At 38.5% G+C, this 144,179-nt stretch overlaps 1 protein-coding gene across 7 annotated transcripts; it reads right to left on the minus strand.

The window, feature by feature from the left end:
* Positions 1 to 28,510: 28,510 nt before the first annotated feature.
* Positions 28,511 to 63,225, minus strand: LOC147615231 (pentatricopeptide repeat-containing protein At4g13650-like). Of its 7 annotated transcripts, none has more exons than XM_086779287.1 (3): positions 59,790 to 63,221; positions 59,560 to 59,622; positions 28,511 to 28,846 (listed from the first exon to the last, which is right to left on the minus strand). In XM_086779287.1, exon 1 carries the CDS (start codon positions 62,841 to 62,843, stop codon positions 60,318 to 60,320), a length of 2,526 nt encoding a protein of 841 aa, XP_086635413.1. In that variant the 5' UTR covers positions 62,844 to 63,221; the 3' UTR covers positions 28,511 to 28,846; positions 59,560 to 59,622; positions 59,790 to 60,317. The 7 variants fall into 7 exon arrangements, with proteins under 7 accessions (XP_086635413.1, XP_086635414.1, XP_086635411.1 ...); XM_086779288.1 differs by lacking the exon at positions 28,511 to 28,846 and adding an exon at positions 36,817 to 37,139 and having other exon boundaries at positions 61,952 to 63,225; XM_086779285.1 differs by lacking the exon at positions 28,511 to 28,846 and adding an exon at positions 37,091 to 37,139.
* Positions 63,226 to 144,179: the final 80,954 nt, after the last annotated feature.

Raw genomic sequence — 144,179 nt, forward strand, 5'->3', positions numbered from 1 at the left:
AACTGCACACGGTTGTAGAAGCATCAATGATGATGACCAATCTCGAGCCTATGCACTCTTCCCAATGGATGTAGGAAGGCTACAATTCTGAGGCTGAGAGAAGGGGCTGGTTGGTACTGTTCTAGGCTATGTATGAATGTTGAAAATGAATATGAATGCTAAGTTTTACCTTCACCAAAGTGTTGTAGCAAAACGATGAAGATAAGGATGTTGAAAACTGTATTTATGCTGAAAATGCAAGGTGATCTATAGGGCTGAATGATGTAGATGCTGCGTTTTAATGAATGAAAGGCTGAATGCTCAAGCGTTGATGCTCTTATTGGCTGATATGCTGAATGCTCCAATCGCTTATGCTCCTTGTGCTGAAGGCTCCAAGCGTTGAGGTCTTGTTGGCTAAATATGATATGAATGAATGAATGGTCAAATGCTCTACTATTCATATGGGCTTTTGATGCTGGTCGGCTGACTACAGAGCTGGCCGACTGCATCATGTCCTAGATAAATGGATAAATAAGGTAAAAATGCCAATTAAATGCTATAAATTATGGAAAAAATACTAGAATAATACTGAGTAATATTATGATGCTTCTACCATGGTCTATGTGGTCTTATGTGCCTATGGGATGAATGATATGCAAAATGCAACCATGAGCTAATGCAAACCCTAAGGCTTCTACTGATTCTACATGCATGAATGCATCTCTACAAGTGGGCTAAGGGACTTGGACTGACTGACTGACTGTCTAAGGTTGAGGAATGACCTACGTAGCTCGTGCCTAACTTATCCTGGACTTGTAGACATGCATGAATGCATCTCTACAAGTGGGCTAAGGGACTTGGACTGACTGACTGACTGACTGTCTAAGGTTGAGGAATGACCTACGTAGCTCGTGCCTAACTTATCCTGGACTGAGTATTACAATGGGGTCACGACGTATGATAATTATCATCCTAAAGGGTACTAATAATGTACAATGTTGCACTAATGATGATGAGCCATCTTGTCACCATGCACTACAGTGCAGAGTGCATGTGACATTCCCTCCTATTTAGCTTGGCGATGACAGGTTCATGGCTTCCAAGTAGTCCGCTAAGTACTGGGGGTACTCTTGAAAGAACTCCTCGTCTAGCCAAACAGCTTCGTGTGGGTACCTCGATCTCGGAACTTCGTATAGAACTGACATATCCGTCGACCGGAACCATGCTTTCAACGATGAAGAAGGATCTACTCATCAGGCTTGATGACTTCTGCTTCGTCTACCATGTTAGGCTACTGTTCATCTGAAATATCAAGGACTTCTGGTCCAACATATGGTTTTAGCCAAGAAACATGGAAAACATCCAAGCACTCTCCAACTGTTAGGCAACTTCAACTTCATGGAGACATCACTTATCTTTTTAACTATCGGGAAAGGTCCAAAACTACGGAATGAAAGCTTGGGACAACCTTTGCCCACTTGTTTCAATCTTTGTTTCTTGATGCGCAGATAGACCCAATCCCTTTCTTGAAGTGGACATCTCGTCTCTAGACTTATTTGCCTGTTTGCTATAAGCTTACTGTGCTTTGGTCCAGCGGTCCTTAACTGACTCAATGATTTCGGAAAATGCTTCTGTCGTTTTGTTAGCATCCAGAGATGGATACACCAATCTCCTCAAAAAAGAAGAGAAACACGACCAAAGGCTCCTTTATACGGAGTCCGTCCGACATTGGATGAATGAGTATCATTCAAGATGGCTTGGAGTATTGCAATGAAAGTATTCGTAATTAAGGATCGTGTCGTACAAATTCTCACATCGCCTTCTGTATCCTGAGTTTCGCGAGTTTAGTAATCCACTTTTATGACTTCAAACTTTAAGAGATGGAGAGAGAGAGAGAGAGAGAGAGAGAGAGAGAGATGTTGCCATATACATAGGCAGTGATATGTGTGAACACACTTAGGACCGCCGGGGCACTTTTTTCCTCTTTAGGAGGTTTTTTCCCCCGGCTTGTATATACGCCCATCATTCTAGGGCTAACTTATCTTTTGTACATTGACACAATCCAATACACTTTGTGTTGTGTGCATTCTTGCTTCTTCTTCTCCAAGCTTTGTGTGCTTTCCTGCAACCCTAATTCAACAATTGGTATCAGAGCAGGCATCGGCTCTCAGGGCTATGCCGCCAGCACCCTCCGACTCACGTTCTTCGATTGAGGTGAGCTTTCACGAGCGCTTGCAGGTTCCTATAATCTGCAAATAAGCCCGTAGGGCTTGGCGTTCTCAGAAATCGCATCTGAGGTCGATTCGGGCTCTGTTTTTGCATTTCAAGTTCTGCACAGGTGTTTTCGTCATTTTCTGCAGAAATTTCGACAGTGCAGTTTTCTGCAAAATAGGCATACGTACTCTATTATGGACCGTGCTACATAGCACGAGTTGTTTTCTGTTTAGTCTTTGCTTCATTATAGGTAGCTTTTGCATTAGTTTCAGTCAGTGGCCATGGCTGATAACAGCAATGATGTATTTCGCATGTTATCTGCTGATGACAAATTGGATGGAGACAGCAACTACCCACTTTGGGCATACATGATGCAGCATGTTTTGGTTGCAAAAGGAGTGTGGAACATTGTGCAGGGTATGGATGTATGTCCAGGTTCTGTGGATGTAGGATCTGTTGAGGATGTTGCAGGTTCTAGCAGCTCTACTATTGCTGCTGTTTTACCCACTGCTGAACAAGCTCGTTGGGATGGTAAAGATGCGCAGGCTCATGCCTTGATTGCACTTTCTGTCAAATGTAACATCACCCCACATATTCGTTCAGCTAAAACAGCAAAACAGGCTTGGGATATTCTAGCTGGTTTGTATGCAGGTCGTACGAGGCAAAAAATCGCTTACCTGCGTAAAGAGCTAGAATTGAAGATTATGCAGGAAGATGATGACATGAATGTTTTTCTTGCTGAGATTAAAGATCTCAAAGAACAGTTGATTTCTGCAGGTGAGATTATTCCTGATCATTCTCTTGTGTAGACTGTTCTTGATGCTTTACCTGAGACATATCAGACTTTTGCTTCCACGTGGAGACTTCTTATTGAGGACAGCAGACCTGATGCTGTCAAGTATGATACTTTAGTCAACAAGCTCTTGCAACAAGCACAGTCCAGGCAAAACAGGGCCAGGCAGCGTGCAGTTGATCAAGCATTTATGGCTGCCCAGCAGAGCAGAGAAAAAGTGGTAAGGCAGCCCCTTTCACTGTTTCTTCTCCTATTAGTCGGTCTGCAACTTCTTCTCCTTCCACAGGTAGCAACAATAAGTCTGAGAAGGCTCTTGATAAAGGCAAGAAAAAGACCAGGTGCAACTATTGTAAGGCAAATGATCATGTCATTAAGAATTGCCCTAAGCTAAAGGCTAAAGAGGCAAAGAAGAAAGAGTCAAATCCAACCACAATAGCGGATGCTTCTACAAATGCAGATTCTACAAATGTTGTGCAGGATACAGAATGGGCATTTAGCGTGTATTGCCAGTATGACCCATCTGTACATGATGCATGTTTGGCAGTTTCTGTTGACTCTCATGTTTGGTATTTTGACAGTGGTGCTACAAAGCACATTACCTCGCATCGTGATATGCTCACTTCTCTTGAGGCTGTCCCTAATGGAAATACTGTCACATGTGCCAATAATGCTTCTTACCCAGTGAAGGGCGTTGGTAAAATTATGCTTACGGCTGCAAATGGCAGCGCTTTCACACTTTCAGATGCTTTGTATGTGCCAGGGATAAAGAAGAATCTATTGTCTGTCTCTGCGCTTGCTAGACTTGGACTTGTAGTCAAATTTGTGGATGACAGATGTACTGTTCATGATTTGACTTCTGATGATACGATTATTGTATCTGGCACCTTGTTTCGTGGGCTGTATAGACTCAATTCTTATGACAAGTGTGTGGAAGATTCAGCAAATGCAGTTTCTGATGAAAAGGCAGTTTCAGATGCAAAACTATGGCATGGTCTTTTTGGTCATCTGAACTTTGCTAGTTTGTTGCGTTTGCAGAAATTTGATATGGTTGCTTCATTGCCCCCTCTTGAGGCACCATTAAAACATGTTTGTGAAGGCTGTATTTTGGGCAAAATGGAGCGTTCTGTGTTTCCAAAGGATGGTTCTATGCGGGCCACTCGCAAATTGCAACTTGTACATAGTGATGTATGTGGGCCTATGCAAACTCCGTCATTTGGTAAACACTTGTACTTCATGACTTTCATTGATGATTACTCAAGGCATGCATGGGTATATCCACTAAAGGCAAAGTCCGAAGTGTTTTTGTGCTTCAAACAGTTTTTGCTTATGGTTGAAAATGTATCTAATTGTAATGTGGGCACCCTCCGTTTTGATCGAGGGGGGGAGTACATGTCTGAAGAGTTTGATGCATTTCTGGCTAGTCGTGGGATAAAACACCAATGTACAGTGCCGTATACCCCTCAGCAAAATGGTGTTGCTGAGAGAAAAAACAGGTCACTTATGGAGATGGCACGATGTATGGTCAAGAGCCAAGCTTTGCCACATGCGTTTTGGCTTGAAGCTGTCATGTGTGCTGCATATGTACTCAACAGGTGTCCCACTAAGGCCTTGCAGTCTATTACTCCATATGAAGCTTGGCATGGCAGGAAACCTTCTATTGGTCACTTGCGTGTCTTTGGTTGCTTGGCCTATGCTTTAGTGCCTGTCCAACAACGCACAAAATTGGATGATAAGGCTGTCAAATGCATTTTTGTTGGTTACAGTGCTGAAAGCAAGGGTTACAGATTGTATCATCCGCAGTCAAAGCGTATCTTGATTAGTCGAGATGTTGTTTTTGTGGAAGATGCTGTGCAGCCTTTGTTATCATGTACCAAAGAGACATGTGTGAGCTCACGGGATGTATTTGATACGTTGTTGCCTCTATTTACAGGTGGGAATTCAAATGTAAGTCCTAATGAGGTAAATATTCAGCCTATGCAGATTTCAAACGACATCATAGATCAGCCTATTTCTGATGCAGATTTACAGGATATAATTCATGAGGATAGGGCTAAAAATGAGCAGGCTAGAGGTATGCCTAAATGGCTGGTGCAAACCTTACGTGATAGTAAAATTGATGCACCTATATCTAGTCGTACTCGTTTAGGTTTTCAGCATGCCTCTTATGCATCAGATTGTTATGCTTTGGTTGTGTCTAGTATGTGTGAAGAGGAAGAACCTCTTTCATTTGATGAGGCACAAAAATCAGAAAATTGGTTGGCTGCAATGCAAAGTGAATATGATGCTATAATGAAGAATGGTGCATGGTCTTTGTTTGATTTGCCTATTGGTAAAAAGGCCATTGGATGTAAGTGGGTTTTTAAGTTGAAACGAAAGCCAGATGGCAGTGTTGATCGCTATAAGGCTAGGCTTGTTGCAAAGGGTTATGCCCAAGAAAAGGGCATTGATTTTGATGAGACCTTTGCTCCCACTTGTCGTATGACTACCATTCGTACCTTGTGCATTGGCAGCTCATAATGGTTGGAATGTACATCAGTTGGATATAAAGACTGCATTCTTGAATGCAGATTTGCATGAGGAGGTGTATGTATCGCAGCCTCGTGGTTTTGTTCAAAGAGGGCAGGAAAACAAAGTGTGCAGGTTGAAAAAGGCTTTATATGGTTTAAAGCAAGATCCACGAGCTTGGTATGAAAAGATACATGCATATTTGACTGCACATGGTTTTCAGAATAGTCCAACAGAAAGCACTTTGTATGTTAAACGTGTGGATGATGTACATCTAATCATTGCTCTCTATGTGGATGACATGCTGCTCACAGGACCAAATGAGAGTCATATTGCTGATTTTAAGGCTGATTTGAATGCCTCTTTTGAGATGTCAGATTTGGGGCATTTGCATCATTATTTGGGGATACAATTTAAGCAGTGTGATGGAGGTATTGCTTTGTGTCAGACAAAGTATATTGAGACATTGTTGTGGAGATTTGGCCTTGAAGACTGCAAGCCTATTGCTACTCCAATGAAGACAGGTTTGAAGTTGAGTCTTCTTGATGCTGGAGATCACTTTGATGTCACACTCTATCAGACAGCTGTTGGTTGCCTCATTTATGTATGCATTACGAAGCCGGACATTCAGTTTGCAGTCTCACAGGTGAGCAGGTTTATGTATAGCCCAGGGTCTCAGTATTGGAAGGCAGTTAAATGCATCCTTCGCTACTTGAGTGGCACCATACATCTTGGGTTGTTTTATCCCAAGGGGGGATCGTTGCCGCCAGATTTACATGCCTTTTCGGACTCAGATTGGGCTGGTTGCTATGACACAAGAGTGTCCACAAGTGGTTTTTATTTCATGCTCGTCGGTAGCTCATGCATATCCTGGTTGAGCAAGAAGCAACCTACTGTGGCCACTTCTAGTTGTGAAGCTGAGTACAGGGCAGCTTTCACAGCTACGGTTGAGTGTGTGTGGCTCAGACGGCTTATGGCTGATTTGGGTGTTGGACAGGAGTCTGCCACCTCTATCTACACTGACAGTCAGAGTGCATTGGCAGTTGCGAGAGACCCAGTTTTTCATGCTCGCACAAAGCACATTGAGGTGCATTATCACTATGTCAGGGAGAGACTCTCAGCAGGAGAGATCAGCTTGGCCTATGTGCCAACACAGGACAACCTCGCCGATCTTTTCACAAAGGCGCTTTCTCGTGAGAAGTTCGAAGCTTTCCGCAAAGCTTTGGGCTTGCTCCCCTTTGTGGATTGATCTACTTTGGGCATGGCACTCCCCTATACATGAGTGCCAGCTCTCGTTCTCACACCATCACTCCCAGGGGAGATTTGTTGCCATATACATAGGCAGTGATATGTGTGAACACACTTAGGACCGCCGGGGTACTTTTTTCCTCTTTAGGAGGTTTTTTCCCCCGGCTTGTATATACGCCCATCATTCTAGGGCTAACTTATCTTTTGTACATTGACACAATCCAATACACTTTGTGCTGTGTGCATTCTTGCTTCTTCTTCTCCAAGCTTTGTGTGCTTTCTTGCAACCCTGATTCCAACAAGAGAGAGAGATAGAAACTGTACACCGTATATGGGGTCCTAAATTATGCACTGAAGGGCCTCCTATCTTGTTACCGCAGTAGTATTTGCTTTATTACTTTGAAGAGACTAACTGTGGACTGATGATAAGCCGAACGCAAGATCTCGGAGGACCAAGAGTCGGCCTGAACTGTACATGACTGTAGAAGCACCAATGATGACCAATCTCAAGCCTATGCACTCTTCCCAATGGATGTAGGAAGGTTGCAATTCTGAGGCTGAGAGAAGGGGCTGATTGGGACTGTTCTAGGCTATGTATGAATGCTGAAAATGAATATGAATGCTAAGTTTTACCTTCACCAAAGTGCTGTAGCAAAACGATGAAGATAAGGATGTTGAAAATTGTATGTATGCTGAAAACACAAGGTGATCTGTAGGGCTGAATGTTGTAGATGGTGCGTTTTGATGAATGAAAGGTTGAATGCTCAAGCGTTGATGCTCCTTTATGTTGATGGATGAAACGCTGATGGGCTGATATGCTGAATGTTGTAGATGGTGCGTTTTGATGAATGAAAGGCTGAATGCTCAAGCGTTGATGCTCCTTTATGCTGATGGATGAAACGCTGATGGGCTGATGTGCTGAATGCTCCAATTGCTTATGCTTCTTATGCTGAAGGCTCCAAGCGTTGAGGTCTTGTTGAGGTCTTGTTGGCTGAATGATGAAATGCTCAACTATTCATATGGGCTTTTGATGCTGGTCGGCTAGCTACAGAGTTGGCCGACTGCATCATGTCTTGGATAAATGGATAAATAAGGTAAAAATGCCAATTAAATGCTATAAATTATGGAAAAAAATACTGGAATAATATTGAGTAATATTCTGATTCTTCTGCCATGGTCTATGTGGTCTTATGTGCCTATGGGATGAATGATATGCAAAATGCAACCATGAGCTGATGCAGACTCTTAGGCTTCTACTGACTCTACATGCATGAATGAATCTCTTCAAGTGGGCTAAGGGACTTGGACTGATTGACTGACTGTTTAAGGCTAAGGAATGACCTACGTAGCTCGTGCCTGACTTATCCTCGCGACTTAGGATTACAATGGGATCACGATGTATGACAATTATCATCCTAAAGGGTACTAATAATGTACAATGTTGCACTGATGATGATGAGACATCTTGTCAACATGCACTACAGTGCAAAGTGCATGTGACACAACACTGTCTCAGCCTAAAGCTCTAATACTAATGTTAAATGTGCGGAAGCTCTGTGTCTTCTTTCATCCCTAAACACTGAGATAGGAACATCTTGATGCAAAATGCAAATAGAGAGAGAGAGAGAGAGAGAGAGAGAGAGAGAGAGAGAGAGAGAGAGAGAGAGAGAGAGAGAGAGAGAGATGGCTTTGTATTCAGTATGGTACCAAAAGCTGTATAGATTCTGTGGTCTTTGGCCTTCCAAAAGAGGAAACATAAAACCTATCTATGACATTCCCCATATGGGGGGAGATTGTGGGAATGAAGATCTAGGGAGCATCAAACATAAACACATCCATTATGATGTAATTAACTTAATTACAAGTAATTAAAATCACTATAAAGAGGACATAAGATAGACACAAAACGGCTTACATTCTCATTAGCTTGAGGCTCTTAAATAGCCATGAAATGATACATCAAATGTGACCAGATTCATCCCATAATCATCTCCTTGATTCACTCCACCTTTTCCATGAATATCTCCACATCCCTTGATTCTCTCAAATTATCATCCCATGTGGCTTATCTTGCCTACATCATCACTTACATCAAGATGGGAATCTACCCTTTGACTTTGGCATTCATCCTTTTACTCCTTACATTTACGCTCACAATAACCTTTGAGATTGAACTTGACCAAGAGGATGTTCATGTGTGCATGTGATGGAGCATATCCAACACCCTCCTTGATCCATACATGGAACATGAAAATGAAAACATGATGCAACAGCATAGCTCTACATGAAATAAAATGCATGTATTTTCTAAGCATAGTGTACCTCTCCAAAGCCCCATCATAACTCCATGAAAACATAGTGCCTCATGTGCACTATCATGAGTTAGGCATGGAAACCCAACACTCCCATCAATCTCCCCTTTGAGGGCTACATGGCCAAATGAGAGACAATGTGGGCATAGACATATCACATAACCTACATCATCGGTGGTTAGAGGTTGTAAGATTCCTCCCCCAACCCCTTTTTGATGTCTAGTATCTTCCCCTGTAATCAACCCTCTTCAGAAATATAAAAGACTTGTTTCTAACTATTTTAACCTAGAGAGAGAGAATATTCTAGAGAGAGAATATTCAGATTTTGAATATTCTTGGATAGAAAAATATCTCTTATAATTCAGATGAGTTCCCCTGAAACAAAAATTCAAAAAGAATTTTCCAATGTGCAATTGGAATTAATTGGAAATAGGTATAAAGAACCTTAGTCTAAGGGTCTAGATTTTCAGAAATCTTTAGACTATGGTCCAATTAAGGTTCCTATGGGCCAATAGCATCAATCCATGTGTAGGGAAGAGATAAATCCAAATTTGTAAAAAGAAGATACCCAAAAATGAGTAAATGCTCACATAAAGTGAAGAGTTGAAAATGTACAAGGTTTATTAGTAAAAAACTATGAGCAATATTAAAAATATGAGATATTTTGGGTATCCAAAAATGAGTAAATGCTCACATAAGATGAAGAGTTGAAAATGTACAAGGTTTATTAGTAAAAAACTATGAGCAATATTAAAATGATTCCATTATGACACATATGTAAGGAAGGGGAATTCTTTAAAGGAGGTGCATATTTCACATAGGATGAAGAGTTGAAAATGTACAAGGTTTATTAGTAAAAAAACTATGAGCAATATTAAAATGATTCCATATGACACATATGTAAGGAAGGGGAGTTCTTTAAAGGAGGTGCATATTTCACATGCTTGAATGAGTTTTAAACTCATAAAAATTGAGATATTTCATCTCTCCTCTCTCCTCATTCAAGTCTAGTTCCAAAATGTTAGCTTAACTGACCTAAAAATGGTCAAATATTGACCAAACTGATTTAGAAAATTCTAGAATCAGTTTGTTTGGTTAGGAGCTCAATTTTTCCTATAAATAGAAGCCTCCCCCTTGTTGAAAAATAGATAGTGTTTATGCATCGTTACTCTACTCCACCTAAGCCAAGAACTGTGAATTCATTTAATAATTCACTAGTTTTTGGAGCTTCCCTCTTTCTTCAATCCCCATTAGTGGCTCCATCAACATACTTAACCAATTGATTGGTTGGGGGCCTCTACCGTGAACAAAGAATCAAGCAAGTTGTAAGGTAATTAGTGAATATTGATCTTTCTATAATTTCTCAATGTTTCTCTCTTCTCAACCCCTCTCAAGCTTGAGAAGTTTAATTGGTAGGATTTTTTAAATGCTATTGAAGTTTGAATAGTAGTGAAGAGTTACATAATTTAATAAATGCTATTGAAGTTAATTTTCATTTATGTTTAAATTCTAATGATTTTTATGTAAATTCTCTCTCTCACTCAAGAAATGGTCATACTCATGACCCGTTCTCAATCCAAATCAAGCTTTTCATAAAGCTTTTCCTTAACCCAAGATTAAGCTATGCTTGAGATCAAATTAATGGCTTTTTTCTATGCTTTTAGTTTATGTATATTGATGATTCAATCCATTATGGATTAATAATCCAATTAGAGATCATTATAACTATTTCCTTAATGATAAGCATTATCCCTTAGAAAAATTGAGATTTATCAGTCATAGCAGCGGAGCTATGGCAAAATTTTTATAAAAATTATGCATAAAATAATCTTATTCAAAGCATAAAAAGAGGACTTCCTACCATATTCTAGGAATTATCATCCTAGATTGATTGAAAGAATTTCATTACAATCATGGAGAAATTGAATTTTAATATCATGCATAAAGGATAAGTTTTTATATCAAAAGTGTTATTTTTACCATTTTTATTTCATGCATAGAAGTATGCATAATGGATAAATTTTTATATCAAAAGTGTTATTTTTACCATTTTTATTTCATGCATAGAAGTATGCATAATGGATAAATTTTTATATCAAAAGTGTTATTTTTACCATTTTTATTTCATGCATAGAAGTATGCATAATGGATAAATTTTTATATCAAAAGTGTTATTTTTACCATTTTTATTTCATGCATAGAAGTATGCATAATGGATAAATTTTTATATCAAAAGTGTTATTTTTATCATTTTTAATTTTCATGCATAGAAGTATGCATAAAGGAAATTTTTTTATATCAAAAGTGTTACTTTTATCATTTTTAATTTTCATGCATAGAAGTATGCATAAAGGGAAAATTTTTATATCAAAAGTGTTACTTTTATCATTTTTAATTTTCATGCATAGAAGTATGCATAAAAGAAAATTTTTTATATCAAAAGTGTTACTTTTATCATTTTTAATTTTCATGCATAGAAGTATGCATAAAAGTAAATTTTTTATATCAAAAGTGTTACTTTTATCATTTTTAATTTTCATGCATAGAAGTATGCATAAAGGAAAATTTTTATATCAAAAGTGTTACTTTTATCATTTTTAATTTTCATGCATAGAAGTATGCATAAAGGAAAATTTTTTATATCAAAAGTGTTACTTTTATCATATTGGATTTCATGCATAGAGGTATGCATAAAAGTTGATTATTTTATTGTAAGAGTGTTACTTTTATCATATTAGATTTCATGCATATAGGTATGCATAAAAGATATTCCTTTTATACTAAAAGTGTGATTTTCCTCATAAATGGATTTTATGCTTAACTTAGATGCATAAGAGAAATTCTTTTATTCTAAAAGTGTAATTTCTTACCAAATTGAATTTATGCATAAGAAGATGCATAAAAGATTGATTTTAATTTCGAAAGTGTTAGTCTCCTTAAATGGAATTTATGTATAAATAAATGTGTAGAGAAATCTTATATCAAATATAAGAATTCTCTTATAATAAAAAAAAAAGATATGAAATGTGATAAGATGTGATAAGAGGTGTATGAGATGTGATAAGAATTGATAAGATGCGTATGGAAAGTGATAGAATGTGATAAGAAGTGTATGAGATGTGATAAGAATTGATAAGATGCGTATGGAAAGTGATAGGATGTGATAAGAGGTGTATGAGATGTGATAAGAATTGATAAGATGCGTATGGAAAGTGATAGGATGTGATAAGAGGTGTATGAGATGTAAAAAGATGTGTATGAGATGTGATAAGATTTGATAAGATGCGTATGGAAAGTGATAGGATGTGATAAGAGGTGTATGAGATGTAAAAAGATGTGATAAGATGTGTATGAGATGTGATAGAATGTGTTAAGATGAGTTAGGATGTGTTAAGATGTATATGGGATGTGTTAGGACGAGAATGGATGTAATATGGTTGTATGAATGTGATATGGATGTATACATGTAGATGTATATGTATGAATGTGAATGTTGATGTGGATGTGGATGTATGGATGTGATTGTGAATGAAGAGGTGGATGTGAATGTATGGATGTAGATACGGATGTGGATGTATGTATGTGAATGTGGATGTATGAATGAGGATGTGAAAATGGATGTATGCATGTGAATGTGGATGTATGAATATGAATGTGGATGTGTGGATGTGGAAATGGAGGTATGGATGTATGAATGTAGATGTGAATGTATGCATGTAGATGCGTATGTATGAATGTGAAATTGGATGTATGAGAATGTATGCATGTAGATGCGTATGTATGAATGTGAAATTGGATGTATGATGTGGACGTATGAACATGGATATGTATGTAGAATAATGAATATGAAGATGTATGTGAGATAATGTAGTCTATATGAGTGAATGGATGAGAACGAGTACACACTGAATGGAATGTGGAATAAGTAATGTGGTCCGAGAGTGGATAATATGGAAAGACAAGAGTTCGTTATAGAAACTGTATTTGTGACTGTTTGTAAATGACTGTTTTATGTCAAGAATGCTGGAGAAGCATTTTGACCGTCTTGAGGATTAAGGTCATGAAGACTGAACTGATAAAGTTGCAACTGCTGACGGAGAGTCAATGGAGGACATCTCGCGTAGCAAGGTCGATCGAGGTCTTGACCAGCCTCGGCTCGATTTAAATGGTGAGCTTCCGGTACGGTGGATGAGGGACCAAGGAAGCGGCCTATGAGTGAAGCGCTAGGTCACCTGCGAAGGATCCTAGAGGGTGCTGACCATACGGTGCTCGAGCTCTGGGTCGCCGAAGATACCCACACGTGCGTCGTGGAAGATATTGGAATAAGGAGTAAGAGTTGTTTTTCTAAAACCGGGCATGGATCTGGTTGATTGACCTTGCTGGTCCTCAACAGATGAGTCCATGGCTCTTTTATATGGATTTGTGGGTTGATCTTGCTGATCTTCCACGGAGATTCCATTCTATTATATGAATATATTGCCGGTTACTATGAGCTAGGAACCATGGAAAAGGCTCCTGAGAGAACAGGTGGTGAGCGTTTTGGTTGCCAATGATGCCATAAGTATACCGATGAAAGAATGACTGGAAATAAGGATTCAACCAGAGACTTTGAGGATTGTCATCAGTGACATAATGGTTTTATTAAAGGATTGTTTTAAAGCTAGTTGATGCTAAGAAAAAGGCAATTTCATATTGGGTGTGTAAGTGGTATGACTAGTTTTATGTTTGCATGAACTTCCGGCTAGGGGGCCTTGGAACTCTTTTCCTTGGTACCCGGGACAAAACCTAACCAAATTCCAAATTGGATCCCATCACTACAGTGGTTGGGCGGTTGGCTAACCCATGGGATCGGCGGATGGGGTTAGGCTGGACTGATGGATCCGTAAATCGAGATTTAATTTCTATTATTACGATAGATGAAGTAAATCCCGGATAGAAATTGTTCTATGGATAGGAATCAACGGCTGTGCCTCTTGATGGGGAAAAAAGCGTTGATCCCAATGATCCAAGTGCAAGTTCTTCCTTGATTTGACCAAGTACCGTTAAAGGTGCAGTCAGATCAGTTTGATCAGTAATGATCTTGACTACGTTAGAGTAAAGAGTTATCCTGGTGGAATCGCCCGTGCTTTCCAGGTAAAGGAAGTTTTTCCGGTTTCGGTTTTGGACAAACCGACGGATTAGTCTCTTGTCCGGATATCCGTGGGCGAGGCCCCGAGTGTGGGACCCCTGTCCCGCGCGAGAAGTGCTACTTCCGCTATTAGTACCCCGAATCCGTTGCTCGGTGGGAATAGGGATCTCACAGTTGGTATCAGAGCGGTTGTGAAAGCTAATAAAGATAATTAAATTCTTATCTGAAATTGGTAATAAGAATTCAGAAACAGCATTTTCATAATGTATTTTCATTCCGTAAGCTTCTTTAATGAAGAAATTTTAATCAAAGAAATTGTTTTTATAGATGGAAGTTCCACATTTATCTGGTATTCCCGACCTCACCCAGTCTCAAGATATGATTGCATTTGCCTTCGAGCATCTCATCTCTTCCGCTTCAACTCAAACAAGCCGAGCAAGACTCGCACGCCATTTCGCGGATTTATATTTTCCTACCCCAGCGGAGAGAATACAACATAAGTGGTTTGCAGGGCAATATGTCCACGCCCATTGCAACCACCATACAATGCTGTGGCAGAATCTCTCATTGACTATGATCCTGTTAAAGCTGAAAATGGTGCGTGGTGTCATTCTATATCATTCGACACCTCGAAATTTCAGACTTTCATGTCGAATTTATAGACTCCTTAGTCGATTTATCCCTAAGGAGAAAATAATAGCTCCCTTCGCAGTTAGAGAACTTATGTAACAGGGCATGACTATGGCCCAGTACCGTCGTCTTATGCGTCTCTCGAAGAGATTTTGAATTTTGGAGCCGAGCCACTCTATGTAATTATTGCAACTTGTATATAAATATACAAATGTTTTTTTTACGGACGATCGGATAAAGAAAAATCTATTTATCAGACTTAAGTCATAGATCTCCAATAAGATCAACTGAGGAGCAAATTATGTCAAAAGTTTATCAAGACGCACAAAAAGGTTGTAATTGTTTGATATAATTCATACAAATTGTTAATTCAAATTGAAATTCGTAAATTAGTAATTGGGTCTTCAATTGGAAGTACCGCAATTGTATGGAACCCTGACTTATCACTATGAGATTAGTGGATTATGTTGTCAAATTGCTACTGTTAATACTTGAGACGGTAGATCAAGTTAAGGGATGACAAATTGAGAACTTGCTTAACTTAAATTCCGTGGAGGAATGTTCAGAAGGAAATTTTCGGTCTAATGGACCATTATCGTGTTAAAGATATGAATGATATGATCTGAATGAATTGTTATTTAATGATGAATTCTATATAAGGGATATTTATTCCCATATTCTGTTGGGTTGACCGGAATATAAGGAACCCCAGAATAAATTGGATATTAAGCAAAAAAGTTGTCCTCTACTTGCGAGATGAGGACATCTTGCACCTTTTAAGTGGGGTAGAATGTAAGATTCCTCCCCCAGCCTTAGAGGTATACAGGAGTAAGAATCTCCCTTTCTGATCTTATAATTATTCTCTCTCTAAAATAAAAGAAAGATTCGGTTTAAAAAAGGAAGAACCTTTTTCCTGAATACTTCTCAAGAATCCCATCTGTTTTAAGGATTCAGAACAACGAGTTCAGAAGTGAGAATCGATGTTTTGGATATCAAGGTTTTGGTCTCGAGTACGGCCCAAAAGAAGTTCTTTATCTCTTGGAAAGTATAAGAAGTTATCTCCCAGATATTGTGGACCAAAGAAAGTAGGTGATTTAGCTTACGAACTTCTTTTATCTCCTCATCTCAAAGTTCTGAATGCCTTCTATAGAAAAATGTGCCAAACCCAAATCATGGAAAGACAGTAAAACTTCAGTGGCAAGTTACCGTTGGCTTCTAAGTTACGCTAGCTCCTTCCTTTATATAAGTCGTAACTTTTACTTGTCGTTCACAGTAATCTTACTCCCATCGATCTCCTTTCTTTCTTAATCTCCTTCATGGCTTGGCAACAAGAATTAGTTTTATCCATAATGATTCCTCACCTTCAAGACGCAAGTGAGTCTGTGAAGAAGGATTTTATAGAACAGTATGAGCGCTCACTTTTCCCTCACTTGGGAACTTCTATAGCGCAGACAAAATGGCGGACCTATCAAGACATAACTAGGGTAACACCCTGGGGTCAGCAGCACTTTCGTAACAATGTCCGCTTGGCCATGGTTATCGAAGCCTTGGGTTTGGGTCCTCGATACTACTGCGTCATGAGATCAAGACATCTTGGGTTTTCTGAGCGGGTCTTCTTACTGGCGTGTTTTCTTCCTCATGAGAAGATATGCCTTTACCCCGTTTTTGGCTTGCCTCTCAGAGGTCCTTTTGTTAGAACACCTCATACCACTGAGATAGGCGCACCAATAACCCACAGAATCATTCCCATAGATGAGTTACCTTATACTTGTGCAGCTTGTGAGGACTGCTTTTGTGACCATATGATGGACGGGCTTATGGAAGTGTAAAGAGTTCTTCTATCTTTACTGTATAAGTTCCGAGAATGAATAAAGTTTAAATCTTGTTCGTATTTTGAATCTTGCTCTCTTTAAGACTTATCTTGGTGGTTAATCTTGATTAAAATTTTTCTCTAAGTCTCATATTCGTGAATCTTGCGAAATTATCACAAGTTGCGAGATGAGGACATCTCGCGTTTTTTAAGTGGGGTAGAATGTAAGATTCCTCCCCCAACCCCTTTTTGATGTCTAGTATCTTCCCCTGTAATCAACCCTCTTCAGAAATATAAAAGACTTGTTTCTAACTATTTTAACCTAGAGAGAGAAAATATTCTAGAGAGAGAATATTCAAATTTTGAATATTTTTGGATAGAAAAATATCTCTTATAATTCAGATGAGTTCCCCTGAAACAAAAATTCAAAAAGAATTTTTCAATGTGCAATTGGAATTAATTGGAAATAGGTATAAAGAACCTTAGTCTAAGGGTCTAGATTTTCAGAAATCTTTAGACTATGGTCCAATTAAGGTTCCTATGGGCCAATAGCATCAATCCATGTGTAGGGAAGAGATAAATCCAAATTTGTAAAAAGAAGATACCCAAAAATGAGTAAATGCTCACATAAGGTGAAGAGTTGAAAATGTACAAGGTTTATTAGTAAAAAACTATGAGCAATATTAAAAATATGAGATATTTTGGGTATCCAAAAATGAGTAAATGCTCACATAAGATGAAGAGTTGAAAATGTACAAGGTTTATTAGTAAAAAACTATGAGCAATATTAAAATGATTCCATTATGACACATATGTAAGGAAGGGGAATTCTTTAAAGGAGGTGCATATTTCACATAAGATGAAGAGTTGAAAATGTACAAGGTTTATTAGTAAAAAAACTATGAGCAATATTAAAATGATTCCATTATGACACATATGTAAGGAAGGGGAGTTCTTTAAAGGAGGTGCATATTTCACATGCTTGAATGAGTTTTAAACTCATAAAAATTGAGATATTTCATCTCTCCTCTCTCCTCATTCAAGTCTAGTTCCAAAATGTTAGCTTAACTGACCTAAAAATGGTCAAATATTGACCAAACTGATTTAGAAAATTCTAGAATCAGTTTGTTTGGTTAGGAGCTCAATTTTTCCTATAAATAGAAGCCTCCCCCTTGTTGAAAAATAGATAGTGTTTATGCATCGTTACTCTACTCCACCTAAGCCAAGAACTGTGAATTCATTTAATAATTCACTAGTTTTTGGAGCTTCCCTCTTTCTTCAATCCCCATTAGTGGCTCCATCAACATACTTAACCAATTGATTGGTTGGGGGCCTCTACCGTGAACAAAGAATCAAGCAAGTTGTAAGGTAATTAGTGAATATTGATCTTTCTATAATTTCTCAATGTTTCTCTCTTCTCAACCCCTCTCAAGCTTGAGAAGTTTAATTGGTAGGGTTTTTTAAATGCTATTGAAGTTTGAATAGTAGTGAAGAGTTACATAATTTAATAAATGCTATTGAAGTTAATTTTCATTTATGTTTAAATTCTAATGATTTTTATGTAAATTCTCTCTCTCACTCAAGAAATGGTCATACTCATGACCCGTTCTCAATCCAAATCAAGCTTTTCATAAAGCTTTTCCTTAACCCAAGATTAAGCTATGCTTGAGGTCAAATTAATGGCTTTTTTCTATGCTTTTAGTTTATGTATATTGATGATTCAATCCATTATGGATTAATAATCTAATTAGAGATCATTATAACTATTTCCTTAATGATAAGCATTATCCCTTAGAAAAATTGAGATTTATCAGTCATAGCAGCGGAGCTATGGCAAAATTTTTATAAAAATTATGCATAAAATAATCTTATTCAAAGCATAAAAAGAGGACTTCCTACCATATTCTAGGAATTATCATCCTAGATTGATTGAAAGAATTTCATTACAATCATGGAGAAATTGAATTTTAATATCATGCATAAAGGATAAGTTTTTATATCAAAAGTGTTATTTTTATCATTTTTATTTCATGCATAGAAGTATGCATAATGGATAAATTTTTATATCAAAAGTGTTATTTTGACCATTTTTATTTCATGCATAGAAGTATGCATAATGGATAAATTTTTATATCAAAAGTGTTATTTTTACCATTTTTATTTCATGCATAGAAGTATGCATAATGGATAAATTTTTATATCAAAAGTGTTATTTTTATCATTTTTAATTTTCATGCATAGAAGTATGCATAAAGGAAATTTTTTTATATCAAAAGTGTTACTTTTATCATTTTTAATTTTCATGCATAGAAGTATGCATAAAGGAAAAATTTTTATATCAAAAGTGTTACTTTTATCATTTTTAATTTTCATGCATAGAAGTATGCATAAAAGAAAATTTTTTATATCAAAAGTGTTACTTTTATCATTTTTAATTTTCATGCATAGAAGTATGCATAAAAGAAAATTTTTTATATCAAAAGTGTTACTTTTATCATTTTTAATTTTCATGCATAGAAGTATGCATAAAAGAAAATTTTTTATATCAAAAGTGTTACTTTTATCATTTTTAATTTTCATGCATAGAAGTATGCATAAAGGAAAATTTTTATATCAAAAGTGTTACTTTTATCATTTTTAATTTTCATGCATAGAAGTATGCATAAAGGAAAAATTTTTATATCAAAAGTGTTACTTTTATCATATTGGATTTCATGCATAGAGGTATGCATAAAAGTTGATTATTTTATTGTAAGAGTGTTACTTTTATCATATTAGATTTCATGCATGTAGGTATGCATAAAAGATATTCTTTTTATACTAAAAGTGTGATTTTCCTCATAAATGGATTTTATGCTTAACTTAGATGCATAAGAGAAATTCTTTTATTCTAAAAGTGTAATTTCCTACCAAATTGAATTTATGCATAAGAAGATGCATAAAAGATTGATTTTAATTTCGAAAGTGTTAGTCTCCTTAAATGGAATTTATGTATAAATAAATGTGTAGAGAAATCTTATATCAAATATAAGAATTCTCTTATAATAAAAAAAAAAGATATGAGATGTGATAAGATGTGATCAGAGGTGTATGAGATGTGATAAGAATTGATAAGATGCGTATGGAAAGTGATAGGATGTGATAAGAAGTGTATGAGATGTGATAAGAATTGATAAGATGCGTATGGAAAGTGATAGGATGTGATAAGAGGTGTATGAGATGTGATAAGAATTGATAAGATGCGTATGGAAAGTGATAGGATGTGATAAGAGGTGTATGAGATGTAAAAAGATGTGATAAGATGTGTATGAGATGTGATAAGATTTGATAAGATGCATATGGAAAGTGATAGGATGTGATAAGAGGTGTATGAGATGTAAAAAGATGTGATAAGATGTGTATGAGATGTGATAGAATGTGTTAAGATGAGTTAGGATGTGTTAAGATGTATATGGGATGTGTTAGGACGAGAATGGATGTAATATGGTTGTATGAATGTGATATGGATGTATACATGTAGATGTATATGTATGAATGTGAATGTTGATGTGGATGTGGATGTATGGATGTGATTGTGAATGAAGAGGTGGATGTGAATGTATGGATGTAGATACGGATGTGGATGTATGTATGTGAATGTGGATGTATGAATGAGTATGTGAAAATGGATGTATGCATGTGAATGTGGATGTATGAATATGAATGTGGATGTGTGGATGTGGAAATGGAGGTATGGATGTATGAATGTAGATGTGAATGTATGCATGTAGATGCGTATGTATGAATGTGAAATTGGATGTATGAGAATGTATGCATGTAGATGCGTATGTATGAATGTGAAATTGGATGTATGATGTGGACGTATGAACATGGATATGTATGTAGAATAATGAATATGAAGATGTATGTGAGATAATGTAGTCTATATGAGTGAATGGATGAGAACGAGTACACACTGAATGGAATATGGAATAAGTAATGTGGTCCGAGAGTGGATAATATGGAAAGACAAGAGTTCGTTATAGAAACTGTATTTGTGACTGTTTGTAAATGACTGTTTTATGTCAAGAATGCTGGAGAAGCATTTTGACCGTCTTGAGGATTAAGGTCATGAAGACTGAACTGATAAAGTTGCAACTGCTGACGGAGAGTCAATGGAGGACGTCTCGCGTAGCAAGGTCGATCGAGGTCTTGACCAGCCTCGGCTCGATTTAAATGGTGAGCTTCCGATACGGTGGATGAGGGACCAAGGAAGCGGCCTATGAGTGAAGCGCTAGGTCACCTGCGAAGGATCCTAGAGGGTGCTGACCATACGGTGCTCGGGCTCTGGGTCGCCGAAGATACCCACACGTGCGTCGTGGAAGATATTGGAATAAGGAGTAAGAGTTGTTTTTCTGAAACCGGGCATGGATCTGGTTGATTGACCTTGCTGGTCCTCAACAGATGAGTCCATGGCTCTTTTATATGGATCTGTGGGTTGATCTTGCTGATCTTCCACGGAGATTCCATTCTATTATATGAATATATTGCCGGTTACTATGAGCTAGGAACCATGGAAAAGGCCCCTGAGAGAACAGGTGGTGAGCGTTTTGGTTGCCAATGATGCCATAAGTATACCGATGAAAGAATGACTGGAAATAAGGATTCAACCAGAGACTTTGAGGATTGTCATCAGTGACATAATGGTTTTATTAAAGGATTGTTTTAAAGCTAGTTGATGCTAAGAAAAAGGCAATTTCATATTGGGTGTGTAAGTGGTATGACTAGTTTTATGTTTGCATGAACTTCCGGCTAGGGGGCCTTGGAACTCTTTTCCTTGGTACCCGGGACAAAACATAACCAAATTCCAAATTGGATCCCATCACTACAGTGGTTGGGCGGTTGGCTAACCCATGGGATCGGCGGATGGGGTTAGGCTGGACTGATGGATCCGTAAATCGAGATTTAATTTCTATTATTACGATAGATGAAGTAAATCCCGGATAGAAATTGTTCTATGGATAGGAATCAACGGCTGTGCCTCTTGATGGGGAAAAAAGCGTTGATCCCAATGATCCAAGTGCAAGTTCTTCCTTGATTTGACCAAGTACCGTTAAAGGTGCAGTCAGATCAGTTTGATCAGTAATGATCTTGACTACGTTAGAGTAAAGAGTTATCCTGGTGGAATCGCCCGTGCTTTCCGGGTAAAGGAAGTTTTTCCGGTTTCGGTTTTGGACAAACCGACGGATTAGTCTCTTGTCCGGATATCCGTGGGTGAGGCCCCGAGTGTGGGACCCCTGTCCCGCGCGAGAAGTGCTACTTCCGCTGTTAGTACCCCGAATCCGTTGCTCGGTGGGAATAGGGATCTCACAGAGGTGATTTTACATATGGGCAATGGAGAGCATTACATGGCTTTTAAAAAGCCCATGATACCTCTTCATCATTATAAGAGGCGTTTACCATGAACTTACATTACATTTCAATCATAAAATATCAAAGATACTGAAAGTTCCATTTTATGAAGATTTCCTTGATGATGAATTTGATGATGCTACCATCAATGTTGATGACGACTTTCATGCTAATGGAGTCCTGGTAGATGATGACCTTGAAAACTTGCTCATTAAACCCATATGCACAAGAGTTTTCACCACCCATGTGAAACACCCCTTGTGAAGGACAATTTACACCATTGAAAAAATATTTTTGATTAAAATTAGCTGGCAAGGGTGGCCGTTTTCTTCTCAGTGCACCGATTGGATTTTTGGAGGCCAAAGAGGAGACCCGCTTCTTCTCTCTCTCCCCCTTCAGCTCATGGCTGGAGCCTATTATGCGCATTGTGAAGAATGAGCTCTTTCTCTCCTCTTGTACCTTCTTTTTACGCACAGCTCTGTTGCACGGGCTATCAAGCCTTTTATATCAGGGCTTTGATAAGCCTTAAACAAAGGCTTTCATAAGCCTTATATTAAGGCTTTGATAAGCCTTGAAGCTTAAAAGGCTGAGGCTTACACGGGTAGTAATCGAAGAGTGAAAACGTCCTGAAGATGGTACCATGGGGGGCTATACGTAGTATAGGGAATGGGCGGCTGTAGCAAACAACGTACAGGTTGCGGACAACTTGTGGAGATGATGCTGTGACTTGTGAAGAGGTGCGGTAGATGGTACGGGCAGGTGTAGCACACACCCTGAAAATCTAAAATTTTGAGAAACCCTAAAAATCACAAAATGCTAAAAAGTAAACCCTCAAAGAACGCTTGAGCTTTGATACCATGTGGGAATGAGGATCTAGGGAGCATCAAAGATAAACACACCCATTATGTTAATTACAAGTTAATTAAAATCACTATAAAGAGGACATAAGATAGACACAAAACAGCTTACATTCTCATTAGCTTGAGGCTCTTAAATAGCCATGAAATGATACATCAAATGTGACCAAATTCATCCCATAATCATCTCCTCAATTCACTCCACCTTTTCCACGAATATCTCCACATCCTTTGATTCTCTCAATCATCCCATGTGGCTTATCTTGCCCTACATCATCACTTACATCAAGATGGGAATCTACCCTTTGACTTGGGCATTCATCCTTTTACTCCTCCTTACATTTACGCTCACAATAACCTTTGAGATTGAACTTGACCAAGAGGATGTTCATGTGTGCATGTGATGGAGCATATCCAACAGAGATGAATCACAATGAACACAAGCATTGCCTTTTATAGGCTCTTGGATGACTAACTCAATTGGCCTGCAAAAACTGGTTGGCCAGTTCCATGGACCAATAAATCTCTAAATGCAGCGTCACGACTGGTTTCTCGACCATAGAAAAGCCTTCTCATGCATGTCAAAGCTGCTCCTACTGTAATCCTACTATTTATCTATTGCGCCTAATCAGGGATTAGCCTTGGAAGACCAGCCATGTCCATGTGTGCACATGACACTGAGGCCTTCACGGCAAACATAGTTACCAAGAGTTTCAGAAACGCTTGATTTGAAATGGGTTTCAAAAAGGTTTCAGAAGTTTCAATATTTTTGAAAGGTCCAAAAAAAGTTTCATACAAAAAATGCAAATATATATATATATATATATATATTTCAATATAGAATATATATGAAAATATGTATTTAGGCCATGACCAAGGCTCAAACGTCCTTGTTGAGATGGTCAACTAGTCACTACCTACCAAGCAAAAAAGGAATGTCAAAAAAAGTTTCATACAAAAAATGCAAAAATATAAGTTTAGAATATACATGAAAATATGTATTTAGGCCATAGCCAAGGTTGAAGCGTCCTTCTCAAGATGGTCAACCAGTCCATCGACAGGCAGGAAAGGACGTGCGTGTGAAGTCGAGTAGCAAGCAAAATGCGCTTTGAAAATGCGTATGTATGAAACTGGCATGTAAGGTTTTTGGGCCTTAAAATTTTAGGTGAATAAAAAACGAGTTTCATATATTCTGAAACATTTCGTAAAAGTTTCGGTCGGTTTCATATGATTTGAAACGGGTTTCGTTTTTGCTACCATGACGGCAAAGGCCCAAGAGGTTTGCTTATTTATTTTCTTCCCCCTTGGCTTCGAAGCCAAGAGGTTTGCTTATTCATTTTCTTCCGCCTCGGCCTCGAAGCCAAGAGCTTTGCTTATTCATTTTCTTCCCCCTCGGCTTCGAAGCCAAGAGGTGGATCTGCATGTACATTCACAAAGACGACAACTTGTGAAGCGAGCATCTGTGCTTCTCTTGAGGGCCTCCAACCAATTGTCACTACTCCCTGACCAAATTCGCTTGCAAAATTTCGTGTGCCAAGGAGTGTCATGGCCTCATGAGTCATAATGTCTGTCATGTATGTTTGAGGCAGGGTTATGCCTAGGGCGGCCCTAGTGTGGGTATGCACAGGTTATACGTGACTTATGGTGGGCACTTATGGGTGTGGGATGGTGTGCAAGCCAATAGTTTTAAATAAGTGAGCTTTTACTCTATTATTAGATCCCAAAGCCTTTATAAATGAGTTGAGGGCATTATCCCTCGGAGGAGAATCAAGACCCAAGCAAGGCGAAGTGTTATGTACTTGGACACTAATCTACGTATTAGGGATCTAATCCAATGGGGTTAGGGGGACCCCAATCAAAGAAAACACAATTTCAGGACAACATGAATAGCTGAACACAGAATTCCTAAGATAACAAAAGAATGTAACGAAAGCAAGAATATGCAGCAAGATCAAAGTTCTTTTAAGATTTTATATCTACTCTTTTCTTGCAAAAACCATAAATTTGATCAATTTAACCATTCACTAGCTCTCAAAATGCATTAATGCTATGCGGTGGGGCTATTCCTCGGCAACGGTGCCAGGTATGGGAAGCCCTTGTGCCGTAGAGAGAACACATGGAACAATCCAATGTCGTGGAGCTTTTCCCAACCACACTCGGGAACCAATTTACCATGGCCTAGCACACAAATGCACAGTCAGGGTGTGTCACTCACCTCATGAAAACTCATTGCCTAGGATTCTCGTAGGAAATGATATTGCCGCGCAGCCGCACCGAAAGCTCCACTTCGCACTCCAATGGAAGCTCGACCCTCCTCACAACTTAATCTCTCACGCTCACTCTCTCACATATACAAGCAAGAAAGCACATATAAGAGCTTGTATGTGAGAAAGCAAGCAAGTAAGCAATATCATAAGATAGTAGATAGAGAAGAAGAGCACTCTATTGAATTAGCATAAAAGAATGAGTTATGAGAGTTACATTTTGCCTCTTATGTGTAGCTGCTAGGGTTTACACTCTTGGGTAGCCAAAGTTAAAAATTAGGTCCTAGGGCTTATTCGACCACTCTAGCTTGTGTATATTACTCTCTACCTAAAATCCTGTGGTGCATCTTTAATAGACAAGTGACGAGCACACACGTAAAATATACAATACATGGTTTTCAAGTGAATTCCGGCCATTCCGGCGCCTGTGGCCTAGAGATGGTGAAAATGATATGGTGGCTGTAACTCGCGGGCGGCGGGTGCCCGGGGGACTAGGGCATTTGACACACTTGTTGATACCATCAATGCATATTAAAACACTTAAACATAGCCACAACCTTAACACATATCCATCATCACTTTGCATAAAACATAAAAGGGATAAAACATCCACAAATGCTGAAAATGGAGCTTGCACGTGTGACACCACATAGAGGCCGGAATGGGCCGAGTATTTTATTACCCGAGGAGAATAATATCATGTACAAGCTTTGAGGGCCTTACTCTCCCTGAGGGGAGATGCCAGATTATCCATATACAATGCCATAACACAGCTAAGCCGAAAAATAGGCTGTAGAAATGCCAAGCTAACAATATAATCCATATATCTCCATGTGGGTACTGATTCTTTCCCAAAAACCACGGGTCTTCGTGCAATAGAGCTAGTACACCAAGTACAACTCTCCATTCAACAGATACAGTACAATGGCTGGTACAGCCGGTATAGTGGTTGGTACAGTAGGTATCGTGGTTGGTACAGCTGGTACGGTGGCTGGTATAGTAGGTACATCAAGTACAAATGCTGGTACAGCATGTACAGTGACTAGTACAATAGGTACAGTGGCTGGTATAACAAGTACAGAAGCTGGTACAACCGGTACAATGGGTGGTACAACAAGTACAAGTACAGAAGCTGGTACAACCGGTACAATGGGTGGTACAATAAGTACAAGTACAAGGATTGATACAACCAGTACAATGGCTGGTACAACAGGTACAAGGATTGGTACAACCAATACAATGGTTGGTACAACAGGTACAAAGGTTGGTACAATAAGTACAATGGCTAGAAATCATAATAAATGATTACAATGACAAGTGGAGAGCCACACAATAGCTGAAGTGACAAGTGTGAGGCCACTTGTCTCACTTTGATCCACTTTATAACAAGTGTCATGCCACTTGTCTCACTTTGGTCCACTTTCTTGCCACATGTTCCAATCTAAGAGATGGGTCCTTCCATAATCTTTACCTCTAAAAATATCCCAACTGGTAGACATTCTCTCATAGGCACTTTGCCAACTCTTGGTATCTCCTCAATTCGAGATGTAATGACGCGAACAGAATTTCCATCGGAGTCGGGCCAAAAATAACAACTCTCCTAAATTTTAGAAGTGTGGTCCTTTGTATTCTAGGATAATCCCCCATTCCCAAAGCTTATACTTTCCAAATATTTAGACATCCTGGAGTCCACCATACCCCTTTCATACTGGGAAATGTCCAGGGGCTGGTGATAGTGGCCAACATCGATGTGCCATAGAAGCATCCAGCAAGGGTTAACAACCAAAAATCCTTAACTAAACACCGAGTCAAGGTGGATGATGAGCCAACCCAAAATCCACACGACTTGCACTTGATCTGTGCTCCAGATGCACGACAAAAGATCTATAGCGCCTCGGCAAATCTCTAGAGATTCCCCTTATCTCCGGACACGTGTGCTACTGTGTCATCGGCTAACTCAAAATTAAGTAGCTCCTCTTGCGCGTGGATGGAAAGACGTCCTTGGAGCCTTGTCTCCTGAGCGGAGACAAAACTACTCATGGCCTCGACTACAAACAAAAATAAATAAGGTGCTAGTGAACAGCCCTGTCAAATCAAGCGAGAGAAAATCTGTCACCTCTAGCTCCCTAAATGAGAACCTGGCTATGTGAAGCCGAGTAAAGTCCAGAAACACATTGGACCAACTCAAAAAATCCCATCATGTACATCGTCTCTTCCAGAAAGCCCCAGTTTACTCTATCATAGGCTTTATTAAAATCAAGGAGGAGAACAACAAGGTTCTACTGTCGCAACTTGGTCGACGCGATCGTCTCTCAAAAATTAAAGATGTTCAGAATGCTTCGATCCTAGACGAAACATGTCTATGTGCAATGGATCAAGTCGGGGAGGAAGAGTTGTAGCCCACTGATGGCCTTGGCTAGAATTTTATAGCCTATCCCTAGGAGGGTGATGGGTGATCTTCAATCTGTCACCACCCTCCTTGGGAATCAAATCGATCAGCCCCTCTAAAAGCCTCTCTAGCATGGCTCCCATGATCATAACCTCATTGAAGGTAGATTTGAAGTTGCCTTCCATGAGATATCATTGTCAGAGAAATAAGGAAACCGAAAGTCCGTTCTCTCTCAAGCATTTGCCCTTAGATAGTGCTATCATAGTCTCGACCAACTCCTTTGGAGTGAAGGGAGTCAATAGGAAATTCAGGAGAGCGAGAGGGACCACCTCCCTTGTGTGTTGCCAAACCCGCTCACGTGCATCCAGCACCTACGAAGATAGGAGACATCCTAGGATGGCCAAAAAGCAAGCACAATTGAGCGAGCAGATTTTCTTTTTTTCCTTGCGATTTGGGTCTGTGAGCATGATTGAGAAAGCATATTTGAGTTTTCTAATTGATTACACTCTTTCATGAAGTGCCTAAAAGACAAAATGTCAATAGAAGTACTAAGCAACATTCTAAAGTTAATAGTGAATTCAATAAATTAATTCACAAACCATGTATCACTTTTTACTCACACATCAATGTAAAAAATGTATGGCATAACATAAAATTAAATGAAGTTATAAAATGTAATAATATTGACAATACCTTCACAAATAAGCAATGTTTGAGATTGTAAATCTACTTAAATCATAGAAAATGCCCACAATAGCAAAACTGAGATAAGGGCCTTAATGTTTGAAGCTATAATAGTAAAAGGAGCTTCTTAGTCATAATAAACAAATGCAAGAAACCTACATTGATCATAAACAAATGTCTACAATAGTAAAACTGAGATAATGTCCATAATATTCAAAGCTCTAAGTATAAGAGAAGCTTTTGAATCTAAATAAACAGACACAAGAATCAAAATATGGAATGATGTTCCAAACAAGAAGACATCAATGGTATTTTAAGTTGTTTGGCTTTGTTTCAAATCTGCAAAAGAAATATGTACGTTAGTGTGAATAACTTTACTTAAGCTTGAAAATACATATGACCTTAGCAGAGTAGGGTTCTACTCAGCACTCATAAATGCGATCATCTTTCGCTAACAATATCATATTGTGATTCATGTATGCTGCTGTAAGACCAAGTGTCCCAGCTCCAGAGAACAAATCCACAACAGTATCCCCAGGCTTGCTGATCAATGAAACAATATACTTGCAGAACTTTTGGCCTCTCTAGCAACCACCTCTCCAAGAAGAGCCCTTTCTTTTGACCAAATCTTCAGGAGAAACCCTGGGCTGATTTAATAAATTATCATTCAAAATCAAACTACATGACGAACATAAAGATAATGATAACTAAGTACATACATGTTGAAACGAATTTAGAATTAAACAAATTCTTGATAGAAATATTGATAATTGAAACTAAATACGTGCATATTATGAATGTGTTCATGCTCCACATCAAGTTCATCTCCAAGGTTCAGGTCTTTAACTTGATCATTATGAATTGAGAATACATTTTTTGGTGAAGAAGAGCGTACAAATGCAGATAAGATAAGACATATGTCACCTATGTTACACATTTATTAAGACAACGAAAACAAAGTATTATATGAAATTAGCTTCTATATAGACTTCTATGTAGAAAGGTTGCCTTTGTTGCCGTTAGTCTCTTTTTTCTTCCCACCCTACTCCCTGCTTGTGTTATTTGCCTCTTGCCTGCCTGCAAGGCCTGTTCTACAAGTTGTCTTCCTAAGTTCACAGGTGGCATGAGTAATGTGGCTGGCCGATGTAGTAGACTAGGCATGGGATGTAATGGGAGTATTCTAAACATACGACATACATGTAAAACACATGTTATATCATGTAATTATATTATAACACAGAAAAGAGAAACGATTCTCACTTACCTTATATGTAATCTCAGATTGTGCTCGTAGAAGTAATACAGACTTATGTTGTTGATATAGATTTATCTCTTCATCTAGTGCTATATGTTTTTCAATGTACAACCACCATGGACAATGATCTCTCTCAATACTAGAAATAGCCTGTGTATAGGTGTTAATAAGAATAAGAAAAAGTTACAGTTGACTATGGTATTACAAGAACTCAAAGGATACACACTTACTCTTTCTAATTGCAAGTCTTCATACATATATAATGGTGTATCATTGCAAGCCCATATGGTTGCTATAGCAGAGGTATGCTCTCAAGTGAACCCACACTCATAAGCTTAAGAAGCCACCTACTTATTACATAAGCTGATTTCAATAGGTGTCATAAATGATTAATTTAAGAGGTCAAGAAGTATATATGAAGCAGTTCACCTATAAATAACACATTGTATAGCCTTGCAAAGACTAGGATGATGCTCGATGTCATTGTTGAATCTAATGCTTCCTTGATGAGTCTTGAAAGTCTTTTTAAAGTACTATCTTCGATTGGTCATGACACACTCGGTGTACACATTGTCATTGGGAAGCCTTACTCTATCTGCATTATGTATGACATGCAACAAAGATATCCCCAATTCGAAAATTTGAAGCCAATAAACAAACGTGTGCAACCAATCTTGTATCTTCCTCTTGTCATTAGGTAAGTACTTCAAAAAAGTACATATAAGAGACTGGGAATTGTCAAGCATCTCCACAAGAAAGAATTTGTCTTTATCTTTGATGTAGACAGCAACAATCATGTTCAATTTTTCCTCTTTGACAATGTGGTTGCTTGGCTTATGCCAAGGCAAAGAAAGGACAGCACACCAGTAACACTTAGGATTGTGAAGATCTGCAAGCCTCGCATACTTTCATACTTTTCCTCTATACAACATCTCCACCTCTTATGACCTTTTCTCTGGCCTCGTATGTTTAGAATACTCTCATTACATCCCATGCCTAGTCTATTACATCGACAGCCACATTACTCATGCCACTTATGAACCTAGGAAGACAACTTGTAGAATAGGCCTTGTAGATAAGCAAGAGGCAAGCAACACAAGCAAAGAGTAGTAGCATTGGTGGAGAGGAAACTGAGAACGTTGGAGATCCACCAATAGACATTTTCAAACCAAAAGATGAGTTGACTCTCCATACATATCACAATGAAGATCCCTACTTGACCTAGCCATGCTAACATTTAAAATTGTGACATGAATTATATTTGCTTTTAATACAAGCATTGTAGATCTTGCTTTGGATGTTCAAAATTGGAAGCAACCCTCCACCATCATACGTGGAATTATGGAAGAGTTGAATATAATTTGTACTAAAAGCAAGGTGAAAGGGAAGATGGCGGATCATTGTGTTGAGCTAATATTTGATGACTTCTCATCTAATATTGTTGTAGAGGGTTGTTCCATAAATAAGATTCCATCTTGGAATAGGGTTGATGATAATCTATATATCTCGGTCTTTAAATTTTTTAACTTCTGTCTCTCTGATGCTGGCTTCTTTGCATGCCTATACACAATGGAGGGGGCTACAAAGATGGATCATTATGCCTCAATTCAAGGTTTTGTAGTGATGCATCGCCAGGTTGTGAAAGTGTACACAACTGGTGGAAAGCAAAAAGAGACTAATGGCAACAAAGTTAACCTTTCTACATAGAAGCTAATTTCATATAATACTTTATTTTCATTATCTTAATAAATGTGTAACACAAGTGACATGCTTATCTTATCTGCATTTGTACGCTCTTCTTCACCAAAAAATATATTCTCAATTTATAGTGATTAAGTTAAGAACTTGAACCTTGGAGAGGAACTTGATGTGGAGCATGAACTCATTCATGATATGTATGCATTTAGTTTTAATTATCTTTGTTTCTATCAAGAATTTGTTTAATTTTGAATTCATTTCAACATGTATGTACTTAGCTATCATTATCTTTATGTTCATCATGTAGTTTGATTTTGAATGATAATTTATTGAATCACTAGAGTTCCTCCTGAGGATTTGGTGAAAAGAAAGGACTCTTCTTGGAGAGGTGATTGCCAGAGAGACCAGAAGTTTTGCAAGTATATCGTTTCATTGTTCAGCAACCTGGAAATATTGTTGTGGATTTGTTCTCTGGAACTAGGACACCTGGTCTTACACAGTAGCATATATGAATTGCAATGTGATATTATTAGAGAAGGATAAGCGCATTTACGAATGCTTACTAGAACCCTACTCTGCTAAGGTCATAAGTAATTCCAAGCTTAAGTAAAGTTATTTCCACTAACGTGCATTGAAGTATAATTTTCTTAACTCACATATATATTTCTTTTGCAGATTTAGAACAAAGCCAAATAACCTAGAATACTATTGACGCCTTCTTATTTGGAACATTATTCATGTTTTGATTCTTGTGTTTGTTTATTTAGATTTAGAAGCTCCTCTTACACTTAGAGCTTCGAACATTATGGACATTATCTCAATTTTGCTATTGTGGACATTTGCTATGATTTAAGTAGATTTACGATCTTAAACATTGCTTATTTGTGAAGATATTGTCAATATTATTACATTTTATAACTTCATTTAATTTTATGAATTGATGAGCAAAAAGTGATACATGGTTTGTGAATTAATTTGTTGAATTCACTATTAACTTTGGAATGTTACTTAATACTTCTATTGGCATTGTCTCTTCTAGGCACTTCATGAAAGAGTATAATCAATTACAAAACTCAAATATCTACTCGCTCAATTTTTGCCATCCACTCGTATACAAGGCTGGTGCCAAAGAAATATTCTATGCGAGAACAAAGGATGTTGTTGAGCAGGGGATGCCAGCATTCGAAGTGATAGAGGCAACCCTCCTCTTCATATGATGCATTTATGAAAAAGGCAAACAACAAGAAGACATATCTTGCTTGCAAGCATATATATTTTGTGTTTTTTATGGTGCTTGGGAAAGAAGTAAATAACAGTATGCACATCCATCAAGCAAAAATAGCTCAACATGCTTTGAAGGACATGCTCACAAAAGCTATAAGGAGCTACACTTCCACTTCACGTTAGGCCAGAGTTCCTTTGCCTCCTTTTATGTTGTACTCCTTTTTGGTAGACCAGAAATACCTAGTATAGCACTATTTTGTGATGGTAGAAATACCAGCATAGGCATCTCCATGTGGTAGAAATTTAACTTTTTGAAGTTATCATGTAATGCTATGTGTCTCAGATTCTCCTAAAAGTAAAAAGTTAAAAAAAGGTAAGCCGAACGAACAAAAAAAGGTACACGCACAAGTTTGCCTATTATTGGTTTTATGCCATTAGTGTACTTGATACAAGATCCAAAATTATAATTTCCCATAGTTAAGGGACCCACCTTAACTATAGAAACTCTCTGGTCGGTCCAAAAAAGTGCATGCATAATCTTTCTCAAAGTGTTTAGAACTGTCTGAAACCCATTTTAGACAAGTTTCTCTAAAATCTTCAAAAATTAAAATCTAAAAATAATTTATAAAAAAAAACTTTCCAAAACATTTTCCTAGCTCTGAAACCATGTGAAATAATATACAGTTGCGATCTGGGCGCATAGATTTTGAGGAAACCACATCGACCCAAGTAGGCTCTTATCAATCTATCTTTATCTCGGGACCCTCTTTAAGAACGAGATTCAGTGTGTTACTTACAGGACTTAAGATTGTCAACAAGCACTGACACTTTCTCTAATCTAGAATCGATGGAAGGGATACCAGACCATGGGAGAGAAATCCCCACTCTCAACCAATAAATGCTAGACCTGCCACTAGCTTAATAGGCCGTATGACTAATTACTTTAGAGGCTTAGCTTTGACTGCAATCTCTACACTTAACCAAGTGTGGCATATCAATTTGGGGATGTGGGAGTGGATGTAAGATTCCTCCCTAGCCTCTCAAGATGTCCATCATATTCTCCTGTAATCAATCCCCTCTTAAGAAATATAAAAGATCTTGTTTCTGCCTATTTTGGCCTAGAGAGAGAAAATATTCTAGAGAGATATTATTCAGATTTTGAATATTTTTGGATGGAAAAATATCTCTTCTTATTAAAATAAGTTCCCCCGAAACAAAAGTTCAAAAAGATTTTCAAAAGGTGCATTAGAAATCAAGTATAATCTGTTCAAGAGGTCTTATCTTAAGGGTCCGGATTGTCAAAAAATTTTAAATTAAGATTTTGAGAGGTCAATCAGATTCATCCAAATGTGTGGAGAAGATAAGTAAAAGAAATAAAGAAAATCCTCCCAAAAATGAGTAGTGGACTAAGGACCAAAGAAATTATTAAAAAAATAATTTTTTGACATCTCACAATGGAAATTCTCCCCTTATGAAGGAGACGCCTACTTCACATATGTGGTGGAGTTTAAAATTATCAAAAATTGAGATATTTTATCTCTCCTCTCTCCTAATTCAAGTCTAGTTCTAAAAAGTAAGCTAAACTGACCTAAAAATGGTCAAAAATTGACCAAACTGATCTAGAAAATTCTAGAATCAGTTTGCTTGGTTAGAAGCTCACTTTTTTCTTTAAATAGAAGCCTCTCCCTTTGTTGAAGCTTAATAGTGTTTTACGCACTGTTACTCTACTCCTACCTTGAGATACCTGGTCCTACTCTCACTCTTTATTAATTTAAAAGAGTAATCCCCATCGTTGTGTATTCTAAAAGTGTCATTTTCATTCATGCATAAAAAGATGCATATTGATTTTTTTTATAAAAGAGTAATTTTTAATAGAATTAATTTCTATGCATCACTATTAAGTATGGCTAGTACTATTGCTACGTGTCCTCCTCGCAAGCACTCCCGGAGACCTGCCAGAAAACACTTTACCCAAGTGGACCAGATGCATATTGATTATTTTTTATTATAAAAGAGTGATTTTTAATAGAATTAAATTCTATGCATAGAAAGATGCATATTGATTATTATTTTTAATTATAAAAGAGTGATTTTTAATAGAATTGAATTCTATGCATAAGAAGAAGCATATTGATTATTTTTTAATTATAAAAGAATAATTTTTAATAGAATTAAATTCTATGCATAAAAAGATGCATATTGATTATTTTTTTATTATAAAAGAGTGATTTTTAATAGAATTAAATTCTATGCATAAGAAGATGCATATTGATTATTTTTTATTATAAAAGAGTGATTTTTAATAGAATTAAATTCTATGCATAAAAAGATGCATATTAATTATTTTTTTATTATAAAAGAGTGATTTTTAAAGGAATTAAATTTTAAGCATAGAAAGATGCATATTGATTATTATTTTTATTATAAAAAAGTAATTTTTAATAGAATTAAATTCTATGCATAGAAAGATGCATATTGATTTTTTTAATTATAACAGAGTGATTTTTAATAGAATTAAATTCTATGTATAAAAGATGCATATTGATTATTTTTTAATTATAAAAGAGTGATTTTTAATAGAATTAAATTCTATGCATAGAAAGATGTATATTGATTATTTTTTTATTATAAAAGAGTGATTGTAGAATTAAATTCTATGTATAAAAAGATGCATATTGATTATTTTTTATTATAAAAGAATGATTTTCAATAGAATTAAATTCTATGTATAGAAAGATACATATTGATTATTTTTTTTCATTACAAAAGTGTTAGTTTCATCTAAATAGAGTTTATGTATAAATAGATGCATAAAAGAATATATTTTTTTATTATAAAAGTGTTACTTTCATCAAAATGAATTTTATGCATAAATAGATGCATAAAATTTTTTTTATTATTATAAAAGTGTTACTTTCATCAAAATAAATTTTATGGATTTAATCAATGTTTGAATGGGATTAAGAGATTACCATGCATTGCTTGTTCTCTTGATTAGTATAGTATAAAAAAAATATTTTTTTATTATAAAAGTGTTACTTTCATCAAAATGGATTTTTATGCATAGATAGATGCATAAAAGAATATTTTTATTATAAAAGTGTTACTTTCATTAAAATAGATTTTTATGCATAAAAGAAATTTTTTTATTGCAAAAGTGTTCCTTTCACTAATATTGATTTTTATGCATAAAATGATGCATAAAAGATTTTTTTTTATTACAAAAGTGTTGCTTTCACCAATATTGATTTTTATACATAAAATTTTTTTTATCAAATAAGAGTTTACTTTAACCCTATGTTTAAATCCCATGAATATTGAAAAAATGAATAAGTAAATACTCAATAAAAAAAATTATACCGTTTTATATTCTTTAGGATGGTAATGAGAAAATTCAAAAAAACTATCGAAGTCGAAATTTAGATAAATGACTAATTTATTCCTCATAGAAATTCGTGTTTAGTTTTGAATTCAGCAAAGTAGTAATTGATATATTACCCTTCGATAAAGATAGTTCAGAGAGAACCTTTCCAGACTCAAACCCTGAATCAGACTATAACCAAGACGTAACTCCTTCGTCAGTTTTAAGAAATGACGATGTGACCAGCTCAATAATCTACACTCAAATCACCCACCGAATTTGAAACTAAGTTAAGACCTTTGATTTTGATCTGAGGATCAAGAATTCAGAATTCGAGGAATTCTGCTTGGGAATCCAGACCTGTAATCGAGAAGTCTTGGGATACGGAATTAAGATATACTCACTGTATTGAAAAAAAATCAAAACTGAAAACTTGCATAGAAAAAGGACTGTCTTAAGCCAGAATGCTGGAGGGAGCATTTGATATATGTGTGTTCTAAGGGAAGTTCAGTTGCAACAGCTGGCGGGGAGTGTTCAAAGAATGGCTCATGCGACAAAAACTTGCCCAGGTCTTGACCAGCCTGGGTATGGTGTAAAATGGTGTGTGGAGAGACGGAAAAAACTCTCACTTGTAGTAAGAGTAGCACGATCCACGTGTAGCTCAATCCAATGGGATTTGCATCCCTGTCGGAGCTAGGGATTCGACCCGTACCGGTGCACAAGAGCTTATCCACAAATGGAGAGAATGCTCATGGCTACCATCACTTGACACTAGACTAAGCATACACACAAGCTCAACTTGTCCTCATTCCTACACACCCCTTCATTCACAAATACAAGCAAGAGGAATACAATCACTATGCACTCAAGCAAAGAGAAAGACCTCACTCCACTCCTATCTTCCTACAAGCATGCACACATTCAAGCATCAAGCTTCCATGAAAGCTTCAAATCAATCCATGTACTCAAAAATAAAATACTAAAAGCATGCATAAGAGTAAAATGATTAGAGAAGAGGATGAGAAAGACTCATGACATTGCTAATGATTCAATGAAGAGATTTACCTCATACAATAATGTAGATGGGGTGAGAGAAGAGTCTTCACCTCTATGGAGAAGAGGGAGAGTAGGTCTCTCAAAGGAGCTCTTGCATGAACTAAGCCCAAAGTGTGTCTAAGCTCTCAAATGAGCCACCTTTTATACAAAAATTCTAGAACTCCCATAAGTCCCCATGTGGGATTATTATCAAACCCTCTCCCACATTCATCTACAAAGTGGAACTCTTTTCAAGAGCCCTAAGTATCGTTTTTGTTGCATCCTGGTATTGATCTTCATTTGCATGAAACACTCCCCCCTTCCTATTTTGCGCACGTCCTCGAGCGCGGTAGTAGCAAGAGCTGCAACAAAAACAATTGATACATTGAAGTCTTTTATTGAAAAGAAAAGAAAAGAAAAGAAAAATCAGCAATGATAATTTTCACACGTGAGCATACAAGTGCAGGGCTGATTAAAGTTTTAATGAGTACTAAAATAGATGAGTAAAGACTAGTGAAAGTGAGACTTAAGTGGTAGATAATGCTATGCAAAGGCAAGTGTCTTTGTACACCTCCGGTTATGACCGCAGTCTCAATGTCCTATCAGTATGTAAGTTACTCCTAAGTGGCAACCCTACTCCTAAGTATGAGCAAAGGTGATTGGAGCTCTCTCTTGCTGTTTTTTTTTTTTTTGGATATATGTGTAGAAGGTGATAAAGATTAAGGTTCTATCCCCATGAGACCCGAGCAATGGCCAAGAGACCTCCGCCAAGAGAATCTAAAGACCGCTAAGTATCTCAAGGGCGACAGACCCTTTTTCTTTCTTTTATGACCTAAGGAGTACCCCTTGAAGATGAGGGCATCGGTTTCGAGGGCCCATAGTGTACCCCCGAGTCCTACCAACATCTATCAAGGCGATAGATTCCTCAAAGGTCCTCTTCTGAAGCTTCTAGACATCAGTGTTCACCCCATGGAAACCAAGGCATCGGCCCCAAGGTGCTGAGACATCCCCAGGTCCTACCAAGCACTTCGCATGGCGGTAGACACTTCATGTCGCAATTCACCTTGTATATATATTTTTGTAGGGTATATTTTCATAAATTTTTATTACTCGTAGCACCTAGCTCATATCTAAGAGATAACTACCACTAGGGATAACTAATATACCTTGAAGACATAAGTACTTGGCATACTCCCTTGGTATATATCCTACACTGTCTTTGGATAGACATATCTTTTACTAAGTCTTCTAAGACTCTAGAATTCACTCACCGTATTTTAACTACAAATCAAAAACTCAAACCAGCCAATATTGTGTACATGCAAACCATATATTCGAAAGATAAGAGCACAAAAAGAAGTAGAGATCAAGATTTGAATACACCTGTTGTAGTGCCCTGTTGATGTTGTTCGTTTGCAATGAGGCATTGCTGATTTTGGTGCAGATTGCTCCTCCTTGATCTTTGTAAGCGTAGCATGTCTCCCCCCTTCCTAATTTGTGTGCACGATAGGTGGACTATTGGGGCGTGTTTGATGCTCTTTTAAGCTGAGATCTCTGCAAAAAGTTTTATTAACAAAAAGGAAAACAAAGGAATAAAATTTGTTAGTGGTGCCAATCACCGAATATAGCCGAGGGGAAAAAACCCAATGGGAGAAAAGTGCCCTGGCTTGTCGTTCTTATTGTGGAGTCGTTGAACTTACTCTTGCGCTGGTAGTGGAGATCATCTCAAAAAGAATATAATTCTCTAAAGGCATAAGGAACCACACTATACAAACATTGATCTACCAAAGAGCTTCATTTGTAGTGTTAATGCCTTATCTTTGGTTTTAGGTATGTCCTTCTTGAGTGGAAATTTTATCAATTGTCTTGGAATTTGAGCAAGATAAGGGGATTTAGGCTTTGAATTGCTAGAATCTATGCTCAAATGAGACTCCTTTGGAGTTGGATGGGTCTTAAGTACACCAGTTGATGGTTGAATTATGTAACAAGGAGAAATTGGGACAACAGGTGTTTCAATACATGTTTTAGGAAGATCAACACAAGTAGTTTTGTAGGTGCTATCACAGCCACCTTTCCTTTCTTGAAGAGTTTGTGTTGATTTCTTTTGCACCCACTGGTATGGAAAATCAAGGGTGGCTTTTGGCATCTTTTGGAAACAATCTTTTATCCCTGCCAAAGCATGGCATTTTGGAAGCCAAATTGCTGGTGCACCCTCATAATAGCCTTGTGCTTTAAGAACCCGTTTTGGGACCCATCGAGTAACAATCCGAGGTTTGGGCTTGGAAATGATGTGCTTCGTAAGAGGCTTAGCAACTGGACTAGATGGTACAAGTTTGTACGCATCTTTGGGTAGCCACATTGATAATTCCTTCTTGCCCGGCCTTCTTTGAGCAGCAACTAGAGTAGTTGGAACATGCCAGCCATGGCCCTCACTTGAGTACTCATCAATTATCCACATCATTTGTTTTGGAGCTTGTGTCTCTTTCTTATCAGCATCATTAACAAATTTGAGTGTTAAATTCTCAACTGAGACTTCCTCGACATGCATAGCTGTTGTTTTGGATGTATCCCTATAGTACAAATGATCTAAAAGGGCACGTGGTTGTAACATTCGTATAGGTATAATGTCATATCCATCTGAGTCACAAAATTGAATTGGCTTCGGTAAAGCACATGTCGATAATGTTGCAAGGACATGACTCCATTCTAATGGATCAATTAAATGCTCAGGGAAGGGTTGTGGAATGTATGCCTCGTCTGATACACTTCGATTACCCTTAAGTCTCTCAGTATTGAAACCCCTACATGAGGCTCCACACATCCATAGATCTTCTCGCCCATCTGACAATGTAACTCTTGAGCCCTCAGATGAAGCAGAATCAAACTCATCTATTGGAGATCTTGTTACATCACGATATGAGTGATTCCTTAGGTTGACCCTTGTGATGACAGAATCATGTCGGAGGTACAAGTAATTGTATCCCCAATCTTGTATCATTTTAAATTGTCGCATGAATGGTCTACCCAATATCACTTCGTAGTTTGGATGTTTTCCAAAATCCACTACTGCAAAGGTATGCTCATATTCAATCCCACATGTGGTGACCAATATGTTCTCAAGCAGCCCAAGGGGATGTTCTAAGCTTCCATCTGCTAGCTGCAAGCGCATCCTGGTACTCCTAATAGCTGGTTTGCCCCATTTTTCCCAAATGGACCGTGTTACAATGCCCACTCCTGCTCCACTATCAAGTATTGCAGTTGAAGATACTTTTCGCACTTCTAATGGGAGGGTAGCATTTCCCTGATCGTCTTCACAAAATTTTCCTACTTTGTTGATAGGAACTGGCATTACATGCTTTGTCTCAGGGTGTATAGTACACTCATGGTGACCCTTTTGTAGCAATACCCGCTCTGACAAACATGTGGCAATATCATTCCACAACTCAGGTTTAAGCTTTATCAATTCAAGCAAAGGTAAGTTACAAGCCACTGGTGCAGACAAAATAGCTTGCACCATACTCATATCCTTCTCCTTTGTCAACCTTTTATGCATGGAGGGTATCCTCAAGGTTTGAGAACAGTTCTCATATTCTCCCAGATAGGATGGTAAGGTTTTCATTGTATGCTTACTTCTAGGAGAAACAATTGTTTGAACTTCCTCCTGGATGCTTGGGTGTCTAAATTTGTTTTCCGAGTCTCTGGTAAAATCCACCTCAGAGAATGGAGGCGAACTAACAGAAGACATGTTTTCATTTATTTTCTCATTTACAGCGGCCCACATGTCATTTGCCATGTCCTCATTAGCATCAATAATTTCATCATTGCATGGGAAGACAAGGCTGGGTGATGGCAGAATTTCTTCTTTCAATGGAGTGTCAATTGGTGCAGACCTTTCGCTTTGAGCTTGTGAAATGAATTCACTTTTCATTTCTCGACTTGATGACACTTCTGGTATGGTTTCTAATGTTGGCTTAAGAGAGGCTGGGCCACGAGGAATAGGTGGTGGTGGTTCCTCAAGTATTGACTGAGCTTCCCTAATGAGTTGCTGATGTACAGCTAAATTGATCTTCTGCTCACGAGGGTTTGGGTATTCTTGAAGCTTTTTGGGTAGCTCAGATAAAGCTGCAATGCGACTTCTATGAGCATCAATGATGGCCTCTAGAGTCTCATTCACTTTATCCACAAAAACAGAACCCCCAGAACTATCCTCAGTCGTACTAGCCTTATCTTGTTTAACACTAGGCTCAGGTTGAGGTTGATGTTCCTCACGCACTTCCTGGGATGTAAAAGTTTTATCCCGTATGTTTTGTTTAGAGGTCTCCTGAGAACTAGTGGATGTACTTTTAGTTTGTTTGTTTCGGTTCTTCTTTCTCCTAGTGGTTTTTTTTCTATTGGACTGTAGGGTCTTGTCCACTAGATTTGTCTTTGCGTCCCTAGTTCGAGGTGTCTCATCAGTCTGTATTTCAGCGTTTCGTGTTTGTGATCTAGTCATGACTCTAAGTGGCACGACATCCTCATTCTCAGATGAAGGTGGGGATGGAACTGTACCTACAAGGTTGAGTGAAACCTTTGGTTGAGAGGTGCCTTCCTCATGTGGTTTCAGCAGACAGTCTTTTGGGAAGCGTTCTACACAACACCCTAGACAATATCTTTCGATTGGTGGAAACTGTTGTACTGTTGTATTTGATCTAGATGCTTGCCTTGAGCGATGTGGACAATCACGAGCCCAATGGGGTTCTCCACACTCATAACAGGGGCCCATTGGTTTGGCCTCTACTTTCCTTGGCTGCCATTGACCTGAGGGGCCTGGAGTCCTAGGTTGGTAGCCGCCTAGCAACATTAAAGAGTTTTGTTCCCCTGGTTGAGTCTCCAGTGTTTGGCTTGGGTATGCGGGACTTTCAATGATATTTTCTTTGGATGAATATGATACATATTCTTCTTCCACATAGCCTGGGTTTACCAATTCTCTACACATATTTGAATTGTCGTAGTCGACAACCCTCACAGGAGCAGTCCCTGGAGCAGGAGGTTGAGCACCAAGAACAGGTCGTGCTTGTTCTTGTGTCATCGGTGGCTTACGTTCAAAATTTGTATATTGTTGATACATTTGTGGAGCCACTCCACCCCTCGGCTGCTCACGTTCCTGTCTCATTCTCACAATGCGATTACAATCCTGGGTGGTATGAGTAAAGTTCCAAGCACAGGCTTGGCACCACTTCTTTGTGGGTTGGTTTGTGACTAGAGGAGAAAAGGTATTACAGTCCTCTGTTTTATGGTCACCGCCACATGCTCCACAAAGATGAGGACCTGTAGGAAGTATACTCCTCATTCTCTGCTGCTGTTGTTGTGGCTGTATGGGTGGACGATAGGTTTGTCCTAATCTCCTTAGCACTAGGTTGGCTATCTGATCTGGATTTACCAGCGCGCTAGACCCTGAACTTTGATCATCACCCCATTGATTTCTAGGTTTCACCTCAGGACCAGAACCATCTTGGAATTTGAAGTTATCGGTGAAATCCATAGCATCATGGCAACACTCATTGAAACTTGTATGCTTCTTTGCATAGAGATGTGTATGCAGTGTTGAATTTTTGAGGCCTTTTAAGAAGAGAGAAATTAATCGACTTTGGGCGGGCTTCTCATCTTCTGGGCAACGATTAATGTACTGCTTCATTCTATTTACACAGTCTCTAACACTCTCATTCTCGCCTTGCTTGAAAGAGTAGATGTGTGCTACCGTGTCATGTTGAATTTCCATCAAGGAAAAAGCAGCAATGAATCTCTCTTCCAAAATTCGTAAAGAAGTTTTGTCTGAAGCCTCTAATGCCTGAAACCAAGCAAGGGCTTTTCCTTCAAGGGTGAGTCCAAACCCTTCTATTTGAGTATGCTTATCAGCAACTTGCTCAGCTCGAACTGCTTGCCTAAAAGCTGCTACATGATCGTATGGATCTCCCGACCCTTCATACTTCTTTACCAGTTTCTGAAGAGTTGATGGTCTTACTTGTCGTGAATACTCATCATAGGGCCTACGGCCCCTCGCTCTTAGTGGGAATTGTTCCTCTCTTTGGAAAGATGGTCCACATGTTTCCAAAATTGGTGTGGGTACCCTATTACCAGCCTCACCAAACCCTTCCAAAGATCTTGTCACCCTCATTTCAGTTGGTGCATTTATGGGAGGCCGAGTTGGCTCCCCTATCCTCCGATTGTTATAATGAGAAAGATGTTGTTGTGGTGTGACCGGTGGTCGCACATTTGTTGTAGGACAATATCTTGGTGCTAGAGTTGGGCTACTAGCAGTGGTCCACTTAGATGTTGAAGGTCCCTCTCTAGTGAACTCTCGTAGGGGAGGAGCAACAGTTTCTCCAAGAAAGGCTGTCTCTCCTGGTTTGGCTGTATTTGTTGAGAACACTTCCATAAATAATGGTTGTCCTTTCCACGTGAGTTCCCTAATCTCTTTCCAATCTAACGTTCGATATTCATTGGCCCATTTATCAACTATTCTGTTCATGTGTCCTGCACACTTCTCAACTACCACTACATAAGCTAGAGGAAGATCCAGCTCTAGCGATTTTGTTGTGGCATAGTATCCCTCTAACGAATCCTTATAGACCTCTTGAAGTGGGTCATCCTGTAAGACCTTTGTCACAGGAATTTGTCGTACAAACTCCCATTGGCTTTCAGTCCCCTGATCCAATTTGCTCTTGCCTTTCCTATCCCTTTCCAAATTTAGATCTACAAGAAGTAAATCATCTATGGATGGCTTTGAGGACTGGGCATTGGATGGTCCAGGCATGTCCGGCTCGATGAGCCAGTCATCTCTAGACTCCCTTGCTCTGGAAAGTTCTGATAAGTCTAAAAACTCGGTTTTAGAGAGCTCCCCTAATTTGTCTACCTCTTCTGGATGGTAGGTGACTTCGTAGCGAACACCATCTCCACCCATGTACATGTTACCCTGGTCATTGACTAGAGGTGCTCTATCAAGTTCTGAGAATATGTCGGCTATCTTAACAAGATACCGTTGTTGTGGGTCCCTAAAGATCTCAGCTCCCTGAGCATTTGTGTAGACATATTGGAGTCTCACATTGAATGTTAACCCCATGGTATCGGCTTCAAATGGATTAAAGGATCTTGAGGGTGTTCTATTTGGGGCTACGGGATGACTATTTGTCGGCCCTAGATTGTCCATGGACAATGAACTAGTTGTTCTGGAGGAAAGGGTATCGGATTGGGATTCAGTAAGGGTTTCAGCAATATCTGCCAAATTGCCTACCGATTGGGTCCCACTTTCTTGCGTAGGCACTCTAGAAGGTGCCCTAGGCCCTATGGCAGAATCTACAAGACGTTCCGACCGCAAGTGCATAAGGTCAAAATTTTGTTTTGGTTTTTTTATGTGTTTTTGTTTCGTTTTGTTTTTTGGTTTTTGTGTTTTTGTTTTTTTTTTTTGATAAAAATATATATATATATGTATATATATATATATATTTTTCCCTACCTAACCACTAGAGACAATTAAAAAAGAAAATGTATGGTGTACATATCTAACCTATTTTTTTTTAATTGTTTTTATTTTTAAAATGATTTTATAATTTTTTTGATTTTTACTCTTTTTTTTTTAATTTACACAAAATTATAAATCACCCTAAAAAAAATACTAACTATGCACAAAGTTACAAAAATTTAAAAAATGCAAGTTAAACTAATTATGCAAAAAATTAAAAAAAATAAAGAACTACAAAATATGCAAAAAATAATAGACTCCTAAAAAATCAAAAAATTTTCTTTTGTTTGTTTTTTTCTCCTTTTGTTGGTTTTTATTGTTTTTGTTTTTTTTTGTCTTTTTTTTAATAAAATGAATAAATTTCGTGCCAAATAAAAAATTATAAATCTACTAATTATGCATGCAATAAAAATAAAAAATACAGGCTACCTTAAATTATGCAAAATTTTGTACAAAAATTTAAATAATGAACAGTGGATTCAAAAAATAAAAATTATTTTTTCTTCTTTTTCTTTTTTTCTTTTCCTTTCCTTTTGTTTTGTTTTGTTTTGTTTGTTTTTATAATATATATTACAAAAATTTAAAACAATGCAAATTACTCTAAATATGCTAAAAATTACATAAATGAAAAAATAAAAATATGCACACAATATAGACTCCTAAAAAATAAATTTTTTTTTAAATTTTTTTTTTCTTCTTTCTATTTTTTAAGTATTTAATTGTTCTCTTTTTTTTTCTTTTTCTTTTTTTTTTTTATAAAAGATTTTCTACTATTCTTTTTTTCTTTTTTCTTTTTTCTTTTTTTAATAAGAAATATTATATTTTTTTTTGTTTTTTTTAATTTAAAAATAAAAAAACAAAAAAATTAAAAAAAATAATATTAAAAAAAATAAAAAAATAAGAAATTTCCACCTACCTTATCCTCTTCGCGCCGTTCGCCGCACCGCTCGCCCCCGGATTTATCGCCGGCCGCACGTTCTCTCTGCTCGCCTTCTTCAGCGGCCACCTCTGCTTCAGTCTGCTTCACGCCTCTTCGCTGTTGTTGCTTCAGTTCGGCGGCCGGCTCTGCTGCTGCTCCCGCCTATGCCAACGTCACCGGCCGCTTGCGCCCTTTCCAGCCGGTGCTTCAGCAGCCTTGACTGCTAGCTTTGCTCTCTACAGTGCCTGACCCCGCCAGCCAGCTGAAGCACCAGCCTGGCTTTGCCTTCGCCTCACCCTCACCTCCTTGCAACCCTTCACAGGTGTAGGCTTCGCTTCTCTTATGCCAACTCCTTCTGCACAGCTGTGCTGCCACGTAAGCCGACGCCCTCTCTTCCACCTGCAGGCTTTCGCTTCTCTTCGCTAACGCCGCCCAGCTGTGCCTCCTTGCAGCTCCGTGCTTGTCCTTTTTTGTTTCTGCTGCGCTCTTCACTAGCCACAGCGGTCGACGGCCACGCCCGCCTCTCGCCAGCCACCCACCACTGCCTTGCTCTCCACACACTGTTCAGTTCATCAGCGGTCTTCGTCGATGGCCTTTAGCTGCAGTCGGCGGCTTCTGTCCAGTCAGCCACCAACACTGCCTTTCTCACCAGCTTAGGATTGCTTCTTAGCTACCTTCAGCGGCCTCTTCACCTAAAACTGAGGCGCCCAGCCAGCCGCTTCCACCTCTTCGCATAGAATATATATATATATATATATATATATATATATATATATATATATATATATACTCTTTAAACCGTCTCTGCGCTCCCTTCAACCGGCTAGTCAACAGTGGCGCACACATACATATATATATTATATATATATGTATCTAAACAGATATATATATATATATATATATGTTTATTTATTTATTTTTTTCTGCTACGACGCCTCCCCACAAAACAGCAAAACAACAAAACAATAAAGGAAAAACAGCCGCTTCACTACTTCCTACCAACCTCTCTTCCGCTCTCCCCCTTAAGCGGGCTTCGCACTTTGGGAGCCTATGGAGCTTGCATAAGCTATGGAAAAGCTTAGCAATGCACCTCTTTTATTATTATTATTTTTTATTTGTCACTAATTACATGTTTAGCGAAAAGCATGAAAGCATGAAATGGCAAAAGAAAACAATGAATGTAAGCATAATGACGGTACTTGAAAAGCAATAAAACAATAAAACATAAAAAAAACAATGCGGGAGAAACCTCAACCGCTCAATGGTTAACCTTATCCACTCACACTGGGATCACACACCCAAACTTAACCTAATCACTCAATGGTTTTGCAACCAAAAGAGGAAATAGTGGTGGTTTCCACACACTCTCAACCGGATTTGAGTCTTCTCCCCGGCAGCGGCGCCAATGGAGAGACGGAAAACTCTCTCACTTGTAGTAAGAGTAGCACGATCCACGTGTAGCTCAATCCAATGGGATTTGCATCCCTGTCGGAGCTAGGGATTCGACCCGTACCGGTGTACAAGAGCTTATCCACAAATGGAGAGAATGCTCATGGCTACCATCACTTGACACTAGACTAAGCATACACACAAGCTCAACTTGTCCTCATTCCTACACACCCCTTCATTCACAAATACAAGCAAGAGGAATACAATCACTATGCACTCAAGCAAAGAGAAAGACCTCACTCCACTCCTATCTTCCTACAAGCATGCACACATTCAAGCATCAAGCTTCCATGAAAGCTTCAAATCAATCCATGTACTCAAAAATGAAATACTAAAAGCATGCATAAGAGTAAAATGATTAGAGAAGAGGATGAGAAAGACTCATGACATTGCTAATGATTCAATGAAGAGATTTACCTCATACAATAATGTAGATGGGGTGAGAGAAGAGTCTTCACCTCTATGGAGAAGAGGGAGAGTAGGTCTCTCAAAGGAGCTCTTGCATGAACTAAGTCCAAAGTGTGTCTAAGCTCTCAAATGAGCCACCTTTTATACAAAAATTCTAGAACTCCCATAAGTCCCCATGTGGGATTATTATCAAACCCTCTCCCACATTCATCTACAAAGTGGAACTCTTTTCAAGAGCCCTAAGTATCGTTTTTGTTGCATCCTGGTATTGATCTTCATTTGCATAAAACAGTGTGCTTCTGGTACGATGGGCGAGGGCTGACGAAGCGGTCCCTAAGTAAAGTGCCAAGACACCTAAGGAGGATCCTGGAGGGTTCTGACCAGGAGATGCACGGGCTCGCGGTGCCAAGGACACCCATGCGTATGTCGTGGAAGATATATATGTATGATGACGAGAAACTTATTGTAATCTGTTATTGGATCTCGTTGTTGACCTGCTGGTCTCAACGAAGAGTCCAGAGTGATACTGTTTTGTGAGAAACAAGGATTGAATGAAAATTTTGAGTTGTGACATCTGTATACCCAGTAATTGTTTGTCAATGGATTGTTTTATAAATTAAAGTTTAAAGAGGAGTGTGTGACATCTGTACACCCAGTAATTGTTTCTCAATGGATTGTTTTATAAATTAAAGTTTAAAGAGGAGTGTGTGAGTATCTGTATTCTAAAGCAAAAGTTAAGAAAGGCTTTCAATTATGGGTGGGTAAGTACTTGTCTGGTTCTATTCCAGTTGTTGGGCAGTGGCTAACCCATGGGCCGGATGGGGTTAGACTGGAATCAGTAGAGTTTTAATAATAAAATTGATTAATAAGATTACGCTTAGAACTCGAGTAGTTAATTAAAAGCCTGAAGACTTCTCAAATGAATAGATCAACGACTGTGCCTAATTCAATTAGGAAAAAAGCGTTGATTCCTTTAAGTTAAGTCTGGTATAGTTTTCCTTCTATCCGGTTTGTTCAGATGAAGATTAGTTCAATCTTGACCTCGTTAGAAAAATTTGTTAAGAAATTCAAAATGGTGGAATCGTCCTCGCTTTCCGGGCATGGAAAAATTTCCCGGTTTCGGTTTTCGGAATGACCACCAGCTTAGTCTCGTGCCCAGACATTCGAGGGCGAGGTCTCAAGTGAGAAACCCTGCCCCGTTAAGAGGGAGCTGCTTCCATTGCCAGCAACAATCGAGAATCCGGTGCGCGGAGGGGGCAGTGGGATCCCACAGTGGAGGTTAGCTCCAAGGCCACACCTAGTGTTGCCATACACACGAGCCCATGCATGTGGGAATCCCTGTTCACATGGGACCAATCTTAACCACCAACCGATGCCCATAGACCAAAACCTCACCCAAACTTACTGCCAGATGATAGGACTGAAGAGGAGGTGCAAGAGGTAGAAGTCCTAATTGAAGCGGCTAGGGCAAAAGAGGAAGAGACCTTACGTCGAGCCCAACACAATTAGCGGTCCGAACCGCACCAATTAGGCAAGCCACCCAAGCTCCACCAATTACCCAAGTGGCTGACAGCCTAGAGAGCACAAGACCACATGAATTTATATCCAAGGTGGAAGGTGTAAGATTCTCATACACCTTATTGCAAACAGAGAGTTGGGAATTCTATGCCACCTAGGAAACCTTGACTAACTTGGCTATGTTATTTACGCTGTTAGAGCTGGGAGAAAATCAAACAGACGAGGAAGAGCGACTTTGAATAGTCGTGGAATGTATTCAAGCTATTATAGAGCAAGAGAGGCTTAGACAAGGAAACACCGTGCCCATGTGGTTTCCCGTGACTTAGGTTGGGACAAACAATACGTGAGGCCCTACGTTGAGTGAGATGGAGACACCATCAACAAGCCTTACTGATCCCACATATGGTGATGCCTGGCTATACGATGGACCAAGCCCCAACTGTTGCTATTGTTCCTCAAGATTACACAAGAATCTACTAGCACGGGCTTCACATTCCAAGACTGTAGTAGAGAGGTACCCACTCAAGGTGTTGTTAGCACAATCCCAAACTCTGTGGTATTGGGTACTACACCGCTTAACGACACCACCCGTGACCAACCACGCAACATTGCCCAATAGTTTCATGCCCTCGGTCACAACTATAGCAACCACGATTGTATCAGTCCCTACAACAATGGGTCCAAGCCTAGTTATCATCTGTTAGGGCCACAATAGGAGGAACCCTCACCCACATCCTCGATTCCTTGCATCTTCCTCTACTTTGCCAGTGCAACCTAGAGCAAGGGGCAGGATGCATCTCGAGTGGTTGCACAAATCTTGAAGCTTACGCACAACTTCAATGGAGAGGGCGATCCTAGAAGACATTTTGAGGTCTTCCATCAAGTTTGCGAGGCCTTAGGTGAGAGGAATGAGCATGCACAGACCAACGCCTTTAGCCTTACACTAGATGGCAAGACGTGTGATGATTGGTATCGGACCCTGAGAGTTTAAGAACATCTAAACTTTACTAGGCTTCGAAGGTTATTCCTGAAGCAATTTGTGTGTGGAGGAGCTTTATAGAGTGTGCCTTCATAGTTGCACAAGCTGAGAGAGAAGAAGATGAGTCAGTGAGAGATTTTATTAGTCATCTCAAGCATTTGAACTCTCGTTGTACTCTACAGGAAAGCCTCTCTAACAATGAACTGCTTGATTGATTCATCCACGGGATTAAACATGAAGATATCCATAATGGTTTAGTCATTAGAGGTATCACCACATGGGAGGATGTCACAGCTTATGTAGATAACTTGATGATAAGGGGAGTCAAAGCCGTTACTGATCTTTGTGAGCCAGTTGATGCCTCGCAGTACCGGAAGTTGGTTGGTTCATTGATCTGGTTGCTGAACACCAGATTGGACTTGAGCTTCTCCGTGGGACTGTTGAGCTCTTTTATGAGGATGCCATTAAAGTCTCATTGGGACGTAGGATTGTGGATCTTGCGGCATCTGCAGAGTACGAAGGATCAAGGACTCTTTTACACAAGAGGGGATGGAGTCAGGCTCCAAGGTTGGAGTGACTCAGATTGGGGAGGAGATCAAGACACGAGGAGATCTACTTCAGGATACAGTTTCACCCTCGGCTCAGGAGCAGTTTCTTGGAGCAGCAAGAGGCAGCCAACTATTGCCCTTTCTTCGACAGAGGCAGAGTACCGGGCTGCTTGTGGTGCTGATTGTGAGGTTGTGTGGCTGCGGAGGCTGCTAGGCGAGATTGGGTTTCCACAAAAGGAGCCCACAGTCATCCAGAGCGATAACCAGAGTTGTATAGCTATTGCTCGGAACCCGGTCTTCCATGCCCGGACCAAGCACATAGAGAACAGTATCACTTTGTACGTGAGAAGATCTTGGCTGGTCACATCTTACTACTTTATTGTTCGACGGAGGACAATGCGGCTTACCTCTTCACGAAGTCTTTACCTCAGGCTACGCTCAGGCGGCACTCCAGCTCCCTTGGGTTGATTTCCCAGCCAGGAGCTGAGAGGGGGTGTTAGAAGTCATCTCCCGTCTATATTTATACACCAGGGCCTCTGTTGTGGGTGTGCCCGCCCTGTATAAGGTGTTTTTATCATTTTTCCTCACTCCTCGTATTTTTCCCTATTTTTTTCCATTTTTTCCATGGTGTGGGTGGAGGCCAGATGGTTGCACCTAGTGGCTGGCCGACTGTCCCATCAGCAGTCGTGTGACTGGCCGACTGCCCATCAGCAAGCGTGGAGTATTTTATTGCTGGCCGACTTGCTGTATGCAGTCGTGGACTTCATTTACTGCCTGGCCCCATGCCCCCCACCATTGTATCATTCAGTTATTTGCGGGATCTTGTGTATAGAGAAGAGTTTACACACCTATTTCTCAGTGTTTCTTGTGCTGTCTATTTTCTGCATTCTACTTGCTCTTGTCAACCCAAGTTTGGTTATCATTTCCGCTGCATATTCTGACAATTACCTCACTTTAAGAACTATTTGGTATCTTTAAAGATTCTCTTTTTATTTACATGGTAAGCTTCTAGTAAAACTATGAGATATTAGCATTGAAAAAGTAAGGGGGGTTGCCAAGGTTTCTAAAACTTGATAAGTCTCTAGCAATGGAAGCAAGCTATGAGTTGAGCTTCGGGTGATAGCTACTTTATCAAGAGATAAACCTCAGTCACTTTGTCGTAGACCTATTCATTCTACATCATACAAGTTCCATTGATGGTTACATGGGTATCAATTCGAGGAGTGCCAAAGAACCAAAGCAAGCGAATCATTCACAACATCTCAATATAATAGATTTGCCTTAGGTCGATGGAAAGATTTCCAACCAGATTTGCCCAAATGATGAAATATGATGATCTACAGCTCCAATATTCATCCGTTTTCCATGAGAGTGTAGTGAGGAAGAGTTGGCTTGTCTATGATGTGCATCATGGCGTCACAGAACTCAAAGTTTGGGGAGCAACAAGTGTCCATGAACATATACTGGCAAGATAAGTGTGCCATAACTCAGTTGGCGTAGGTAGGTGTAGTCCAACTATACAATCACTGGCAAAGATCTGTCGTGTCAGCTACTAAATGTGCCAGTGGTGTAAAGGTCGAACGGTCACCCAATCATGAGTGTCAGTCTGTGTTGAGCTTGACATCTCAACACTTTTGGGGCCCAAAACTAGGTATGTAGGGGGGTGGAAAAGCTATGAAGAGGCCTAAAATTAGGCCTCTTCATTGTTCTTATCACCTAAAGCCTCAACAATATTAGCCTTAATTCCTTAAAATTAGGAATTCTTACAAATTCCTTTTGATGTCCAAATGCCTCCTAATGGAGAAGAATGAGCAAATAGATCACATAGAGTCCATTCCAACTATACAAACCACACCAGGACAACAATGAGCATGTACAAAATCACATGGGCCATGTAGAGCACACCTTGAGAAGAGCAAGCATATAGAAATCACATAGAGTCCATTCCGACTATATGTGGATCAAATGGACCCTAAAAGCACACCGAGAAAAGATTAAGCATGTGGAGATCCCTTACAACCCATTCCATACATATATAGACCATTATGACCATCCAAACATAATCTATGATATCATATATGGCCATCATGTGTGGATGATGTATGTACCATGGACATGCGTACATGGCCATCATATGGATGATATACATATGCACATGATAGCATGTATGTTCATAATGCATGTATGTCCATGCCATGTCACATGGTGGCATGGACTCATCACGTTGACATGGACACATCAAGTGCCATATCATTAGAGTAGTCCACATAAGCAAAACCCATGGAACAAAAGCTCACCAAGCTTTCATTCCGTAGTTTTGGACCTTTCCCGATAGTTAAAAAGATAAGTGATGTCTCCATGAAGTTGAAGTTGCCTAACAGTTGGACAATGCATGATGTTTTCCATGTTTCTTGGCTAAAACTGTATGTTGGACCAGAAGTGCTTGATGTTTTAGATGAACAGCAGCCAGACATGGTAGACGAAGCAGAAGTCATCGAGCCTGAGCAGATCCTTCTTCATCGTTGAAAGCATGGTTCCGGTCGACGGATACGTCAGTTCTATATACAAAGTTCCGAGATCGAGGTACCCACGAAGCCGTTTGGCTAGACGAGGAGCTCTTTCAAGAATACCCCTAGTTGTTGGCGGACTACTTGGAAGCCACGAACCTGCCGCCAAGCTAAGTAGAAGGGAATTGCACATGCACTCTGCACTATAGTGCATGGTGACAAGATGGCTCATCATCATCAGTGCAGCATTCTACATTGTTAGTACCCTTTAGGATGATAATTGTCGTACGTCGTGACCCCGTTGTAATCCTCAGTCCCCAGGATAAGTCAGGCAGGAGCTACGTAGGTCATTCCTCAACCTTAGACAATCAGTCAGTCAATCCAAGTCCCTTAACTCACTTGAAGAGATGCATTCATGCATGTAGAATCAGTAGAAGCCTTAGGGTTTGCATCAGCTCATGGTTGCATTTTGCATATCATTCATCCCATAGGCACATAAGACCACATAGACCATGGCAGAAGCATCAGAATATTACTCATTATTATTCAAGTATTTTTTCCATAATTTATAACATTTAATTGGCATTTTTACCTTATTTATCCATTTATCCAAGACATGATGCAGTCGGCCAGCTCTATAGCCAACCGACCAGCATCAAAAGCCCATATAAATAGTTGAGCATTTCATCATTCATTCATTCATATCATATTCAGCCAACAAGACCTCAACGCTTGGAGCCTTCAGCACAAGGAGCATAAGCGATTGGAGCATTCAGCATATCAGCCATGAGCGTTTCATCCATCAGCATATAGGAGCATCAACGCTTGAGCATTCAGCCTTTCATTCATCAAAACGCAGCATCTACAGCATTCAGCCCTACAGATCACCTTGCGTTTTCAGCATACATACAGTTTTCAGCATCCTTATCTTTATCATTTTGCTACAGCACTTTGGTGAAGGTAAAACTCAGCATTCATATTCATTTTCAGCATTCATACATAGCCTAGAACAGTCTCAATCAACCCCTTCTCTAAGCCTCAGAATTGCAGCCTTCCTACATCCATTGGGAAGAGTGCATAGGCTCGAGATTGGTCATCATTGGTGCTTCTACAGCCGTGTCAATTCAGGCTGACTCTTGGTCCTCCAAGATCTTGAGTTTGGCTTATTGTTAGTCCACAGTCAGTCTCTTCAAAGTAATAAACCAAATACTATTCCGGTAACGGGATAGGAGGCCCTTTAGTCGGTAATTCGGGACCCCATACGGTGTACAGTTTCTATCTCTCTCTCTCTCTCAATCTCTTAAAGTTTGAAGTCATAAAAGTGGATTGCTAAACTCGTGAAACTCAGGATACAGAAGGTGATGTGAGAATTTGTGTGACAGGATCCTTATTTACGAATACTTTCGCTGCATGTTACATGTTGCAACGTCCCATCCACCCTTATTGCATTGCGTATAGATGAAACCATGCTCGTGTCTTGATCTTAAGATGGTGTGGTGACCATGCAACATTGTATCAGCATTAGGCTCAGCAATACTAAGTGCTGAAAGGGTCCCAAAAGAAGTGCACAGGTCCAAGTAAAGTTGCTCAGCGTGTGTCAAGACCCCCAATTTGTCAAGCAAAGCCCAAGGGAGGTGTTTCATAAGAGTCAGTAACCATTTGGAGCTGCTAAGGAAGGCTTTTATGGAGAAACTCCAAGGGATGATAATCATCCAAGGGGGGGAGCCAAGGGTGCCATGATCAGTTTCAAGAAGAAGGATTCATGCTTGTGTTCACCCAAGTAGTGAGTCGGTGGTGTCATCTTTAGGGCATGCCAGTACCTCCAGCACAGAGGTTGGACACTGCATGGGAGATCATTGGTAGCATCAGAGCCTGACACATGGAAGACTAGATGCATTGAGGCCATGGAGGGCACTTTGGTTTACGATACCTTGTGCATTTGCACAATCTGGTGTGATATTATCCACACGTTCATGGCCACTTGGGAGATCTTCGAGCGGTGTAGAGAGAACAGGTGGCCAATTTATGATAGAATGGGATCATGGCATTTTTTTCACTCTCTCATATGGGGCCTTGTAGGTAGCACAAGGCACCCGATTGCTTGAGATTTCCCCCTTGCTTGGTCTAAAATCTCCCTTTTTGTAAAAAAAAATCTGACTTAATAGAAGTCTCTTTTTCAAAATCAGGCATCATCGATGTGGGCAGCCTTGTCAAACTACCACTTCTTTTCACAATGCTAGTGAAGATAGTAGCAAACAATATCTTCCAAATGACTAGCACCCTTCAGCCCTTCATCACCGTGAGAGCACCATGATGCCATCCCCATGTGATCACGAGTGAATCCGCTTCCCACCTTTGAACATTCTTGTCAATGGCCTCTTGCACTTAGGCATATCAACATACATTTAATTAAAGAATTCTTTTTCATCTTTGTTCCACAAAAATTCCCACGGCTTTCTTTTTCAAAACTTGGAGTGGAATAGCATGAAAAAAAAACTGCAAGAACTCTCATAGCTCATAGTAGAATCATTGTTTTGCCTTCATCGTGTACTTGAAACACATGCATCAAATGGCAAGGTGAAAGTTTTCATTCTTACCAACATTTCAGCACTGAATCCTCAAGACTTAAGAGCTGTTGCAAAATTTGCAGGTCTGAAATTAGGGTTTGTAGACCCCAATTCTTGGATAACAACACATGATAGTGTTCCTCTCTATGAGATATAACATGACTACTATGCGGAAGCATGCTTAATAATGATTAATGCAAAGCAATAAAGATTAACACTAATCATATGCTCATGACATAGAGAAGTAGAGAGAAAGAGAAGAGATAAACTCTTTACCTAACCTACTCCTACTATATATTACTGAACGAATGAGTAATTACAATGATTGTCATAGATCAAATGTAGATCTAGACTATGAAGGCTATGAATGAACTTATGCTTACTGTCCTCCACTGTGTGTTAATGGAAAACGCTGATTTGGAGATATACTTAGCTGATCCAAACTGTTAAACTGCATGTCCTTGGTATTGGCTCTGCAATCTCTGTCTTTGAATGATTATGAATGACCCATGACCTACCTTTACATAGTAAAGTGATAGCAAATCGTAATTAGGTCTGTTTTCACTTTTCAGGCCATAAAAAGTCATCAAAAATGTCATAAAATGTGTTCACATTGTGCCCATTAATCATGTCAGTAAAGTGATAGCAAATCGTAATTAGGTCTGTTTTCACTTTTCAGGCCATAAAAAGTTATCAAAAATGTCATAAAATGTGTTCACATTGTGCCCATTAATCATGTCTACGTGGCACCGGGTTAAGGTGTGCACGTGACATGAGGACAATACACACAGTCAAAAAGATGTCGAACGACAGCTAAAAGCAACCAGTAATGAGCTGTAAAATACTTTTCCAGCAGCTATGGAGATATAAAAATTGCTCCCCATTAAGAGTAGGATGAATATAATTCATTGTGGCAACCTATAGAGGAGAGCAAGCTATAGCTCTAGGTTTTTTCACCACTACAACCAAATATTTCCTTCATAAGATATGAACAAAAACTCTCAAAATTAGTTTTCTTAGCCAAGAAAAAGATAAGTACGAATATTTTTCCTTTTTTCTAGAGAGAGGAGAGAGCATATGAAGTGGTGGAAGCATGGGGTGATCTGGACGTTTGGCGCCGCCGAACAAAACTTTGTCCAATCGAAAATTTAGTGTTGTGCGAACCGACAAACCATTCAATATGAATTAAGGTTTTAAACTAAATACTTACCACCTGCAAAACCCGTCAAATGTCCCGTTAGGTAAGTAAGTGAATCAACACACTTGTCCATCGGGGCGTCCCCATCGTCTCGACATCACAAGCTTTTCAACCAAGCATTCAAAACCAGACATACAAATCAAAATCAAATTCACAAGCACTTATGCTTTTCAATTTGAGCTCATTAAGGAAAGAAGCCCCATCTACTAACGCCGCTTGGAAATAAGTCCTGCCATGTCAATGGGCTCCCCAAGATCCATCCATAGTACATGTAAATAGAACACCTGGCATGCCACACTGACAAGTCAAATGGTGACCCATCCATGGCCATGTACATGCATAGGGTTTAATCTTAAGCCTAGGAAATTAGGGATTTATGACAATTGGGGAGCTCGCGAAGATGGGAGGGAGGGTGAGAGTAAGGGCGCGACCAAGTGGCAGCTAGAGGAGTGGTCGTTGGGCCCTCTGGGTTAGTGACCTGATCTTGGTCCATGCTATCCACTATTGACTCCACCGGGATATCTTGAGGTAATATGCTCATAAAAGTTTGGCATGGAAACCATCACCTCACGTGGTGTAACTTGTTGTCATGATTGTGACTTAATCTCCCTAGCGAAGATGGGAGGGAGGGTGAGAGTAAGGGCGAGACCAAGTGGAAGCCAGAGGAGTGGTCATTGGGCTCTCTGGGTTAGTGACCTGATCTTGGTCCAAGCTATCCACTAGGGATATCTTGAGGTAAAATACTCACAAAAATTTGGCATGGAAACCGTTACCTCGCGTGTTGTTGTCATGATTGTGACTTGATCTCCCTAATCTATTCAAAGAGATACATCTATTAATCAAAGGACACATCTCTACATCTAAAAGACATGACTTTTAATTCAAGAGTCACACCCTTACACTAAGGGATGTGCCTCTTCATTTGTAGTTCTTTGGGCTCTATTTAAAAGAGTACCCTATCTCAATACAAACAATGAAGCTTTCTGCTCTAAGTGTGTAATCATGTATCCAAGAATACTAATAGACTAAGAAGTCCTCAAAGTGATTTATAAAAGTTCCTGGAATGTCGATTTGAACTGTAGAAATCGCCATTGCTAAGGCCTGAGGCATTCTACTAAGAGCATCGGCAACCACATTAGAAAGACTAGGAACATATTCAATAGTCATATAGAAGTTTGCCAAATACTCCACCCATCTGCCTTCTTGTGCATTCATAATTGGTTGAGTGAAAATATACTTCAAGGAATGGTGGTCTATCTTCACAACAAACTCTGCTCCTAAAAGATAATATTTCCAGAGATTGAAGATGAACACATGATTTTGATTCTAGAGAAGATTCTTGATGTTCGATTGAAAGAAACTTGATAGAAGATTATTATAAAATTCTTGGTACAATGGACAGATTTGGATGATATAAATGCAACTTGGCAAAGTGGTGAAGATCTACAACAGTACCCAGAATCACTTCAAGAGTTCTTTAGTCAACAACACTCACATATATAACCCTAGATCTTATTTTAAGCGGGAGAGAATGTCACAATTGTGACTTAATCTCTCCAACTACTCTTGATTAGTCTTTAATCATTGAAAGGACCACAATGAAGGGTCACACCCTATCAGATGGGTCATCACCATAGAACACATCTATCAAAGAGACATCTATTGATTGAAGGACACATCTCTACATGTAAAAGACACGACTTTTAATTCGGGAGTCACACCCTTACACTAAGGTATGTGCCTCTTCATTTGTAACTCTTCGGGCTCTATTTAAGAGAGTACCCTGTGTCAATGCAAACAACACAGCTTTCCGCTCTAAGTGTCTTTACTTTCTATATTATGCCTCTAATCACATCTAGCAAAATACTAATAGACTAAGAAGTCCTCACAGCTATGTCATCAGACGTGTAGCTCTTGCCATGCCAACCTCGACAACAACGGGCTTGCCGCCACTTCTGCCTGTCGGGCTCCCACGGCTACTAGGCATGCTGGGGGTCTCTGCTCTCTGGAGGTGCATCTGAACCTAGCCTAGAGACCACCAAAACCCCACGAGGAGTGTGTGCTATTCCTTCGGGAGGCCAGCAAAGTAAACAAAGATCGAGAACCTAAGACTCTAGCTAATGGCTGCGAGTCCAAAGAGAAGCTGTGCTTCCACTAAGTGAAGTAAACATGGGAGCTGCACATTGCCAAACAGGCTCAATGACAAGGTCGTCGCAACCCGAGTGGGTGAGTCAAACTTGATCCGGAAACAAGGGCTGGAAGGCAGTGAGGAAAGGTAGTGCAAAATGCAACTAGGAGGCGGAAGGGGGTGGCAAGCAATAAGTGGAAGGGGATGCCTTGGCTAGGACAGCCCAAGGAGGAGGAAAGGAGGGAGGCAAGCGTAAGAGCCTTTGGGTGGGGGGCACAGAGGAGAAAGATGCACAAGGGGGCTCACAATGGGGGAGGTGCTTGTTGGGCAGAGAAGGGGGAGCTCCAGCTCACTATATCCTCATGCCACAAACCCAGTTTATTTCATATTCTCATGAGAAAAGGAAAGCAAACATGGGAAGAAAGAGGAAAATGCTGCGTGCCTCCTCTCCCCACTTCGTTCCAACTTCCATCCTTCCCATCCGGGGTTATATTTTTTAGCAAATGCCCCAAGATAGGGGGTCTTAAGGTGGAAACACCCATTTTGGAAGGTTCGCATGTCCAACAGGCATTTCAGCCATTTCCACATTTCCATTGCCATAATGGCGTGCTCTGTTTTGGTCGTTTCCCCCTGGGTTGTTTCCGAGTTTCCACAACAATGCCTGCAATTTCCCCTTTGCACCCTAGATTTTGAGCTCAGTCTAGGCCAAGTAGCTTGTTTTTTGGCTTCTATCCCTTCTCCTCTCCCCTCTTTTCCATCGTCTGGCATTTTCTTTCCTTTCCATTGTTCTTTGCTCCTCCTTTGATCCTCCTTGCTTGTTTTCGTTCCTGTTTCTGTTGGTGTCCATTTCTGTTTCCCGTAATTATGCTCCAAGTAGAAGACTCTGCCTCTTTTGTGACTCTCCTCTCTGATCCTGTTTGGACATTATTCATGTCCTCTCTTGTGAACATATCACAATACATCCTCTGTCGTGAACATATCCATAAACCTTTTATGGTTAAAAGCATGCCATAACAATACAGTAGATTTTGAAAACTGCAGCTCAAAAGGTGAAAGCACTTACTAGGTATAAAGCGGTGCCATCTGGTGCTTTTGCTATCCAGACCTGCAAAGCTGCTACTCAGACCTGCAGAATTACAATGAAAATGATTTATGCAAGCTGAGTAATAGCTTTTAGGTAGCCTTCTTTACGTTTGAGAATTTGAACTGAAATATAGCTGTAAGGTCTTTAAAAAACTGCTCTGGAACTTTTTCAGTGAAACAGCAATGTAGAGTATCCATAGGATGCCATACCAGCAATTGGTTTAATGGCCCCGGAGATGCTATAGAGGGGAGAGTGAAGGTTGAGCCACCCATGCCTTAAAGAGGGACTAGGAGCGGCTTGCATGAATGAGGCCCAACAATCATTTTTGTGCCATGCTTGTTCCCATGATGGGCCCGCTATTGGGGTTGGTCTCAACCAAAAAATGCGAACTCCTAGGAGTTCTGCCCTTCTCCATCCGTTCTGCTACCATTTTGGCTCCCTTCCCATGAATCTCTTGTTTTCTGCTGAAGCGCCGCTTCGGAGCAGATCCTGGCTGTGGCCATTGTGTCTGGTTGCTTGTCTCTTTACATGCCTTAAGCCCTCAGCCTCTGGTCCACTCTGGTGGCAATGTGGTATCTGCCTCCAGGTGACAAATCCCCTTCTTTGGCAGATGCACTCTCTGTGTTTCCCATAGTCTTTCTATCCCTCTACCTTTCTCTCTCAGAATGTGCTCACGATGCAATATGCATGCAATAAGCTGTAAGTGCTTCTTGGTGGTGGAGACATCGGATTGTTCATTATCCTAGTTCTTTTCTAATACCTCCATCCTTCACTTGTATCATCTCTTCAATAGTAGCCAACCTACCAGCTGAAGAAGCATAGATGTCAGATAGCAGTCGAAAAGGTGCAGCATTCTGTGGTTCAAGCTGATGGACTCTTTCAGCTGCCCGTGTTGCAAGATCAATGTTACCATAGATTCTACATGCACTGAGCAAGGCCATCCATAATGCAGCACTAGCCTGAACTGGCATTTTTAGTATCAAGTCATATGCCTCCTCTAGTCGGCCGGCACGCCCAAGAAGGTCAACCATGCATGCATAATGCTTCACTGTAGGCTTAACACCATGGTCCCGACTCATAGAATTAAAAAAGAAGCAGCCTTCATTGACAAGGCCAGCATGGCTGCAGGCAGACAAAATACTAATGAGAGTGATATGATTTAGTCTTATGCCTTCTCTACACATTTGAGCAGTAAGTTGGAGGGTCTTCTTGCCATGACCATGTTGAGCATATGCAGTAATCAAGGCACTCCATGATCCGACATCTCGTTCCAACATTCTATTTAAAACTTCATGGGCATGGTTAAGGTTTCCACATTTGGCATACAAGTCAATAAGGGCACTTCCTACAAAAACACTTGACTCAAGTCCAACACTAAGAATGGCAGCATGAACTTGTTTGCCCTGTTCGAAGGCTGCTAGGCTAGCAAAAGCATCAAGGATGCTCACAAAGGTTACCTCATTTGCAACTACACCTTCCCCCTTCATCTGTGAGAAGAGCTTAAAGGCCTCTTTGGCATACCCATATTGGGCACAGCCTGAAATCAGTGCATTCCAAGTAATCACATCATGTTTTGGCATGTTGTCAAAAATTTCATGTGCTATGTTTAAGCTTCCACATTTAGCATACATGTGTATGAGGGTATTCGCCATGGTTGAATCACACTTAATCCCCATAATCATCATTTGGCAGTGGATTTGCCTGCCCTTCTTCGGACTTCCTAGGCTGCTGATCGCATTCAAAAGAGCTAGAAAAGTTACTTCATTGGGGTACACGCCTTCCCATTGCATTTGGCTATATAGATTAAAAACATCTTCATGTTGCTCATGTTGCACATAACCTGCAATGATGGTGGTCCAAGATATAACATCTCGCTGAGACAATTTATCAAATACGTGGCGTGCATCATCTAGACTTCTGCACTTAGCATACATGTCAACGAGGCCATTGCCTAATGGTAAGTCTAAGTAAATCCCTGTTTTTACTATGCAAGCATGGAGCTGTTTAGCTCTTTCCAGAGCTGCTAGGCTACCACATGCATGGCAGATGCTCAAGAAGGTTACTTCATTGGGCCTCACACCTTCCACTTCCATTCTCTCATAAAGCTCAAGTGCCTTCTTCATGTACCCATACTTGGCATTCGCAGTAATAATCACATTCCATGTCACCACGTCCAACCTCGATATCCTTTCAAACAGCTGCTGTGCACTCATCATGCTGCCACACTTAGTGTACATATCAATCACAGTGCTACACACAATAGTGTTGCTTTGGAATTCGCTCTCTTCAACAAGGGCATGTATCTGTTTGCCCTGATCAAGATTTTCTACACTGCTACATGCATTTAGGATACTTACAAATGTTCTCTCACCTGGCTGCATGCCTTCATGTTGCATTTGCTGAAAGATTGTGAATGCTTTTTCGGATGGACCATGCTTTCCGTATGCTGCAATCATGGCATTCCATGATATAGCATCCCGTTCTGGCATTTTGCTGAACACTTCCCATGCATCCTCTATGCTACCACACTTACTGTACATATCAATAAGAGTATTGTCAATGTATATGCTAGTCTTGACACCTCTTATAAGGATATCCTTGTGAATCTGTTTTCCAAATTCTAGGTTTTCCAATTTGGCACAAGCATTAAGAGCGCTGGTAAAAGTGACATCATTAGGCTGTGTATTGCTAGAGCGTATTGACTTATACAAGATGATGGCATCCCCAGCATACCCATGCTTTGCATAACCTGTGATCATAGCATTCCAAGACACCACATCATGATTGGAAGTTTTCTCAAACACCTGCCGGGCGTCCTCCACATTTCCACAGTTTGCGTACATGCTGATAAGGGTGCTATTCACATATACACTTGGCTCTAATACACTTGAGACGAAGAGGGCATGGATCTGCTTGCCCATTTCCAAATCTCCTAAAATGCTGCATCCATTCAAGGTGCTTGAGATCGTGTAAGTGTCTGCCTTCACTCCTCTCTGACTCATCTGCCGAAAAACCTGTAAAGCTTCTTTAGCCTGTCCACGTTTCATGTGGTCTGTAATCTTTGCATTCCATGGAAGCACGTCTCGCCATTTGTCTGCCTCGAGGACTTCATGATCATCCTCCTCTGCGTTTCCAGGCTTAGCGAGCATGTTGACAAAGTTGGATGCCCTAAAAGACCCACATAAGAAGAAACCATGGGCTTGCTTTTGGGGTGTTAGGGATCTTACAAACAAAGGTTCCTGCCATATGCAGCATGTCTGCATGACTCTCACCACATAAATCTATCTTCCCAGCAGCTGCTTGCATCCACTAAACTTATCTCACTTTCATACATGCATACATACACCAATGCATACATGAGAGAGGAAGCAGATGGCGATTATGCTCTCTTATGATCATGCAACATAAGACATGCAGTTAGATTGGTCTCGATTCTTACTGATTTGATGTCTTCCTTGATGACCCACAAAGACACTCCATGGATGAGCACGTGTGGGCATGGATGAGCACGTGGGCCATGAGTATCTATCTGGATAACCCATGGAACCCATGTACACTGATGTTATAGGTACACATGACGTGGTCGTCAAAAAGCCACACCCTGGTTAATTTATACGGTCCTTTCAAGGCATTGTGGGCAAAGCCTTTCGCCCACAATGCCTTGTTCAACAAGTCCTCTTGATTGTTAAGTGTGAAACAACCCACCTCCACGCCACTGTCCCTAATATTGGTCCTCCAAGGAGTTTTCTCTTTGGACATACCACACATGCTCCTGGCAAAGCCTTTGGCTAGAAGGTCTTGTTCAAACGAGTCCTCTTGATTGTGAAATGGCTCGTCTCCATGCCCAACACCCTAGTATAGGTCCTCCACAGAGTTTTCTCTCTGGACATACCACACATGCCCATGGCACTCCTCTCTTCCCTTGTGGATAGAGACTCTATACACAACTTTGGTGGCTCTCAATGGTCCCATAGGCTATCTTTTAGCTTCCTGTTCATGGACCTGTTCATGGACGATAATGCATTTTCTTTCTTTCTTTCTCCTATTCACAAGTCCATAGACTTGCCTTTTCTTGCTCGTCTCTTTTATCATATAGTCTCCTCCTTCTTGGTTTGGTGGGTGCTATTTAAGTTTACCTTGTTGAAGATTGCTATGTATGATTGACTAGCTAGATTTGGCAAAAGTCAAGGAAGCCTTGAGTGAACATCAGAATTAAGTTTTGGCATGAGAGACAAAAAAAAAAAGTGTGTGTGTTTGAAATGGTTTAATGTTTTTAAAAAGTAAGGTATGCATGCTTGATCATTATACTTGATAAAACTCACGGATATGACCATAACTTTATGCCCACAGACATGACTATATTTTATTTATGCATCTACAACAAGATCATTCTATACAATTAAAACAATATCCTCAAGGGTAGACATAGTCGTAGAAACCTTCCCTCTCTCCTTTTTCTTGGCCTTATTTGGACACTCAGCCTTCAAATGGCATGGCTGATCACAAATGAAGCATAGGCCTGCCTTCTTTTTAGCCTCTATCTCGTCCTTGGATAGTCAACAAGAATGGATTCCTCCACTGGAACTAAAAGACACTCACATATATGACTATAATTCACTTCATGGACATGATGACTGTAAACTTTATCCTCAAGCATGGACATGATGACTGTAAGCTTTATCTTAAGCATGACTTTAATAATACAACACTAATATATTGAGGGTTTCAATAGACCAACCCCAACCTCTATTAGCAACCCATGGCAAGTAAGTGAGTAGAGTAGCAAAACCATTACAAGCACCACTCCAACCCACTTGGGGTACTAAAGAGTTTGCTTATCGCTTATACAAGGGAGCCAATTACTCACTTCTTCATGCTTCCATGTGTAACCCATGAAGGCACAGCTATGTGTGCACAAATGATGTAGAAATCAACCCAACCATTCCACCCATAGCTAGCAAACCATGTAGAGCAAGCTACATATGTATCCTCAACCTCTATATACACCATACATTATTGAAAGAGATGGTAATGCAAATGTGGTGGGGTTAATAGCTTGAGCACCCTAGTATAAAGGGAGTTATTGGCAAGTACTACTTAACTACAAACATTTACACCCACCCCTCAACAACCCACTATATATTCGCAAGAGCCATTGACTACACCATAGGTGTAACAAGCAATAGTTATAGAGGGCCATAAGTGCCTCAACCTATGGCCTCAAAATGGGCTTGCTCCATATGTTCCAATGGTACTAGGATATGGATATAGGGGGTTACCAAGACCCTTATATACTATATAGTTATAGAGGGCCATAAGTGCCTCAAAATGGGCTTGCTCCATATGTTCCAATGGTACTAGGATATGGATATAAGGGGTTACCAAGACCCTTATAAAATATAGATGGCCATGTGTGCCTCAACATGTGGCCTCAAAATGGGTTTGCTCCGTATGTTATAATAGAGGGCCATAAGTGTCTCAACATGTGGCCCCAAAATGGGCTTGCTCCATATGTTCCAATGGCACTAGGATATGGAACCCATGGGGGAACTACGAAGACCCTTATAGACCTAGCCAATGGGATATTACCAAATCCATAACTTCCATATGCATTCCTAACCCCATAGTACCATATGAAGGGGGATCGCGATTGGAGGTAGGTCATGTAGTGCATGAACCTAATGCTTTAAAGTGAAGCCAATGCACATATTCAAGCTCCCACACAAGTTTGTGCGTGAAGAAGAATCTAATCCATCACCTAGAAATGTTTAAGCAAACATTTGGTAGTGTAGAGGACCAAATCAAGCTGAGAGACTTTAGCTTATATCTTGATGGCAAGGGTAGATAACAGTTTCAATCCTTAAAACTAGAAAAGAAATGTGATTTTAACTTGTAGATCCTAGCCACACTCAGATTTAGAGTATATAATACAATGTGGGGGAAGCACTATGAGACTACAACGCATGCATGCATCACCTAAATTTGAGATGTGTAGAAAGGGAGAAGCTAAGTGATAAGTTTCTAGATGTTGCTCCATTGCTAGGACTAAGAGACAAAAAGCTACATGATCATTTAATCATAAAGGGTTTTGATATTTAGACAAGAGCTATGCATGGCAATAAAACAAATGACAATCTGATGGATATTGTGATCAATGGCCTAAATACTAGGTTTTGGTTCAAGATATCCCAAGGCATATATATTGTTAGGCCAACATCAAAAGAGAAAAAGGGATTGCCTCTAGGAGGAATGATTATATGAGCCAGGTGATGCCTCACTCAATAAAATAAACACAAAGATTAGGTTAGGAGAATAAATAATTTTCAAGGGCATCCCCACTTATATCCACATAGAGTCACACTAGCACTATAGTGAAGGTAATGTCCTCTTTTATATCATGCCCATTACTTAAAATTGTGGGTAATCATGATATCTTTCGATTTCACTACCCATGTACTCTCAATCCTCTAGCATATAACCTTAGAGTAGTAGCTATCACTACCATCTCCATAAACAACACAAAAAAAGATGATTATGGACTACCAAAGGACCTTAACCAACCCACAACAAGGTATGTATAGAGTCTCAAATGTAACATTACTCTCCCACGAATGAAGAATTTTTTAATGATAAGTTTGACATTACCCTAAGAATTGCTTCCCTTAATATTTGTCACGATTATCAAAAGTAAATGGGGGTAGAGTAGAGGAATCTGTTTATTCACAACTTATTAAGCAAAAGACTTAAAAAAAATAGAAACAATTGCTAACTACCATTGATGACCCCACCTTAAGGGGAAAAAAATATGTGGATCTCACCAAAAAATGTGGTGAAACAATAGTATCATTTTGAATAATAAGGGCAATGGATCTACCCACCAAGATGATGAGATATCAAGATCAAATAGCACGGACATGGATGACACACCATGGTAATAAGGGAAATGGATCTACCCACCAAGATGATGAGATATCAAGATCAAATAGCGCAGACATGGATGACACACCATGATAACACCTTTACATGTATGCCACAGGCATCGTTGGTGAGATTATGGTTGATAGCTGCCAATGCTTACAGGCTTTATGATGACAGCCACGTTACTTTATTAGAGTTATGGTATAGTTATATCGCTAGCTCATATAGTTGGGTCCACACTATGTACTTTGTTTTTTTTAGTAGTAGAGTACTTTTGTTTATAGTATGTACACTTATCTTTATGTTATGGTTGTAGAGAAGTGAATAAGAAAGAAGAAAATGTAGATCTCTCTTTTGTGTGCTTGTCTACTTTTGTGTGTGTGTGTGTGTGTGTGTGTGTGTACTCTTATGTGTGTCTACTCTTGTGTGTGTGAGTGTGTGTAAAGAAGTTTCTGGTAAGGATCTCAAGCTGTCGTGTGTGTACTCTTATGTGTGTCTACTCTTGTGTGTGTAAAGAAGTTTCTGGTAAGGATCTCAAGCTGTCGTGTGTGTCTACTCGTGTGTGTGTGTGTGTGAAGAAGTTTGCTTACAAGGAGCTCAAGCTCACCCTCTTTCTCGCATTCTTCTCATGGTATCAGAGCAGTGGTTTATGTAACGAGCTTAAGAGGTAAGCATGAGATAAGAAAAGGAACAGGTACATGGGTAAGGGTAACTCCATCACTTTCCCTTTGGTTCATAAGCAAATTTCTCCAATAGGTAGTTGCTAGTCAAGGATAGTGGTGGTAGTAAGCACATTAGGAAGGGGCATTGTCATATCTTAGGGGAGCTCCCTTCAGTGAAGAAAAAGAATAGTATATACCATGTTTTTGGGACACAAAGGTATTTTTAGTGTTATTTTAGGCATCTGGAGTGCCAGCAAGGTTTTCACACACACTTTGTAGAAGTGTCGACAATGACAGTTTTTAGTTATACAATGTTTTTGTGTATGTTTCACATAGAGTGCAAGAACCCGCAGTGAAGCCGCCTCTTGTTGGATTTCCCCGCATTGAATCTATCTTTACATAGTGGTTAATTTGAAGTGCCTACAAACATTTTGGGATTTACACATGTATGGCACATATATGTTGATGTGTTTGGTTCACATAAGTGACTATATAGTTATAGTACCACATGTGAATGTGTGTATATCTCTACTGTTAAAAAGATTACTGGAGATTACAAGATTGTTGTGGGTGCAAAATTTAATGCAAGTCTTGTTTAGTTATAGAATATCCTCTCTCTAACATGTGAGAGTTACTACAAGTCACTATGTCTAAATTGGATTGTGAGTGAGAAGCTAGATAAGAACAACTTCCAAGCTAGACATGTGTGTTAAAAAAACCAATTATCACCTTTTTTTCAATCATTGAATATTATGACATCACTCACATAATCATTTTAATATGAAGTAAAAATTAAAATGAATAAATAATATTACATAATCTTAAATTACAATTAACTACGCCAAGCATCTCACATAACTCAAATACCAACAAGGAAGACATATAAATGAAAAAGGATCAATTTTGAAAATATTAAAATAACTAAAGAGTAATAATTTAAAACAAGATATCTACTTTTGGTCTTAATGGATACTAAGCATCTATTTTTTTGTATGCATGGTATCTAATTTTTTGCCTTCATGTTCACAAAATGGATACTTGGTATATCCATTTTGGATACCTAATATCTATTAAGTATCCAAAATGGATACCAAGTATCCATTTTGTAAATGTAGAGACCAAAAATTGGATATCCATATGTACGGTATCCAATTTTTTATCTCGATGTTCACAAAATGGATACTTGGTATCCATTTTATATGCATGGTATCCAATTTTTGGTCTCCTAAAACGATACCAAGTATCCATTTTGTGAACATGGAGACCAAAAATTGGATACCATGCATATAGAGAATGGATCATCCATAATACCAAAAGTGAATACCTTGTATTTCTCTTGTATGCACAGTATCCAATTTTTGTTCTCCATGTTTGCAATATAGAGAATGGATCATCCATAATACCAAAAGTGAATACCTTGTATTTCTCTTGTATGCACAGTATCCAATTTTTGTTCTCCATGTTTGCAATATAGAGATTAAATATTATTAAGTAAAGTTGAGAGAAATACATATTTATTTCTTGCTTTCCTCCATACTTTGGAGTAGTTATATAGGGTTGATATAGGCATAGCAGCAATTGGTGTAAAGAAAAATCCAACTTACTTGATGAAGAGCATTGATAAGAGGTTTCCCATGGAAGAGTGCACATTTGATGGGAGGGTGGCATGTTGATAGGGGATTCTTTACGGGAGGTGGCAATGTGCCAAGAGGGAGGGCGCATTTAGAGAGCATCGAAAAGCATCATGCTTAGAAAAAAGAACTTTGTTGGGGAGAGCTTTGCAAGACAAAAATCTCAGGAGGCTGAGTGTGGTCTAGGGAGGAAGGGTAGCATTGGAGAACAACATTGCAAATGGCCAAGATAGCATCACTTTAGGTTATGTCGATGCTTGAGGAAATGATGATGGTAATAGAGACACTTTGGACAGTTGGTTTAGCTAAGTTTTGGCTTAGCAAGGATATTTAAAGAAAAAGAAGCCTAAAACTATTGGTTAACTACAGTTGATGGTATGGAAAGTAAGAAACCACCCATAATCTATACTTTAAACTAGCCCTATCTATACTTTAAACTAGCCCTAAAACTATTGGTTAACTACAGTTGATGGTATGGAAAGTAAGAAACCACCCATAATCTATACTTTAAACTAGCCCTATCTATATTTAAAATTTGAATCTTGATTATGTTCTAATGTCTAGATACTATAACATAATATAGTCAAGTTAGTACTATGGAGCACGCCATTTATATACACTTACGTTGGCCAATTTTCCAAAACACAAAATTTGTGAAAGTCATCATGTAGAGGGGAGCACAGGATACACACCTAAATTGTCATTGCTCTCATTCCATCAACACACACAAAGTAGAGAAGCTCCATAGCTTTCCTCCACAAAACATAGCACACTACATAATGATAAGTTCACACTAAAATAAACATAATGCTAATGTCCACACACTTGACCAATTGGCACATGGCCATTATTATCCACACATGCTGCTAGGCTAGTGTCCACACACTAACGCTATCCACCAGTTCCCGATGAGCTTGCATTCTCAACACTCCATCTCAAACTCACCATGTCCATCTCATGTACTCCAAGTCTATCTCTGAAGTACTCAAACTTCTCTTTATCAAGTGGTTTGGTAAAGATATCTGCAATCTACTCTTCAGTCTTCACATATGTCAACTCTATTTGTCCATCCAACACTCTTTCTAATTAAATGATAGTGGACCTCTATGTGTTTGGTCCTTGTATGATAAACTGGATTACTAGCCGATTGTATACTACTCATTTTGTCATACTGTACGACAACGACTACATCATGATGTTGTCCCAAATCACCAAGTACCTTTTCCAGCCATACCACCGCACATGCAGCCATAGCTTCTCCTCTATACTCTGCCTCTATGCTATATAAAGCAACTTTGGGTTGCTTCTTGCTACTCTAACTCACTACAACACTTCCCATGCTAAATGCATACCCACTAGTAGACCTCATGTCTCATAATCACTACTTGCTTCTTGTTGCTCCAACTCAATGCAGTACTTCCCATGCTAAATACATACCCACTAGTAGACCTCTTGTCTCATAAGAACTACTTGCCCGATTTGCATCTGTGTATCCATAACCATCACATCCTTTCCATGCTCATAGAATAAACCATAATGGGTTGTTGTCTTCACATATCTCATGATCCTCCTGACAGCATCCAAATGTCACTTCTTGGGACTCTGCATAAAGTGATTGACTAGGCCCACTGCATAACATAAATCCGGTCTAGTAATGGTCAAGTAAATGAAGCTCTCGACCATCCTCCTATACATGGTAATATCATCCAACTCATCACCAAAATAAGCCCTTAGCTTTATGTTCTACTCCAATGGTGGCATCATCGGCTTGCATCCAGTCATGCCATACTTTGCCAACATGTCCAAGGCATATTGCCTTTGCATCAACAAATACCATGTGATGTCCTGATAACCTCAATGCCAAGAAAGAATCTCAGCTCTCCCAAATCCTTTATGTGCTTAATGCTATCTTCACATTGGCAATGTCATTCCCACAATCACCTATGACTATCAAGTCATCCACATAAATAACAATCACCACCATACCATGATCTGTCTTCTTCACATATAGTGACGAGTCTAAATTTCCCACATGAAATCCAATGCTCACAAGATACCTGTTAATCCTATCACTCCATGCTCATGGTGCTTGCTTCAGCCCATATAATGCTTTCTTCAATTTTTATATATATGTGGGAAAGTTTGGGTGTATATAACCCCTTGGCTATTCCATAAACACTTCCTCTTATAGCTCTCCATTCAAGAATGCATTCTTAACATCCATTTGATGCAATTCCTAACCTTTAGATGCATCCAATGAAATCATAGATCTCACTGTAGCCATTTTATCCAATGGGCTAAATGTCTTATCATAATCAAGACCATGTATCTGTGAATAATCTTTAGTGGCCACTCTTGCTTTATACCTTTCCACAAATCCATCTGATTTGCATTTGACTTTGTAAACCCATTTACGTTCTTTCCTTTTGGTAACTCAACTATTTCCCATATATCATTATGTGCCAAAGCATCCATCTCCTCATCCATAGCTTTGTCCCATGCTTCTTTCCAATAGCCTCATCAGAACAAGAAGGCTCTACATGCTTAACTATAGATTTCATATATACATAATACATAGCATGCCCACTGTATGTGAATCTTTGTACTAGATATCTCACTCTTTGTGACCTCCTCAATGGTTGTGTGTCACTACGAGCTCCCTGAGCTCTAGCGTGTGGTGGAACATACTTGTCATTCCTCACGCCTAGAATTCTTACCACTTGGATTCCCAACTCATCATCGAGACTCTTTGAACTTGATGAGTCATAACCTACATTCCCAATACCAATTCCTTAAATTTTCTTTTTACCCTTGTTCAATGCACTACTCTCGGTTCTAACTTCATGTCTCAATATTTTTGACCATGGGCTTACTAGATGTCTCATGTGGCCTAAACATACTAGTAACCTCCTCCAAAGGTAAATGTACATTCTCATTTTCATCAATGTTATCAATCATAAGACTCTCACTTTGCTTATACTAGCTAGCCATCTCATTAAATATCACATTTCTACTAATGAGAACCTGATTTGTCACTGGATTGTAGCATTTGTAAGCTTTTCTATCCTGAACATACCCAATGGACACACATTTTTTAGCTTTTGGGTCTAGCTTCCTCCTCTTCTCATCATCTAGCACATGCACATAAGAAATGCATCAAAAAACTTTCAAATGTCTCATAGCGGGCCTAAAACTTGTCATCCTCATTTCAGGAGTACTCTCATGTGTGGCAACTATAGGTGTCTCATTCAAGATGTACACCATTGTAGCACATACTTTTTCCTCATAATAAAATGGCATACTCTTCTCGTTCATCAATGCTTTTGCCACTTCACCTATCTTTCTATTATTTCTCTTAGCAACCCCATTTTGATGAGGAGTATACCTACATGTGAGCTATCGTCTAATACCATGCTCTCTCAAGAACCCATCAAATACATGTGAAGTATACTCACCACCACCATGAGTCCTCCTCAAGCATTTAATTGAGTGACCATATTTCTTTTCCAAAAGTGCTTTGAATTCTTCAAACTTGCCCAATGCTTCACTCTTCTCTTTTAAGAAGTAAATGTGTGTCATCTTGCTGAAATCATATAAATGTAACGTAGTACCTACTTCCATTTATTGATTGAGTTTGAGTGGGACCCCAAATGTCACTATATGCACACAACCTCAAGTGGTTTTATACTCATTTGACTATCCGTGGGAAATGGCAACCTTGTTTGTTTCCCAAATTGACATGCATCACAAACATGTGTGCTCCTATCATATTTAAATCTTGGTAGACCACCAACAATGCCCTTTGTTTGCATAGATTTTAGCTTTTGTATGTTCACATGTCTAATCCTTTTAGTTTGTGTAGCCATCATGTTTTATCAAACCACTCTCCATGGCATGTCAAGTGGTTTGATGCACTTGAATCCATATACCATGTTTTATCACTCTCTTTATGTGTGACATCATAGTGTCCATCACATGCTTCATAGCAAACAAATGATCTATATATCCCTTATTGCTAGATGATGCATAGTTACCATGTTGCCCTCTACCACCACAAAGATCATTTTGCTTTTTGTAGAAATCTCTAGCCATATGTCCAAGTTTACCACAATAATAACACTCAATGCAAAACATCCAGCCATTTAAAAGCACAACTAAACCATCAAAAATACAACCCATTTTTGAAAATGCTAAAATATCTCAAAAAACACTATTTTTTAAACCTAAAAGAGTACGAGCTCCTAAAAAGCTCAAAAAAACTGTTAAAAAGTGCAAGTTTTACACTTCAATACTTTGAAAGATGATAGAGTTGCTCATAAAATCACACATTTTTTGAGAAAAAAAATACTCAATTTGCAATAAAATAATAATGTCCACAAAATTGGTTACAATGAGAGGTCTTATGCCTCTCGTGTTAAATCTTTGACTTTCTCCAGAAGAATTTTTTTGGTTTGTTCTCATAGATGACCGGACTTTTTCAAGGTAAAACCATAAACAAGAACTTCCACATCCTCCATGCTTAGGCTATCCATGCTACGTTGACTACGATTTGCTTTCTTTCCCTTTTTATTTACTCGAATCATCTCTGGATAATATTTTCCTGATAATGCATCATCTCCATTGACCTTGTACCAGTGGACCTCAATTGAGCTTACTTTTCCATTTTCCTCAAGGACTTTAAGTACCTTTGCCAACCAAAAAGGACATCCACTTTCATCATCTGTTGCTAACACTGCAATCATTGCACCTACAGTGAGCTCCTCAATATTTCCTTCCCACATTTCCTTCTCTTACAACCGTCGTTGAGACTAGTCCTTCTAGCACCAACATACGCTTCGCGAGTCTCCCCATGCACCAATGTTTGCAATTCTTCAAGCAATTTTGTTTGTTGATTTGGCATTTGAATATTATCATCACGGTCTTCAAGTTCTTGTACCCTCCAAAGAAAGGGCTCCAGATTCATCAGTGATCTTGAATTGCTTTGAACTTCCTCAATCAAGATTTCTTGCTCATGAAAAAATGTATTCCACCATCCAAGTGATCAAGCTGGAAAATACACATGTGCTGATTGTATGGTCTCTTTAATTTCTATCAACATTGCTGATAATTGATGGCTCGCTTTTCTTTTTGAGCTTTTGCTGCTTCAATGCTTGATGCCAAAACCATTTTTGCTGCCTGAAGAATTTGTCGTTCTGGGACACTGAGTAAAGACTTCAAACCATCCTAAGGATGCCATGCCTCTGAGTTAGAGTACTTCTTACACCACAAATGTGTTTCAGCTTCTTTTTCTTTTATTTTGAATTGATGTTGGAAACTATGGTCATTAAGCTGAGCAAATGCAGGGCTTGCAAAATCTCCACTTGTTGCAAACTCTCTAAAATCATAGGTGCCTTTCAAAACATGAATTTCTGGCACAGGATCATAAGGTTCTTTAAGAATTGTGCACACCTCTGGAAGGTCAAATACACTTTTCTTAGCAAGTTTGACTGAAAACCTGTTAAACATCTGATCAATTTGATCATGCGTGTGACCCACCAACAAAAATCCAAGTTTGACATTTTTGAAAACTTTCAACTGCACCAACATACTCAAATAAGCAAGCACTATTTGATTTTTGTTTTCCCTTGCCGTATTATCAAGCTGCACATAAAGTGTGCCAGGTAATTCTCCTTGCCATTCACTTACTATTTTCTGAATTATGGTGATGGTCAAGTTAGGGTCGGTCATTGTGTAAATTTGGAAAGTTTATAAAAACTTTTGACGTCATGATGCCGTTAAAGATGAGGGCTCCAACAACGTGTAGTTTTATGAAATTCTCTTCCTTCAAATTCTTTGGAGCACACATAAAATGGGGTATCAACATCTTCTTTTGATCCATTCCATCTATGACTAATCCCAAATACATTTCTTTCTGCTCCAGGCATTTCTTTTGATGCTTTGCTAGCTTTTGACGCTCTGTACTTTGTTGTTCTCGATGAGCTTTAAGTGCTTGTAGAATAGGACCTGAAAACTTAAAACAATGTAAGGCTAAAAATAATATTCTATAAAATAAAGATTTAATCAATAATTTTTAAAAATTAAAATGACCATTTTTTAAAAAGCTAATTCTTGTGTTGTATTCTAGAATACAACACAAAAATCGATAATTTGCCATGTTTCTTGTGTATTAAGTGGTTTGTATTCTAGAATACAAAGCTTGAAATCACATTTTTAAAAATTTAACACATGCACTTTGAGGTTGTATTCCTGAATCCATTGCTTATACAAGTTGTATTTTTGGAATACAACTCTCAACACTTGAGTTGTATTCCAGAATATGAAGCTTTAACAAGCTATATTCAAAAATATAATTTTTCTCTATACTTGAGATTGTATTCCACAATACACAGCTTCAATAAGCTATATTCTAGAATACAACTTCTCTCTGTGCACTTGAGTTATATTCCAGAATACACAGCTTCAGCAAGCTGGATACTGGAATACAGCTTCTCTCTACACTTGAGTTGTATTCTAGAACACAGAGCTTCAATAAGCTATATTCTGGAATACTTCTTTCTACACTTGAGTTGTATTCCAGAATACACAGCTTCATCAAGTTGTATTCTGGAATACAACTTCTCTCTACATGAGTTGTATTCCAGAATACACGGCTTCGGCAAGCTGTGTTCTACAATAACCCAAACTCAATGTAAACCATTAGAATAGACCTTCACGCAGAAAGGATTTGCTTTTTATCTAATTTTAGAAGACATGCAAAGAAATAAAAGCTCTCGAGTTCGCGTCGCGCGCACACGCGACTAAAAAACAGCAAATTGTAGTTTTAACATAAAAAACGGAGGAGGAGCGACCCGGGAGTATTTGGACCAGGTGCAGGTGTCCTTAGGTTTTACCCCGCTTTTGAAGCCAACGAAGCGGTCAGCATCTCCATCAGATCAACGTAGCAGAAGATAGATTTTGGGGGTAAATTTTTCTCAAATTGTGTTCAAGAAAGAGGTTCTGTAAGTACTTTGGTGATAAAAAGGGTCTTAATTGTTTTGGGTTTGATCTATTCATCTCTTAGTGCTTTCTCCTCTCTTTTATATCTCTGTATTGTGTTTTGAAGCTTCTTGTGAGTTGGAATACACAGCTCGAGAAAGTCATTTATTGAAATTCAATTACAAAACACATCTTTGGAGGAAAACAACCTGTTGTATTCTAGAATACATCTCTCTCTCCCTCTTTATCTCTAGTGTGCTGAGGAGCTCTCTCTTACATTCCTATCTCATGTTTGCTTACACATCTAGGTCCGTTCTTGCATGGAGGTTAACACTCTCTCTGTCTCTCTTTCTCTCTACTATGTGTATTTGTTCTCTTTCACTTTTTGTCTTTCTTGTTTGTTTTCCCTACATACACGTTTGCTAATCTTAAATGTTGTTTCACTTAACAAATCATATTTTTTCATGAGAAATATCATTTTGTCTCTGTTTGTTTATCTTAGTAATGAGATAATGATTTTTTATTGTCTTGTTTAGGATTAAGATGGCCTCACCAATACATGATGCTTGAACTTCTAAGAAGCAAAAGAAAAGTAATCAAGCAACTGCATCTGTCCCTATGGGTGGCTCAGGACGTTCAGGAGTCTTGACACCTTCCCGATCTCAACGTGCTCCAATTAGTCCTCACTTTCAGGCGCCTCGAGTGACTGTGACTCTTCCAAACCCTGATAGGCGTCCAAGTGAGCCAAGAAGACAACTTTTAGCAGCTCAACAGTTTCCAGAGTTACAAGATCAACCACCATCAAGCAGAATGGTTTTAGCTACTCATGGACTTCCTCCATCATCTCAAGGAAGCACACCTTTAACTCAACATCAGTAGAAAAAGTCTTCAAGCATCGAAGCTACAACTCTTTGGAGTAGTGCAAGAGGTAAAGCACGAGAAGGATTTGCTTGGACAATTCACTTTGGCATGGTAAGTAAGCACAAGACAATCGTTGAGCCAAACACACCTTTCCTTTCTATTGCTGAAGAAAAAGGAGACTACTCTAAAAATACTTATGGTCGCATTGTTGAAGTCAAAGAAAGTATATCTTGTGGGATCATTCATCATCTGGTAGACAACAACAAAGGGAAGTTTCTTGCAGTTAGAGTTTTCTCTGTAGATTTTCGGCTTGAAGAGATGAATCCTGTTTCTACCTAGCAAGATTTTAAAGATACAATGATTTCTCGCAAATGGGTATGGATGTCTTTCTCTTGACCTTTTTTTCATTAGTGTTAAAAAAATTCTTATCTTTGTGTATTCTGGAATATGTAGAGAACTGTTATTCTTTTTCAAGTTTGTTTGAGTCATGTCTTTCCAGCTCATATATTGGAATACGTAGAGGTCTAGTCAACTCTAGTTTGCATGTATTCTAATATACATGAAGTTTGTCTAGTCTAGTTTGTATGTATTCTAGTGTACGCGTAGTTCATAAAACTTCTTGTCTTTGTGTATTCTAGAATACGTTGAGAACTATTCTTTGTTTTTTAGTCTATTTAATTCTTGTCTTTCTAGCTCATATCTTGAAACACTTAGAGGTCTAGTTAAGTCTAGTTTGCATGTATTCTAGTATACAAGAAGTTTGTCTGCTCTAGCATATGCTAGAATGCATTCTTGTATACAAGAACTTTGTCTTGTTTAGTTTGAATGAATTTTAGCGAGAAGGAAGTTTGGCTTACTTTTTATGCCTGGTTTAATGAGTTTACCATGTATTCTAGTATACAGAGAGATGGTTATAGTGTTCTTACTTTTGCATAAGTTACTCTTTGGTTCTTACTTTTAAGTTCACTCTATCAAGTCTTCAAATCCTCTTCTACTTAGAATGATTTTTTCTTTTTTTTTAATGGTCTTTTTCTGAAGCATTTCAAGAGCATCATGACAATTTGTACAATACCAACCACTCCACTGATGATTCTGATTATGAAGAGAATGAAGGTACATACATAGATGACTCAGAGGAAGATGTTGAAGTTCTTGAAGAGACTTCTGGGTTAAAGTCTCAAGATGTGAGTGATACTTTGCTTTCTGGACCTGGAGCTCCAAATTCTGATCCTTCAGAATCTTTTGGTCTTAATACCATAAGAAATAAATCTAAAAGGTTTCATATGGTTGATGAGAGACCCTTAGGATGTCCTCCATTGGATCTTGTTTCAAATAAAAGACCACTAGAAGTTCGAACCATTGTCCTTGGACATGTGAGTAATCTTAAAGTAATGATGAAGGAGAAACCAACAACAAATGTTTTACCCCTTCTCTGTGGATAAGTCTTCTTGTGTTAACAAAGAGAGTTTTGAGAGATCAAAAATCAATCAATATACAAATACTTTGTCTTGGGGGGGACTCACTCTCTCATTGCTAAAAAAGAGTTATGTGCTGAGTATCCGCATGTAGAGAGCTATAAGATAGTCCTAGCATGGGTCTATGCTGGGTTAAGTGATGATGATGCAAAGCTACTTGCCCTTGATCACAACATTGATTCTGAGATGTGACTATCCATGCCTTTCTTACAAAAGAAAAGATTTTTTCACGAGTGGATCAATCATATTTAGCAAGGTCATAAAGTTGATGAAGCTTTCAAAATCAAGCTTTGTGAGCAAGTTGGCCTTGTCACAAAGAAGTCAAGCAAAGCTGGACGCTCTGGAAAAACAAATTTTCAAAGTCATGACAATTTCTTTCAGTTGGCCTTTCATGATGGAGAGATATGGGATCTACAAGAAGACATTTTCAAGCTTTGGGAGGAAGGTAAAATCAAAGGGCAAAAAGTAAAGCTCCCACCTAGAAGTCAAAAGGGCAAAGGAACAGGGAATGAGGACACTTTGAAGCCAATTCCTGAAGAAATGCGTATCACAAATTGGCGAGCAATGCAAGGAATATGCGAGAAAAATATTATCATACCCATCTTGGCACGAGTGAAAGGAGGTTCTTTGACACTCAATGAAATGGCAAAGGAATTAGAATAGTACGTTGCTAATTCTTCTTTTTAAATCTACTTATTTTATTTCATCTAAAGTTGTTTTTTCATTTTGTGTTTTTTTGAAATAGGCAAAAGACTTTCTTGTACATGCAAAGAATCATGATTGACAAACTTAATTGCAAGGATTGGAACGAGGTTCAAATGTCTCATCCCATCACTAGTCAGCCAAGCTCCTTAGAGCGTTTCATTTATCTTTTCAAAAATGCGGTAAGTAAACTACATATTTGAATAGATTTTTTTTTTTATCTGAGTGTTTTTGAAGATTTTGTAAAAATTTATATCAAATATTTCAAAAATTTGATTTTGATTTTTGTAATCCAGTCAATGTGTATTCTAGAATACATTTAATGTTTACTTATTTTCATTTCTCGAGCACCTCGTGCTCCCATAAAGAGCATTCCTCAAGAGTTTGAGCAACAATTGAGTCGCGCAAGGGCAGACGGAAGAGATTAGAAGAGGCACAAACTTTGGAGACCATTCAAGAGGCAAATATTTTCATTTTTGATGGTGTCTGCAAAACCAGTTTAATATTTTGTTCATGAAGGTAAAGTAGAGAACATGGAATCGTTTGTGACTACACAACATTTTACTTTAGCCATTGCTGATGCTCCGTATGGATTTAAGGCACCAACACTCAATACACGACTAAGTAAAGTACGGTGTAAGTGCATATAAAAGAGTCATCGACGCTTTCAAGAAGGTCACAACGGCTGAATCATGGGCATTGGTAATTTTTCATGCTCATGATCAAATCTTTGCTGCTGCAGAGAAAGCATTCATTGACAATCAAATGGTCCATTAGGTATGCATATGGTATGTTCAATTTCAAGGATTCTTTTGCAAGTTATAAAAGCTTAAGTTAAAGCCTAACTGTTTCTTTTGTAGGACAAAGCCTAACATCAAAGGCTATAAGCTTGACAGACTTTCTTTTGCTGCCGAGTTTGCTACCATTGGTTTCTGGTCTCCTGCGGGTTTGAACAGTAAAGGAAATTTTAATTTTGCTTCGAAACCTAACCGAACAAATATTTTTGATAGACCAGGCGTGTGTCGAAAGCTTAGGGATCTTTTTGGTGATTCGAATGAGATCATGAACCCTTATCAAAAACCACAACTTTTGATGATGGATTTAATTGAGCTTCTATCTTTAAAAGGAGAGTGGATCATGGATCTTTTTGCGGGGACAGGTAATCATGCAACCTTACCTTTTTACATATTTTATATTGCTCATTTAAGTGAGCTTTGCCATGTTGATTCTTTTTTTCTTAGGAACAACCACTATTAGTGCTCTTAATAAAAAAGGAAGGAATGTTGTTGTTGTTGAGCTAGATCCAGTTCAAGTTCGTTTTATTCAACAGCAAGTCACTGCAATGAAAGAATTGCCGGACGAGTTTCAAGAGGTTGGAATGAAAAACATGGCAGCAGCAAACCCAAGAGTAGTGGATGCGTCTGGAGAGCCTCAGCCTCCCTTTGGACCTGATGATGAAATGCAGTTTGCAGATCTTGAGCCTTATGAAGATCCACATACTGTGGATATTGATATTCCTCTTACAGAGTCAACACCACTCATTGTAGGACGCGAGCAAACTGATGAAGAAGTTAGTCATGAAGAGGAGGAATTTCCTATGCTAGAATAGATTTAGACACTTGTAGTTTCAAATAATTTTTGGTATTTAAATCCTCATTGGGGGTGTTTAAGGATTTCTGGATTTTGAGAGTGTTTTGAACAACGTTTGTTTGTATTCAAAACTAGCATCACAAATCTTTTTGAGGAGCTTGCGTTTTGAGATTGATTCAAAAAATTGGTCAAATGTTGTCACTATTGAAGCATTTATAGGAATTGTCTCGTAATTAGACTTGTTTTTTTAATCAATGAAGATTAATTTAATCATGACATTGAAGTTGTGCGGTAAAAGTAGTTATATTTTGCTTTCTAGTAATGATAACAATAATTTTGTATTCAAAGTAAAGCTCTTTGTTGTGAGTCTCTAATGCAACTTTTGTGTTGGGGATGGTGTAAAAGGCACAACTTTAGATATTTGATTGAGAAAAATGCAGGGAGAAGGGTGAGCTAATCTTCATCACACACATACACAAGATTAGATAAGCACATAAGAGAGATACATATGGTTGAATCTTCTTCACACACATACATAAGAGTAGATAGGCACACAAGAGAGAGACAGATGGCTGAATCTTCTTTACACACATACATAAGAGTAGATAAGCACACAAGAAAGAGACATATGGCTGAATTTTCTTCTTTCTTCTTCACTTCTCTAAGACCATAACATAAAAATAAGAGTACATACTATATCGGAAAGTACTCTACTCTCTAAAACATACAAGGTCCATATTGTTATGAGCTAGTACTATAATCATACCATAGATCTAGTAAACTAAATTGCTTGCCATATATCCTGTAAACCATTAGAGGCATATCAAACCATAATCTCAGTAACCGTGCCAGTGGCATAAGTATAGAGATGTCATCATGGAGACATTCAACCTGGTTGCTAGGCTAGCAATAGGGTAAATTAATACTTAAGCGTAGGTGGGTTGGTGATTATTCTTCCTATATAAATCTAAAATTATAGAAAATGGGGTATTTAAAATACCAAGTGATTTTTTTAAGAAAAACCCAAAATATGCAGTCGGCTATCTCCTATTTTTTTCCTTGGTCGGCAATCGTGATAGCACAATCATTGCTATGGTTACATTTAAATGACATCATATCTATCATTTGAGGCACCCATTTGATTCTTTTCTTTTGCCTATATAGAATTCTTCACTCATTTCATTAAACACAACATTCTTGCTCATTCACATCTCATGCGTAGTGGGATTATAATATCTATAATCTTTCTATTCAGAGGAATAACCAATGAATATACATTTTTTTGCCTTGGGATCCAACTTACTTCTCACCTCATCTAGTACATGTACATAAGCAATGTAACCAAACACTTTTAAAAAGTCTGCTAAATCTAGTTCTCACCCACTAATAAACTTTTGTTTAGGTGTCATGCCATGAACTGCTCCAGTGGGCATCCTATTCATAATATAAACTATAGTTTCTACTGCTTCAGCCCAGAAATAATGAGAATCTCTTTCTTATTCATCAATGTATGGACAACTTCTACAATATACATGTTTTTCCTTTTTGCAGCCCTATTTTATTATGGGGTATAGATGTATGTAAATTGTCTCTTTATCCCATGCTCTCTCAAAATAGTCACTGAATTCATTGGAGAAATAATCTCCCCGACCATTTGACCTCAGAAATTTTATGTGCATGCCTTTATCTTTCCCTATTATAGCTTTGAAGCTCTGAAACTAGGTAAAAAATTCACTTTTCTCTTTCATAAAATACACCCACACTTTCCTAGTGTGGTCACCATTAATGAAAGATACATATTAATGGCAATGTCATTCTTTGATTGATGTCATCCTTGTTGGTCCCCAAATATCAAAATACAATATAAAGGAAGGTTTGACCACCTACTAGTAAATAGACAAAAGCTTGTTGTGGATGTGATACAAGGTATCAAAGGAGCCTCCAAATTCTAAGAATAAAACTCGCCTAGACTTCCTTGTTTTTATGCCTCCACAAGTCCCAAAGGTGATGTACTCAAGCTAAAATGGGCACTCTAGGGTACTATGATAAATAGGGATTCTAGAGAGGTACTCTAAGGGCTTAGATGCTCAAAAATACTAGCATAAAGGCATCATTTTATAGGCGTGGAGAATATAAGCGAGAGGACCCCTCTTTATAGCTTGGTAGGTCCCCTCATGCATGTATATAACCCATAAAGCATAGCTACCATATACCATAGTCTACTAGCACTTACTCTAGTAAATGGGGGGCTATGTGTCCACCCATTATTTCTTAATGTATCTAAAGATGAGGAGCCCTATATCCCATTTCGCCCAAAACCACTAGCAAAACCCATGGTCTAAACCACCTACCTTAAAACCTCTAGCAAAAACCATGTGTGGCCAATCCACTTAACATTTCCCATTTACCACTCATCCTCCCAAATCCACTTTTTTCAAATAAACCATGGTTTTTGGACCTTAGCCCATTTACCCTTAGGCTTTGTGTAACACTAGTTTGGTAATAGGACATAAACATGTCCTTGGACATTTTTATGTCTTATTAAATGACCACATTTGATTATTTCTTCCAAAAATCAATAAATACTTTCCATATGCTATCTTCATTAAGTCATTTTTATGACCCAAATTTCATCATAAAAATGCTCCATGGAAAAATTATAGATTTTGGGATGATTAGTACAAAATTTATTGACAAAATAAATTGTTGAAGTTAAAAACAGCACCAAAAAGCTACAAATTCAAATTTTGAAAAAGCATATTTTACAAGGTCTTAATCTATGTGATTCATGAACTGTGAATATAAATCATTTGCATATAATCAAAATGCTCTATATAAGCTAAAATTTTATGGAAATTGTGGACATAACTAGGTTTTAAAGGCTTATTTCTCTCTTTTCTTATTGTCAAACAGGCAAAATTGACTTGCATTCCATGAATTTTATCTTGTGATTGTTTTGATATCTTCATTTTAAGGCTTCTATATATGGATAAGTTGCTATTTACATATATCGATCGTAACTTTCATTTTTTGGGAGCCTTAGATAGGAAGATTATGAATGTTTTGCCACACATTGTAAGATACATTTAAATGCTACATTACTGTAATTGTACTTAGGAGAGGTATAATGTCATAGTAGTAGAAATCTTGTTCCAAATACCCTTTATTGGGTTATGCATGTCCATTCATGATTATACACAGCATTTTCAATTTGTAATTACATATATGAAACAAGATCAATGCCACTTTTATGTGATGTCAACATTTTTCACTACCCAAGATCATTCCTCAATCTTTTGAACTATATTAGGGATGTTCTATATGCCTATTTATATGTAAGAGTTGACTCACATCATTTTAAACGAGATTCTAAGGTTCAATGGTCATTTTTGTGTAAAGAATGTAGGTTTTACAAGTGTTCACCTTTGGTTGGAGCTTACGCAAAGATGACAGGCATCTAATTTTTCAATTTTAAATAACCATGAAAGACTTTTAGCGTTCTAGATTCACCCCATATTGATCTCCTATGATATATGCGCCAACCCAAAATAAATGTTATCAATGATGGAAGATTTTTTTGCAAAGGTTTGTGATGGAATTATGTTATAAGCAACAACTGCATGTGTGAAAACCATGACCACTCCAATTATTTAGACCAATTGGATGTCTTTGCATGTCCTCTTATGTTCAAATATATTTTTCCCATGTCCTTTGACACATGTATAGTACATATCTTTAAGGGTGTGTAGTTTGGCTAAAGGCTTGAAAAATCATGTTATGTTTTCATAACCCTCAAAAAGATGTTTTTATGTCTTGTTGAGCTACCAAACTAGTCTTGTTGAGCTACCAAACTAGTGTTAATTTAATTATTTAACGTACAGACACACCTAGCCTAATTTTTAATTTATTTTTCTAAGAGAGCCCTTATAATATTTTTTTTTGGATTGTATACAAGGGTAAAATGCACGTGTCAGACTCATCTATAGAGTCGAATTTCTCAAATTCTTTTAGGATCAAGCAGTTTTCTTATATGTGCACTTGGGGTATATATGTGCACTAGCATTACTTCTTAACCTTTGTTTAATTTTTTTAGTACATGTGAATCTTATCTTTTTGAGTCAAAATTAATGTTCCCATCTGAATATTTAATTTTCTAAGGTTTTTTCTTAGTTTAGAGAAATATTCCATGTGAATACCCCATCTTTTTACATTTTCTCTCTTTAAAAAATATAGAATTTTTCATTTTTAAGCCAAAAAGTCTTTTTCTAAATAATAATTTTCTTTTACAAGGGCAAGAGGGATCTTACATTCTCCCCCACTTAAGCATTGAGATGTCCTCAATTCACGAAATGGGGATAATCTTTAGCTAAATCCTCTTCTTTTTCCCAAGTTGCAACTTCAACAAGGAAAAACTTCTACTTAACTAAGTATTCTCTTAAAATCCTATTTCATAAAGGCTTTTCTCTAATATCTAGGATCTTTTCAGGTTCCAACTCCATATGTCATTATACTGGCATGATGATATAATCATCCTCTGAGATGTGCTCAAGGTTTGGATGATACTTCTTCAGTGGGCTGACCTGGAAGACATTGTGAACCTTAAGATGTGGGAGGAAGAAGCAACTCATAAGCCTGATCTACAATCTTCCTCGTGATAACATAAGGGCCACAATATCTTAGTGATAACTTCTTATACTTTCCCAAGGATAAAGAACTCCACTTGGGTCGTATATGAAGAAAAACTATATCGCTTTCTCACGATCATCCTCTTTGAATCTGTCTGTGTTGAGTAGCTTTGATATCTTTTCTTATGGATTGCATCTAGTTATCCATTTCATTAAACATTTGCCTTGAAAATTCTACCCTAATTTTAGGGTCATATCAATTCAAAGGTGTAAGGTAGCCTTGACCGTATAGAGCTTTGAATGGATTCATACCATACTTCGGTGTGACAAGAAGTATTATCAAATGTAGGTAATTCAACCATCCTTTCTACTCATGTCCATAGAAAGATTTAAGAGTATCTTCAAAGACTTGATTAACTCTTTTAGTTTGGCCATATGTTTTTGGATGATAAGCCATACTAAGGTCTAGAGAAGTTCCAATTGCTTCAATGAATGATGTCTAGAACCGAGAAGTAAATTTCGCATCCTTGTCGCTTATTATTCTACGATGTAACCCATGTTAACGAAAGATTTATCACAAAAATCTCTTGGTTATATCTGAAGTAGTGAAGGTCTTCCTTACTAGGATAAGGTGTGCAACTTTTGTGAGTCTGTCAACTACAACAAATATGGAATCATATTTGACATTTACTAGCAATCTAGTCATGAAATCCATACTTATGCATTCCCATTTCATCATTGGAATACCCAAAGGATGCAGTTTTTGAGAAATTTAACACTTTCAGCTTTAATATTTTGGCATTGTGGACATAATTCGGCACATCTTTTTTCATTACTGGCCAAAATAAGCTCTTCTTGACCATTGCAAATGTCTTCACATAACCAAGATGTCCTAAAATTGGGCTATCATGAGCCTCAACTAAGATATGCCTTTTGAATTCCCCATTACTTTTTTTAGGACACATAAGCGATTGTCATAGTGTAGGCATCCATCTTGAAGTTTTTAGCCCTATACCTTGTTCATTTCCTGAATAGTTTTACTTGAATCCTACATCAACAAGGTAATGATTTTGGGACAAATAATATATCCATCCCAATTTTCTCCTTGATTCTTGTAGGAAGTTGATTTGTTATAGTAAGTAAGATATTTTCTGCTTTAGAGGATCTATAGCTATATTTTCTTTTCTTGACTTATATTTAATCTCAAAGTCAAACTCTTGTAATATCTGCATCCATCTCCTCTAACCCATATTGCATCCATCTCCTCTAACCCATATTTAGATCACTTTGGGTAAATATCCACTTCAAACTTTTGTGGTCCGTTATCGGAGTAAATCTTTGTCTAAGAAGTTAATGCCTCCATATATATGCAATACCATCCTGTCAATCCAAGAAAACCTCAAACTTCTTTACCATTTTTGGTTCTGGCCAATCTATAACAGCTTGTATCTTAGCAGGGCCATCTAAGATACCACCTTTGGACACAATAAGGCCCAAGTATTCAATGCTATTAAATGAAGAATATATGTTTACTCTTCTTAGCAAATAGTTGGTGCTTTCTTAGGATGCCCAAGACTTTGTGAACATGTTTTTCATGATCAACAATATCTTTGGAATAAATTAAGATATCATCAAAGAAAACCAGAACATAATAATCGAGATACTCTCTAAAGACCTCTTAAATAAGCTGGTTGAAGGTTACATGTGCATTTGTAGACCAAAAGGTGTTACTAAGAACTCATATCTAGTATTGAATGCCATCTTTGGTTTGTCTTGCTCCTTGATCCGGATCTGGTAATATCGAGATCTCAAGTCAATCTTAGTGAATATTTATGCACTATGCAATCGATCTAAAAGTTTATCGATTCTCAGTATATCAGGTATTTATTCTTGACTATAAATTAGTTTAATGCTCTATAGTCAATGCACAATCTTAGAGTTCCATCCTTCTTCCTCTGAAAGAGAAGTGACATGGGCTCACCATGGGGATACATTGGATTTGATACCCAGCAAGTATAAGATGTATCTCGTGATCCACTTCTCAAGTTGGGGGCATTTCTATCAACTCTTTGATAAATACAACTGCATACTCATGAGCCATTTAGGTTCAAATGAGCCTAACTCCTTTCTAGTAGAGTTGAATTTAATAAGGTAGAACACTTCTTTCTTCCTAAGGCCTTTCAACATTTTGGATGGCTTTACCAATTGTAATTTTGGAGATCCTTTTCCTCCAATTTCTCAAACCTTAATTCTATGAAGATGATTTAGAAAAGAGATGGTCCCCTTATGCGGGAGTGGATATTTGCCTGGTCGTCCTAAGTAAGTCAATCCATTTTGAGAATTCTATCGTAAGCTTGTAAAGGTAAGACCTTGAATTTACATTCATAGTAGAGTTTCCATCTAGAGAGAATTTGAGATTTTTTTGTCTCATGCCATATGAGCAAAAGTTTCCCACTAGCCAATTCGACTTGCATTGGTTTACTCTGTTTTTGGTCTAGTTCTAACTTTTAAAGGCAAGCAGGTGAAATGAAAAAATGAGTGCTTCTAGAATAAACCAAAATCTCAAACTATTTACCTTAGTAATTAGCAAGTGCATGATAGAAAATGGCTGATTTTAGCCTTGATGCTCAATGGCCGCATGAATTTTACCTTTATCATCCTCTTCTAGGTCAACAAAATGATGATATTTCCACAGGTAGCTTTGGCTGAGTTGGGAAGTTTCTTCTCTAATTTTCCCAATTATGGGGTGGAAAAATGTAAAACATCTCTGGTTGCTTTGGATAGATGCGGTAAACCTTCAAAAGTCAGGTCCCGCAATGCTTTACATCGGATAAGTTATGATTGGTGCATTGGGACATTCTCTCAGACACTTGGGAACTCTCTCTTCTTAACTCCACATTGTGAAGATCTTTCAGACACTTGGGAACTCTCTCTTCTTGACTCCACATTTTGAAAACCTTAGCTCAATAGGTCTCTGGTTGCTTTGGATGAATGTAGTCGGCCTTTGAAAGTGAGGTCCAATAATGATTTGCATTAGATTATTTATGTTGGGACATTGCTTATAATGTGCCTTGGTTGGTGACATCAGTAATGCCTTCATTCCCTTTTGAGATGATCTATCAAACACTTGGGAACTCTCTCTTTTATACTCCACATTTTTAAAAACTTGGCTCAGATTTTGAGTCTTGTTCTTCTTTGACTTGGGCAAATTTTGAGTCTTGTTCTTCTTTGACCTGAGCAGATTTTGGTCCTTAATTGGGCTTGATAATTTCTTTAGAGCAACTGGTAGCAACCTTGAGGGAAACCTTCTAGATTGAGGGTTCTCCTTTGGGAAAACCTTGGCAAAGTCTTCTGCCATATGCATTGCTTATAGCTATGGAGTCTGGCTTAGCATTCTTAACCAGCTTACATGTGAATCAAGCTTTCTGCTAAATCTATCATGAGAAATGTGGTATCATCCAGGGATGGACTGAACATCATTAGATCAGCATAAGCCTGATGATATGAATTGATAGGTTCATAATCCTAGGGTGATATTTCAAAGAACTCATTTATCTTATCTTCTTCATACCCTGGCAAATGGGCAATATCTTTGGAGTAAATACATCTTTAAATGGTCCCACTTTAGTTGGTCATGATTAAGGTTATTGGCCTTAACATGATTCTTCCAGCTTAAAAAAGCCTGAATGAGTTGCACGAGTGATCTTGCGAAGCTTTTGTGGAAGAGTGTCCATGGTTACTAAGACATGGACCCTTAAAGTCGTCAGGCTTTGGGAGAGGCCCATAGTCACGGTACCCTTCTTCACTATCCAATAAAACTTGTAACATTTACACATGTTGATCGAAGCAATTTATACAGTTATGTCAGAATCATTAGCAAGAACACCTCAACCCATGGGACAAGACTCCTTATCTTTATGTTTATCTTCAAGGACCAGTTTTGCCTTTGCATCTATAAATGTGATTAGTTTCCTAATCATAAACCAATCTTCTTATCTCATGTAGGGCCTTCCAAGGATCATCGTGCATGACCCTCTTTTTTGAATAAGTGGTGGAAACTTAATTCAAGGTCTAAATCGTATATTTCAGGATGTCTAAGGATGAGTAAGCTTCACTCGGAGGCTTGTACATAACAAGTGGTGGGGCTACCTCTCAGGCCTCCAAACAATCCTTCTTTTTGGTGATTATACTAGCGCCAGTACCATCATTCAAGATTATGGAGATCATAAGTCCCTTGTACATAATAGGTAACATAACATTTACTGTGTTGCTTTCAAAATAGTGTCCCAACTTGTTCATGGGCATTTTGGGCACTTTTGGATGTCCATTGGTTTTGGTTATGGAGGGAGGATGCTCAATGGGGCATGGCTTATCCTCCTCCTCCTCAGATTCAGGTTCAGATGTGTGGGCTCTTAAGCTCTCATTCATCTAGTCGAACAAGTTTCTCCAAAGTTGGGAATTTTCTTATAAAAGAGAACTTGTAAAAATTTGGAATTCTAAGAAGAATTTTGAGGACAAGAAGGCTATGAAGGGGAAGGCCTACACACTGCTATGTCCTAAGAGTGGACAAAAAAGTTATGAAGGCTTGCTATGTCCTGTGGGTAATACTCAGACTTACACTGGGGTTATACTCACTCTAAGGTGGGTAATACTCAGACTTACACTGGGGTTATACTCACTCTAAGGTGGGCTAGGACCTACTAGTGTATAGAGGGTGTGCATTGATCCTTCCGTAGTAGGGGGGGACAAGATAAAGTCATCATTTCCCTAATTTTAGAAAATGTGTAAGATTCCTACCCATCCTCTCAGGATGTCCAGTATCTTCCCCTGTAGTCAAATCCCTCTTTAGAAATATAAAAGATCTTGTTTCTACCAGTTTTGGCCTAGAGAGAGAAAATCTTCTAGAGAGTGGTAATTTAGTTTTTAAATATTTTTGGATGGAAAAATATCTCTTCTTATTAAAATAAGTTCCCCCAAAACAGAAGTTCAAAAAGATTTTCTGAAGGTGCATTAGAAATCAAGTATAATCTGTTCAATCCTGAGGGTCAAGATTTTTTCAAAATTTTAAATTAAGGTTCCTATGGGCCAATAAGATCCATCCAAATGTGTGGAGGAGATAAATGGAAGAAATAAAGAAAATCCCCCCAAAAATGAGTAAATACTCATATAAGATGAAGAGTTGACTAAGGACAAGGTTATTAGTTAAAAAAGAGAGATATTTAGAAGAAATGATGCATTTTTTACACCTCAGTATGGGGGAATTCCCCTCATGAAGGAGGCACCTATTTCACATGTGGGGGAGAGTTTTAAACTCCCAAATAATGAGATATTTTTATCTCTCCTCTCTCCTGTTTCAACTAGATCCAAAAAGTGAGCTAAACTGACCTAAAAATGGTCCAAAATTGACCAAACTGATCTGGAAAATTCTAGAATCAATTTGCTTGGTTAGAGGCTCACTTTTTCCTATAAATAGAAGCCTCCTCCTTTGTTTAAGCTTAATAGTGTTTTTTGCACTGTTACCCTGCTTCTCCTAAGAGCCAAAAACTGTGAATTTACTCATAATTCATTAGTTTTTGACCTTCCCTCTTCTAAAGATTGGTGGCCACTCTTGTTTCAAACAAGAGTAGATCCCTCAAACCATCAAGCCAAAGAAAAGCTCTCAAATTCTCCTTGTAAGTTGGAGATTCTTCTCTTTTCTATTTCATTTTATGGTTTTTATGATTTTTGTCTTCTCTAAAATGATTATGATGTTATGCCTCATTGAGAAAAAGGCATTCCCCTCTCTTCTTTAGTAAATCCAACCATTCTTTATCCTAGATGAATGATTAATGGATAAAATCAAGTTTTTCATAATGTTTCGCTTTGATAAGTAGAAAATGTTTACATTAGAATGATTTAAATACTCTTGGTGAACTTTCAATTAATTTTAGAGAATTAAAAATTAAAAAATGGTCAGCCATACAAAGGAGGTTATGATGAAATTTTCTAAAATTGTGAAAAATAAGTTTTATTTTTTATTCAAAAAGAGTAATTCCCATCGTATATGTATTCTTAAAGTGTTAATTTTCATCCTAGGTATAAGAAAATGCATACTAAAAATATTTTATTAAAAAAGTGTTACTTTCTTTAGAATTAAATTCCATGCATAGAAGGAAGTATATTGAAATTGTTATAAAAGTGTGATTTTCATCATAAATGATTTGTATGCATAAAAGATTTTTTTTATATTAAAAGTGTGATTTTCATCATAAATGATTTTTATGCATAAATAGATGCATAAAAAAATTCTTTTATATTAAAAGAGTGATTTTCATTATAAATGATTTGTATGCATAAACATATGCATAAAAGATATTTTTTTAATATTAAAAGTGTGATTTTCATCATAAATGATTTTTATGCATAAATAGATGCATAAAAGAAATTCTTTTATATTAAAAGAGTGATTTTCATCGTAAATGATTTGTATGCATAAACATATGCATAAAATATATTTTTTTATATTAAAAGTGTGATTTTCATCATAAATGGATTTTATGCATAAATTAGATGCATAAGAGAAATTCTTTTATTCTAAAAGTGTAATTCCTACTAAATTGGATTTATGCATGTAAAGATGCATAAAGAACTTATTTTAATCCAAAAGTGTTATTCTCATCAATTTTGATTTTATGCATAAATAGATGCATAAAGAATTTTATTTTTAATTCAAAAGAGTTGTTTTCATCAATTTTGATTTTATGCATAAATAGATGCATAAAGAATTTTATTTTTATTCCAAAAGAGTTATTCTTATCAATTTTGATTTTATGCATAGAAAGATGCATAAAGAATTTTATTTTTAATTCAAAAGAGTTATTTTCATCAATTTTGATTTTATGCATAGAAAGATGCATAAAGAATTTTATTTTTAATTCAAAAGAGTTATTCTTATCAATATTGATTTCATGCATAGAAAGATGCATAAAAGATTTATTTTTATTTCGAAAGTATTATTTTCATTGAAATTAAATTTATGCATAGTTAGATGCATAAAAGATTTATTTTTATTTTGAAAGTGTTATTCTTATTAAAATGGAATTTATGCATAGTAAAATGCATAAAAGGTTTATTTTTAATTCGAAAGCGTTATTTTTCTTAAAATTGAACTTATGCCTAAATAGATGCATAAAAGGATTTTTATAAAAGTGTTATTCCTACTAAAGTTGTCTTTATGCCTAATTAGATGCGTAAAGAATCTTTATATCAAAAAATTAGAATTCTCCTACATTCTATAAATAGATGTGATAAGATGTGATAGGAATCAGATAGATGTAAATGGATGTATGGATGTGAATGTGAATGTGGATGAATGGATGTGGGTATGGATGTAGATGTGGAATGTGGATATGGATGTATGGATGTGAATGTAGATGTGGATGTGGATGTATGAATGTAGATGATGTATGAATGTGAATGTGGATATGGATGTATGAATGTGGAATGTGGAAATGGATGTATGAATGTGGAATGTGGAATGTGGAAGTAGATGTATGGATGTGAATGTGGATGTGGATGTGGATGTATGAATGTAGATGTGGATGTGGATGTATGAATGTGAATGTGGATGTGGATGTATGAATGTGGAATGTGGATATGAATGTATGGATGTGAATGTGGATGTGGATGTGGATGTATGAATGTAGATGTGGATGTAGATGTATGAATGTGAATGTGGATATGGATGTATGAATGTGGAATGTGGAAATAGATGTATGGATGTGAATGTGGATGTGGATGTATGAATGTAGATGTGGATGTGGATGTATGAATGTGAATGTGAAAATGGATGTATGAATGTGAATGTGGATGTGGATGTATGAATGTGGAATGTGGATATGGATGTATGGATGTGAATGTGAATGTATGGATGTGAATGTGGATGTATGGATGTGGGTATGCATGTGGATGTATAGATGTAGATATGGAATGTGGATGTGGATGTATGAATGTGGATGTATGAATGTGGATGTGGAAATGGATGTATGCATGTGGATGTGGATGTGGGAAATGGATGTATGCATGTGGATGTGGATGTGGGAATGGATGTATGGATGTGGATGTGGATATGGATGTATGAATGTGGATGTGGATGTATGGATGTGGATATGGATGTGTATGTATGAATGTGGATGTATGATGTGGATGTACAAATGTGGATGTGTATGTAGAATAATGAATGCGAATGTGTATGTGAAATGATGTGTTGTCGATATGAGTGAATGGATGAGATGTGATGACATGTGAATTGGGATGTGAATATATGATATGTGATGTGAATGAATCTGAGGTGATGAGATGGAAAATGATGTGATTGGATGAGAATGAGTACACATATGAATGGAATGTGGAATAAGTAATGTGGACTGATGAGGGATAATGTGGAAAGACGAGAGTTCAATATAGAAACTGTATTTGTGACCTGTTTGTAAATGACTGTTTTATGTCAAGAATGCTGGGGAAGCATTTTGACCTGTTTGTAAATGACTGTTTGTAAATGACTGTTTTATGTCAAGAATGCTGGGGAAGCATTTTGACCGTCTTGTGATTAAGGTCGTGGAGACCTAACTGATAAAGTTGCAACTGCTGACGGAGAGTCAATGGAGGACGTCTCACGTAGCAAGGTCGGCCGAGGTCTTGACCAGCCTCGGTTTGATTTAAATGATGGTGAGCTTTCGGTACGGTGGATGAGGGACCAAGGAAGCGGCCTATGAGTGAAGCGCTAGGTGACTTGCGAAGGATCCTAGAGGGTGCTGACCATACAGTGCTCGGGCTCTGGGTCGTCGAAGATACCCACACGTGCGTCGTGGAAGATATTGGAACAAGGAGTAAGAGTTGTTTTCTGGAACCGAGTATGGATCTGGTTGATTGACCTTGCTGGTCCTCAACTGATGAGTCCATAGCTCTCTTATATGGATATGTTGGTTGATCTTGCTGATCTTCAACGAGGATTCCATCTTGATTTTTATAAGTGATTATCTGCTGGGTACTATGAGCTAGGAAAGGCCCTTGAGTGAACAGGTGGTGAGTGTTCTGGTTGCCAATGATGCCATAGATACTCCGATGAAGGAATGATTGGAAATTAAGATTCAACCGGATACTTGGAAGTTTATGATCAGTAACACTATGATTTCATTAAATGACTGAATTAAATACATTTGAATCTAGGAAAAAGGCAATTTCATATTGGGTGTGTAAGTGGTGTGACTGGAGTTAAATTTGCTTGAAAATCCGGCTAGGGGGCCTGGGAACTCTTTTCCCTAGTACCCGAGACAAAACCTAACCAAATTCCTAATTGGATCCCATCACTACATACAGTGGTTGGGTAGTTGGCTAACCCATGGGACTGGATGGAGTTAGGCTAGACTGATGGATCCGTAAATCGAGACTCAATTTCTGTTTAGTTCGATAGATGAAGTAAATCATGGACAAAAATTGTTCTATGGAAAAGAATCAATGGCTGTGCCTTTCTATAAGGAAAAAAGCGTTGGTCTCTATGATCCAAGTACAGTCTTTTTCCCTGATCTGACTATAGGACTTACGGGTTCGGTCAGATGAGCTCAGTTAGTTAAGGCTTTTGACTACGTTAGGGAAAAGTTATCCTGGTGGAATCGGCCGTGCTTTCCGGGCAAAGGAAGTTTTTCCGGGTTCGGTTTTAGAAAAACCGATGGATTAGTCTCTTGTCTGGCGAGGCCCCGAGTGTGGGACCCTTCCCCATGCAAGAACTGCTACTTCCGCTGCTAGCACCCCTGAAATTGTTGCGCGGTGGGGACAGGGATCTTACAAAATGAATGGAGAAAATTTTACGCTGGGCTATGGTAACCCACGGAAGACTACCAACTTTCAACTCCAACTAAGTCCTCCCTCACTGCATCTAGTAATGTGGGGCTTGGTTAGATTGGTTCCAAAGGTAGATGCTCTAGAATTGGTTCTATCAATGGGCCTCTTGAGAATGGTCATGGGTCTTGTCTGAGGACTCGGGGAAACTTTGAGGTTCCCTCACATTGGGTTTAAGATAGAATTTAGGATATGCTCAAGCAAGGTTAGTGGTTTGTACTCAACCACTTGATCTAGCATTGCCTCTAGTTCATCTTGTACCTTCCTTACAAGATCTTGGGCTTATTTTATCCTCTCTTTATCCAATATGGGGTTGGGGTACTCCTTCAGATACTTCAAAAAAAATTTGTAGTCTATGGGCTTCTTTTCCTTAGGAAGAGTAGGTTTGAGCGTGTCATCACTTGCTGTCTCCACGCAATGGAGATAGCTTTGAAGCTCTCATCTAAACCATTGTCAATGGTCACAATGTTGTTGCCCATGATAACTAATCATGTGTTGCATTTTTGTGTGCTCTTTAAGTTCTTCTTCTTTCGGACCTTTGGTTCTGATTCATTAGCACCAAAAAAGGGGCTAGTGCAATGCTAAGGCCTAAGCTTTGTCCAATTTACCTTTTTAAGGGTTATTGTACTCCTTGGGACTTGCACCTCTAGCTCTTTGGATGATTGCTTCAAAGTTAAAGCCTAGGATTTCTACTTATTGGTAGCCTTCATTTGGTTGGCACCCTTTTATTAGATTGGAGCCTTTAGGTGGCATTAAGGAGGATTGTGTGAATAAATCCTCCTTGTATGCCTACTAACAAGTTAAGGGTTGTTAAAGTGGTAGCAACAGATAATTTCTACCACAAGGGTAATTCACTCTATTGGGAAAATCCTTGTAAGCATGGTCAAATCCACACTTATAGCATGTGCCTTTGTAAAGATTTATGTTGGGGTTGGGCACGAGATTTGGAGGGCTTTGAGTACTCAGGGGATTTGGTGCAGGTTCTTGTGAGGGCACTTCACAATATGGTGTGGTAAAAGCATTACATCAATAGCATACATACCATATTATTGAGATCTCTTACTCTTTGCTGCACCATGTCTTCAAATAGAGAAGTGTAGTTTATGGGTGAAGCTAATTAAGGAGACCCCTAGGGCTCATACTATTGTTTCTCATATGGGTCTTGTTGGTCATAAGAATTAGTAGCTCTCTTGTTCATATTTTTCTATCATCGAGTACTATTGGTTTATTGTAGGAATCCATTATGTGGCAATAATATCGGAGGTGGTTGTGCCTCTGTGGGGGGGGGGGGGGGGGGGGGGGGGGGCTAGAAATTGCCTTGGTGCGATTTTGTCATGATGTGAGAGTTCACCCTACTGGGTTCCTTGGTACCGAGACAACGAGTTATGTCGTCATGGTTCCCATGGCATTGTCGATGAGCATGAAATTGTTGGTCTAGGCCTTAGAATTTGACACTTTGTACATGTATGATTTTGATGGGTAAATTGTGCACCAAACCATATCTCTTTATGGGAATATATGTGGGTGACCTTCTTGAGGTGTAGCTTTGTGTCCCTTATAGTGGGGTGTAAAGGTTGGAGGGTAAAACCTTATAGTGGCTTTGTGTCCCTTATTTCTAAGGCCATAACATTTGTAGTAGGTATTCATAGGGGACTCTAATCTTCTAGCATATTCAATGTCTTAGGACTTTAGGCCTTTAAGACCTTCCATCAAAAAGCCTTATTTATAAGGTAACTAACTTAATAATTCTATATATCCTACACAGTTGAGTATACTTATGAGTCTTTTAAGGACTTACAAAAGTCTCAACTAAATTTGTATTGGCCAAAAGCTTTGAACTTTGATACCTAACTAGTTCAACTAAATTCTTGGATTAAACTATCTTTGTTCTCTCTCCTAAACTTGTCTAGATTAAGTCTTCATCTTTAAGGTTTACTTTGATCTAATGTCTAGTATTAGGAAATAATTTTCACTTATGAATTAATCTTAAGTGTCTTGTTACTTGGCCTAAAAATTTAAGAGTCCTTATTACTCTAGAAACCTTATGGACTTAATCTGAGACTTTCTCTCTCTAGGATTAAACTAAGATCCACTAATACATGGCTGCACCCAAAGAAATCTACACTAGCCCCAAGTTTATGCAAATCAAAAGAAGATGGCCTTGGCACAAGTTCCTACACATGGAAGATAAAGGGCCCACTTACAACTTCCCCTTCATTGAAGGCCCCACAACCCTGATCAGCATAGAGATGCAGCTTTGAATGAATAACTTTAATGACCTCTATTACACCAAGGTCCCTACTAACCCTACTATCATTGCCAAATGTCAATTCTTCTAGCTCATCATCCTCATCCTAGAGGAGGTGCTTAAAAAACATATCATCCTCATCCTAGAGGAGGTGCTTAAAAAACATATCATCATTAGTATAACATTGAGATGATTATTTTCTTGGATTTTACCTCTGCTAAATATGGATCCAACAAGTGATTGTAAATACATTGGTCTTTCTCAAACATAATGACATTGTGATCCAAAATGCTACAAACAAGTCCAAGTGTCCGTGTGGCCATCAAACAAATCCAAAATAGTATCTCCAAGCTTTCTGAAGAGAGAAATAACATACTTGCACAATGTCTAGCCTCTCTGGAAACCACCCAGCAATACAGTGAAGCCAAATCACACTCAATACACCAATTACCTACAAGTATTGTGTTGACAAGAAAACGAGGCTTCACACAAAGGGACAATAGACCTAATTATGCAAAAATACCAATGAGCCTCTCAATATAGCTAATTGAAACAAAAACACTTGCTTTGCCTCCCAACTTCCGTTAGAAGCAACCTTTATAGCATGGTCAAATACTTGCATGGCCCCACCATAGAGTAGTCACCTTTGAAGACATGCCAAATACATGCGTTTTCACTAGAAGAAGCTTCTATGTGGGCCCACCTTTTTCCCCAATGCCCATGCATGTTCCCTATAATATCCATGGGCCCTACAAGTAATAGACACATTGGCCGTGTGCACTTACCCTCCATTTAGCTCATGGGAGCCCAAATATTAGCCATATACACACACTCATAGCCATGTGTGCATGTGAACATACGCAAAGCCATAGTGGGAATGTGGAAGGTTAAAGGTTAGGAAGGTAGTTGAAGGGTCTCATTCATGGGTATAACTACCTTTGTATCATAGAGTTCTTGGAAATGAATGAATCAAGATTCAATGACAATGTTAATCTCTATTTTTTCTATGTCTCTTTGTTTTGTTCTATGTGTGTGTATGTGTTCCTTCCAATGTGCTTGTTAAAGATTTCCCTTTAACACATGGTGACCACGATCAACCGAATTCTCTTTTGGTGATGTTATCTAGTGGGGCACTAATTTTGTGCTATGGCAATGGTTAGGGGTGTTTGAAATCCTCAAGAAGATGAAGGGTACTAGTGGTACAATATCGTTTGCACTCTCTAGGTGCTACATAGTAGTGGTTATATTTCTAACATGAAGATGAGGGATCTTGGCGCAGTGGTACTGATTATGGTATATTAAACACAGCTAGTGCTGACAAACTTGCAAAAGACAATGAAGCGATTGATGACAGGCAGCAGGTGCGTAATGGAGGTTCGAATTACTAAGGAGTTGGTGGTGGTGCTTCTATGGTTGTGATCATATGCTAGGATTTGTAGCCCACTAGAACTAGTGCACCTTGTCATCACGGTGCTGAAGATGTCCTTGTGTGACTGGGCCAAAGTTATTACCCAAGCATCATCGATGAAGATGTTTTCTATGCATATTAGTTCCATGAGGATTCAATTTAAGCTAAGTATGTGTGCTAGCTTTTGATGGCTAGACTTCCATCCTTTCTTTGGTGGATAGTCAATGGAATCTAAATTAGAGTCTAGATTCTGGGAGGAAGGTCTAACAAACTCAAGGGTCATAATTGGAAGCCAATCAACTAGTTCAAGTTGGCACAGTCAACGAGAAATGGAGTCAAAGACCAAGGTACGCCCAATCCAAACTGAAGAATCTTGAATCTCAATCTGAATTGGAAGCAATAGATTTTGATGCTTAGATTCCAACTCATAGTATAGCTAACCAATGAAAATGAGTAAGCCATTCTCTAAGTGTGAGTCTTGTGCCTATCAAATCTCGAAGAGGGGAGGGTGCTTATTGATGTGGATCAATACTCATGTGATTTGTTTGCTATGTTGGCCAAAGTCTAAACTTTTCTAGGTTGGAGTATTTGGGTTGCACTATCCGAATGGAGCCCAGAGTTCAAGGAGTATGATTCCAAAATACAAATTTGAAGTGTCTGCATTTTGGGATCTGAAGTAACTCTGTTTAACATCTAGTCCAAAATCCAAGTTTGAGCAGTAGTAGTCTAGTCTAGTGTAAGTTTTCCAAGGTTAAACTTTCATATTTTCTTCTAAGTTTTCTAAGGTTAAACAAGAAGTGCGAGGGGAGTTCTTGGATGAACTTAGCCTCTCATCAGGTGTTTCCCATGGTTTGGTAGATGGTCAGGATTCTCATGATGCTATGTAGTTTGGCCATGGTAGTGATTATGTGATTCTTGACATTCCTAAGGATATGTCTCATGATGAGGCAACATCACATGGGTTTTGTGGGAGATCTCTATTTGTTTTTCTTATAGAGAGGTGCTTGATCTAGTTTTTAGTAATGAGGAGGCTCTCATCATGATTCTTAATGATGATCTCAAGGAGCTAGCTTTGGATATCATTAATGCAGATATGAGGCTTTTCTTTAGGTCTACATAGGGTTTGGATGATAGAGATCCCATATGTTCATGATGATAGCCTTCTAAGTGTTTTATATGATGTTCCAGATACACCTCAAAAAGAGCATTTGCTTATTGCCCCCTCGAAACAAAATGCCACCCTAAATAACAAAGAAATATGCTTGGCTCTGAAGTCCAACACCAATGTGCAGTGAACTCCAAGTATATAGAAGAATGAGCTGTCATACAAAACACCCATAATCCCCCAGCACTAAATTGTGAACACATCATGTCTAGGAACCTTGAATAATGTTCTCAACACACATCATGTCCATATTCTCTGCTACACCAATCAATGAACTTGGAACACATCTAGTTCACAACTCCCAAAGGTGACCTTGTCTTGCCAAATTTTTTGTTCTTGTAACTCTGACTCACGGTTCCTCTAGCACCAAAAATGGAGATGTTAATAGCCTCATCTCTTGCCCATAAAGTCTCCTCTGTTGATAGCACATGGAGGAAAAAAATTTGTATAACTAGAGAAGAACACCATCTTGGTCCTCCTAGTCTCCTGGGAGCCCTAGACAAGCCATTAGAAGTATTTGAATCACTATCATGTGTTGTGTCTTTTCCCTTCTTCTAGGATGAAGACTTGCCCTTGTCCTTCTTCTTGGACAAGTAGTCCTTAGACAAATGTCCTTTCTTTGCACATGAGACTATAGAAAGTGCCTAATCCTTACCATTCTTAATCTTTCCCTGTGAACCGAGGACTATAGAAAGTGCCTAATCCTTACCATTCTTAATCTTTCCCTATGAACCGAGGACAAGAACCGAGGACAAACTCTTCTTCCAAGAGAAGGGAGATGAGGTCATTAAAATCTAACTTACGTTCTGTGACCTTTCTTTTGCACTATAGAAAGTGCCTAATCCTTACCATTCTTAATCTTTCCCTGTGAACCGAGGACAAGAACCGAGGACAAACTCTTCTTCCAAGAGAAGGGAGATGAGGTCATTAAAATCTAACTTACGTTCTGTGACCTTGCACCGCAAAGCTCGAGAATCCACATCATACTCAGGATGATTGTGAGGATAAGTGTGTAGCCAATTGAGCACAAGACAAGGCATGGACCATTGCCATTAATTGGTCATGGATAACCTCGGCCTTCATTATAAATGATTGCATTGAACTACCACTAAAAAATTCCAGAGTATAGAGTTGCCCTTGTAGAGTAACTATCCTCATCAAGGAATCTCGAGCATAGAGATCCTCCAACTACTTGGACCAAACTTGATGTGCATTGATAAGAGTTTTCACGGCCAATGAGACCTTCTTTGTAATGGTCTGCACAAACATCGAGTGTGCCTTCGAATGACAATCCTCCTAGTCTTGTAATTTCATATCCTCTTGAACTTGGGTCAAATGCCTCAAGTTTTGAGGACACTCGAGCTTCTTCTCAGTGCCCTGAATAATCTCCCACAAATCCTTATGAATGAACCAAACCCATAGATTTAGCTTCTAATGAGCATAGTTGGTTCCATCCAACTTGTCCTCCTTATTTGTACATGGGGACCCATATCCATAGCAATAACGAATGCCAAAAAAATGTAAATCTCAGCACTCCAAGACTTCTCTTGAGCACTTTCCAATGGAGCAAAGCATGACGACTAATCAGTCCCCTCTTAAATCTGAGAGAGAATGGGGCTAGATAGCAGCAAAATAGTCCACCACAAAAATGCACCAAAAAGACCCAACCAAAGGGGGGGAATCTAGGAAGAAGAGGAACTATCAAGGCCGATCGTCGGGTTGCACCACACGTGAATAACCCACCTCTAGAAGCTTTCTTGACTATAAAAACAACCACTACACCACCAACCACCATTGCAGAAGATGCTTAGAAAAGCAAAAAATGTAGCCACCTTGGACTTGCACCTTGTCACCTTGTAGGGGTTGCATGAGGAAGGAGCACCACAGAAGAAAAACATTGATGTGAAGAGGCACATAGAAAACACAACAGCTCCTCTTGAAGAAAACACAGCAACCTGAGAACGCAACAGGAGTAGTAGTAGAAAAATGCAGGAGGAAGGAGGGGATCAAAATACAGATGATGGTTGCAGCTATAGGACCTAGAAATGTGATAACATGTTGGAGTATGCACAAGCAAGAAGTGATGAGGGAAGGCCTTTATATAAGGAGGCTATGTTGCTAGCCAACTACCACCAGAAGTTGGCCGAGAGCAGTAACCCATGACTAGTAAACATGGAAAAAATACATAATCCCCAGTAAAATGTCCAATACCCACACCACATATAGAGATGCACAAATTTCTAATAGAAAGCAATTAAGTTGGAGAAGTCTTTGTATTGGAGAAGTGTATACACATAGGAAAACCTTCCCCTAATGCCCGTGCACATCACTTGCATATTTCACTTTGGGCAGCATCATATTTTTTTTCACCTCGCATCTCACATGGCACGCATATACACATGCATCTATAACTAACCTCATCAATGCCAACCTCTCATCTCACATGGCATGCATATACACATATATCTGTAACTAACCTCATCAGTGCCAACCCTCTAGTAGGTACATCTCTAGATGGGGGGATCATGATGAGTATAAGCATGGCCCATATGATATAACCCATCACTTGGAGAACCCTTGACCTTAATGAGCTTCCCTCCCTATATCCTCTGTTTTGACTCCCATTTAACACCAACAACCCCTCGCCCTACCCAACGTATTTGTCAAGAAACATCCCAATATCTAGGCATCATGCTATGTGATCAGGGCATCATACACTGTCATGGTAAGTTATCTTGGACCTCCATCTACCCATGCCAATCATTCCATGGAATCTTCACTTATACCGTCCCTCATAGGGTACAAACTACTTCTAACCAACTACCTCAAAGTTGAAGGGTCCACACCACGTCTTCCAAAATCAACCTCTACATCGCTTATCATTTTCCATGTCGCCTAGATAAGTTTCTTGGTATCAGGGCTACCTAAAGCTTCCCATCACCTTATCCTGCATCTGGCTCTATAGATTGGTCTTGAGCTATACCAGTTAACCTAACTCCATGGCATACCCTAGACCATCCCCATGATCCACTTCTTCCTAGTTTCTTCCCCACCCACTTTCGTGATGTGAGGAAGCAGTCACAACAGCCGAGTCATAACCACTCTGTTGGCTAATATGGTTTCACCCACCCGACCTACTGTAGAGCTTTGCCATCTTACCTATGCAAACATGTATTTAAATTTTGTAAGACGGTCCTGGAACATATAAAGAGAATTACCATCCACAACATAATGACAAATAGAGAAAGTCTACGAACTTAGTGCACATGGTTGGTTCAGAGTAGTAATAGAGGCTGGACTATTTTTAAGTTTAGGTGGCCTTGTGTGAAACTAGTCATTTGTATATAAGCTATTTTTTATAATAATGAAGACACAAAAATTCCCTTGCAATAGTTTTTATAATAATGAACATAATGACAAATAGAGAAAGTCTACGAACTTAGTGCACATGGTTGGTTCAGACTAGTAATAGAGGCTGGACTATTTTTAAGTTTAGGTGGCCTTGTGTGAAACTAGTCATTTGTATATAAGCTATTTTTTATAATAATGAAGACACAAAAATTCCCTTGCAATAGTTTTTTTGTGAGCTCTCCTTCTTTCCCTCTTCTTGTTATTGAATCTTACTTGATTGATGGATGCATGATAGATAGGTTTGATTATAGGCTTTCTTCTTGCATTAGCTTCTTCTTGTTGAGATATCAAGCTCAACTAGTGCTACAAACATTGATGACCTACCTGGGTGATAGATTTTGCATTTATGCCACTGGCATGGTTGATGAGATTATGGGTGATATGCTGTAGGATGTGTGATAGCCACTTTGGTGTACTAGAGTTATCGCATAGTTATAGTGCTAGCTCACATAGTCGAGTTCACACTATGGACCAACCTTGTATGTTGTTATAGTAGGAGAGTACTTTCCCTTATATAATATACTCTTATCTCTTTATGGTTGTAGAGAAGAGAAGAGAATAAAATAAAGTTCAATCATCCATCTCTCTTATGTACTTGTCTACTCTTGTGTGTATGTATTTGCTTGCAAGGAGCTTAAGGTCATCCTCTCCCCCACATTCTTCTCATGGTATCAGAGCATTAGTTCTTATGAAGAGCTCAAGAGGTAAGTAAAGGAAGTGGTGCACAGGTAAGGGTAATTCAATCTCTTTCTCTATTTGATTTTAGAGCAACATCTTTGGGTAGCTGGTGAGAGCTATAGGCAAGCCAGGAAATCACTATCTTAGATGAAGAAATCAAATATTTTGTTGTGTGTAGTTAACTTTGTTTGGGCATATTTCAAGCCTTGATTTGGCTTTGTAGGTTTCTCGCAAAACACTCTATAAAAGTGTTGATTTTGACTATGTATGCCCGATTTCTAGTTGGGTGCAAAGTTGCAAGTAGAAATTTGGTTGCAAGACTATCTGTGTAGAGAATGTGAGACTTGTAGGTTGTTGGTGGATGTATATTTGTGTGACTATTTCATATACAATTGTAGTATAACAGATGTATGGTATCGTTGTATTGAAGATTGCAAGTTGTTAGTGGATGTATGATTGTGTGACTATTTCATATACATTTGCAGTATAACAGGTGCATAGTAACGATGTGTTGAAGATTGCAAGTTTGTTATAAGTGCAAAAGTATACATGTAAATAGTAAAATGTGTTGAAGATTGCAAGTTTGCTTTAAGTGCAGAAGTATACATGTGTATGGTACCAATGTGCGATTATTTAATAATAGGTATATTTAGTGATGTGTTGAAGATTCCAAGTTTTCTATACGTGCATAAGTATTTACAAGCACTTAAATCACTATTTGGTAAGTTGTTATAGGTAATCATGTCTGATAGTCTATCCTAGATTGTGAACTAGAAGCTAGACAATAATAACTTCCAAGCATGGATAACCAATTTTCCTATGGAAAAAGGATATTGGGAGTTCATTGCAAGATAAGAATAACTTCCAAGCACGGACGCCCAATTTCCTTGGGAAAAGGATATTGGGAGTTCATTCACAGGTGATAAAAAGAAGCCAGAGATTAGTGAAAAAATCGCACCCCATAACATGTGTGGGCATATAAAGCATGGCATAAAAGGTGTTATACTAGTTGTCTGTCAGTGTGACAGACTTTAGGATTGTACATAAACAAGATGCACAAATTCCTAAGGAGGCTTGGGACACCTTAGTAAAGATTAGTAAAGATGTACAGTACAAACATTCAAGCTCAAAAAGATGCAACCTTTGCAAGCCCAAAATATTATTATTTAAGGTTGATGGTATGACAAAGTATTTGAAATATAACAAATTGGTAAGCATGCCAAACATGATTTCCCACATAAAAATCATGTCAATACTAGGCCATTAGATGTTATACATTCTGATGTATGGGTGACCAAGACTATAACAATTGTAGGTTACATATGTACTATGTTACATTCATTGATGATCACTATGGGTTTACTTTTTTATGAAGGAAAAGAGTGGGGTGTTTGTTGACTTTGAGAGATTTAAAGCCTTAGTTAAGAAGGAAAAATGTATGCAAGTCAAATGCATAAAACCAGATGTGTCTCGTTTGAAAGTGTTATGGCTGTATTGCATATAAGCATGTTCTTGATGAAATAACAAGCAACTTAGATCCAAAGGTGGAGAAATGCATCTTATGCTTTAGAGTAGAAAGGTCAGTAGATGATATAACCCTACCACTCGTGAGATATAAGTAAGCAGAGATGTTGTATAAAGGCAACTGAAGAAGCATTAGTAAGAAGTAATGATGTTGTGTCCCACATGAAGAGCTGCAATCACACGTGCTTAGTGGACCTGGAGAGTCCTCTAGCAATGGACCTCTAGTAGTGGATCTAGTGTTAGTCCATAGTCAGACATGTTGAGGATAGATGTAAGGAATGTAGATGGAACATCTTGTGGAACTACAAGTGCTAGCACACATGTATCACATAAAGGGAAGGAAAAGATAAATCAACCTTCTATGCCTGATCTATCAGCAAGCACCTCTTGTGGGTGGTGACTCTAGTGGCTCTTATCAGAGCCTTGATAAGGAGCTTGGAATTCTTTTAGATCCTTTAGCACATTACTCCTAGTGCATAAAGAACCACAACTATTTTGAGGACACCTAGTGTGGTGATCCAAGTGTACACAAGTCTAGTTAGGTTAGATACATAATTGGTAGGTTAAGATATGATGGATATATAGCTCATCGCGCTACGCCTACATGAAGGAAACCAACTCTTGCTTGAATTCTTCTCCTAGTTCCAGATTAATCTTCACAGGCTTTTCTTTTTTCATCTCCTAGATTCACCTCTTGTAGTATGTCTAGGCTTACTTTTGGGCATTTTTCTTCTGGTTCTCCTTTTACTTTTGCACTTAATCACGGATCTCTTGAATCTCTTCCTCTTGCTATAGAAACTCTGCCCATTCAATCTCTTCCGAGGCTTTCTCATGCATGGTTTTACTCAACTTTTTTCTCCTTGAGCCCTCTGGTTTTACGAAATCTGATTCTTTTTTCTTCATTTCTTAAGCTGCTTCTTTCGCATTTTCATCTTTTACTTCTGCATAGTGCCCCATCTTTGATCCACATGTAACATGTACAAGGGCACTAGATCAGGATGTTTATGGAGTATTCAGTCTTCTTCATCATCATTGAAACCTTCTGACATATTGAATGTCTTCACATGAAGTGGCCTTTGAGCAGGTGTTATTGATCCCTTTACTTGAAAAGATTAACATGAACTTTCCACTTCCCCTTTCTGATAGAGATTTTGTTTCTGCCCCAGTCCTGCTTTACTTTGCCACCATGTCTCAACCAAGGCCTTCCCAATAACACGTGGTAAGACTCGGTGTGGTTTTTAGTGGTTTTATGACCACCAAGTTGACCTTGAAGTTTACTTGTTTGATTTTCATTTAGACATTCTTGATAATTCCTTTAGGAAGAACCACCATTCTATTATCTACCATTCTTATGTTGAATGGAATGGGCACTCCCATTTGAGACCCAATCCCACTGGAATTTCCTCAGTAATGACATTTACATTGAATCCACCATCTAGTACTGCATCATTGATGATCACGTTGTTCAGTTGGATTGTGACTTTGGCCACTTCATCATCTTTGGATGCTGGGAGTTCCTCAGCTTGCACTCTGCTGCATTCTGGGGTTTCTTCTTCTTCTAAGTGCTTCAGTTCCTTGCTTAGTCCTTCAATGCCTGCCATCAAGATTTTAGCTTTGAATCTTGGACATAAGTCCAGAACTTGTCTCAACAGAACTTATCTATCCAATAGAATTGATACTACATTGGTTTGCAACCAATTAGCATCCTTCTTGCTTTCTTCCAAGAAGATTTCATTGTTGTGCTCTGCGCGCATCTTGTGCAGATTTTTGCTTGCTTCCAGGTGATCTGCGATGACTTTGCATGAGCCACCCTCCTTCTACTTGCCTTTCCTTCTTTCTATTTTCTTAGTGGTTTGGATCCTCACATTATCTTGCTATTCCCAGTTCCACAGCTACTTTCTTGCAGGCTTTGGGTGAGTCCTAATTGTCTAGCAGAGTGAAGACTACACCAGATTCATTTCCTTTTGCCCTTGTGACTGCCAAGATATCTTGAACCTCCATCTGTATGTCATCTTCCTACATCATGTTGGCACTTGGTGGATTTTCTTTGAGTTTCATTAATTCTGCCTATCTTTCTTCATGGCACATTCCTCCTTGGTGTGCCCAGGATGTTGACAATAGTAGCATGTGAAGGTTGTAGAACCATAGGCATGTCCTTGGCTTCTTCTTCTTGAGTAATTTTCATGGCCTCTGCTCCCATACCTTCCCATCCCTTGGGGTCTTCTTTCCGCTCCTTCCATACTATTCACCATGGGAGCTACTTTTTAAGTTGTACCTGCAGTTCCATGTACTACGCTTGTACATGTTACAAATGGTACATGTTAGTGGCACTGTCCATTCCTTTCTAAGGTGGTCTTCCTGTTTACATTGAGAGGAGAGCACATTTTTGTGAAATTTTGAGCTTTTTCTCTTTTTCATCTCTTGCATCAGTTACTTCACCTGTAGTATAAGGAGAGTATAAGTTTTCCAACCAGGGCTTATTTGTGCCCTCACGGTTTTCTTCTTTTTGTCCTTCCTTTTCTTTACTACCACTAGAGTGTCCTGTGAGGTGCCACTTGAATCATCCTACTTAGTTGTGACACTTTTCATAGGCTTTCTCTTTTGTCTTCTTTCTTAACTTCTTTTTTCTACCATTTTGGCCAGGTCGACTAGTTTGTCAAACTCCTCTTCAAATTTTTCTTGCTTTGTGCTGACTGCTGCATTGAAGTCTAGCTTAAGCCCTTGGACAAACCAATCTATTTACATTGAGGGTCAGCTTTGTTTTGCCACTCTCTACCTCTACCTCAAGCTCAACAGTTTTGTTGCATAGGCCTCTACATCCATGTCTTCTTGTTGAAGTTCTCTCATTTGATCTCACAGAGTTGAGTTGCAGACTTGAGTTGCAGACTTTATCTTTCGGAATCTCCCCAAAAAAGCAGTCATGACCTCTTCATAAGTCTAGAAATGGTTCATCTTGACACCCACTCCGTGGCTCTATCTTTGAAGGTGTTCATGAAAGCATCTCTATGGATTTCACTCAGCTCTCGTTCTTCCTCATCCCAAGGTCTAGCCACTTTCTAGTAGTGCAAAAAACTCCTTACATGTAGATCTATATCTTCCCCTTTATCTCCTAAGAACACCGAGAAATTTTTGGCTAATGATGCCATGGCTCCCTTGAACCTTTTCCGAGGGTTTTGTTGTTGTGGTTGTTCTTTATGGTTTTGTTGCTCCACCCTTCTTGGGCTTTCTGGACCTGGACTGTGCATAGCTTCTAGCTCTTAGCACTCCTTTTCTTAGTCCAAATCATGCTTGAAATTTGACGCTCCTTCTTGCTCATATGGGGTTGTAGAAGTTTTCGCACTATCTTCCTAATTGGATTAGTGTGCATCACTTTTCTCTATCCTCAAGTTCACAATCATGCGAAAGGCATGCCTGACTCTATTTTTACTGGTTGGGCTTTGTGGTGGAAGGTTCATCGCACTGGCCTTCCCAGAAAAGCCCTTCCATGCTATGGCTTCTCCACGTAGACTTTTTTTAGGAATCTAATTCTAGCAAGATTACTTTAAGCAAAACCAAAGCTTTCTCTTTCAGAGTTTCCTTTGCCTAAAGGTGCAAAATGCTACTCAATGGAGATTTTTATGTTCCGTCGCAATTTCCCAAAAAGGAAAGATTTTTTTGCCTAGTTGCGGTAGAGGTTCCCTCAGTAGGAAGTTTTCTAGTGGAGTTGCGGTAGAGTTCCCAGCAAGATCGCCAAGTGTTTCTTGCTGATTTTCCTCTCGGTGGAGTGGCAAGACAATGGTTTGAAGTAACAAACCAGCCAGGCAATCTCGTGGGAGGTGAGTAGCCACCTGCCAGTGCTTCTAGATTTGAACACCATCTTTAGAGTGGTCATGGGGACACTCAGAACCCTGCTCCACTTTATAACTCCACACACTCTCACTCTGCTCTCACTCTGCTACATAACTCTCTCACTCTCTCTCTAGTGCACAACATGCTTATTAAAACAGAGACACAATACTCTTATTCAACACATTACAAAATGTAACATAGAGACATAATGAATGGCAACATTGCTCTTTGTTTACTAGATTACTTCGAGAATCATTACAGGATCATTACAGAGCAACTACTCGACACAAAGACTACTACTTCCTAAGGATTATGACCATGTTTGACTTCTCACTACTACTGGCTATCAACTATTAGCTGTGAGCTATTAGCACTGTGCAACCTCCTTGTAGTAGTGATCAGCCACCCTTTTAAGCTTTGTGTTCTTGATCTTGGCAATGGCTATTCGGGTGGTTACAACCCACCACCTTCACACGTGCAGTACCGAGGTGGTGCTCACGACATGGGAAGTGGTCTAGCTATGCACTTTGTTTGCCACTGAGCTGTTGGGTGCAATAGGATACCATTGCAATCATGTGAGGGTGTTGATTCACCCATACAACTATTGGTCAAACTACCCAATAGCACCATCGACCTTGCCAACGCTAGCAAAGAATGGAGCTCAGCAAATGTTTGAGAACACCTACTCATGCTATTTGAGGAAGTACAAGATGCAAGCTTCAAGATAGAACATCACAAAAGGTATTGGCTTTTTCCTCATTAATTTTTGAGTTGATTTTTCTTAACCATCCATGCTCTGATGATACTTGTTCATATATGTTTGTGTAGATTGGGAGACGTATGGAGAAGTCTTTCATGGTTCGTGATTCTTGGAGGGACGGGGGTGTGGAATTGCAATTTGGAGTGTAATTGGGTAATGTCATTGTAAATTTTTTTTGGTTGTAATCCAACTTTTTCCTTTTTGGTCAATATGTAATGAGTGGCACGGACTATTTGGATCAAGCTTGAATGATGAAAATAAGTTCAATTTGGATAAGTTTGTACAAAATTATTATTTGGACACATTTGATTAAATATATTACTTGGATTAGGTACTTTAATTAAAATGACTACATTTAATAAAGTTTTTGGGTGGTTGGTCCTTTTTTTTATAAGTGTGAAATTGTTGATTTACACCCTAATTTTTTCTATAAATAGGGAACCTCCCTCATTTTTGTCATTTGTATCACTAGCACTCGTGCACACTTTGCTAGCATACATTCCCTATAGCTTGGCTGCACTCTCATTGTGATCCTAATGGATCATTCCATGGTGTATGAGAACTTTCTTACATTCATAGAGAGGACTGAGTGGGTTGGCCAGTAAGAGCTATTTCACATTTTCTCTCGCATCATTAACTTCGAAGCAACTATCCTCCTCGCCAAACAAGACTACAAGGAGACCTTGGAGTACATGGAAACATACATAAGCCCTTTGTTATGATCATCCTTGACAGTAACACTCTCTGGGTCCCTTGTGAGCTTCTACACCACATCAACAAAATTGATGCAAACTATCCTAAGAGATTGCGTAGGTACCAACAAGCCACGCAAGAGGATGGGCACTTTAAGGTGCTCTTGGTAAGGGAAACATCGGCACCACCTTTTTGTCATGGATCTCAACATTTCATTCTCATGTTGAATGAACAAGAGTCTGATGATGAGGTTGAGGTTGGTGACATTGCCCTGGCTTAGTTAAGGACAAGGAGGTAAATCCAAAGCCCAAGCTCCTTGATCAAGTGGCGGAGCAAGCTCTGGCCTTAGTTCTTCTTCGAGAATAGGAAGTGGAAAACAAAGCTGAAGGTATAACCTCTCACAAGCCAGTGGAGAAGGGTCATCAGTGGAGGGAGCAATGGTGGCTATGGATGAGGCCGATGAAATAGGGGAAGCACCCGATATGCCTGAGTTAGCACTAAGTACGCTTAGCTCCATAGTGGTATATGGAGAGGAGTTTCTCTTCTTGTAGTACTTAGAAAAAATGTTTAAAGTAAAGTAAGATGAGTGCTTGTCTCTCCTTGCCATCGAGCTAGATTTTCCACTTGATATAATAGATCCTCTCAATACATGACGGAGCAACTTGTACCAATTGATGGTACGGTATTAGAGAGTGTCCAATTTGTTCAAGGGAAAATACAAGAGGTTGAGCAGGGTCAGGTTCTTGAGGAGTAATTTAAAGAAGTACAAGCTAGCTTTCCCCAAGTCATCTTGGTGTGCATTCGCCTCCTCAACAATTGGAGGAGTAGCACAAGTCCTCAATTAACATTGAGCAACCAGATGTGATAGCATCTAATGAACTACACTTGGTAAGTTAATAATTCCTAGTTTTTAACTCCTATTCATGGCATGATTGATTACTAAAATGTGGTTTTTATGCAGTATGTCATGGAGTTGGATGCCTAGGCACATCGTAAGGGCAGCACAAAGGATCCCTTTGGAACTAATTCAGCATTGGCCCATTACATGGGCCGTATTCCAACTAAAGACATTGTGGTTGTCCATAATGCTTTTAGCCCTATATGGGAGGATTTCAACTTTTTGCTCTCAAGGCCTTATCTAAAGTGTTGTGCTTGTCTAGAGTCTCCAAGAATGCGGAGAAAATTATCCTCATCAACAAGTCGGCCTGTTTTGCAACCTTTCAAGGAGGCTATGCTCCGAAGGTCCTTATCAATAATACAGCCATTGCCAAAAGTGTAGGAGAGAGAGATGCCAAGTGTATTGTAGATTCCATCATGTCGCGCACTCTTCCCCTCATCAACAAGAGAAGGCATAAGGCCTCAAAAGAAGCAATCAAAAGATTGAAAAAATTGGGATGTAAATTGTAATGCTTCTCATGTAATCCCCTTTCTTGGTAATAAAAATACACTTGTTTTGAAGTCATCTATGCTGGGGCCAATTTTAATTTTTGTAGTTGAATTTTGCATTAAGTGAATTTTTTAACTGTACAATTGATTATGAATTTGCAATTGAATGGAGTGAGTTCAATTTTGTAGTTGAGTTTGTACTAATTTACTGAATTTTTGTAATTATTTTTGAAATCAATTCCAAAAATAACTAAACAATCCGAAACATTTTTTTCAAGGCTCTCTAGGCCTTGAAAGCCCTCCCCCAGGCCTCGAGGGTGTTCGATGGGCCCAGCTTGCCCCATGCCTGGGCCCATCCAGCGCCCTCGCTCGAGGCTTGGGGGAGGGCTTGGAAGGCCTAGAGAGGCTTGGAAAAAATGTTTTGGATTGTTTAGTTATTTTTGGAATTGATTTCAAAAATAATTACAAAAATTCAGTAAATTAGTACAAACTCAACTACAGAAGGCCCCAGGCCAGCATGGGGCAACTTGGGGCCTTGCTGGTCTGGCCCTAAATCACTCCATGCTGGCCTGGGGCCTTTTGGGCCCATGCAGCCCCCCCTGAGGCCTGGGGGACGGCTTGGAAGGCCTAGAGAGAGTTCAAAAAATGTTTTGGATTCTTTGAAAAAAAATCTGATTTTTTTGAAAAGTTTTGTTACAAATTCAGAATTCAATTGAACAAATTTTTTTTTTGTAACTCTGTAAACTGTCTAGAAGAATTTACAAAAAACTGCACTTATGTGTTTTATAACTTGCTATGAGAAAATTGGTGCAATCTAGTTTAACTTTGTACATGGTACATTAATAAAATATATTTCAAACTTAAATATTTAAAACGTGTCCCAAAACAAAAATCCATGACTATACATAAGACAAGACCAAAAAATTGAGCTTTCTATTGATAAAGATAAATTCTTACATAGCACCACTGCTGATTACAAGTCTTGATGATGCAAAAGTCTAGCTAATTTAAGATTCTTCGTCTCATTATAGTAACCCTCTTATCATGGATAGCACAGAGGTCTGCATCCTCAAAAAAGGTCACCAAAAAAGCTTCTCCAGCTTCTTGTAAAGCTCCCAAGGCAAGGCTTTACACACAATAGTCTTGAGAGTAACTATATAGGATTTCTCTTACAAGACATATGAAAAGTACCTTGGTAATAGGGAGATCCATAGATTTTTGAAATCTGCGTATCTCTTGGAGTGCCTTCACTCCATATTTCCTCCTCCTTGGTGCACGTGGAGGCACATTCGGGTTCTGAGGCCTTGGAGGACGAGGAGCCTTCTTCCAGTCAGGTCCCTTGGGGAGGCCACGGCAAGGTTGTGGTGGAGGTTCTACTGCCTGCTATGGAGGTGCTTGTAAATATAAAACACGTGGCCCGCTCCCCTCACTTGTAGAGCCTCCTTGTCCTCCGTCTACTTGTTGGACTTCCTCTCGTGTTGGAAGGGGACCAATATTGGTAGGGAGAGTCTCCCCAGCACGTTGCCCTCACGGAGGTGGAATATTTTGTCCTTCCCATGGTGGAGGACCCTGATCCTACTCTTACTCGCTGCTGTCAGTTGACAATTCCATGCTATCGGGATTTCAAGGAGGCTTTCTAATACCAGTAGCAACATTGGCAAGACGAGAGGTACTCTACGTGCAATATTCTTAGTTCGAGCCATGGGTGAGAAAGTGAGGAGAGTGATAGTGATATGAAAAAAATGAGGCCATAGAGTCTTATTATAGACACTTGAACATTAGGTCAACTTTTTTAAAAATGACAATTTAGTGTGAAATCAAAAAAATTTAATGTCCATTACAATTTAATGTTGTTTCACCCAAAATTTAATGTCCATTACAATTTAATGTTGTTTCACCCAAAATTTACCATTTCTAACCATTGTAGCACGCCATGCAGCATGGTGTGTTGGCTCACTACTTTAGTTCCATTTAGCCTTATTGGTCTCCTTCATGCGGAGTTAGACTACTTTTGCAATTTGAGATGCCTTTGCTTTCTCCTTCAATAAGCTTCTACTCAATGCGTATCGGAATAACTGATCAAACATTTCAATGAGGTAATTTGTTCGTGTCACCCCTCCACCATGACAAGTGTAGTGTTCTTGAAATAGATTCCCTTTGCTCTATAATGTGACTTCTCTATTCCTTGGGTGCTCTACATGTCAAGGGAACGATACTTTTCCAAGTAATATGATCCATGAGCATGATAATAACAAAAATGTAACATGTAATGGGTGATTGATGTTTCCCCCAAACTGTTAATGTGACCAGTTGAGTAAACTCAATGATTGTTGTCTTGAATATGCTTCTTTGTCAATGTTGGTAGTACTTAACAACATGATTGACACCATCTTGTCAAAACAAGCCCAAACCTTGGCATGCTTATTATGAAGACTTATATCCTTGTCACAGTCAGTAGTACACTTGCATAACTCTTTCCCCACAACTCCCATCTTGCTTTGGAGTTTTTCCCCAACATGTTGTGAAAAAAATGCCTAGCTTTTGCTCCACTCATTGACATACATTTGATTGTTTTCAATTCTCCTCCTAAATGCCAATCCACTACAAAGGTACCGTGACACTTGGAACTTCAAGTTGTTCACCATTTATTTGTTGCTTGATGACTTTAACAATCCAAGGACATCTTTGAAGCATCCAATCTAGTATTTCATGGTTGTCCTTTGGCACCTCAAAAGCTCCTAACCACCAATTGTCTTTTTCAGATTGAACACTAAAAGAAGGCACCTTGTCCTTGTCCTTTGTATGTGCCATTGCCTCATTCATGTGTATAAGTCCCATTCTTTCCAATCTGCACCCTTTGACAATTTGACACTCATCTAGCTTCAATACAAAAGAGACCACTCCCTACAATCATGAAGCAACACATGATTTAGATATGCATGTTATTTGATTTTTCACCACAATAAGAAAGTTTAAATCATACTAACCGTCATGAGAGACTTTATAAAATTTGATCATTGCTTGTTAAAGCCTCTTTAGATCCATAAAAAATGTTCTTGAAGGCATCATAATCTACTTTGATATCACCCTTTGATTTGTCCTTCAATACTTTTGTTCCCTCTACATGGAAATACTCATTGACAAGTGATCTTACATGTGCATTGTTTGTCTTCTTTGCCAATGCAGCTTTGTATACAGAGGTGGAAGAAAGTGGCTTTTGATCCCTCTCTTGTGAAGAGCCTCCTTTGTGATGGCATGGATGGACTCATAGCCCTTGCAACTTATACCTGCTTCATCTAACAAGCACTTTGAATATCATTTGCACTCAAAATCTCCTTAATGCCCTTCATGATTTCTTTCGTCAAAGCATCACAAAATCCCTTGTAATTGGGGTCATGAACCATAACCAACCTGTCTTTCTTCCTAATGCAAGCTTTCAAAAGACTTTGGGTATAAGTTTGTGTATTCCCCTTCGATGCATTAATCAAAAAGTTCCTGAAATGTAAACGTTGAAGAAAAGTAATAGGTGTAGAACTCTTATTTAAATTATTCAACACTCAATTATTCTTATTCACCTTGTTGCCATGATTAACCTTTTCCTAGCACCACTGCCTATTACAAGCCTATCAATTTCTGATATCTCTCTTTGGTGTTTCCTTGCACCAACTAGGGTTTTCTTCAAATGATCTAATTTGACTCTAAGCTTATTTAATTCTTTCTCTTGTTCCTTGATTTGTATCTCCCTTTTTTTAATTCTTATTCTCTAAATTTTGCACTTATTTTGTTAAATCTTTAATATTTGATTGAAGATGCAAATTTGATGTGTATATATGTTGTATGTAATCCCTACCATAGACTGTTAGATGTTTATAATATCCAAGAAGCCCATTTTACTAATCACCAATGTGACATACTAAACTAGTCAGACTAGTGAATTGTGGGTTATATAAGGTTAATGGGTCATGTGGATAGAGCGCACCATCAACCCATAAGTCTACATGTTTCTTTCCCTGAGCCCTAAGCAAAGAAGTGGATGCATTATCCAATGGTTGCCTTATGTAAGGATGTTTGATTGATGCATATTCCTCTTCTACACGAATATGAAGATCTATCTTTTACGCTTTCTTGTGCTAGTAATATCTTCTAAAGGAGTCATGGTTTAGACTTAGGTCAACAATGAAAGAAGGATCAAAGTAAGATGAAAGGATGATTAAAGGAAAATGAGGTAGTTATTGTAAAGTTACCTTGAAAAGGTACTTCTGAGGGTTACATATGATTGAGGGACCCTTTTTTTATTAGAAAATGTTAAATTTAAAAATGTTTAAAACCCTAATTTTAGGGTCCCTTATACCCACGTTTTTCAAATTTGGGGAAGAGAGAGGTGTGGAACCACATATATATGCATGAGATATGATAAAAAAGGTATGGGACTTGAAGAGGTAGTTATTTACTGAAAATGACCTTGAAAAGGTACTTTTAGAGGTTACATATGATTGAGGGACCCTTTTTGATTAAAAAATGTTAAAATTTTAAAATTTTAGAAAAACCCTAATTTTAGGGTCCCTTATATCCGCATTCTTAAAATTTGGGAAAGAGAGAGGTGTGGGATCACATAAAAAAGGTAAGTGGTCCAAGGAATCTCACACATAAGAAAAATAAAAAATGAGAATGGACTCTAGAAATAGTGGCAACTTTTTCAAAAAGTGAGTGGACCCTAGAGTAACAATAGAAGAGGATCTATGTGTTACTAGTCTAAAAAGGGACCCAAAAGTAGGGTATTCATTAGCTTGTCCCCTACTATGGAGCCAAGTTTAACACTTTAAACCCAAAAAATTAGCAAGTTAAGCTAATCCTTACAGGGCCCTTTTTGTAGTCTATATTCTCCTAATGGTATGGACACTTTCTATTTTATTTTCTTCTAACTTATTGTTTTATAAGAAGCCAATGACATTCTTCTATCTCCGTACTACATATTGAGGTTTCTCCAATCACCTTGTCTTAGAGATTCAATTTCATTCAATAAATATGGCTCATTTTGAAAGAAGAACTAATAAACCTCCATTTTTCTTGTTTCTCTTATGTGAATATGTGAGAAGTCATTGAGGCGGAGTCAATGAGTAACTCGATGCACCAATCAACTAGTCTCACCATGCTCTCCCACGTTTCGTGCTTAGAATTATCACTTGGAGTCAATTCTTCTTCATTTGGTTGGAAGGATGCATGTGCTTAGAATTATCACTTGGAGTCAATTCTTCTTCATTTGGTTGGAAGGATGCATGTGCTTCTAATCCCTTATTTTCCCATCTGGTGGCATAGGACAATGGTTTGTTTTGGGTTTTTGTTTGTGTTCCTCCATGTAGCACTTGCATCCCACTCTCTTTGTCTGCTAGCAAAAAGGGAACTTGTTTTTGCTATCAACATCAATAGTTTGACATGCAAGTTTTGATGTTTCTTGTCAATGGATGTTTCTACATTTTGAGTTGGCTTAAGTCCCTTTGGTGGTGAGACTGTTTTGATTTTCCTATTCTCATTTAACCTTTTTTTGACCTATACCTTTTGCTTGTCCTTGGTTTTTTTTTGGTTTCTAAGGTTCTAGATCCATTTTTGGTGGTTGAGCTTTTGGATGGTTCGAGGCTTGTTTTTCTCCGTTTAGTTTTTGTTTCAATTTTTGGAATTTACCTTTTGGCTTTGGATCCTCGTTGGTCTAATGTGTCTCAACATTTTCCTCAACCCATTATGAAGTTTTAGCATTGGAAGAATTAGTTTTGGTCTCTTCTTAGCATGTAGCCATGTTAATACATTCAATGTATGGTGGTCAAATCGTACCATTGATCCCTTTTCTGTGGTTGAGGTTTTGGATGGTTTGAGGCTTGTTTATCTCCGTTTAGTTTTTGTTTCAATTTTTGGGACCTTGTTGGTATGATGTGTCTCAACATTTTACTCAACCCATTATGTAATTTCAACATTGGAAGAATTAGTTTTGGTCCACACCTTAGCTTGTAGCCATGTAAAACATTCAATGATGGTATGGTGGTTAACCGTCCATGCACACTAACAATCTTGAGAGTGATACAACTTCTATTATGTTTGGTTTTGTTGTGCTTAGTTTTGGACAATCTTTGAATAAGTGGTGTAATGCACATTGCTCACATAAGGGTTTACAGTTGGAGTGTTCTAGATAGGGAAATCTACTATCTTGTGTGGTCCATGATAGTAAAAGCACTGGAGTGATGGTCTTGTCATATCCTTAACAATTTCTACCCCCCGTTTGGTCTCATTCTGGGCCAAGGGCACTAGAGATTCTAATGTGAGTTCTTGGATTTGTAGGGTTTGTGGGTTTTGTTTCTCATGATGATGCATTTGTGCCATATTTTATTGAGCTAAAGATGATATACCAATCAAACAAGGTTGGTGCATGACTTGTATTTGCGATTTAATTGGTTCAATTGCACGAACCTTAGGACAAAGTGTGGTTCCATGACCTTGTTTGCAATGATTGCAATATAAAAGCATTAGCTTTATATCCTCATGTGGAAGAGGTTTCAGATTTTGTTCATGTAGCACCTTTTTCATCCTAGATGTCTCTTCCCATCACAGTCTAAAGCTGTTGAGTGATGAGCTCTGAAATTATTTTGTTTACCCTTTGTTTAGTTGATGGATTTTCCACTTCGAGTTCATCATCCAACATGTTGTCATCCAATCAGATAGCCTCTTTGCAACATTGGTCAAAGGTCTTAGGAATTAATGTGATGTCCCCCGTGTGCTTCGGGGCTCCTGTCGGGGCGGTGGCGGAAACGGCGTCGGCCTCCCACGTGGGGCGGCGGAAGCGACGTCGGCCTCCCACGTGGGGTGGGGTCCACACACTCGGGGCCTTGCCCCTGCGGATGCCCGGGATGAGAGGCTAGCCCGAGCGACCCCTCCGAGACCGAGCTCGGAAGACTCCCCTTGCCCGAAAGGCACGGGCAATTCCGCCAATTGGGAAAAATCTTCTAACGGGGAAATTACTCTAACGAGTCAAGTCTTAACTAGATAAACTGATCTGACCAAACCTGAAGTCACATGGTCAGATCAAGAAGAGACTTGCACTTGGTCCATGGAATCACCACTTTTTTCCTCATTTACGAGGCACATCCGATGATCCCCTCCCATAGAACAAGGTCTTCTTAGGATTTAAAACTAAATAACGTAACTAATCGTATCTAGTTGTTTCTCAGGAATCCTCCGATCTAGCCTAACCCCATCTAGCCCATGGGTTAGCCAACCACCCGACCATTGAATTGGTGGGATTCCTTTATAAAGATTTGGTTGGGTTTTTTTGCCCGGGTACCGAGGAAAAGAGTTCCATTAGGAAAATTTTAGACTCAAAAGAGGGCTGTTTCAACAATAATATAATAATAGACACATAGATTGAGTGACATATAATCTACGAACAAGATTCACCGGTGGTGGGACCTCTGTACAAACCCACCCAAAACGTGGAGAAACTCTTATCTTCATGAAATATTAAAAAAAACCATCACCTTGTCTTAAAATATTTAAAACCGTTTTTTTTGTCAGAACCTAACACAATAAAAGAATGTTTTCCACATTCCTGTGTTAGATGTGGAGCACTAAAAAATTCTTTCCACCACCCCTAGAACTAATGAAGCTTGAATGCTTGGAATAGATAGATACACATTCTCCTGGTTATTCCCTCAACTTGGTTCCACTTTTGAATCTCGAAACATCTTTGGCGCCCAAAAGAACACACCGTCCCTCATTTCTTCTTCCCTCCTTGATCCACAAAAGCGGTTAGCTCAGTCATCCACTTTCTGCTACTTCTTCTTTCTCATACGTCTGTTAATCTATCATGGCACCTGAAAGTGGACTGAAATGAGCAACGAGCAGTATCTCATCTGTTGTGTTGTATAACATAAAAGACGAGAACGAAGAATGGATTCCACAAGTATACAGGAAGTACTCTTGGGTCACTATGCAGCCAGGAAAACAAGGCCACTACCGAGTGAAGGGAAAGGCATCTGAAGACTTGGCCAAACATTGGAAAGGAAGGATCCTTGACTTTAAGATGGCACTAGGAGGGAAAACTGTCAAAGAAGTGTTGATCCAGCATGTATTCATGCAAAAAGAGATCAACGTGGGACCATTGGAAAGACTTCCAAGACACAGACCACATTGTAAGTGCTTGTGTTTTGTATTTCAATGTTGCAAATAAGGTGATTGATATACATTTTTCTGCCTTGCACAGATTTGTACCCATCCAATCTTCAGGAGTGGGAGCCTGCACAATGCTTGACGGGATTCTTGAATGTCGTACATGGTGAGGTGGGGGAACTTCAATATGAAGGTCGTGCACCAAGTGATCTCGCAAGAAGTAGAACATATTTCTATGACTCATTTTATACCTTGCCCACTCAATCGAGTCGACATGGAAAGTTGGAATGTATTCCGTTGCCCGCACTTGATAGTCCTGAGTGGCCATTGCTTGACACAGAAGTGATAGAGTCATACAAGACCAAAATGTTTAATGATATTAAATGTGCTATGAAGCCTAGCATTGGTGCAAGAAATGTCCACTTAAGTTTGTTTGTTCCAATTGCATGCTTTGTTCATTTATTTTTTGATTGTAAACAATTGAGAAAAACTAGAACAACTTTTGTGTGCAAAGATATAGATGAAGCCTGGCTTGATCATTTGTTTGACAAAGGTTGGAGAGTGAAATCATCAAAGGGAGATGATTTGATCGAATGTCGATTGAACACCTCCGACATTGCATTTCGGTGAGTGTTATGACATTATAATGTATTTTTGTGAAACAGTTACAACGCTTATTTGATTATACTCGAAAAATTATCCTAATGATATTTTGGAATCAGATACTATATTGCCAGGCAACATCTGTGCATGTCATTTACTTATAGAAGGTGGCGATGGATCAACAACAACTGGGAAAGCATGGACCAAGATACAAGAGATGGCAGCCACTCTTGCTTGATAGATATAGTTATGATTCGACAGGGTCACCCATCTTTGACATTGGAAGTGGAAGAGAATTGGACTCTCGAATATGTTAGGAAGGAATTAGAAGTAGCTATTCAGAATCCTCCAGATCAATTTTGCTTCAAGCTCGATGGTCGAAAGCTAAGTAAAAGAAGAGAGCATCAGATCATTTGTAAAGATGTTGCAGCCCCACATAAATTGGAGGCACTAGAAGATATATGATGTGACCATGTATACGGTGACAATGTATTTTCCATTTGCAATAAACTTATCTATTCAGAACATTGCTTTTGTAATGCTTTATTGTTTAAAACAATGTAATGAAGGCAAAAATTTCCCAATTGAATTTTTATGTACACAAAAAAGGCTTAAAGTAAGAAAACAAGCAGTGAAGGAACACAATAGCAAATTTGATCCTCTGATTTTCAAATTAAAAGTGCATTTACAATTGATGTTCTCTCTCCAATAACACTAGATATGTGCAAAAAAATATAAATGTACATGTATAGCTGCATATTTACAAACGTACATTTGTTGGAAGAAGGAAAAAACTATTTATTATTGGAACCCATAGGTATCGGCTTCAGGATGGAGCCATGGCTCTTCTCCCAAGTATGGAGCCCATGTAAGAGGCTCAGGGGGGCCTATCCCCCCTCGCGGATTGGGCGGGATGAAGTCCACTGGGCCGTCTGGAGGCATAACTTCGGCGACCTCGATCAATATCGCAATCGTTTCCTCCCTAAACGTTTGGACGTCTAGGTCCACGTAGCGAGACATTGATGGAAACTGCCATCACAATTCATCAAGGCATAAATAAGATCAACATGACAATATACAAGAAGATAAACAAGAGTACGCATGCGTATGGGAGCTGAAAAATGCTTACATCCTCTGAAGGGAGCTGAAAAATGCTTCGTAGCAGCAACATTGCATTAAGTGCAACCCTCCACCCACAGCTGTAGCCATCTTCTTGTTTGGGGACACTAACCCTTCGGATGGTCGATCGATCCAGGGTGTCGATGTCCATGCTGAGGCTCTCGTAAGCTGCCATTAGTTTCCTGACACCACTACAAACAAAGACCAATCATTATCCTGATCAATCCGGACTTCTAACTCAAACAATAATATGTATCTTAATGATTTTTACTTACAGCAAAACATTTCCATGGACACCAGATGTTGAATTTGCAAGGTAAATGACATTTTCTTGCACGTCGACTAGTAGAAGACTCCAATGGGAACTGCATTACATCCAAATAGATTTCTATTAGTTTCAATCCAAAGGAAGCACTATATAACTCGTGTACGGTGATTCCTATAAACATCATGCAAGAGAGATAGAGAGACAAACTCACTCTTCATGATATGCCAAAAAAAATACTCGAGCATCGTCTAGCTGGACCTCCCGAAACCAGTTCAGCACATCGAGGTACGGACCTGACTCTACTAGCAACAGTGTTGAGACCAGTGAATCAATCTGGAACACTCGTTGCTGTACATCCTCGGGCAATTGCGAAATAACAAAAATTCACAAGGAAACATATCAAGAGTGAGGCGTAAACTTTAAGAGCCAAGAATGAAAAATTGTGGGAGGACAGAGAAAAGAGTATACCTTAAAACACATCTGAGCACTTTGTCATTGACTTCAGTTTTAGTATCAAACAAAATGTTGATTTCTTCAGCATGAATCGGGAAATAACATCTATGCCCTCTAATATTAAAGGGTACATAGAACTCCGGCAACAAAAATTACAGCGCCTCCCGATTCATGGCGTGGAGTGCGCGAACATTTTCCCTTTTTGTTTGTAATGCAAGCATTACAGCTTGATGTTCCCTTTGAGCGCTTGTCATTAAATTTGCCCGAGTCTGATGTTCATGATCTAGACCTCCTCGGCCACCTCTTCAATTCTCACTTTTTGTACAGGACGGACATCCAAAATTTGTAACATTCGTTCATCAGTAAACGTAACTGGTCTAAGTAACTTATTGTATCTGAAATGAAGGGCTACTAGGCTGAAAAAATCTTTGTTCATTACTGTCACCCTGTGTGCATGGGCAGCAAGAACGTAACTATCCAAAAAAAATTCGATCATCCAATCTTCTGTGGCCTCCTGCAAGCAAAAGAGGGCCGATGCCTTCCACCTAAACAAAATTCCATTCTGCTCACAAATTCTCCTGGCAAGCCTCTGGAAAGGCAATCTGGGAATAGCAGCTGTCGGGGGTGCTTCATAAACTTTGTGATTTCTCGCAGAGCTGACAAATGCTCTGCGAAACGCCTTAGTCTAGGCTACGTTTTGGACAATCGGGAAGGACTGCTTGATTTCCTGGATCTTGAGGCTTTCAGAATGCCCATCTTCTTCCCAGTAGATGAGGGAGCTGCATTGTCAATGGGTCTAGATGTATGCCTTACACGAGCCATCTGAAAATGCAAGAAAGAGCAGAAAACTTAGCTATTCAGTAGTACACGATTAACAATTCACCATAAAGCGAGAGAGGGTGGCCAAGAAAGCAATATGCACTTCCTCGCGTTATGGTGAATCCATTCACCATAACGCGAGATGAAGGCCCACAGAAACACAATAATCCTCCTCGCATTGTGGTGAATTAATTGACACCAATAAGAGGCGGATTATCATGCATCCTTTGAGCTTTGATCTTGCGTTATAGTGATTTGATTCACCATAACGCGAGACTAAGAGCCAGTCAAAGCAAAAAAATCCTCCTCGCGTTATAGTGAATTGATTAACTACAATGGGAGGAGGATTCTCGCGAATCTCTTACCATTCCGTCTTGCATTTTGGTGATTCGATTCACCATAACACATAGAGCAGTATTGAGATTCTAATGACTCGTCGTCTGCTTTATGGTGAATCGAATCACCATGACAGAGGGCAAACAGTCGAAGAGAAAACAATGGCAGAGGGCAAACAGTCGAAGGAAAAACAAAACAATGAACGATTATACAAGAAACTCACAAAACAATCAAGTAATACACTTTCATCACATTCTATGAGTGGGAATGGATGGAGACTGTTGTGTAGGAGGTGAATTAATTGACACCAATAAGAGGTGGATTATCGTGAATCCTTTGCCCTTTGGTCTTGCGTTATGGTGAATCGATTCACCATAACACGAGACTAAGGGCCAGTCAAAGTAAAACAATCCTTCTCGCGTTATAGTGAATCGATTTACTACAACGGGAGGAGGATTATTGCGAATCTCTTATGTTTGCCTTCTGCCATGGTGATTCGATTCATCATAAGACATGGAGCGTATTGAGATTCTAATGGCCCGTCGTGTGCTTTAAGGTGAATCGAATCACTATGGCAGAAGGCAAACAGTCGAAGAAAAAACAATGGCACAGGGCAAACAGTTGAAGAAAAAACAAAACAAACAAGCAATATACAAGAAACTTACAAAACAATCAAGTAATATACAAAAACTTACATTTCTTGTGTGAGAATGGATGGAGACTGTCATGCAGGAGGTGAAATATTGGTTTAGTACTGTGGCGGTAGTCGGAAGTCAACTGGAGGCAAGCAGGAGGACGGCCAAGGCAAAATCGATAAGAGGACGAAAAGGTGGCGTGATTAACGGCTTTGATTAGTCTTTAGAGCGAACACACGTGCTGGCGGGCTGCCAGGGCGACTAGGCGGCACTGACGTGTCGCATAGCATTAAAAAGGGCTTTGATTAAACTTTATAGCTTGTACACGTGCTAGGTACACGGCGGGCTGCCACGTGGCATTCATGGAATGGCGGGTGAAAATGCGGCGCTGACGTGTCGCATAGCATTAAAAACGGATTTTCTAGGATACTCATCTCATTTATTGCCTCTCTTGGAGTTCGTATTCTCATTTATCTCCCCACCAATGGCCTTCATCTCCATCAACGACTGACTATCTCCTCCAACCCTCCTTCATCAATCATCCTCCTTCATCCTCCTGTATCCAACGTCAAAGACAAACCTCCAACCTCCTTCATCTCCATCTCCTGCGACGTTTGTATACAATTCGTATTCCTTGTATTTTTATCTCTTTTGTGCTTCCTTCTTCTTTTGTTATTTCGTTCTTTTGGTTTCATTCGTGCAGAACTCCTTGCTTTGTCTTTTCATCGCGTTAAGGTGAATTGAAAACCTATGACTCCTCGCCTTATGGTGAATTGACTGCGAAGAAGAGTATTTTAATTCGTTTGACACCTCCTCTCTCAGTATGGGTACTTGAGAACTATCTTTATTTGTAATTCACCATAACGTAAGAGGCGTTGCCAAAGGATGATAAAGTCATCATGTTGCGGTGAATCAATTCACCATAACGCGAGCGAAGGTCCCATAGGAAGCACAATATTCCTCTTCGCATTATGGTGAATCGATTCACCATAACGCGAGAAGAGGTCCTTGACTAAGCTGCAATGTTATTTGCGTTAGGGAAAATAGATTCACTACAACGCGAGGAGGAATACCTGGATTCCTCTGGCATGTCCTCTCGCGTTATGTTGAATCCATTCACACCACACAGAGATTTGTTGTTTAAGATCGATTGTCTCTTGATTCATTGCTTGAACTAGTATTTTCCATGTCTTATCTACACCCTTGAATTCAGCCATGGCGCAAGTTCAAGTCGAGTTTGATGTGGATGAAGAGATTAAAGAAACACCTGCAACTCTATTGTATGACTTCCTCTACAAATGTCGACATCATGATTTGCACCCTGCAATTTCGTTGATGTTCAATTGCGATTTTTCTCTGGAGGATACATTTTCTAGCCATCATGGATACTTTGAAGAGGCAAAGCAAGAGTTTGACGAGCTCACAAATGAAGAACCAATGATGATTGATGGGAAAAATCACATTCATTTTAATCTCAAGGTGTCACCGGAGAAGAAGCAGAGGTTAAACAGGGATTGGCACAAGGTACCATGTGATAAGAAGAGAGCTTTGTTATGCCCTTTTCACAAAAGAAAATGCCGCTTGATGGAATACTCTTATGCCTTCTTATGCTTCTTGCACATGAACGTGCAATTAACAGATGAAGAATGTACAGAGCCGCATGCAACAAATGAAAGTGAAGACACGATTTCTCGTCAGGCTAGTCCCACCGTTGAGGATGTTGCTGAAGAGGAGGACACTCCTCATGTGATTGAGGAGTTCAATGTTGAAGAAGAGAGGAAGCTCAGTTCGGCGGTTGATATTGAGGCAGTTAGAGAACAAAACAATGATATAGGTCAGCTTGTGATTGAATCAGATGACTCCTCCCCCATTCCAACGCCATTACTCCCCTCCTACCAAGTAGGAGATTCAGAGTATATATTGTTGACAGACATACAACATGTATTTAACTTAAGGGAGGACCATTGCATAGCTTTCATAGCCCAAAATCTGGAGGTCGATGACAATTTTGTAGATGATGATGGGATAGATAAGTACTTACTAGTGGATAGCCATGTGAAAGACACCGAGTTCCTATCTGCTGCAGCAACACTAAAGATGATCTATGCTGATGCCCTTAAATATGAAGGAAAAGATGCCACAGAGGAAGATCTACAAGAAGCAAGGGAAAGACTGAATATTACCAACATGGGAGGGTTTAGGGATGTGCCAAATAAGTCAGCGGAAACCGTTCCTAGTTTGAGCACTAATTTATGGCAAGACGCCTTGCTTGAAGCAGATGAGAACCAAGAGGTTAGTTTTTTTTTGTTGTGGATTTGGCTTTATCAACTTTGTCCTGAAATGTTTGGTGATGTTGTTTCTGGCTAATGCTCCTTTATTTTTTCAGTTGGAAATATATGAAGACACATTCCTCAAACGTGCTTCAGGCAAGCGTATGGCGGGATTGGGCCACGATTCGACACTAGGAACATATATACATCGCCTAAAATTCCCTCAAATTGTGATATTTCATGCTAGCTTCTCCAAGGACAATGCACGTTTTCCTCTAATGGCGATAAAGACTCTATCCAGGTATTTAGGTGGCTATCACTTAAGGCTGAATGCAAACAAGGCAATACTTCTGGAGCGGCAAGCAGCTGTTCGAATTTTTGGAGAGGGACCTGGAGTATATTCGTTGAGATGTAAATATTATTTAACATATGCTGCTTACGGGTTGGCATGTGGAATCACAGATCCTAATCTGTTGAGTGATTGCGGGAAGAAGCATCTTCTTAGAACAGCAAGGCCAAAGGTCCCTGTAGTGCCATTGATAGAGGATGAAGAAGATGATGCAGAAACTTCATCAAAAAAGGCTCGGCTGGGGGAAGTCTCTTCTCCAGATTAACAGATTTAGATTGTTCCAGTTGCTAAGAAGTTTCTTCATATTTCTCAATACTCTTCTTGCTTACCATTAAAAACTATGAAATGTATATATATTGAAAACATTTATATGGGACATAGATGAAAGCTCTTGTTCTTTTAAAATCTTTCACAGTTACATCATTGTTTTATAATATGTATTTCAATGATCAATTTTCTTCCACACTCTACCCTGTCTTTGTCGTTGTCTTAGCCATTCAGCATGATTCTGCTTTCCCTGTGAGGAGACATATATTGAACGTCTCCGTTCAGCCCGAACCTTTCTTATTGCACATGACACAGCTGATTCAGACTGTTTGATCTTCACACGAGCCCTCACTTGAATCCGCCTATACCACCACTGACATAGTTGCTTCATGGGATTACTTTTCTTCATTCCTCCTCCATGTTGAGTGACCCTTTGATAGGCACAACGTGCTTGCCAATGAGATCTTTCCATGCCTTGGGTAGACCAAATCCCAAGGCTTCCAAACTCTTCCGCAAAAAAGGTTCCATGTGCATGCAAAATGTGCTACAAATGCTCAACAACAACAAGACATTTAGTATCGTACAATATTTTTTGAACAACAAAAAAAACTCAAAGCTGTAGGTTTTCAAGTAATAACCATGTATTGTGTTAAGTTTGTCGCACCCCATGCCTTTTCATAGCTAGTGTAGAACTCTGTCACAATTGCCTCAAATTTCTCAACATCCCCATCTTCAAACCTTGCTTTTTGCAACAAAGGTGCTAGGCGATCAAGTGCCAACCACGCTTTGGCCTTTGCCACCCTTGCTTGTCCTGAAGAGCCTCGATCAGGTACAGCTGCATGAAGCTTCCTCCACACCTCAAAATCTGTACCCAGATGACCTCTCTGGGTATGATTAGATAAGAACTTTCTGGCTTTTGCACCTCCAAAACATGGTTTGCTAGGAACATTTCCGGTCTTCCCTGATCTTCTCAAGTCCTTCTCAATCTTCACTTGACCACAATGTAAACCTGCATCTGAAAGCACTTGCTCTATTTTTTTAATAGTTCTTTCACTCTCTACTGCTGGTTTCATATTCCATGAAAATTCGATGTACATGTAGACTAGTTTCTCAATTATTCTAACCAGCGCATGCAAAACACAAATATGAACTCTGATCAAAGGGATAAAAAGAATTGGATCCCAATTAGGATCCACTCCTGGAGCATCACGATTTGGGGCTTCACGCCTATTACTGATTGCATTTAGGCATTTCCATTCTCTCTCTTTTCCTCCTTTGGAGACACCTCGTTCGGTCATGCAATACAGGCAAGGATACTTGGCCATTGCTCCTTGGGAAATACCAAACATGCATTTCAAGGTTTTAAGATCTGTAGCCAGGTGCCATTCAACCTCATATTCACCATATCCTTCTACATAAAGCTTTTTGCCATTCGACTGCTGCTGGATAGTGGAAGGAAGCTCAGTCTGGTTGAAGTACCACTTTAGAATTTCATGGGTCTTTGTTGGAACCTGTTAACAACAACAGTTAGATTGTCTACAACATCATAACAAGAGGATAGCAACATAATATTCTTTTTTTAAAAATGGATAGCACGTCACCTCAAATGCAGCCAGCCACCAAATCTCATTTTCAGATTGTACACTAAAGTGCTTTTCATCAGCATTACTGATACTTGCATCCAAAGCTCTATTCATTAAAGTAATGCTAACCCTTTCCTGCTTTTGTCCTTTGATCACCTCACTCTCATCAAGTTTTAAAACAAATTTCAGCCTTCCATTGCACTCATGTACACTGATGTCATAAAATTTCACCATAGCCATTTGTAATTTCCGAACATCCATGATGAAATTGTTGAACTCTGTAAGCTCTATGATTTTCTGTTCCCTGCTCTTTTTAGTCACTGTCAATGTACTAGACACGTGACAAGGCTCTCCAACAAGTTCGACCATTCCCAAGTTGAGAATATTTCGAGCTTTGTTCACGTGAAATGGTTTTGGAATGGGAATTACTGTTTTTTTTCCAAGCTTACAATTGAAACCCTCTTTAACTTTATTAAACAACATCCTGTAAGACTTTGTGCTTATACCAGCCATGTCACATATACCTTGTGCATCTGCAGGCGTGAATGCTTCACTCACCTCCTGCAAGGATTGCTTTGCTATGTCTGATCGAAGTCTTGCAAACTTAGGATACTGTATTGCTGACTCCACGATGTCTTTTGTCAGAACTTTGCCAAATATATCAAAACCTTGCTCTTTTGGACCCACAACATGTGTGACCATCCTGAAGCAACAACGATAGCTATTTCAGTCCATCATTCATCTAACTATACCACCCCCACACCCAATCCCCCATCTCCAAAAAAGGAACTAAAGATGAAAATGAAAAGTGAGTGCTCAAAGAAATTTAAGCTCAAAGAAATTATAGATCCCAATACCTGAAAGCTTTTACACGACGCTTCCATTGGCCACCTCCAACATTGAGTTCTTCCAATGGTTTGATCTGTCTCTTGTGTAATCGAGTACCCAGTGGCGTGTCTTTCAAATATTGTAATTTTCTGTTGAACTTTTCAAGTTGTTTTCGAAGGTGTGCATTCTCACTCTCCAATGTGAAATTGTTGATTTCTCGAACTGCCAAAATTTCATTCTTCTCCTTAATAGTGTCCTGCATCTTACAAATAGTCTGCTGCAAATGATCAAACTCTTTTTGTAACCCAGCACAAACTTTTGCTTTGTCCTCGTTTGAAGCTTGCAAAGCTGTTGTGATCGATGCCAAGTAAAAATTCGCACCTTCAAGCATTTTTATTCTGGCATCTCTATCACTCAAATGTCTTTCAAAGATACTTTGACGTTGGCCAAACAGTCTTTTGCAATATCCAAGCAATCCATTTTCACCCTCACACACAAACTTGAAGAAACTTGTCAACCCAAAGAATGATGGAGATTGAGAGGAGGTTGGATCTGGTGGGTAAATACTACCATCCAACCATAGGTCCATATTTTTCTTTCCTTCATTTCGAAGCTCAGTAATGTGGGCTTCGCATGCTGGCCTAGACCAATTTCTCTTACAGCAGGGAGCATAATCGGGTTCTACTTGGAAGTGGATGTCCACCTTTTTCTTCTTTTGCTTCACAGGTTCCATTGCATTGTTCTGTGCTTTAACAACACCAAAAAGCATCATGAACTCACACTTTAACCAAAAAAAACCAAAGATATTACACTTATCTCCCGTGAAGAAGATTGCTTCATTAAAACCAAAAGACAACATCACTAAATAATACCTCCTTGTCCATCAAACAAACTTGTTGGTATCCTGGATGAACCAAAATATACAGAGTACTTGTAAGCACAACCCTCACTTGAAAAAGGTAAGAAATGGGATTGTTATTCATGCACAATCAGGTATGGCGCATGAAGAACAAATACTTTTCCATCCTTTTTCAAAACTTGCCGCCTTGAGAAGAAGAGAAAATCAAAAACCTCCCGCTCAAAACAATTCGGATTTGGAGTGGTTGTGGTTGTGGAGTCGGGAAGACAATGAGGGAGACAATGCAAGATGATGGGTTGCAGGGACGAAGTTCGGTTCAAGTTTGGTTAGCAAAGTTGGCTTCGTTACATTTAAAAAGTGTAATGAAGAAAGAGAGTGGTGTCTTTTTTCAATAAAATAAGGCACCATAGTGGGAATAAAAAACTATACTTAAGAGGCATTGTTTTGAATTAAAAAACACCCTACATGTCAGTTAATGGAATAAAGAACTCAAAAATGACGCACGTACCCTCCAATATTATATGTGGGTTTATTGGCTTGCTTTGTCCACATCACCATCCCAAGGGATCTCTTACAAGGCCCCTTTTTGAGTCCAAATTTTTCCTAATGCCAGGCCCCCTAACCGGCAATTCATGCAAAAATCAAGGTAGGCATACCACGTACACACCCAATGTGAAAATTGCCATTTATAACAGATTCGACTGGCTTTAAAAACAATCCTTCAATAGAAATCATAATATTTCTGATCATCATTTTTCAAAATTCCGAGTCCATTGTATTACAAAAATGTATCCTGTGAACTCCCCGTTGAAGACCAGCTGGCCAACCAACGAGATCTAGTATCAAAATTTGGTTCTTAAAAATCTTTCCTTTTTGTCCATCCGAAATCTTCCTCGATGTACGCATGGGTGTCCTAGCAACCGCGAGCTCGTGCATTGCCTGGTCAGAACCCTCTAGGATCCTCCTTAGGTGTCCTAGCACTTCACTCAGGGACCACTTCGTCGGTCCTCACCCATCGTACCACCGGAAGCACACCATTTTAACCGTACCGAGGTTGGTCAAGACCTTGGCAGGCTTTGCCGCGAAGCAACGTCCCTTGACGACTCCCCGCCAGCTGTTCCAACGAACCTCCTCTTAGAAAAACATAAGCCAAATGCTTCCTCCCCAGCATTATGGCATAAACCAGTCCTTTGAATGAAAAAACAGAGGTTCCAATGCAAGTAAAATTCCAGTTTGAGATTGGTTCCGAAAACCCTTTTTCCACAATTCCCAGTTTCATAATGAGGATCCTTGATCTCTCATCACGGTAATCTACCCATCATTCAGTCTGATTGTCCAACTAGATTCTTGGTGAGTTCGTCCTCAGGAGAAACTAGTTTAGTTCCGGTAGTCTATTCTTTATATTTAGGAACTGGAATTGGTCACGACATCTTTACTTGATTTAGATCGAGAGATGGACAAGTAGGTTTACTGTCCGTCCCTCTCGTAGTCTAACCAAATTCATTCGGTTTAGTTATACAAGGATTCTCTTTAGATAAACATCTAGTTTGGGTAAATATACATTTAGTGATTTTACCAATTAAAATATCCAAAGATATTCTTATGCCACATAATTTCTCAGCCTTAATTAGGTAGAATTATGGTGGAAATTAATCTTTTGACACTAAAATTTAATTCAAATCCATCTTTTCTTAAATATCATAAAATCTCTTCTTTTAACTAAAATATCAATACCTTTTTTTTTAATAAACTTAAAATCTCTCTTTTTCTCATTTACAGAGTGCAATCCAATTATCATGGGAATTCCTCTTTTACCATAAATTAAATCTATCTAAAATTCTTCTTAAAAATTACATAAAAATATCCATTAATTCCATTAAGCTAAAAATTCCACTTTTTTCGTTTAAACATTTGAATTCCAATATGGTGGAAATTCCTCTTTCATCATTTAAACTTATCTATACAAAAAGATAAATTTAACTAAATTTTCTCTTAAAATTTAAATAAAAATCTCCATTAACTCCTTTATACTAGGAATTGCACTTTTCTCATTTAAATATTTGAATTCCAATATGGTGGGAATTCCTCTTTCATCATTTAAAATTTATCTATGCAAAAATATAAATTTAACTAAAATCCTTCTTTAATTTTTAAATAAAATATGCATTATTTTAGCATCAGAATTTTTCTCTTACTTCATTGGAGTACATGGATTTCCATTGTCATGGGGATTACTCTTTTAATATAAAAATGGATTACTAGAAATTCCTCTTTTTCGTAATTAACTATTTATACATAAACATAAAAAATTAAATTTTCATGATTATAATGAGAATCATTCAATTAATCTAGGATGATTAATCCTAGAATATGGTAGGAAGTCCTCTTTTCTAATATAAATGAAAATGATTTATGTGTTTATTTTTTAAAAATTTTGCCATAGCTCCGCTGCTATTACTGATAATTCTCAACAAATTTGAAAGAATAAATTTTAGTATTATTCATGTGATTAGAATAACCACTAATTGGATCTTTATATAATTATGGATTGATTCTTAATTTTACCATAAATTAAATAGCATATAAAAGTATTTAAAAGTCATTATTTTGACCTCCAATTAGACAAGCATAGAAATTACTTTTAGATTAGAGAAATGCTTCATGAGAAGCTTCATTTGAATTGAGAATAGGTCATAGGAATGACCATTCTTTGGGGGAGAGAGAGAGAAATGCTTAAAAACCATTATAAATTAAGCATAAATGGAAATTTATGTGTTTCTTCATTATAATACATTAAAGAACTTCAAAAATATTCAAAATCCATTCAAATTAATGCTTCTCAAGCTTGAGAGGGGTTGAGAAGAGAAACATTTGGAGATTTAAGAAAAAGAAGACAATAATCCACACTTTACCTCGTAAATTACTTGATTCTTTGATCACAGTAGAGGCCCCCAACCAATCAATTAGTTTGGTATGTTATTGGAGTCTCCAAGGAAGATTGAAGAGAGAGAGAAGCTCCAATCTCTTCAATTTGTAGAGGGTTTTTAGAGGATAATAGAAAATAAGCTTAACTTAGAGTAATACCGACATAGTTTAGTTTCACAGATGAGAATACAAAGGAATGAGGGTCTATTTATAGGTGAGGGAGGCCACTAACTGAGTCCAATAGAGTTCTAGAATTTTCGAGCTTCAGCTTGGCTGAATTTGGACAAGTTTTGGACCAGTTTGGCTCCCTTTCTGATTTGGTTTGATTTAGGAGAGAGGAGAGATAAAAATATCATATTATTTTTGAGTTTAAAACTCATCCACACATGTGAAATAGGCACCTCCTTCAAGGGCCTCCTTTTCCTTACCCATGTGTCAAAAATGAATGATTACTCCAAAATATCTTATTTTTTTATTAATACTTCATAATCGCTAACTCTAATAAACCTAGTACTTAGTCAACTCTTCATCTTACGTGGGCATTTACTCATTTTTGGGTATTTTCTTTTATTCTTTGGATTTATCTTGTCCCAACACTTGGATTAATCTTATTGGTCCATAGGAACCTTAATCCAAAATTTTGAGAAAATCTTGACCCTTAGGATAAGGTCTTCTAAATCATTTTTAATTAATTCCAATTGCACCTTGGAAAATCTATTTTGATTTTCTGTTTCAAGGAAACATTTTTTTGATATCTGTAGAATTTATTTATCCAAAAATATCCCAATATTGATTTACCACTCTCTAGAAATTTTTATCTCACTAGGCAAAACAAGGAAAAATAATATTTTCTTGTATTCAGAAACATAGAATGATTACAAGGGATTGAAGTAGAGGCTTAATCAATATACAGCCCGAGGAGGAATCTTACATTTAATACAAGGATCAAATTGTGCAAGCCATTTTTCTTTAGCCCCATCATAAAACATTGTTTCAATTAAGCATCATTCAAATTTTCCCATAGTTCACACCGTGAATCTAGAGTTTTTATCCGAGGATAAAATCTTGTAAGGTTTCATCAGTTTTCTACTCAATTGAGTAAAGTTCATGTGATACACACCACCAGGGACATTGCCTCGAAAACCCATAGATGAAAGCTACCTTCAAAGTTTTGAAGTTCACTTTGATTTCAGGCCGCAGTGTGGTAAACCATCGACTTTCTTTGCTCATTAAGCATAATGTGAAAGCTTGAACCTTAGACAAGTAGTCTCAATAGCTCTAAAATCATCACAAAATTGTTCAAAAACTTGCATGAACTCATATGGGTCCATGGAACCATCAAATTTATTCATATATTTAAATATTTCCCAAGCAACATGTTTAAGGGCATCCCTTGAGCTATGTACAACTTCTTCTTGGCCTAGGACATCTTTCAACCCATGAGTGACCCCCCTTCCTTAGTATGGAGAGAGTTTGTTCACTAAAGAAGAAAGGGTTTTGAGAAGTGATTAGGTTAAAGTTCGTGTTATACAAGGGATTTGAGATTATTACAGGTTTGTTACAGGTTTGGCGAAACCCACTGGAGCACTCATGTGTATAGTGTTGGTCCAATGTGGGTATGAAGTCCCTAAGGAGTATGAGGCCTCAATGGGTCACATAGGTCTTAATGGCTTTATAAGGCTAGCTTCGAGGTCTAAATCGGACATTTGCATGTGTAGGCATAAGCGTTGACCTTCTAGACTACCCATTTTTTCCTCTTTTAACCTTGTTCTTGCATCATAATTTGCAAGTTTAAGTTATCACGGACGTGATTCAAGAGGCGTGATTGATGATGTGGCAATCATGACCATGACTAGTGACATGGCATCGTGATTTTTTAGATTTTTTTTCATGACATGATTGGTGACATGGCATCATTTTTTTTTCATGACGTGATTGGGGATTTGGCAATGACGGCCATGATTGGTGACATGGCATCATGCTTTTTTTTCCTAATTTTTTTAGGTTGCCATGTGGCATCCACAACCCTACTTGTGAGTAGTTTCCATTTTAGTTAAGGTGGTTTCTTGGTTTTCACAAGTGGAAAAGTTCAAAAGGTGGTTTTCCCAAAAAGGTGAGTGAGACAAAAGTCAACACTCCCTCTTACCCCTCATTCAATGCACATGACAACTTCTAACCTTTTCTTGGCTTATGTCCACTCTCCTCTTACACACCTCTTACACATGTATGGAATGCATGACAACTAAGCTCTAATTAACACTAACCAGTTGTGTAAAAATTAGCTTAAGCACTAATCAAAGATTAGCCCTTATGTTAATTTTTCTCTTTGTGGCTCATTTTTTGAACTCTAATTAATCCTTAATCATGAATTAATTCACACAATGTTGCATATCATTAGATCACTAATGAAAATACTAAACTATTTACATGGTTAAGTGTTTTAATGTATTTAAACACTCTTAAAACACTAAAAAATTACTAATTTTGACATCCTATATGATTAAAATAGACACAAAAAATAATTTTTAAAATTTTTTGGCTCTTGAGATTCATTAATCACCCCCTTAATGGGAAAAACCAATCTATTAAGAATGATTAGTGAATTTCAAGAGTTTTTTCATAGTTTTTTAAATTTCTTTGATGATTAATCTTCTTACAATAGGTGCTAACAATTTAATGCACTTTAATATAACAAAAAAACACAAAATTAAGGTCAAAATTAAGCAAAAAAGCTCTATGTTAAGCACGAAAGAAAGAAAAAATGCAATGCTAAACTGTCACTTGATATAATTTATGTAAACCAAACCTATTTTCACCTTGTGCATGCTCTACTAACACTATTAATCACTCCAATTACGGTGAAAATAGCAAATCAACAAGCAATAGATTAGGCTTAAACATTCTATTAAAAAATGAAAAAGAGAGTTAAAAGAGAGAAAAAATCACACAAAACTCACAAAAATCTCGATCAAATCCATCTCTTTTTAATGGAATCTCACTAATCATGAGAACAAGAAAAATGAGTAGCCTATAGATTAGAGAAAAACAAATGATAAAGCCAAGGAATTGCTCTCTGGCAGTGGTGCCAAAAATGTTAAGGCTAAGAGATAGCAAAGAGAGAACCACTCACCTCTACTCACATCAATGTGCTGTGGGGATCTTTCTAATGGCCGAGCTCGTAACCCAATCTCTAAGCTCAACATTGCCATGGGTAGCTTACAATTTGTTTTCTCCTGCGACCATTGTCACACTGTCATGTTGCACTACTCCCTCCTCTCACCACAAATAACTCACACACACTCGCTAGCATACATTAGAGAGAAGATTAGAGAGAAGTTTAGCAAGAGGGAAAGATAAATTACACAATGGGAGAGTGTCCTTGCATTATGAGAGAAATTACCTTTTATACATGGCCATAAGTGTTCACACACTTAAATTGTGACCGGGAAGGTGCCCAAAGCTTCTATTCGGCCTATTGCTTGTGCATTGCTTCATCTCATAATACATTGATGCATTATAACACTAGGGAGAACATCCTAGCTCACTACCATAAAAACACCATTAATTATCCATCGTTGGACCTACGGGCACCCATCCAAGTTCAAGATTTGGACACCATTGCTTTATGGCTTGTTTGTACGACTTTGGTGTGTCCATCCTTGAAATTTGATGTAAATTACTCATGCTTTGGTATATAATTGGGTGTGGAAAACCATGTTAACCCTAAAATGAGGTCAACAATAGACTAGGGTAGAAGATGCTAAGGTAGAAAAATGTCACTTTTTGTTTTCATAAGGAGATGTGTATGCCTCCCAATACGTAGTTTCTTAAATATTGGTTTGGTTGAAACTAAGATGGTGGAGGTTGGAGCGTCCAATTTTGATGCAACAAAGTGTCGGTCCCCAAAACTATACCAATTTGGTCATTGAAGCCAGTGCTCATAGAAAACCTTTTCTCAACCAATCAAAATAAAGATATCTTTTCACAGCAACTGATATTTTGTAAATCCAACCACGATTCAAAGACATATCAAAATTGCAACCAGCCTTTGAAAGACTTACACTCCTATAAAACCATAATAAAAGGAGACATTAATTTTTTAATTGGCCCTTAAAGGCATACTTACATGTAAGCCTTGACATGACAATCTCCACAGGACAAAAGGTGATGTCTACTCTAAGCAATTCAAGACCGAAGATTTCACCAATAATTATAATTCTCCTCTTTAATATTTTTAGTTTGAACAAGTGCTAGAAGAAACAAAATTGTTGAATAAGCTCCCATTACTTAACAAATAAATGTAAGGTTATATTCATGAGACACTTGTCTCCATGTACTTATAGGCTACTACCATCACCATTGTTGATGAATAAAATCATAAGCTTTGTTAATTCTCATAATGCTTCCACATGTAAAGTTCCTTTGCTAAGACAACTATCTTCATGTACTATCATTGTTGATGAATTTCTTACATATAAGTCACCAATTGGCAAGGAAAGGACAAGCTATCTATATTGAAATCCTTAAACCCTTCATCTCAAGAATGCAATCAATAATATACATTATAAAATCTTGTGTTCTCTAAAGCGCTCATTCAACCATTCTTCTACTTTCTAAAGAATTCATCCAACCATTCTTCTACTTTCTCAAGAGATATCTAAAGTTAGTCCAAAGAAAAAGAAATTGATTCACTTATCATGGAATGATACAACACATCCTCACATTATAAAAATAATATACTTTTATAATAACCAAATAATTACAAATTTGTTTAGACATTACTTAATAACCAGCTATATTTCAGAAGTCAACACTTTTAAAGCATGCGAGCACATGCTTGCAAAATGTGAGCAGTGATGCTCTTTGTTAGTGTTGTGAGATTGAGAGAAGTTAAATCTTATCATCACAAATTGAAGAAGCATACATGGTGCTTTCACCATATACATGGAGGCTGGTTTTAGCACTTATTCTCCGCAAATCAATGACAATACTGAAATCATAATTAACAAGAGGAGGATCTTTGATGGACACATGAATGAGTGAAACCAAACTTCTTGAAATCAAAGCATTTCAAAGCTTTGACTTGATAATGTTTTGAATGCTGAAACCCCTTTCACATGCTGTTATATTAGTACATTACAGCATGGAAATATGTGCCAATCTAAGTAACATGGGATATTTTACACATGTAGTTGGATTTCTACCAATAGGCACTCAAGTTTCCCGCAAGCTACATTCATCCCATTCATAAGGTGTCTAAGCCTTAAAATATTGGGACTCTTTTTTGACTTATATCTTGTTAACAAGAGGACCAACCTCCTCTCCACTTTCCATCAGCTTTAACTCACCATAATAAGAGGCTAATATTTCAATCTCACCAATAACATAATAAGAGGCTAATGTTTCAATCTCAACAACAACATAATAAGAGACTAATATTTCAATCAATAATACCATAATTCTTGAACTTTTTACCTTTTGAAAAGGCACAAGGTGCCAATGATTTGAAACTCCCTATAAGATCCTTATCCAGAAACTGTTTAAGCAAATTATGAATCACCAACTTTGAGAAGTCTTTCTGAAATTCAATGGCTTTCTCCATGTCAGTGCCATCAAGCTTTCTTTGAATCAAAAGGGCTCTATACATATTGCGACGAAGTGAGGATACAAGGGCAGCAAAAGCTGACCCTTAAGAGGCCCATAATCAGGAATTATCTGATACCCCATGCCATCCCATATAGAAGCATTGACATCTACATCTGCATTCTTAATTAATTGCATGTGAATTAGGTGTATCTCTATTTCTATAAGCCCAACTATGGGTGTTATATCAACAAAATTGCTTTGAAAAGTTTTTTTATAGCAAACCTCTCAAGGATATCGGTCATAAAATGAATGTTGTAAACAAAGGGGAAGTTGCTCACTCTTGCATATAAAATTGTATTTTTAGATTTTGAAAACACAAGAAGAGACTTATAGGATTCACATACTTTGTGAATGGTTGAAGATATGCTCAACCAACTCACTTCATGGATACGGCTCATATGAAAACTATCACAACCAAGCTCTAACTCTAGATTCTTCAATAAAAGAACTTCTAGAGAAGATTCTAGCAACCTCATTACTTGTGTATATCGTGACCTCTTTACTACATCGGCTAAGAAAAGACTAGCCCTATGAGAAATGCAATGAATGGAATCATATAAGGATTGACTCATTTCATATGACTAGCTAATCCATTTACATGTCCAATGATGGCTGAAGCGCCATCAATACCCAAATAGACCATGTAGCTAACATCAAGATTCATCTATGATAAGAAGAATATGCAAGATTCGTATAAGTGACTTGAGGTTCCACCTTGAATTTCTAGCAACCCTAAAAGGACTATCAAATGCTCAAAGTCCTTTTTAAAAGAGGCACAAACAGTGAGGTGCTGAGTGAGACTGATGCTAGTTGATTCATCTATCATGAGGCTAAAGTAACTAGAGTACTTTATCCTTTGCAATTTTTTTGTTGCAATATAGCCTCAATTATGCAATTAACAAAATTGCACAAGCCTTGTAGATCATGTGTCATGTATGGAAACTTGCAAAACGAGATAAAAGTTGTAAAATTGCAAGATACTTGCTAAAAGAGACATTATCTTTTGTAACATGGTATGCTTTAACAAAGACATTAAGGGTGGCGTGGTCACCTGCATCCTTAGATCTATTCATCCCATCCTCTATTGAGACTCTTTTGACCCCAAACAAGTATTTTGCATCTTCATGTGCCCTATTTCTACATGCTCTGTTAGAGCATTGTGTTGCACATTGATAAAGCTTGATTTTTCAAACTCGTTTTTTAAGAGAATGTCATTTTTGCAATATTTACAAAAATAGGGTTGTCAAAATATGCCCATTCAAATGTGGCCATTCAAGTCTTGTTCCAAGCTTACCTATGATGCTCGATCTCTAAATCTTTCTCCAATTCAGGTGCATCCAAGTCTACCGCAAGTGATATTCTATCTTCCTCGTCTCCTGCAAGAGTCCATCTCTAAATAACCATTTCTGATGAGGAGGCAAGTTGAATAAACCGAGGCAAGTTGAATAGCATCCTTTGTTGATGAGGAGCCATCTCTCTAGTGTCGTGTCCATGCAATCATAAAATCTCATCAAAGTGTTTCTCTACATCTCTCTCCCTCTCTGTATATCCATATTTTTAGTTTTCCTAATGTTCTTTTAGATTAAAAAGATGCATTTTATCTAAGAGTTTCAAACTACTAAGAAAACACCATACATGTAAAAGAAAGCCAAAAATTACACAAAAGATTCACTTAAAGGACTCAGTCAGTGTCGGATTTCTACATTCATGGTCTATATCCATGTAACATCATGCTTTCATTAAGTGGACTAATCCATGGAATTAAGTTATCTTAAGATTTGGATTCAAGACTTATTTTTACCAAGGATTAACTCATAGTGAGAGCCTTAAGGATTTGAACTAACTAGCAATCATTATTATATATAACTAGATGTACAATTAAGAGTCAATAAATATAATATTAAAGGGCTCATTATAAATTGATTTATGAAGCTTAAAAATGAGAAGCTTAATAAGGACCTTAGAAACATTAGAAATGAGTAGCAATTATTATATATAATAAATATGAGCCAGTGTGGCTAGTGTTTGGGAACACTTGCCTCCTTCTATCCTATTCTCTGAGCCACTTCCTTACCCATCAAGGTAGAAAATATATTGTCATAGATTAACCTTCCTTTAATAAACCAATAAAACCTCCTGGAGATCACCTCTTGCAGAATAGGACTAATCCTTAGAGCAATGACCTTTGCCAGAATCTTATATACCATAGTGAGCAAGGTGATAAGTCTTCAGTGGTGGTTGAACCTGTGTGACAAGCCACTTGTTTAGGGATTAGCTTCACAATCCCCTCCTCCAGATCTTTATCCAACCTCCCTATAGAAAAAGCCTCCTTACATGTGATCCACACCAAATCTTTCAGACATGGCCAAAGGGCAGTGAAGAACTCCACAATCAAACCATCCCACCCAAGAGATTTATGCTTTCCAAGTTTTTGTAGGGAAATCCACCATTCTTCCACCTCCACCTCTCTCTCCAACCATTTAGCAGTCTCCACCCTCTTACTGACCATGTCAAGCAAACTCTCCTCTTCCCAATACCTTCTCTGGGAGATGTATTCCTTTAGGCTCAAGGTGCCTCCTAGTTCTAAACTCCATCCATTTTTGAGCAATTTGTTTGATATCACCAATCTCTTGACCCCTCTCATCCCTACTCTGCCCTATTACTTCTTGGTCCCCTTTCTCTTTAGCCAATCCAAATAAGTACTTCCTGGTTTCCTCCTATTATTGAAATCTCTCCACTTATCTCCCTTTTCTCCTTCCCTGGCCAACCTGTCATCTTCTCTCTTCAGTTAACAAATGTATTGGTTAACCTTAGCTTTAGAAAGGCCTCCCTTCTTTATCTTCCCTTACAATTTCTCCATTAGCTCACTGAATTCCCTCACATAGCTCACTGTAGCATGCTAAGCAGAGGGTTGACTCGCTACTTGTGAGCCTTGAGGTGGTGATGGGCCATGTGGTGGTAGGAGCTTATGGCCATACTTCTGGCTCATAGCCTCATTGCCTCACAAGTGTACAAAGAAGGATAAAAATGACAAGAAACAAGATAACAAGGGGGTGGGTGAAAAACCAATGAGGGTGGGAGGTGGGTGGGGATCCTGTCTCTTCTCCTTTGCCCTTAGTTTTCCTACTCTCCTGATAATTCCATGCATCTCGTTAGCAAACCCTATCCAAGATCCATCCACACCCATGTTACCTCTCAGTCTTCCAATTGCCTCTTCAAAGAGAGTGATAAATAGCTCATCCTTCAATAAAATATTATTCACCCCTTAGTTTCCTAGTAGGAAATTGTCTTAGGTCATCTTCACCCCATTCAGTCACATGCCACCCCCCTTTTAGGGGCATATGATTAGATAAAGATGAACAAGGGTCTACTCTAGTGAAAAAGGTATGAGGTAACCACGTGGCTTGATGATTGAAAAAAGCCTTATCAATCCTTGATGATGACCCAAAATACTTAAGGCTAAAATAAGTATGACCGGGTTGAAATCCCTAAACACCCAACTCCCTTCCATCAACAAGACCTATCTTTCCTCTAAGTCTTTCCCACTTCCTCTTCTTTTGACCCATCAAAATAGTGCTTCCCCCACACTTGTCCACTTGTTTCTCTACAATATCAAAGTCTCCCATGATGATGCAAGGGTGTTGAATGTCCAACTTAGCAATACACTCCCACATCTCCCCTCTTATCTTATGGTTATGGGTACCATACACATTGACTATCCACACACTTTCCCCTTCCACATGAATTTCTACCACTAGAATTCTACCATTGGGATGATTGGCTATGATACTAGGCTTAAATTCCTTCCTGAAAATAGCCATAATCCCACTTAAACTTGATTTAATTCCCCCATACATAACCATCCAATCCAAGAACCTATCCTTTCTTAAGCACTTCAAACCAAAAAGATTATGTTCTTGAAAAACCATCATTGAGATATCCCATCCTTTCACTAGTCACTAGAAAGCTGAATTCTTCCTCTTGTCCCTTAGTCCTTTCACATTCCAAGTACACCCCCTCACATCATAGATCCTACTCATTCAAGGGTAGTAGGAAGGTACCATATCCACCTCTATCTCATCCTCCATAGTTTGACCTTCCCCCAAACCCCCAATCTGCAATTGCATAGCCCTCCATGTAGTTTTCACTTGCCAATTGAATCTGCCTATGGAGGAGGTTTTACTTTCCTCTACACCTGAAGGGGGCTAAACGGATTAGAATAGAGAGAAGGTCCAAACCCTTACAAGGGTTTGCCAGCCACTACTCATTACTCCCTTCCCAGCAAGTTTGTTATGATTTTTTTCTTACCTCCCCTTTAATTTTTCTAAGGCTATAGCCCCCTTTTCCTCTATCCCTTACTTTTGTCCATCCCTACTCTTCAGACCCTCCCTCCTCAAATGACCAACTTTTCCTTACCTTTCTCTTCCTTTTCAATCGATTTTTTAGTGGTCCCAGTCTTACTTCCCCCAACAGATTCCTCCTCCTTCCTCTCCTCCCCACCTATCTCCTCATTCCTACAAATACCATAATTTCTAGCAATATGACCAAAATACCTTCCCTCTAGTTGTCCTTCCTTGCTAATCTTGGTTATTCAATCTCGAGGAGATCCAATCAGACTGCACTTTCTTCGCCTCCATGAATTCTTCATCTTCTCAAATTCTCTTCATTTCTTCATCCGGGTCCTAGTCCTACCAGCCACCTTCTCCAATATCATTGCTCTGTTCCCACACCCCGGCCAGGGCCTTAGCTCTCCCTACCTTGCACGCTTGCATGCGCGTGTCGCGCATCGGCCACCTACCCTCGTACAATCGCATGCAATCACATGTGCTTATTAGATTTCATAGGACACTCCTCATACACTGCAGTCTACCTATGCTATATCTATTCTTAACTCTCTTTTTTCGGGACCAATAATTATGTATATATATAACTGCAAAATCCTTTTACGACAAGATCCTCTAAGCTATCTGACAAATCCTCCCCCCCCCTTCAATCCTTACTCACTCTTTGCCATCATTCAGAAATCTACATAACAAGCTCCATCTATCAAGGCTCCATCACAAAGGAGGATT

Source organism: Cibotium barometz, chromosome 40, assembly GCF_041138505.1.
Source record: "Cibotium barometz isolate CiBa-2024 chromosome 40, ASM4113850v1, whole genome shotgun sequence".
NCBI classification, from domain to species: domain Eukaryota; kingdom Viridiplantae; phylum Streptophyta; class Polypodiopsida; order Cyatheales; family Cibotiaceae; genus Cibotium; species Cibotium barometz.

Excerpts from the sequence above, each read along its gene's own strand:
- LOC147615231 (XM_086779287.1), bottom strand. The coding sequence starts at position 62,843 with ATGCAGACATGCTGCATATGGCAGGAACCTTTGTTTGTAAGATCCCTA.